This window comes from Sciurus vulgaris, assembly GCF_902686455.1.
Source record: "Sciurus vulgaris genome assembly, chromosome: 3".
NCBI classification, from domain to species: Eukaryota; Metazoa; Chordata; class Mammalia; order Rodentia; family Sciuridae; genus Sciurus; species Sciurus vulgaris.
In genome coordinates this window covers 159177759-159321937 of record NC_136463.1, presented here as the reverse complement: position 1 = coordinate 159321937, position 144179 = coordinate 159177759, and the positions used below count along the sequence as shown (strand labels likewise).

At 37.4% G+C, this 144179-nt stretch overlaps 4 protein-coding genes and 2 pseudogenes across 16 annotated transcripts in view; 3 read left to right on the top strand and 3 right to left on the bottom strand.

Moving 5' to 3' along the window:
• The window catches only part of FASTKD2 (FAST kinase domains 2), a 33789-nt gene extending 19531 nt beyond the window's left edge, over nucleotides 1-14258 (bottom strand). Inside the window, exons 1-7 of one of the 2 annotated variants that reach the window (XM_079130589.1) lie at nucleotides 14151-14258; nucleotides 12657-13492; nucleotides 9656-9759; nucleotides 8631-8739; nucleotides 8228-8351; nucleotides 7830-7969; nucleotides 6309-6481 (exon numbers count right to left, since the gene is read on the bottom strand). In XM_079130589.1, coding sequence (XP_078986715.1) covers nucleotides 6309-6481; nucleotides 7830-7969; nucleotides 8228-8351; nucleotides 8631-8739; nucleotides 9656-9759; nucleotides 12657-13394 — 1388 coding nt within the window. In that variant the 5' untranslated portion in view covers nucleotides 13395-13492; nucleotides 14151-14258. Of the gene's footprint in view, nucleotides 1-6308; nucleotides 6482-7829; nucleotides 7970-8227; nucleotides 8352-8630; nucleotides 8740-9655; nucleotides 9760-12656; nucleotides 13493-13897; nucleotides 14030-14150 lie in introns of those variants that run through there. The other variant, XM_079130588.1, reaches the window with a different exon arrangement.
• Nucleotides 14222-49070, top strand: MDH1B (malate dehydrogenase 1B). Of its 10 annotated transcripts, none has more exons than XM_079130660.1 (12): nucleotides 14230-14571; nucleotides 20989-21101; nucleotides 23709-23843; nucleotides 24040-24182; nucleotides 25960-26456; nucleotides 29466-29607; nucleotides 30923-31086; nucleotides 33510-33649; nucleotides 33941-33992; nucleotides 37633-37713; nucleotides 47073-47144; nucleotides 48710-49069. In XM_079130660.1, the coding sequence occupies exons 1-12, from the start codon at nucleotides 14550-14552 to the stop codon at nucleotides 48718-48720; spliced, it is 1572 nt and encodes a 523-aa protein (XP_078986786.1). In that variant the 5' UTR covers nucleotides 14230-14549; the 3' UTR covers nucleotides 48721-49069. The 10 variants fall into 10 exon arrangements, 8 of the variants coding, with proteins under 8 accessions (XP_078986790.1, XP_078986788.1, XP_078986789.1 ...); XM_079130665.1 differs by having other exon boundaries at nucleotides 14538-14643; nucleotides 23696-23843; XM_079130663.1 differs by lacking the exon at nucleotides 23709-23843 and having other exon boundaries at nucleotides 14229-14571.
• On the top strand, nucleotides 34039-35538 carry LOC306655909 (phytanoyl-CoA hydroxylase-interacting protein-like; annotated as a pseudogene). The gene has a single exon. The product of its transcript is annotated as a phytanoyl-CoA hydroxylase-interacting protein-like (transcript).
• Nucleotides 49071-70998: 21928 nt separating the features above from the next.
• DYTN (dystrotelin) lies at nucleotides 70999-134245 on the top strand (the record flags this gene model as incomplete). The annotated part of the gene is made up of 11 exons (XM_079130398.1): nucleotides 70999-71008; nucleotides 71311-71385; nucleotides 74453-74654; nucleotides 76037-76122; nucleotides 77082-77182; nucleotides 93941-94012; nucleotides 94232-94395; nucleotides 96468-96579; nucleotides 98352-98395; nucleotides 118162-118292; nucleotides 134142-134245. 11 exons carry the CDS (start codon nucleotides 70999-71001, stop codon nucleotides 134243-134245), a joined length of 1101 nt encoding a protein of 366 aa, XP_078986524.1.
• Nucleotides 88832-89728, bottom strand: LOC306658602 (cyclin-dependent kinase 1-like; annotated as a pseudogene). Its single transcript has 2 exons — nucleotides 89404-89728; nucleotides 88832-89239 (listed from the first exon to the last, which is right to left on the bottom strand). The product of its transcript is annotated as a cyclin-dependent kinase 1-like (transcript).
• Nucleotides 134246-136990: 2745 nt separating the features above from the next.
• On the bottom strand, nucleotides 136991-141660 carry FAM237A (family with sequence similarity 237 member A; the record flags this gene model as incomplete). Its single annotated transcript, XM_079135576.1, has 2 exons — nucleotides 136991-137249; nucleotides 141249-141660. The coding sequence occupies 2 exons, from the start codon at nucleotides 141658-141660 to the stop codon at nucleotides 137116-137118; spliced, it is 546 nt and encodes a 181-aa protein (XP_078991702.1). The 3' UTR covers nucleotides 136991-137115.
• Between the last annotated feature and the right edge of the window lie 2519 nt (nucleotides 141661-144179).

The following is a 144179-nucleotide window of genomic DNA, read 5'->3' as shown; positions in this document are numbered from 1 at the left end:
AGATCTCAGACAACTTAAATTTATACATCAAGAAGCTTTAAAAAATAATAACAAAGTTTACAATTAGTAGAATTAAGATTCTAATAGAAATAAGTGAAATAAAGAACAGACAAAAATTGGCAAAACTAAGACTTGGTTTCTTGAAGAGGTCAACAAAACTGACAAACCCCTAACAAGACTAGCAGGAGAAAATAAAAAGAAGATTCAAATAAATAAAATCAGTTTTAAAAAAGGAGATATTATAAGTAATGTCAAAGAAATAATAATATCATAAAAGACTACTATGAAAAAGTACATGATAACAAACTGGATAATCAAGAAGAAATAGATGAATTCCTAGAAATATACAAAAAGTCTCAACAGGCCAATAAGGAATAAGAAGATGGAATCAATAATCAAAATCTCAACAGGGCTGGAGCGTAGCTCTTGCCTAGCATGAGTGTAAAGTACCTGCCTAGCGTAAGAGAGGCCCTGGGTTCAATTCCCAGCACGGCAAAAAGAAAGAAAAGAAAACAATGAAAAAGCCAGGACACAAAGGCTTCTCTGATGAATACTACCAAATATTGAGAGAAGAAATAACACCAGTCCTATTTAAACTTGACCGAACATTTGAAGAAAGGAAAACATTTCTAAACTAGTGAAATCAGCAATACCCTCACACCAAAGCCAGAAATGAGCACTACAAAAAATTACAGGTCAATATCCTAGATGAACATGAATGCAAAAGTCCTCAACAAAATGCCTGCAAACCAAATTCAGCACCATATTATAAGACTCTACACGCCAAGCAAGTCTTATCTAGGGATGCAAGGCTGGTTCAACATATGCAATCAATTAATGTGATATACCAAATCAACAGGATGAAGGAGAAATATCACACAATCATCTTAATAAATGAAATAAAGTTTGAAAAAAATCGAACATTCTTTCATGATAAAAGCTCTCAACAAACTAAGTATGAAAGGAATACACCTTGACATAATAAAGGCCATATATGAAAAGCCCATAGCTAACATCATATTCGATGGTGAAAAACTAAAATCTTTTCCTCTAAGATCAGAAATAGAACACCTTCTCTCACCACTTCTATTTAACATGATACTGGGAATCCTAGCCAGAACGATTAGGTTAAATAAATAAATAGGGAAAAAAAATAAGTAAATATTCACTTAAGAAGTATTTGCTTTACTCCCATACACTAACAATGAACTATCCATAAAAGAAGTTAGAAAAACAATCCCATTTATAATAGCATAAAAAAGATTATAATATTTAGGAATAAAACTAACCAGGGAAGTAAAAGATTTATGTTCTAAAAACTATAAAACATTGATGAATTAAAGACAACATAAATAAATGAAAAGACATCTCATGTTCATGGGCTGTAAGACAATATTTTTAAAATGTCCATACTATTCAACATGATCTACAGATTCAATGCAAACTTCATCAAAACTCCAATGGCACTTTTTACAGAAGGAGAAAAATATAACTTTAAAATTCATATGGGAATCACAAAATTGCCTGAATGGCCAAAGCAATTTTGGTAAAGAAAAAGGAAGCTGGAGTCATGACACTTTTTGGACTCAAAATTTATTACAAATCTACATTAAATAAAACAGTGTGGTACTGGCATAAAAACAGACAAGGATGCCAAGAATGCACAATGGAAAAAGGATAGTCTTTTCAATAAAAAGTGTTGGGAACCAGGAGGACATACACGATTTAAACAGATCAATATCAAGCAATGAAATAGAAGAAGCCATTAAAAATCTACCATCCAAGAAAGCCCAGGACCAGACGGATTCTCAGCCAAGACCTTCAAAGAAGAACTCATTCCAATACTTCTCAAAGTATTCCAGGAAATAGAAAAGGAGGGTACCCTACCGAACTCATTCTATGAAGCTAATATCACCCTCATACCCAAACCAGGAAAAGACACATCAAGGAAAGGAAATTTTAGACCAATATCCTTGATGAATACAGATGCTAAGATCCTTAACAAAATATTGGCAAACCGTATCCAAACACATATTAAGAAAATTGTGCACCACGATCAAGTGGGGTTCATTCCTGGAATGCAAGGATGGTTTAACATCCGTAAATCAATCAACGTAATCCATCATGTCAATAGACTTAAGGATAAGAATCATATGGTTATTTCAATTGACGCAGAAAAAGCATTTGACAATATACAACACCCCTTCATGCTGAAAACACTAGAAAAAATAGGGATAGTAGGAACATACCTGAACATTGTAAAGGCTATTCATGCTAAGCCCATGGCCAACATCATTCTTAACGGAGAAAAACTGAAACCATTCCCTTTAAAAACAGGAACAAGACAGGGATGTCCTCTTTCACCACTTCTATTCAACATTGTCCTCGAAACTCTAGCCAGAGCAATTAGGCGGACTAAAGAAATTAAAGGGATATGAATAGGAAAAGAGGAACTTAAGCTGTCACTATTTGCGGATGACATGATTCTATATTTAGAGGATCCAAAAACCTCCTCCAGAAAACTTCTAGACCTCATCAATGAATTCAGCAAAATAGCAGGCTATAAAATCAACACGCATAAATCTACATCATTTTTATATGCAAGCTCTGAAACAGCTGAAAGGAAAATGAGGAAAACAACTCCATTTGCAATAGCCTCAAAAAAAATAAAACACTTGGGTATCAATCTAACCAAAGAGGTAAAAGATCTCTACAATAAAAACTACAAAACACTGAAGAAAGAAATTAAGGAAGACCTTAGAAGATGGAAAGATCTCCCATGTTCTTGGATAGGAAGAATTAATATTGTCAAAATGGCCATACTACCAAAAGTGCTATACAGATTCAATGCAATTCCAATTAAAATCCCAACAATGTACCTCACAGAAATAGAGCAAGCAATTATGAAATTCATCTGGAAGAATAAGAAACCCAGAATAGCTAAAGCAATCCTTAGCAGGAAGAATGAAACAGGGGGTATCGCAATACCAGAACTTCAACTATACTACAAAGCAATAGTAACAAAAACAGCATGGTATTGGTACCAAAACAGACAGGTAGATCAATGGTACAGAATAGAGGACATGGACACAAATCCAAATAAATACAATTTTCTCATACTATACAAAGGTGCCAAAAATATGCAATGGAGAAAAGATAGCCTCTTCAACAAATGGTGCTGGGAAAACTGGAAATCCATATGCAACAGAATGAAACTAAATACCTATCTCTCACCCTGCACAAAACTCAACTCACAATGGATCAAGGACCTTGAAATCAGACCAGAGACCCTGCATCTTATAGAAGAAAAAGTAGGTCCAAATCTTCACCTTGTTGGCTTAGGATCAGACTTCTTTAACAGGACTCCCATAGCACAAGAAATAAAAGCAAGAATCAATAACTGGGATAGATTCAAACTACATAGCTTTCTCTCAGCAAAGGAAACTATCAGCAATGCAAAGAGAGAGCCTACAGAGTGGGAGAATATCTTTGCCACTCATACTTCAGATAGAGCGTTAATTTCCAGAATATATAAAGAACTCAAAAATCTCTACACCAAGAATACAAATAACCCAATCAACAAATGGGCTAAGGAAATGAACAGACACTTCACAGAAGATGATGTACAAGCAATCAACAGATATATGAAAAAATGTTCAACATCTTTAGTAATAAGAGAAATGCAAATCAAAACTACACTAAGATTCCATCTCACACCAATTAGAATGGCGATTATCAAGAACACAAGCAACAATAAGTGTTGGCGAGGATGTGGGGAAAAAGGTACACTCATACATTGCTGGTGGGACTGCAAATTAGTGCAGCCACTCTGGAAAGCAGTGTGGAGATTCCTTAGAAAACTTGGAATGGACCTACCATTTGACCCAGCTATCCCACTCCTTGGCCTATACCCAAAGGACTTAAAATCAGCACACTACAGAGATACAGCCACATCAATGTTCACAGCAGCTCAATTCACAATAGCCAGACTATGGAACCAACCTAGATGCCCTTCAATTGATGAATGGATAAAGAAACTGTGGTATATATATATACAATGGAATATTACTCAGCTATAAAGAATAATAAAATTATGGAATTTGCAGGCAAATGGATGAAATTGGAGAATATCATGTTAAGTGAGATAAGCCAATCTCAAAAATCCAAAAGAGGAATGATCTCACTGATAAGCGGATGATAACTCTTAGTGGGGGGTGGGAGTGGGACAAGAATGGAGGAAGGAGGGACTGTATAGAGGGAAAAGAGAGGTGGGAGGGGTAGGGGGAAGGAAAAAAATAATGGAATGAATCAAACATCATTACTCTATGTAAATTTATGAATATACAAATGGTATGCTGTTACTCCATGTACAAACAGAAACAACATGTATCCCATTTGTTTACAATAAAAATAAATTAAAAAAAGAAAGCATGGGTATAATTACTGTCCCTCTGATCTCTGATTCCATTTTTATTTAAAAAAAATTATTAAGTGCTGAAGTTAGTAATCCTTATTTTTCCTGTTTCTTTTTCTCAGCATAATGACTTAGAGATTTGCAGACATCTTTAATTGTAATGAGTAAATTTGCTTTTTCTTGGTGACTAGTATGAACAGTATTGAAGTTTACCATGCATTTTGGGGGACATTTAGTGTTTTTTTTTTTTTCTCCCAGTTTTTGGTTATTAGTCATTCTATTTATGTTTGGAATTCATTGAAATTTTCTTGATAGAGTCCACTTGAAATATATTTGCTTAGTAATAAAGGTAAATTTATTTTCATTAAAAAAAAAAAAAAGTGTTGGGAAAACCGATATCCACGTTCAAAAGAATAAAATTAGACCTTTATCTTACACTGTTCACAAAAGTCAATTCAAAATGGATTAACAGTTTAACCTAAAATCTGAAACTCTAAAACTCCTAGGAGGAAAACATGACAGGAAAAGCTTTGACATTGGTACAGGCAATGCTGTCTTCACTATGACACCAAAAGTACAAATGACAAAAGCAAAAACAGACAAGGAAATCTGCATAGCAAAAGAAACCATCAACAGAATCAAAATAGAGTGGGAGAAAATATATCTGACAGTTGGTTAATATCAAAAGTATATGACGAATACAACACAATGGCAGCAATTCAACATGATTTAAAAACAAGCAAAGGACTTATGTGGACATTTTTCCAAAGTAGACACACACATAGTTGACAAGCATATGAAAAGATGTTCAATATCACTAATCAAATCAGCAGGGAAACACATTTCAAAACCAAAATGAGGTATCTATCTCACACCTGGCTATTACAGAAAGAAAAAATGATAAATAATAGCAAGGATGCAAAGAAATCAGAACATCTGCACACTGTTGTTGGAAATGCAAAATGGTGTGGCCACTACAGAAAACAGTGTGACGATTCTCCCAAAAATTTAAAAGCAGGACTACCATATGATCTAGCAATCCCACACCCAGATATTCATAAAAACTGAAATAAGAATCAAAAAGACACCTGCACTCCCATGTTCAATGTAACATTATTCATAACAGTCACCATATGCAAACAATCTAAATGTCCATAAACAGACAAAGAGATAAAGAAAATCTGTCATATATATGCAATGGAATATTATTTCATCTTAAAAAAGAAGAAAATTCTGCCATATGCAGCAACACACATGAACTAGGAGGACATAATGCTAAATGAAATAAACTAGTCACAGGACAAATAATACATAATCTCACTTTTTAGACACCAAAAAAACATCAAACTCAGAAAAAGAATTGACTGGTGGTTGCCACAGTAATGGGGGAAGGGAGAGAAAAATGGGGCAGCTATTGTTCAACAGGTACAATGCTTCAGTTAGGTAAGATGATTATGGTTAGAGAGCTACAATACTGTGCTTATAGTTAACAATACTGTGTTGCACACTAAAAGTTTTAAGAGGGTAGATCTCATGTTGTGTCCTTACCACAATAAATAATAATAATTTTTAAATTCCTGACTTTTCAACCAAGCTTTAAAAAATGAACTATGAATTTAGGAACTGAGGAGATAAACTGAGTTTAAAATGAAAACTCCTACAATAAATGAACAATATAAAGAACCAAAAACAAGAAAGACAAAGAATAGCAAAAATAAAACAAAATTCTGTTTCAACTTCATACCTGAGTAAGAAATACCAGGTTTCATCTCTTGACATGGATGATGACTGTGGATATGTTCCCTTGTGGTAATTCATTAAGCTTTTGGTTGACAATCTTTTCTATATGTATGTAATATGACAACAAAAAGGTAAAAAGAAAAAAAGTACATACTCTCTGTTCTGGGATTCATAGAAGTGATTGAGAGAAGAATATACATGAAGAATGGAGACAATGTTCCTCGAGCTTAAGAGCAAAGGATCTTCTATTATTTTCTTCATAAACAAGTCCATCAAACCAACAGGTCGAAAGTGAAGGTTTGCAAATAAGAGGAGGAGAAAAAGAACCTTAAAAAGAGAATTGAGGGGAAACTCATTAATTAATAGGCACATTACGCTAGTATTAAGTTTATAATTTCAAAAAATTTAAACAGCAATATGCTGTCCTGAACAGAATACTCCCTAAAAAGGAAAAATATCTTTTCCTCATAAAATCTGATTCATTAATTCTTGAACAAGTTAATAAGCAATCTCTTGATCAAGTTAATAAGCAATTTCTTTTTATAAGCTGAGAATTAGGCATACAATGGTTTCCTTACTTCTGTTGCATTTAAAAATAAATTCCAACATGCATTTCATACTACTGATCTGAAAATTACTTTTAAATACACCTTTTCTAGAATTTTTTCAAAATGACCAACTCAAATCTTGAATTGCTCCCACTTCCAAACCTAAATACTTCCTAGTTTCTAATACATGTGATAACTCAAAACTTTCTAAATTTAATATTAATTTCTAAAAGAATGAAGCTGAAATATTATGATTAAAATAAAATTTCCAGTTCACTTCTAATTTCTTTATTGGTCTTTAGCACAATAATTAGTACTCTTTCCAAAATCAGTCCCATAATAAAGTCCATATTCATCTTACCCTCCAAAGTAAACTGAACCTAGTAATCCATCGGTTACCACCTACTTCATTGGAAAAAGGAATTTTTGCCAGCTTGTAATATAAATATTTACATGTTTATATTATTAAATACCACTCTTAAATTTAAACTTTTACTAAGAGAGAAACAATAGATATGATCATTAAGTAATAACATTTTATTCTTCAAACATTATAAGCCTGTCAAACTACCCTTCTTTATGTTTCAAAATCCAACAAGGAAAATGTATGAACAATGCCAAATATCTAACTAAAATACCATACAACCTTTTGAAAACCAAATAGAAGATAAAATTTTGGACAATGCAATTTTTTGTTTCACAAAGAAAGATGATTAAAAGAGTGAACAGTAGCCGCTCAGGCGGCTGAGGCAAGAGGATCAAGAGTTCAAAGCCAGCCTCAGCAACTTAGCAAGGCCCTAAGCAACTCAGTGAGACCCTGTCTCTAAATTTAAAAAATATAAAAGAACTAGGGATCTGGCTCAGTGGTAAAGTGTCCCTGAGTTCAAACCCTGGCACTCACCGAAAAAAAAAAAAAAAAAAAAAAAAAAAATTGAACAGTATATTAACAAGTAACTGTTGCTAGACAGAAATAATACAGAGCATATTTTTCAAAAGTCTATTTAGCATTGAAATATTTTGGTATCTTAAATGCTTTAAAGCAAAAAGAGAAATGCTTAAAATGCAAAATAAACTAAAATGCTTCTCAAAATTTTCTGAAGTTTATTCTCAACTGATAAAATACTCACTTGTTTGAATTTCCAGATTTCAAAAGTTGTAGCCACATAATCTGCTATTCCCTTGAATAGATCTAAATTCTGGTATCGGAGGTCTTTGCAGGACTGCAATATGCTGATCAATATTTTAAAAGGACATCCATGGATATTATCTTTAAGAATGAGTTAAATAAACAAACCAAAATTACCAGTTTTGAATGTAAGATTCACAACGCTCAATACTTTTGTTTCTTTAGAAAAAAACAGCAATATGTTTTGTCAAAAAACAATACTAACGGCAAAAACAAAGTTCAGATTTAACCATATCATCAGATTTTCTTCATATCAACATGAAGTCTTAAAAACATAAGAGATATAATCTAAAACAGTAGGTAAGATGCTACAAGTCATGAAAGAAAAATTTCCCTTACCTACGACCATCTTACTGCATTCATTCAGGAGTATAACAGAACGGTGGTTCATGGCAGCTAATACCTCAAACATGTGCTGGCTATTCAAAACAGAAAATCTGTCTAATTCCCTCAAGGCTTTCATCTAAAAAAAAAAAAATAATAAGCTTATATTTAATTTATCATCTGTGGAAAAATAAACTTTTATTTTTAAATAAAAAGGATGAAGTTTAGGAAAAATAACTCAAGTAGACAAGTAAATATGTATATATTTACATGTAAGATAAATATGTCTTAATTCACTTTAGCAAAGCCTAACCCAAAAGCACAGCAATGTCTTCCTAAAAAAACTGATTTCAGGAAGAGATAGCATATCACAAGACTTTTCAAATCTTCTTTTTCTAGAGAAAATTCAGGTGTTTACCTCCAATTTTCTTTTAAGAGCAACTGGTGTATCTTTTCCAATATATTTCATCACAGTTTGTAATGTGAAGACATGTTCTATTTTCCAAACTTGCTGATCAACTAGTATCCTGTCATTAAGCACAATAAATTGTTATAATTCTAGAATCTTTAAACCAGAAGATAAATCTTTTTTTTAAAACCTTTTTTAGATGTTGATAGACCTTTATTTTATTCATTTATTTATACGTGGTGCTGAGATCGAACCCAGTGCCTCACACGTTAGGCAAGTGCTCTACCACTGAGTTACAACCAAGCCCCAAGAAGAGGTATCTTAAAATTTCATTTGGTCCGCCTCCCACTTTTCTACAGGCAAGAAACATGAAGCCCATAAACATGATCTAGCTGTCCAAGAAAGTGTAAGTGGTTAGTGAATGGTCTAGGCCCACTCTAGCACTACTTCCTCTCACATTATTATGCTCTTCATTAATGAATAAATCACACAGGAGATTATAATGAGATATCTCAGGCACAGTCAACAAAAAATAAAATTATACTCAATAATCTATGCCATTAGGTCAGTTGCATCAATTTTATAAATTCCCTTTCAGCTCAGTTCATGTAACACCTAAACAGTGCCACATAACTATTTTGAACTGAATATACATGTCAATTCTCCCCACCCCACATCAGTAGTAAGTTCTTTTTCAGTTTTCATTTTTTCTTTTTTGTTGTTGTTGTTGTGCTGGAGACGGAACTTAATGACTCACACATGCTAAGCAAGCACTCTACCATCTTTCAAAATACATTAATTTAGAATTCAATGTGGCCCACAACTTTTTATATGGTGAACCCTAAAAAATATATATTATTTCCAACTTTATTTCATACAGTCAGGATTTTAAGTTCAATAAACTACTAAAATTTAACTACCAACAATGCCTTCCCTCCCCTTGTTCTCCTGCTCATTTTCATCTCAGTTTTTAATCTCCAGGGTTAAGAGGAACAGAGAGAAGTACATGAAGAAAGCATAAAAAGAATTCTCACCGCAATCCTGCTCGAAGAGCATGCACATTCTTGCATGGCTCCATTGCCTCTAAAAGAGTCGACAAAACTGAAAGACATCTCTCATCGCACTCATTGATACGTTCCTATTGAAATATAATTTAAAAACACTAAAGGTGATGAGCACAGAATAGGCTATCTCATTCATGCCAAACCACTGACCTGACGCCTTCAAGTAAAAGACTAAGTAACAAAGAGTAATCGATATAGTCAGTTCACAATAAACAACTCTTATGCATCCATACATTTTTACATTTAATAATAAGTGACAAGTTTTATCAAACATTATTTTTACCTCTTCTTAGGACCCTAGACTATCATGAAGGCAACATGATATAGTAATATTAGAGCTACTGAGGTATACAGAGCAATTTGCTCCTTCCTAAAGACCCTTAGATGGCTGTGTCCTTCTAATTTACCTATATCCTTTCCTGAGTATCAAGCTATCAAATTCAGTTGTGAATCTCCTGTCACATTTTACTACCACTATCTGGGTCGCTCCACAAATCCTTCCTTGAGGTCCCTTTATTTAGGGTACTAATTTTGATCCAAGAAATGGCAGTGGACATAATTTGGAAAATAAATACTAAGAATACAGTTTATCTGCTACTCAAAAATTTAATCACAACTACTCTCTCTACATACCTCATAATGTTAATTATGATCACATTTAAGGAAATCAGGCCAAAAGAGGTATGCTCTTTGCTACAATTACATCACTAACCAGTCATAATATATTGAGTCAGAACCAGATAATGATAAAAATAAGTCTGGAAGGAAAAAGAGGTTTTGTTACCATGAGATGGTATCCTTAACAATCTGTGGTACTCCATCAAAATCTGCTGAGAAAGTAAAATCTATCTAACCATGTTTGAAGGGTAAAAGTCACTGATGGCAGTGAGACAATCATACACACAGAGGTTCTGACTGCAAATTTCTATATCCACTGCTTATATTTCACCAGTGTAAATGCAATACTGATGTGAATATCTGTCCAAAATCTAGTACAGTAAGAGCATCGCTGACTAGGTAGTGATTATTATAGTCACTCTTAAATAACTACATAGGGAAAGAATATGTAAGTCTACCAAATAAGCATGGACATTCTGTAGTTGAAACGAATATACATGCGAAATAAAAATTAGTTCTTAATTGAAGACATGAGTAAATCACAGTAATGCAGAAAGTTAAAAACTCTCATACACTTATGAACCCAATTCTTGAATAAATAACATGTCAAATTATTTCCAAGAAATTCTTTCTTTAAAAGAAACATTATTTTATTATGATTTGAATTTAGAAGTCTGAGGTATCCACTCTTACAAAGCAAATTAAATGATTAATTTAATGAGCTAAACCTTCCTGACATCTGGTGCCATTATCAATGACATCAAACAGGACACTGATGTCCCTGTTTGAAACCAAAAGCTCACCCCTCTAATTTCATCCTGACTTCCTATGCATTTTCCACTTATTCAGTGACTGAAAATACAAATCTGACCATGTCGACCCTCGACTTAAAATCCTTCAATGGATTCCCATTGCCTACGAGATAAATATAAACCCCTAAAGCAGGTATAAAAGGTTCCTTACAATTTGAGCTTATTTTTTTCTAGCCTTATGTTCTGCCACCAGGCTACTTGTCCCCAGTTCCTACCCCTTGGCCACAATGGGTACAACTTACTATCCATTCATTCAAACATACAACCACATCATCCTGTACTTCAACAAGATGGTCATCCCTTCAACTGCTGGTCATCCTTTGGTCTCAGCTTAGGTATCATCTCTTACTGGGGACTTGAATCCCAATTCTACCGTGGACTAGGTATTCATTCAATCAACAAAGACTTACCAGGTATAGATAATGCATTCCTAACCCAAAAATCTGAAACTTAAAACATTGTCAATAAAATTTTTTGGATTTTGGAGCATTTTGGATTCTGGGTTAAAAATGGTAAAGGTTCAAGTGGTAAGGTCTATGCAAGTATTTCAAAATCTGAAAGCTCCAAAATCTGAAGCATTTCTGATCCCAAGCATTTCAGATAAGGGATATTCAATCTGTACCTAAAAATAGGGACATTAACAGGTACATATCTTGGGGAAGTAATTAACCTAAGTTTCAGTTTCCTAATCATTAATGAGAGTAACAATACCTACGTTAAAGGGCTATACTAAGGATTGCATGAGACAATTCTGTATTCAAACTTTATATATCTCTGCTTCAAACACTGATTCATTTCATCTTCCCATCATGAAGACAACTTACATTGGAAACCTATGCTACCCCCTCTTATAAAACCCTGTATTTTTCTTTTATTTCACTGGGAGCTCTATAAGGTTAGCATTCTGTTTACAATTATATTCTGTAGTGTTTAGCACAGTGCCAATAAGATAGTATGACTCGTTAAAGGAATGTTGATTATTTTTGTAACTGCCTGCAAAATACATGTCTTCCCCTCTAGATTATAAACTTCATGTTTATAAGGAATCATATTTAAAGTATCTTTATGTTCCTTCCCATTGACAAATGCAGCAAGTTGCACGTAGTTGACAACCAATATATGTTTGTTATGTGAATAAATGAATACACCAGTTGTGTGACCTTAGTCAAACTGCTTAATATCTGGGACTGTTTCCTCATCTGCAAAGGTTGTTAAGAGAATTAAATAAGATTATATAAGTAAGAGGTAACGATATCCAATAAACAGTCCTTCCTCTGACTATCCAACCTTTCTCTGTAAATCATGTATCTTTCCCCATTTTAACCTATTCACTATTATTCAACACTGAAGAACGTAAAAGGTGGCAGGCTTTCAAAGATTTCCAAGCAAAAGAAATGACCTAACTTAAGGTCTCTAAATAATATAAATGCAAAAATAAATTATAGCTCTTTTATGGTAGCTAAACATCTATTTCCCCCCTCCATTCTTTCAAAATATGATAAACTTAGTAAAAACAAATTTAAGACTCCATTAAATTTTACCTGGATTAGCCTCAGCAACGTCTGTACCAGAAGAGTATTCTGAGGGACTCCAAGCTTCACTATAGCATGAAGACTGAACAGTAGGTGGTCATAGTGCATAATTCTGGCTTCTCTTAATGTTTGCTCACACAGCTGGTTAAATGCAGGGTGATTAAACATCAACTGCTTTTCAAAATGCCTCTGGTCATCAGACATTCTTTTGGCAATTGTCCACATGGCGGACAAATAGTTACTACTAGGAAATGTAGGTGCTTTTGAAAATGTATCTAAAACATCACTCAGGGAATTACATTCCTCAGACAGTTTTCTATAGCTCACAGGGGTTGGTTTTATTTCCTTGGTGAGCACATCTTCACCAGAGGTCTTATGATGGAAGTTTACTTTCTTCAATTCATTATCAGATGTACCAACAGAGACAAGAGAACGTGTTGAGTCAATGGATAAGCTTCTAGAACAAAGTAGTCTGTTGACTCTAAAGACAGTTATGGTGCTTAAGTCTTTTGTTTGAAAGTCACCATATCCTGATTTTAAAATGAATGCACCCTGAAAGAGATGTCTAACAGCTGTCTGCATTCCATTATGAAAGTCATTTAACAGAAGGTTTCTTAGCTTCCTGTTTGAATGAGCATTTTTTGGTCTGCAAAATCCCAAAGGATACTGCCTCAAAGTTCTGCTTTTTGGAAGTGAAGTACTGAATTGTCTGAGGTTCCATAGAAAGGAACTTGCTTTGTTGTTCATTTTGCTGTCCACTGAAACACTTTCAAATGGCTTTAAAGTTGCCAGTATGAAACAAAAGTCACTACTGTTAATGAAAGAGAGCAGGTGCTGTCGTTTTCCTGTAAGGAACAGGGAAATGAAAGAAAGAAAAATTAAACCAAACTTCTACTTAAATAAACACAATGTATTTAACAGAGGCTAAGGTGGGAAACTACTGATCCACCAGATTTACACTTAAAGGATAAAACTATTTCACCAATATGGGCTTCCTTCACTTTTACCATTTAGGAGTCCTTGCAAAAACTAGCTTTAAAAAAGAAAGAAAGAAAGAAAAAGAAACAAAACAAAGGATTTCTGGTGAATTTCTGATGAAAAGTTCTTCCTTAAAGCTTCCTCTGCGGAAGAAATTTTTGTATGTACTGCCTTGCAAATATCTTCAATGGAAATAAAAGGTTTAACTTTGATGGGTACTTTTCAACATGATGTTTAAGCGCGACAGAACACGGAAAGTTAAGAATACTGACTTGAATAAGTTGGACTCGCTCGGGACAGGAAGCAGAAAGTAAAAGTGATGTGCCCCATGCTTGGAAGATGTAACCAGCCAAGCTCACCAGACCCCACAACCCGTGTAAACGTCCTTCTGCAGCTGGGCCACCCAGCTTTAACCTTCCTCCTTAAACTCACTGCCCGGGCTACTCCTCAGACCTTTCTCCCTAGGGCAAAAAGTCCGGGGTGTTATACTGCCTGTCGCCCCACCGACGCTCGTTCTCCACTCACCTAGAGCTGAACCCGTGGCCACATACGGAGGCCGCCATGATAACTCTGCCGACAGCCGCGCGGATCGCGAGATTTTACGGATTCCCTTACAGGTCAAAAAGGGTTTGTTCGTGGCGGTTGCAGAAGGGTAGGTTTGGAGAGGAAAATAAGACTACCAAAAAGAATGGCTAATTTTATTGAACGCAGAGATGGAGACTAGGGATAGAGGAAACCACAGAGCTTATAAAGACAACGTATAGCGTACACTGAAACGTAATCCATTCAAGTCACAACTTTGCCTAACCGGCTGGGCGTCAGACTTCAACGCGCCAGCCTCAGACTGCGCTTGCGCCACTCTTGGCGGCGCGGTTGCTCGGAAACCGCGCCGCCGCGGTCCCTGCCTCTGGATTTCGTTTAAACATGGCCAAATTCGTGATTGCGGGTGAGTGATCCCCGCGCTCGCCCACAGGTGTCTCGACACGCCAACAACTCGCCTCCCACGGCCGCTTAAAGGGTAGATTGCTCTTCTGTCCTCGTTCCTTCATTTCACTCAATCTGGCTTCTATTTCTGCCTCTTATGGAAGTTGTCCCCACCAAAATTACCAGTGACTTTTACTAAAGCGGTTTAGTCTGTCTTATTCAACTTCTTCGATTCATTGAACACAGTGACCTTCTTACCTGTCTTTTATTCTAACATCTCCAGCCTCTATACGGACCGCCTCAGGCTTTCTCGTGCTTTGAAAGAAGTGTATTGGACCGTGACACTTTGACAAGCACAGCTGAACACAGGGGATACGGTGGGCGGTGGGGAGGGGGATGCATTCTTGTCTTCGGGGAGTATTCGTTCTCGTGGGATACAAAAACACGCAATGAAATACTTTCGATATGGCGCGATCAACGAAATGAGGGAAAGGTCCCCTGACCTCTGGAAGAATACACCCCGAATCTGGAGGTGGGGGTTGGGGTAAGACGGGCACAAGGAACTCACTAGGGGAACTGTTGCGGAACTGAGTTGTGAAGGTTTGGATAGGGAGACCATTCCAGATAAAGACAGAGGGTCAAAGCCTCATGGTCTAATGGATAATCTGAATATGGGTCCTTGGAGCTAGATCTACAGGAACAGAAGACAGACAGATTGTTTTGCACCTCATACACACCTAGCAAACATGCGTGCACTGTATCTTGAAACCAATAGGGAATTCCAAAAATGTTATGAAAATTTTTAGACAGGAGAGTCCTTCATGGGTTTACATTTTAGGAAGCCCATCTTGGCAGCCATGCAAGGTGAGCGAGTGAACTGGCAGCAAGGAACCATGGAGGGGGCTGATATTGTACCTGTTTCTTCCTCTTCTCAACAAGTTTATTTACTTCTTTCACTTCTTTCCTCCCTCCCTTCCTTTTTTCCTTCCTTCCTCCCTCCCTTCCTTCCTTTCTTCATTCCTTCCTTCCTTCCATGTTTTGGTTCTGGGGATTGAACCCAGGGGCACTTTACCACTGAGTTACATCCCCAAGCCCTTTTAATTTTAATTTTGAGACAGGGTCTCACTAAGTTGCTCAGAGTCTCCCTAAATTGCTGAGATGATCTCTAACTTGCAATTCTCCTGCCTCAGCCTCCTGAGTCTGCTGGAATTACAAGTGTGAGCCTTCAGCAAGTTTCTTAAAAGAGTAGACTGCTCTTCTATCTTCATTCCTTCATTTCACTCAATCTGGCTTCCACTTCTGCATCATTATGGAAAGTGGCCCCACCAAAGTCGCCAATGACTTTTACTAAAGCTGTTCATTCTTTGTCTTACTCAACTTCTTGGATGCACTGAACACAATAGATATTTACCATCTGCCCAAATCTATTTCCTTTGCTTCATTCAGAAGAATATTTTTGAGCATTGACTAACTGTAGCTTTGGAAGACTGGATATTTTACAGAGAGTGTTGTGTACGACAGTTGCAAGGTAGAGTTCTTCAGTAGTGGTGGCAGGGAATCTTACTTAGACAGGTTAGGGCTTCCCACAGGGAGCAATTTAAATAGATACCTGAAAGGTGAAAGTCACCTAAAAGAGAAGAGATAGGGAGGAGCAGAGCAATTGAAACATGGGTGTCAGGGAGTGAGTAGGAGTGAGGAGAACTAGTTTAGTGATAATTGAGAGTATACAATAAGCATAAAGTTGAAATAAGTTTAGTAGCACTGGAGCAAAGAGTACAAAGAAGAGACTGTCTTAAGACGAGGCCTGAGGTAGATAATGTAGATTCTTCTGAGCCCATTCAGTATTTAGACTTTATTCAAAGTAACCGAAAAGTTTTTAGAAGGGGAGAACATAATCATATTTGCATTTTGTCTGTCTGACTATCATGCCGTGGTGTGGGAGAGAAAGACTGAATGCCCACAGACCAGTTAGGAGACTGACACTATAGACCAGGAAAGCACTGATGGTAACCTGCCCTAGCACCATGGACGGTGGAATGGAGAGAAGTGAGTGAATTGTAGCGACATGAAGGAGGCAGAAACTATAGAACTGGATGTGTAATTATTTGGGGGTTGGGATAACTGGATAGATTAGGAGTCATTGAAAAAAATTAAACAGAAGAATAGGCTAAATACTCCAGATGCTCTATATTCTTAAGTAACTGGGAAGATGAACATAAAAAGAACATAGGAGAAGGAGTACATTTGGTAGGGAGCTATCATAGCATACTGAATACCTGTGAGACTTTTAGAAGGAAATGGAAGAATATTGAAGGGTATATGTTGACATCTAGGTACAGAGAAAGGTCTAGCTGGAAATATAGATTGCTACTTGAAACCAAGGGAGTGGAGATTGGCTAAGAAGAATACATATGGTACAAAGATAAGATGCCTTGAACAATGATGTTTTTAATGGGTCAATAAGGGAATAGGGACCTGCAAAGTATAGAGAAGAATAGCCCAAAAGGTAGAAGGAAAACCTGCAGAATGCCCCATTATACTGAGTGTTTTCAAAGAGTGGAGGAGGGTAGCAGTAGCAAGTACTGTCAAGGGTCAATAAGAAAAAGATTTTTAAAAATCCATTGTATTTAGTGGCACAGAAGACACTAGTAACCTAGAGAATTGTTAGATAAACTAGATGGCAGTGGCATAAGAAATAACTTGAAGTGGAGAATTGAGGGTGGCAAGTGTGGAGTGTTTTTAAAAGAAGTTTTAATAGAAAATGGCACATAGAACTTTGTGGGGGTTTTTTTCTTTTTTTATTGTAAACAAATGGGATACATGTTGTTTCTCTGTTTGTACATGGCGTAAAGGCATACCATTTGTGTAATCATAAATTTACATAGGGTAATGTTGTTTGATTCATTCTGTTAGTTTTTCCCTTCCCCCATCCCTCCCACCCCTCTTTTCCCTCTATACAGTCCTTCCTTCCTCCATTCTTGCCCCCCTCCCTAACCCTAACTCTAACCCTAACACTAACCCTTCCCTCCCCCCATTATGTGTCATCATCCACTTATTAGCGATATCATTCGACCTTTGTTTTTTTGAGATTGGCTTATCTCACTTAGCATGATATTCTCCAATTTCATCCATTTGCCTGCAAATGCCATAATTTTATCATTCTTTATGGCTGAGTAATATTCCATTGTATATATATACCACAGTTTCTTTATCCATTCATCAATTGAAGGACATCTAGGTTGGTTCCACAATCTGCCTATTGTGAATTGAGCAGCTATGAACATTGATGTGACTATATCCCTGTAGTATGCTGATTTTAAATCCTTTGGGTATAGCCTGAGGAGTGGGATAGCTGGGTCAAATGGTGGTTCCATTCCAAGTTTTCTAAGGAATCTCCACACTGCTTTCCAGAGTGGCTGCACTAATTTGCAGCCCCACCAGCAATGTGTGAGTGTACCTTTTTCCCCACATCCTCCCCAACACCTGTTGTTGCTTGTATTCTTGATAATCGCCATTCTAATTGGGGTGAGATGGAATCTTAGGGTGGTTTTCATTTGCATTTCTCTTATTACTAGAGATGTTGAACATTTTTCCATATGTTTGTCGATTGCTTGTAGATCTTCTTCTGTGAAATGTCTATTCATTTCCTTAGCCCATTTGTTGATTGGATTATTTGTATTCTTGGTGTAGAGATTTTTGAGTTCTTTATAGATTCTGGAGATTAGTGCTCTATCTGAAGTATGATTGGCAAAGATTTTCTCCCACTCTGTAGGCTCTCTCTTCGCATTGCTGATAGTTTCCTTTGCTGAGAGAAAGCTTTTTAGTTTGAATCTATCCCAGTTATTGATTCTTGCTTTTATTTCTTGTGCTATGGGAGTCCTGTTGAGGAAGTCTGGTCCTAAGCCGACATGTTGAAGATCTGGACCTACTTTTTCTTCTATAATCTGCAGGGTCTCTGGTCTGATTCCAAGGTCCTTAATCCATTTTGAGTTTAGTTTGGTGCATGGTGAGAGATATGGGTTTAGTTTCATTCTGTTGCATATGAATTTCCAATTCTCCCAGCACCATTTGTTGAAGAGGCTATCTTTTCTCCATTGCATATTTTTGGCCCCTTTGTCTAGTATGAGAAAATTGTATTTATTTGGATTTGTGTCCATGTCCTCTATTCTGTACCATTGATCTACCTGTCTATTTTGGTACCAATACCATGCCATTTTTGTTACTATTGCTTTGTAGTAGAGTTGAAGATCTGGTATTGCAATACCCCCTGTTTCACTCTTCCTGCTAAGGATTGCTTTAGCTATTCTGGGTTTCTTATTCTTCCAGATGAATTTCATAATTGCTTGCTCTATTTCTGTAAGGTACATCATTGGGATTTTAATTGGAATTGCATTGAATCTGTATAGCACTTTAGGTAGTATGGCCATTTTGACAATATTAATTCTTCCTATCCAAGAACATGGGAGATCTTTCCATCTTCTAAGGTTTTCTTTAATTTCTTTCTTTAGTGTACTGTAGTTCTCATTGTAGAGGTCTTTCACCTCTTTTGTGAGAATGATTCCCAAGTATTTTATTTTTTTCGAGGCTATTGTGAATGGGGTAGTTTTCCTGATTATTCTTTCCAAAGATTCATCACTTATGTATAAAAATGCATTAGATTTATGTGCATTGATCTTATATCCCGCTACTTTACTGAATTCACTTATGAGTTCTAAAAGTTTTCTGGTGGAATTTCCTGGTTCCTCTAAGTATATAATCATATCATCAGCAAATAGGGATAGTTTGAGTTCTTCTTTTCCTATTCGTATCCCTTTAATTTCTTTGGTCTGTCTAATTGCTCTGGCTAGAGTTTCAAGGACAATATTGAATAGAAGTGGTGAAAGAGGGCATCCCTGCCTTGTTCCAGTTTTTAGGGGGAATGCTTTCAGTTGAACTCTGTTTTTTAGCACAAGAGATACTTAGTATAACTCAAATACATTTATGTGTTGGAAAGGGAGCATTAGAAACAGATAAGATTCTATCTGTGGAAAATAATCAGTTCAGCAAGGTTTCTTAGAGGGTAGAAGATGCAGTGATTCAAGGTGTACGTAAGTGGTAGGATTAGACTGAGACAGGAGATGGGATTCCTCTTCCATGGAAAAGGAGAGAGGAGGAAAGGATGGAACCAGATGCAGACTGGTATGCAGGTATGATGGCAGGAGATTGCAGGATTTCCCAACTGAGGCTTTTGTGTTTAGTTTGGTTTGGTTTTAGTAAAGTAGAAAGCAGGGTTGTCTATTGTCATCATCACTGTTGTCAGTGTCCTCCTCCTTCTTCCTTCTCTTTCTTCTGTTTGTTTTTTTCTTTATTCTGTTGCAGTCCTGCAGTCCATCTCTAGCCCCTGTCTACCATCTTGTGATAGTGCAGAGAAATGGTGGGGTCGGGGAAGAGATTTGGAGGAAATGGACATAATTTGGAATAGTCATTGTGAAGAACAGAAGAGAGTGCTAGTAAGAGAAGCAGAAAGATCACCAGGCAGAGCTGAGGGCCAATTGAGGCTGGTGACCATGAATTTATGATGTTTTCCCTCTGCTTGGTTCCACCATGTTACTCCAGTGGTGCCTGGTAGATGGGATCCAGGCACAGAGAAAGCTGATAATTGAGCTCATCCAAGGTGAAGGACTTTTACCAACTGATCCAGGTCAGTGGGACCAGATTATTCAAAACATGAGCCACAGATTGATTTGAAGTGATAAGCAATGGATTTGAACTAGACTGGGAGGCTAATAAACAAAGGGAGCTTGATAACTTGGGAATTCCATGTCGTTGAAGAACTAGTGACTGGAATTGAGGGAGAGTGTTACAAAGAAGTTTTGGTGCTTTTTCCCTGTCCCTCCTGCTCTGTCTTAATCCCAGGCATATTTCCTTTGGTGGACTTAACTTCCTACGCAGTGATGTCTGCAAAATTTATGTCCGGAGCCCTTACATGGCACGTGAACTTCAGACTTAGATATCTGACTAACTGCTGGTTGTACCCACTTAAATATACAATAGATATCTCCAACTATACTTGTTTGAAATTAAACTTCTCATCCATAATTTCTTTTTAGTAAAGTTACAATCATCTATCCAAGCCAGAAAATGGAAATTATCCACACTCTTCTCTCGCTCAGCTTCTCCTCCCCTACAACTGTGGGCCACACGTCATCTGGTTTCCACAGGTCCCCTCTCCACCACTCCTCACTCACACCTTGCCTTTGAGTGGCTTTTGGTGACTAGTTCATTGTCAAAGCTTTATGCTTAATTGATAATATTTGTTAGCCTCTTAATGAAATAAGAATCAGAAGTTTATATCATAGCAGTTTATATCATAACTTTTCTATAAAATTATAACTATGATTAATTTCATAACTTCATGATAATTTCTGTGTGATGAAAGAAAACATTTGAACTCTTTTAGGTAGAGCAGATTGTCCATATTATGCAAAAGCAGAACTTCTGGCAGACTATTTACAAAAGAATCTTCCTGATTTTCAAATATATAAAATTACACAACATCCTGATGTTTGGGAGGTAAGAAGGCTTTTTTTCTTGTTATTTGTCTTTTTAAGAAAACGACAATTTGTTAAACTTTTGTGTACACAAAATTTCATTTTAATTTGACTAAATAGTAACTAGTGTATCATGTTGACCTCCAGTAATGAATGTTCAAGTACTAATGATGTTTGAATACTAATAAAATGAGCTCTTACTTATCAGTCTCAAAACATTATTTCTTTTTGCATAATACCTAATAGAACAAACAAAACCTAACCATAAGTAGAATAAGTTTGGCTCTTCCATCCCCAGCCCAACCAAGAATTCAGCTAGCTTAAATTTCACTTGTTCACTCTTCCATGCTGATTTGTTATGGTAGGGAGGAATTATTTATTTAAAATATCGGTCTTTGTGACTGAGTTGCCTCATAAGCAGACTTTGACAAGGAACTTTGAGTGCCTTGGTTATAAAGGGAGAATCTGGACTCAATGGCATCCTCTGTGGTATGCCCATTATGCCTTTGGATCCACGTGATCCATGTAATAATTTACACCATCTAGTAATAGCTTCTCCAGGATTCTGGTTGATGTCTTTCCCCGGGGAAATTTTCAGGATTAATGTTAGTCAGATGAACTATATTTTCCATTGCCCATAGTTTTCAGGGCCAAACTGACACTTGACACTCTTCTCTACTATCCATTATATAGTCCCTTCATCCTCTACTGGTCTAGGTGACTTATTACCAAGCTTTTACCAAGCTGATCCAGGACAGTGGGACCAGATTATTCAAAACATAATGTGATAACCTAAATCTGTGATGTGTGATGACCTAAATCTGTGTCCTTAAGGGATCTGAGTCCTAGTCCCTTTTCAGGTTATAATTGCTACACTTGTTCTTTTACTGTCAAAATCAGGCAGGGAAATAATAAAGACGCACCAGTGGAAAATATTCTAAATATTCCTTACTGCTTACATTGAGCTACGGCTGCCCTCCATGCTCCTCTTCCACAGGGCAATCATCCCTTTAAGGTGGCAACTCCTCTCCTTGCCTGCTGGTCTCTTGGCACAGGAGCTCAATGTGATTAATGGAAGCCATAGCTTAAATTTAGTAGTATTCTCTGTTTCCCTTGATAGAAGCAGTCTCTCTTTAGGATTTAGAATCTCCTAACCTATATAGTTTGGAGTAAGAGTTTGTGAAAGCACAGGTTACCCAAGTGGGTCCCTGGGAGTGATGGTAAGTAGGATCACTCTTCATTCTACCCCTTGGCTCCTGGATTCAGGTATTCTACATATGAGGGCAAAACACTACATTGATTTATGATGTGTATAACATCCTGAAAGAGATGCCCCATCCTTACAAGGTATCAGTCTTAAAACTAGCACCCGTACCTTTGGTGGCCTGTCCTGCCCCTCTATTTGTTTGGGTGATGTGATATATGATAAGGGCAGTGGAACCCATGGTTATATGCTAAATACTGAACCTCTTTTCTGTAAACTCTGTTCCTTAGTTCAAAGTAATTTTGCAAGCCTTAATCCTTAAGCTGGTCAAAGCTCTAAGAGCAGAAAAGGCAATTATTTACCCAGAATACATGTTGATACAAATCTAAATAAATCATTATTCTTTTTAGGGTGGTAGTAGTTCAGTGTGATCAATTTGCCACAAAGAAGCTAGCTGCTAGCTTCTAAACATAGTGCTGTTATCAGGGACCAGCACTGGTCTTTGTTGCTAGCATATTGAAAATTTAGCAGCACAATAACTAGGTAGACTTTAGTGAGTGGTAGCCCTTTCTCTTAACTATTATATAACCTCTGTTTCTTTTATAAGCCCATTGTGCCCGCAACTGTTATTTCATCCACTGGGGTTATTTAGTACTTTTTTGATAGTAGATGTTTTATTATGCCTTCTCAGATCTTTTTTTCTTTTATTTTCTTTTCTTTCTTTCTTTTTTTTTTTTTTTTTTTAATACTGGGGATTGAACCTGGGGGCACTTAACAACTGAGCCACATCCCAATCCCTTTTGATTTTTTATTTTAAGATAGGGTCTCCCTAGGTTTCTTAGGGCCTCACTAAGTTGCCGAGGCTGGCTTTGAGCTTGTAAGCCTCCCGCCTCAGCCTCCCAAGCCCCTGGGATTACAGGTATACATCACTGTGCCCAGTTTATTCAGATCTTATCACTGGAAGACCTATGTATTCACAAATCAGATAATGATAATTTAAACTTTTTCTGATAAATATTAGCAGGAATTCCCAGGTGACTTTTAGCTCATTCAGTCTGAACCATATAAACAATGTCCACAGAAAAGAAATATCAAAATATATGTGTCCCTAAAACTGGAAATAGCTCATATATAAGAAGAATACAGGGGGAATAAGTCATTTTTAAAAATCAGTCTAATTAAACATCTGGACTCTCTTTAAGTTGAACATTTGTACTCCAGTTCTCCTCCTCCGAAAGACCAACTTCCAGTAACTTTATTTGACCAATGAATTTGAAAATCATTTTTCTTCTTTATTAATTTGTGACTTAAATCATCATTATTTTCTATACTTACATTTTACTGTTTAAAGATATCCAAATTGGTATTGAATTGAATTCTTGGGCAGATCTAATATATGCTTTTTCTTGGAGTGTCATTCAATAGGAGTGGCTGAAAGATGTGTGTGAAAAGAATAAGTGGAATCACCAAAAGTCCCCCATCATCTGGAGAGAGCTGCTGGATCGTGGAGGAAAGGGTTTGCTTTTGGGAGGATATAATGAGTTCCTGGAGCATGCTCAGGTGCATAAATTAACTTGTCTGTTTAAAAAAACTATCATTCTATTACATGATTTTGTGTTTTAAATGTCTTACTTTCTGAGATATCCTGTCATCTCTCTTTCTAGTCTGTTTGACATAGAACAACAATTTTCCATTATGGCCATTATTAGATAATGATCTATTTTCTGAGGTTGACTTTTTTGTTCCCTATGTTTAGCTTTACTATGATGTCACCTCTAGCATGATGACTGAGCTAATGATGGTGATTGCTCAAGAGAACCTGGAGGCACATATAGAAAAAGAGCTGGAGAAAGAGGCCCAGAAAGATCTCATCAGCCCCTTGCAGGTCTGGATCACCAGGTGAGATAGTCAAACCCCAGGGTATAGGAGATTAGCTTTTATTTTTAGAAAGAACAGTGAGAAGGGATTAATTTCATGATGGAAATACCTGAATGTCAAATTTGAGGTATGTTTGTGTATGTGTGTGTGTGTGTGTGTGTGTGTGTGTGTGTGTTCACATGTGCATGCACATTCATGTTTAGGAATATGGTTGTGTGTGTGTGTGTGTGTGTATCCCCCACTATAACCCCATGTATGAGTTCTATATTACACACACACACACACACACACACACACACACACACACACACTTAACCTAAAAGCAACTTTATAGTACGACTGCTTTGCCCGATTTCTGTGGCACTGTCCCCTCTAACCATTGCTTGTTCCTCTCTCCCACTTGCTGGTTTTCCTTGGCTGTTCCTCATGTGCTCACTCTCTGTATCCCTACTCCCCTCACCTTGTTCCCCCTCCTTTGTTCTCCTTCTCAGGTTTGCTCCCCACTGCTCCCTGTCTGGGACACAGTGAAGTCTTTGCTGTCACTTTCTCTCTTTCTTTGATTTTATTTAATTTGATTTTTATTGGTGCATTATAGTTTTACATAATAATGGTCTTCACTGTGATATATTCATACATGCACAACTCACGGTCTGGTCTGTTTCATTCCCTTGTGCCCTCCTTTCCTCCTCCCCATCCCCTTCCTCTAGTCTACTGGTTTCCCTTATATTTTCATCTATTTTCATGAGATCCCTTTTATTTCATTTTTCCTCTCAAGCTTCCACATATGAGAGCAAACATACAACCCTTGACTTTTGAGTCTGGCTAATCTCACTTAGCACAATATTCTCCAGTTCCATCCATTTGTACTCTCTCTCTTTCTTTCACTCTCTGTACTCTGTTTCTGTCTTTCTTGCTCTCTCCCTTTCTCTCTCTCCTTCCCCCACCCCTCAGTCTGTCTCTCACATTATCCTTCTTACTATATGCATGTATCTAACATGTACACTTACTTTAAAGATTATTTGTTATTTTGAAATATTGTAAATACAGGAAAGAATTGAGAATTGTGTAGTAAACATCTATGACCCTATAAACCCAGATTTAATAAATGCCACATTTAAAGAGCATCAGAATGGTATAGATACTGTTGAAACTTCCATTGTACCCCTCCCGAAGCCCATTGTGAGTGCCAGAAATTCTCACATGCAATTCCCAACTCCCTACAGTTGATTATCACAGAAATAGAAGACCCAGATACTTGCAAAGTGTGGTTACAGAGACACCATACACAGCCTGTGTTGATCCTAGCCATTTTTATAAGGATTTGTCTTTGTGAGAATTTGGAAAAGATGGTCCTTTCTAAAAAAAAAAAAAAAGTCATCACTTTGTAGATAAGCTTATGAAATAAAAGAAAGCTGTGGCTAACTGAAACTTCGGTCTTTTTCAAGAAGAAATATAAACATGTAATTGAAATAGTTTGATATATTTCTTTGAAATTTTGCTTTCTGCATATGGGGAATTCTATTTTATTTGAAAACCATACAGCATAGGTACAGGTGTTACTTGCGATCGTTTTATGTCTTACTTGAGATTGTTTTCAGATGCCCAGAGCAAGGGGTTATTAATGAAAATTTTTTTGTTCTACTTCCAAATTTTAGCCTTAAAAATGTCTATGCAACTGTATGAGTGCTTTAAAATAGTAAATCCTTCTACAGTGCACATGCAGAAATATCTATTAAGAATAAACTCTTAAGAGGGCAAAGAATCTAACCATTTATAATTCACTGTACATTTTTACCAGTGCAACCTCTCCTGCCTGCTACAACCTCCTTCCCATACTGACGAGTGGTGAAGTGTTTGGGATGCAGACAGAAATTAGTTTGACTCTGTTTGACAAGGAGCAGACGGAAGAACATCTCAGAAGCCTGGTGATGGAGACCGAGGACCTGGCGTCACCAGTCCTCCGCAGCGTCTCCAGCTGTACTAAAGTGAAACATGCCTTCCACCAGGCCCATGTGGTCATTGTCCTGGACGATAGCACTGAGGAGGAGGTGTACTGTCTGGAAGAGTGCCTGAGAAGCAGGTTGCCACTGTGTCGCCTATATGGGTACCTGATTGAGAAGAATGCTCACGAGTCTGTCAGGGTTATTGTGGGAGGAAAAACCTTTGTGAATCTTAAAACAGTCTTGCTTACGATACACGCCCCAAGCATCACACACAACATTATCGCGGTGGCTCTGGGGGTGGAAGGCCAAGCCAAGGCTGCAGTAGCCAGAAAACTGAAAACAACTGCTTCATGTGAGTGAACTCCTGCTGATGTTTGTGTTTGTGTTTTGAAACAACATGATTTCAAGCAGCTAGGAAGAAGGCTTCATTCCCTAGGATTTTCTGGATATCTAGAATAAATGTAGGCAGCAGATACTAAGAACTTATTTAACTACAGTAGTTCAACTACAATAGTCCATCTTATTAAGGGGGTACATTCTAGGACCCCAAGGGAATACCTGAAACCACAAATAGTACTAGACCCTACTTATACTGTTCATTTCTAGATGTACATACTGTGATGAGGTTTAATTTATAAATTGGGAACAGTAAGAAATTAACAATAACTAATAATGAAATAGAATAATTACAACAATATGCTATAATTAAAGTTATCCAAACTTACGAATTATTTCTGGAATTTTCCATTTAGTATTTTTAGACTGTAGTTAACTGAGGGTAACTGAAGTCATGGAAAGTAAAATCTTGGATAAGAGAAACAACTGTACTGGGCAATTCTTTTTACCAGCTTTTACAACTGACCTTGTCCCTCATTATAAGTTAATGAACAGATATTTAATATAAGGTCTATAATAGTCAAGTAATAATTTGAAGCCTAGTATTCAATTTTTCCTCCATAATAGTCAATAAGGTAATCAACATTTAAGAAAAATTAGGACTATGTTAAAATAACTTTGCCCCACTTCCCATCCATGTAGCCTTGAGCAAACTTGCTGTGCCTCAGTTTCCTCATCTGTAAAATGAGGATGTTAACAGCACCTCCCTTTCAGAATAGATGTAAGAGTTCAATGAGATAATATTTCTAAAGTGCTTGGAAGGGTGCCTAGCACATGATAACATTTGCAAGGATGTTAAAACATATTGATAGGCTTATAATATCTGATCAGTTTCTGCTTCTATTCATCTTTGAACTGGTAGACATCAGAATCATATGAAGGTGAAACTAGATAACAAAATGGGTTGTTCTATTTTAAAGGCAATATCACATCTGACATATTTTAGTTCTTTGTGCCCAGAAATGGAGCAGGTGAAATCTGAGAAAGGAGGCATAAGACTTAACTTCTCAAGCAAGACTGAAACACAATGAAATGTGAGCCTCAAGTGCCTAAATCAGGGCCTTGGAGGACTTTAATGAGCCCCTAATATTAGAGCCAGTACTGCTTTATTTATTTATTTCCAGTGAAACCCCAGGAAGTATATATAACTCCTGGTATTATTGTATGCATATCTTTAGTGCCTTACCTCTCCAGTCAGTATAAAACTTGATCAAATTAATGCTAAATTATTCACTAGGAAATGAAACATTTCCCAACCATTTTATCTCTGTCATCAACTTATAGTTAAATATGTAGACACTGACTTATCACAAAAGATCCATAATACACTGATGAAAAGTGTCAATAAGAGGCAGTGATAAAAAATTTTAAACAAGATATATGTGTTGGGGGCTGGTAACATAGGGCTTTCAGCCAGAAAGGTGCTGTCTTGTGGGTCTGCTGGTTCCATTATTATAAGTTTTGCTCTACTCAAAGCAAGTAAGCATGTGATGAGCAGGAAAAAAATAAAAATAGAGGAAAGCCAGGAAAAGGAAGGAGAGACATTAGAGGAACAGTAATCGAAGTGGACTTGTCAATGGAACAGCAAGGAGAAGCCCAGTGTAAACAAAAACAGTTAAACAGAATAATGTGAAAGAGGAAAACCACTAAGGGAATCATTCAGCGATCATCCCAGATGACAAGAGGGTGGCAAACCTTTTCAGAAAAGCCAGGTTCAGCATATCTCTACGTTCAGTTCACACCTTCTCAGGCCATGTGTATTGTCTTAAATTGGGACTCCAGTGTTATAAGTGATAGAAAGTCAACTCAAAGTGTCTGAAGTGGTAGGTTTTTTTAAAGGACTGGTTGAATGCTGGGGCTCCAATGCTGACAGCAGGACTTGCTTGTCCCTTCTTCTGACTGATGCTTCGGCTAGTTTTACTCTGAGGTAGGCTCTAAGGTGTGCAATATGGCCACTGACATCCTCAAGTCATATCCTCTTTCTACCTAACCAGTAGAAAGAGGGCTTTCTTCCCCACTGGTTTGTATAAAAAGTGTACAAATTCATTGGCCAGGTTCAGAGCACATGCCCATCTCTGAATCAGTCACTATGTCCAAGAGGGTAGAATCTGGGTCTCATGCCTATTGTTGAACCTAAGGAATAACAACAGCCCATCTAAACCACATGGACTGAATTTGAAGAAAGGGTAATTATGTAAAGAAAACCCAGGATACTGTTAAAGAAAAAAAGGAAGAGAGACTAAAAGCAGCAGATGTTCACTAATTTTCTGAATCATAATTTAGTGTTTTTAAAGCTATAAAGAGCCTCAGAGCCAGTAAGAAAATTGAAACCTAGTGAGATTAAAAGCCTTCTTTAATATCTAAGAAGAAAATCTACCTTATGTTTACCTGGATCTAGAGAATTATTTCCCTCATGGGAATCCCATGAACTCCAAACCCTGACTACCACCTTTCCCAAGCTCCTACATCATGCAGCTAATGGAACGGCCCAAGTGCACATTACAAGATCTCTTGGGAGTAGGGCAGTGGAGGGAGAAGTGACTATTCCAACTTCATGAACCATTTTGGTGAAGAAGAGAATGTCAGAGGATGAGATAGGCATTGATGGGAGTTTACCTAAGATCCATTCCCACCCTCTTCTCTCCTAGCCTGTCTCTTGCTATAGAGACCCAGGATTTTCAGTAGCAGTTTCTTTCAGGAACTATTTCAGTATTCCTTGATTTTAATCATATACCCATACCATTCACAGAGCATTATTAGTGATTGCCAAGTGCTGATAATTAGGGAGGTGATTCACAGTTTTAGGGAATATACTCTTCAGTTCATTTTATAGCCATTGGAGCAATCTTAAAATAGACAAAAAGTAGGATTCAGGTAATTTTTATATTAATGTTATATGATGATATTTTAATGTATTTGTATTAATGTTATTATTCATTATGATTATTTTTATTTCTATTCTCAGGCATCAAAGATGTGATAATTTGGGGTAATATCACTGGAAATAATTATGTTGATCTGAGGAAAGCCCGGGTTTACAGACATGACAGTGCCATTTGGGGACCTCCCCAATTTTCTCGCCCTGTTCTAGATGTGATTTTTGATAGGTACAGTATATTTTTAAGTGATGTTTACCAGCAAAGTTAAATAAATGTACAATAGTTGTTCCTTTCTTTAGAATCATCCACAAATCTTTGTACAAAACTAACTCACAATTTTATAGTCGTATTTGTGCTTTCTTTTTTAAAGGAATGTAGAAAATTCCACAGAATATCTTCAAGTTGTCCCCAATCCTAATTTATTTGATTTTGAAATTATGTATTTTATATGTCAGATTATCCTTAAAGTAGTTCATTTATTTTATTAAAGTTATCTCTAAAACAATTATACGTAAAGGGAATCTTAATGTAAAGACAGATATATATCCAAGTTTAAATTATATGAGGCATTTCAAGAAAGAGGAATTAAAGATGATAAGCAGGCCAGACCAGGCTGGGTGTTGTGTCCCAAGAGAAGCAGAACTGAGAGGTGGTGAGGCACACAGCCCCAGGACCAAGCAGCTTGGGTTGGAACTCAGCCACCTATTAACTGTGTAGCGTTAGAGAAGTTACTTAATCTCTTTATGTCTTAGTTTCTCCATCTGCAAAATGGAAACATGGGATAGCCCATTCGAGGATGCTGGGAAGATGAAATGGACACAGGAAACACCAGCATTAGAATGAGGCAGAAGAGGAGAGACAGCAGGAGTGCCTTTGAAGCACTTTTCTAAACTCTGCAACACTTCCCAATTGTCGCGTTTCCTTTCCATTTCCCCTCACTTTCCCCTCCTCCGAACATAGGAACTTGGTCCGTTCCTAGGAATGATGTGTCCTAGGTTTGCCCCTCTGGGGCCAGACTCCTCTTGTGTGCTGCCTACACAGGGCCTGTGGTGCATGGCGCTGTGCCATGTGCTAACCCCTTAGCAGGGGCAGCCTTTCAGCACTTGTTCTAGTCAAGTTCAACTCTTCCCTGAGTTTAGATTCAGACCATAAAAACATAATTATTCCCTAAATATCAAGATAAATAATTCAGTGCTTCATGAAATTGTTTTATTTTAGATGAAGGATATCACTGGTTCCAAAATAACATCTACATAGAATAAATTCTTTGTAATGAAAGTAATTTTCCTTGCAGTCTTTGGCCACTTTTATGTGTTCCATATTCATATTATCATGGTGTTAATTTGAAATTTTGGGATTCCTTTCTGCTACACTTGATTATTTTTCCACCAGCTTTTTATGGGGTTTGAAGACAGTTGAAGAATGGGCACATAAAGTCATAGTTCAGCCTTAATCCCTTGCACATAGTTCCATTGAAAGAGAATATCCTCTTTAATTTCCATTCCTCTCTCCATTGTAAAATCCTTTCTTTCTCTCCTTGCAGTGAGTGGGTAAAAAGAGAATTTGTGATGACCATTAAAAATTTGACCTCCACGGGAAAACAATTTGGACGCATTTTAGCTGCACACAGTATAGCTACCACGTTGAAATACTGGTACCATGGCTCACCACCTGGGGAGATTGTGTCTTTAGGAGTGCTAAGTGAAGGTAAATCTGGATTTTTCATATCTTGTAATATTTAAAACCTCTAGGTCTTAAAATAGTCTATAACCTCTGTGAACTTTTACAATACCATGAATCATTGATTCAGTTATGCATTCAAAAACTCAACAATATTTTGTATGACTGCACTGGAAACACATAGAAGTTTATCTGGCCTCTGCCTTCAGGAAACCTACAATAAAGGAAAGCCAGACACACTCAGTTTCATGAAGTTTTCTCAGTCTACCCAGCTAAGAAAGGGAAAGCAAGGTCAATTCTAGGCAGACAGCAGGAAGAAATAGGGCCTTTTCATAATGGACATCGCCACTGCAGGAAGCCAGAAAGTCTGAGTGGTGCTGACCTGGAAGACTAGAGTAGGAAGACCACTGGTCCCAGGAAGCCCTGGGAACAAAGATGAGAGTAGGATACAAAGGAGTGCAGGAGGACCAGTCAGCACTAGAACATGGAGAGGTTGCTCTCCATCAACACGCACAGAATAGAAATGCCTACGGCCTTAATGTTTTCATCTGCTAAAACTTACTTAGCAGATAAAGACTAACTAAAACCATCTTCTGCCATTTTTACAAAACAGGCAAGAGAATGGCTGATATTCTGTCCTCTGTAGGTTCTACCTAAAGCATTTTTTCCCTTTGTGTTTTCCTGAAGCTTATTTTCTTTCTTTTTTTGCGGTACTGGGAATCAAACTCAGGGCGTTGTGCTTGCAAGGCAAGCACTCTACCAGCTGAGCTATTTCCCCAGCCCTGAAGCTTATTTTCTTCAGTGCTTCAGGCCAGGGCCCCTCTGCTGAGTTCTGGCCTGCCAAATATGGCTACCTGTTGGGCAGGTAACCAGGCTGTCGTGCTGTAACGCAACCCAACATGCACCAAACTGACTTACTGTCTTCCTTCCCAATCTGATCTGCTCTTGCATTCCTTGGATTATTAGCAGAATCACCATCCCATCTTCCACCTGTTCCAGTGACTTCAGGGCAGCTCGACGCCTCTCTCCAAATTCCCCATGTCAGAATTAACCTGTTTCCTCCTCTATACTCATGTAGTATTTTGTTCCTCTGTCAGAGAGTATATTGCAGTCTGCCTTTTTAGTTGTATATGTGTCCTTCACTGGAGTGTCTGTGCTCTGAGGGCAGGGACTTTGTCTGGGTCATCTTTCTACACCTGTATGTAGGAGCATTTTGTGTGGAAGACACTCAGTGAACCTTGTTCAACTGAGGGCAAGGTTCATGAACACTGCCATTAAGTCATTATGTTACCTTTGTAGGAAAATGGGTATTTAAAACCCTTCTTTTATTTGTTGAAAGAAAATTGAATTAATCTCTATAGAGAATTCATTCAAAAATGAAGGGGGAAAACTGGTGTATATATATATATATATATATATATATATATATATATATATAATGGAATATTATTCAGTCATAAGGAAGAATACTATTATGGCATTTGCAGATAAATGGATGCAATTGGAGAATATCATGCTAAGTGAAATAAGCCAATTGCAAAAAACCTAAGGCTGAATGTTTTCCCTGATAAGTGGATGATGATACATAATGGGGGTGGGAGGATGGGGGCAAGAGAAGAATGGAGGAACTTTAGATTATGTAGACGGGGAGGGGGTGGGGGTATGATAGATGATGGAATGAGACAGACATCATTACCCTATATACATGTATGAATAACAAATGGATGGTGTGGTGCTATGTCGTGTACAACCATAGAAATGAAAAGTTGTTCCCCATTTGTGTACAATGAATCAAAATGCAGTCTGTAAAATTAAATAAATAAAAACAAAAACAGAAAGGGAGTAAGATATCCTAGTGACTACATTTTTGGTGTCCAGAATGGCAGGAATCATTTTCTTATTCAGTTGAGGCATCAAAGAAGGGGAGAAATCTTATCTGAATGGTGCGCAATTGGTAAGAAAGAGTGTCAATCTTTATATAGAGCACATTCAAACAGGGACTGGGAAGCCACAAGGAAATAGCCAGCTTTCCTGCCCACTCCTTTCCTTTCCCTGTCCTTCTTACCCTGGCAGTAAGACTACCATAGTAGGCTAGAAGACTGGAAGACCAGATTGTGCAAATGGCTTGGGCTCATGGGCTTCATGGGGACTCATGGAAAAGCCATGGGAAACAGGTACAAGGAATCCAGACAAGATTGAGAAAGGAAAGTTTTCATTAACCCTCTGGATGCGAGAGAACTGGAGATGGGAGAATGGTCAGCACTTGAACAAGTGCTCAGCCAGTACTTTCAGAGTAAGCGCTTCAGTCCTCCCTTGAGGAATTTCTAGAAATTTAGTTCCATCCTTCTCATGAAAAGTTATCTATTATTTTTGTCCTTTTCTATAATACTGAATAGGGTTTATTTTTCTGAATGCTTTTGTTTCATTTTCTTTATATCTACTCACCACAGGCCAGTTTGGTATTCCTGAAGGGATTGTCTTTTCTATGCCTGTGAAATTTGAGAATGGAACTTGGGTGGTTCTTACAGATCTCAAAGATGTCGAATTAAGCGAACAAATAATGACCCAAATGACAAGTGATCTAATTCAGGTAATGTCAGTACATTCAAGGGAACTGACACTGATGATGCTTAAACTGATCCCCCAGGGCAAAGCATACATTGGTTCTCTGCAGGTTCTGCTTGTATCATATTCCTAAAAATAACGAGGCAATGAAAGCTTGAAGAAATCTGCAGAAGAGCATACTCATTTGATTATATAACTTCTGGTATATTAAAAATACCCTTGATTTAAAATGAAGAATCAAGCATTTTTCTCTTAAATAATAAGTAAATAGGTAATTATGGTCATTTAATTCTCTGATTGTAAAATTTGTTAACAGGAGAAACTTGTTGCATTTGGAGACGTGATGACTTTTCAACCGTACCAGTCAGGTAACCTCTTGAATAAGCTGTTTCGTTGCACTGCTATTAAAAGAATATTAAATACTTGTTACAATAATCATTGTTGATATAGATAATTCTAATCCTTATTTTGTTATTTTTAAATTGAATTATTGACAAAATAAACTGCCAAGTTCAGATTATCTTTTGAAATAAAACACAAGAATGATAAAGAAATCACATCTTAAAAGTGCCATAGCCTTATAACTTTGGGGTATACCATATTGATTAGTTTTTTAGAACTATTACAACAAATTACTACAAACTGGGTGACTTAAAAGAATAGGAACTGTCCCACCCCTCTGACCCACCCTGCCTGCCAAGGAAGAGCCTGAATATGAAGCAGGTGGGCTTGAGAAAGGGCTGGGAAAATGGAGGTGGCCACACCTGGATCATGCCCTCAACAGCCCCACCAGCCCCTCTGAGGAGGTGATCAAAAACCTTAGCCTGGAGGCGGTTCAGCTGGGCGACCGGGATGGTAACAAATCACAAGAGAGTGGCATAGCAGAGATGGAAGAACTCCCTGTACCACATAACATCAAAATAAGCAATATTATATGTGACTCATTCAAGATTTCATGGGAAATGGATTCAAAATCCAAAGACCAAATTACACACCATTTCATTGACCTCAACAAGAAAGAGAACAAGAACGCCAATCAATTTAAACACAAGGATGTTCCAACAAAATTGGTGGCAAAAGCTGTTCCCTTGCCCATGACTGTCCATGGACACTGGTTTTTGAGCCCAAGAACTGAATATACAGTAGCAGTGCAGACTGCCTCAAAACGAGTTGTTGGTGATTATGTTGTATCTGAATGGAGTGAAATTATAGAATTCTGCAAGCAGGCTATTCAAAAGTTCATCTAACATAACTGTTGGAGAAGGCTGAAGCGATTGCAGGACGTATGCTGAAATTTTCTGTTTTTTATCGTAACTAGCACAAAGAATATTTTGACTGTATTCAAGAACACCCTGGGGATGCTATGCATCCCTCTGTCAAGGATAACAGTGGTAGCCATGGCTCTCCTATCAGTGGAAAATTAGAAGGTATCTTCTTCAGCTGCAGCACTGAATTCAATACTGGGAAGCTACCCCAGGATTCACCTTATGGAAGATACAGGTTTACGATTGCAGCAGAAAATTTTTTTAACCCCAACACTAACCTGTACTTTGGGGACTTCTATAGTATGTACACTGCTTATCATTATGTGAGTCTTGTTATTGCCTCTATGGGATCATCAGGTGATGAATTTTGTAAGCTGCACCTTCCACAACTAAATTCCAAGGATAATAAATTTTCGACCTGTTCAGAAGCTGGTTTACCACTGTGCCCAGGATGTCATTTTAAGAGTCATTTTTACTGACCCTGTGGATCTTTCTTTGGGCACTGTGGCAGAAATCACTGGTCATCAGCTCATGAGTTTGTCTACTACAAATGCAAAGAAAGATCCCAGCTACAAAAACTGTAATATCAGTGTTGGATGTTAATGCCCACTTTTCTTATTCTTACTCAGCCCCTTTTCTTCCCTTAGGAGCATTCTCTTTTGTCCATTTTTATCATCAGATGTTTTCCACTGAAAAATGCACATGCTTCTATCACCAAAAGTAAACTACCACTTTTCGAATTTCATTCAGAGCTGTTTTAGTGTTTCCTATTCCCTACCTTTCCCACTACTTTTGATGATGTTTTCCTTCTAACACTTTATTTGCCTAGATGCTGCAATCTTTTTTTTATTTTTACTTTATGCCAAACATAACAAAACAATTATAGACCGCTTTAGCAAAATACAAAATAATGACTTATAAATGGTGTTTAAATATGCATTCATTTTAATCTACTGAACAAATATTGGGATAACTCCAAACCACATGAAAGGGTGTAATTGCAGCATGAGTTAAATCTTGAAGCCTAGAATTGTCAGCACTTCCAACTTGTTTGACAGTGTTATTTATGTTATTTATATTAGCTAATAGGAAACAACTACTGTGTTTCAACATAATAAATATAATAGAAAAAATTTTATTTATATTGTATAAAATATTTACAATCATATAGAATATATAGTTACATTTTAATAGCAATTGTATACATGTCACAAAACCATTTTCCTTGTCGAAAATGTAATTTGTAAACCTCAAATAGTTGTGTATTTGTCCTGTTATAAGTAGATGACTTCAATGAAACAAATTTATGAAGGACATTATTCTGATTCATAAAAGTTATGAAATATCAGGTAAATACAGAGAAAATAATGAGCCTCAGAAATAGCCTGCTTCTGAAATCATCAATATTCTTCCCATTCAAACTATGAAAATGTGAATTTTTTCATCAAAAAAAAAAAAATAGGAACTTATTTGCTTACAGTCAAAAGGTTGGAAGACTTAAATTCAGGCATCAGTAGGGCCATGTTCCCTCTGAAGGCTCTAGGAAGAATCCTCCTTGCCTCTTCTAGCTTCTGGTCCAACACTGGGCATTCCTGGCCTATAGCTGTACCACGCCAATCTCTGACTTTCCTTGTGTATGTGTCTTCCTTTTGTGTGTTTGTTTCTAAATCTCTCTTTCCTTATGAGGACACCAGTTAATGCATTTAGGACTCACCCTAATCCCATAAGTCCCCATCTAAAATTGACTATATCTACTAAGACCCTACTTTCACAGGGGTTAGAACTGCAACATATCTTTTTGGGAACATCATCCAAACCACACCACCATATTTAGTTTTAGATAACTTAATTTAAAACTCAGAAAATTTTCAATTAGCTTATATTTTTCATTGACATTTTCTCTAGTCAGAAGCTCCTAAGAAGTACTATCTTCTTTTCTTCCTTTACTTTAGAGGAAATCCTATCTTAACTATGGAAATAGGTATATAGAAATAAATTACACCAAGAGCTTTAACCAAATATTTTTTGGAGTTCAACATTTTCTTCCACTATCATTTATGATATTAGATAACAAAACTATGATCTTGCCCTCTTGGAACCTGCAATCCATTAATGGACCACGCATATAAATGACTCCACTGTGGTACATCTTAGGAATAAGAAGTCCAGGGTGCTGTGCTGTGACAGGGTTGGGGACAGAAGGAAACTAGCTTTCTGGGTGGCTTTCTTCATTTGGCAGACTAGAACTGGAAATTCCTTTCATTAGAGTGAGCTATAAAACTATTGTCCTTGGGGGCTGGGGATATAGCTCAGTTGGTAGAGTGCTTGCCTCGCAAGCACAAGGCCCTGGGTTCAAATCCCTAGCACCACCAAAAAAAGAAAAAAAAACTGTTGTCCTAAATTTGACTCCATTGATTGGTAGCTAGTCCTACATTTCCCATATATATTTGCCTTATAAAGAGTCATATAAAAGAAAATGACCTGATTATATGCTGTGTTCCTATTAACAAAGGTCAAGGGGTAGGTGATGGTTGTGCACACATGCATGGGTACATATTTGATTGATCTTGACTCTGTTACCTTTTGGACCTTGCCAGGGATCCCAAACTTAGAGCATTGAAATAATCAGAGCATTGCATACTCACAGTTTGAAGATCTTTGCTAATAACTTACACTGAGATGATTCATGTATGAGTTTTTTAATCTCTTCAATTAATTTAATACTTACCTTTCTGACTTTTAGAACATGATTTATCCCCAAAAGATAAAAAGGTCTCCTTACCCAGCACAGATGACAAACAGGAAGAACGAAAGGGCTCAAATGGTAGGTACACTTAAGTGAAAAAGTGCCTTTTTTTAATCTAAAGGTTAACATTAAATTTCAAAGAAAGTGATTTGATCATCCACTAACTACAAAAAGGGAGTTAAGTCATTTGTCATCCTTATCACATACTAAAAAATAAGATCATATTTAAAATTTATTTAAAACTTTGGAGGAAATTACCCACTATTTGCAGTGCATCTTCTATTTCCTGGTAACTGTGAGGAACACTGGGGACACAGTAAGGAAGGTTGGCCACACACTCTCAAGGACATAGGGAGCCACAAGAGTATGAGGTGCCAAGACACTCGGTGATAAAAACCATACGAAGTCAGGGCAGCACAGGGCAAAAGAAAGAAAAGTACATAATAAGTCTTATAAAGGCTCACAAGGAAAGGAAGGAGCCTTTAATGCAAGATGGAGAAAGATAACTTGAAATCTACCTGGGACTTAAGATGGCTAAAGATAAACAAATGGGCACTTATTTATTCAGAAACTGCTAGTTCAATTATGTAAGTTGAAAAGGTTGCAGATATCTGCTGCACACCGTGTCCACATAGTTAACAACCTGTACTGTGTCCTTACAATTTTAAGAAGGCAGATTTCATGTTATGTGTATTTTGCCCATAGGAAGGAAAGAAGAGAGGGAGGGAGGGAGGGAAGGAAGGGAAGGAAGGAAGGAGGAAAGGAAGGAAGGGAAAGAGGTGCTATATGATAGGGACATAAATTAAATAAACATAATTTCTACCCTGAAAAGTACTTACCATGGAGCATAGGAAATAGCAAAGAAAAAATTTCCTCATTGAAAGATGTCTTCATTTGTTCAGGTTGCTATAATAAAATACCAGACACTGACTGAGTGCTGTGGTGCATGCCTGTAATCCCAGTGGCTCAGGAAACTGAAGCAGGAGGATCATGATTTCAAAATCAGCCTCAGTAACTTAGTGAGGCCCTAAGCAACTCAGCAAGACCCTGTCTCAAAATAAAATATAAAAAGGGCTGGGGATATGTCTAAGTGTCCCTGCGTTCAATCCCCAGTTCAAAAAACAAAACAAAATGTGGTAGACAAGGACAAACAAGCTCCCTTGGGCCTATATTATAAGGATGTAATCCCATTCATGAGGACTCTGTCCTCATGACTTAATCACCCCCAAAGTCCCCACCTTTAGTATAGTGCATTGGGGTTAAGGTTTCAACATAATTGGGTGGAGGGACGACACAAGCTTTTAGACCTTATCAAGTGGTAGGAGGTCCAGGGTAAAATGGGAACACCTAAGAGACTCCTGATATAATATTAGGAAAAGCTTTCCAAAAGAGATAACATGAGACCTGGGTCTGGAAGATGAGTAGGGATCATTCATGTGATTTAGAGAAAACCTCCTTCTTAGGAGGTTGTAAAGGTATCCACCAGAGGGAAGGAATGTGGCAAAGGAGGCATTTCAGGAAATCAAGACTTAACCAGAAGTTCCAACCTGGGATGTTAAAAAAAAAAAAGAAAAGAAAAAGAAAAAAAAAGAAAATTATTTCCAGAAGATATGAAGTAAGGTAACCAGGCTAGAGCAGAGGATGTAAAAAGGATGAGTAGACCCAGTAAGGTAAGGAGGGGTCACATGCTGTTCAGCTGTATGGTTATCAGTGTGACTGGTAGATGGCAGGACGAAGCATGAAATAGATGGGTCAGACTTACAGAACTGTCGTGGGTGCATCATTGGTCCTACAGAGAATTCTCACGTATCCCAAATCATTGTCCAAATGAGCGTGGTAAACTCAGTCCTAACCCAAGGAGATTTCTTAAGAGGCCCAGTTAACCAGAACTGTGTCTGGGCATCTGTGTAGCAGCACTGTCATTCTAGTTGACCCAACAGGGATCGAGCAACACTCAAGGAAAGTACTGAGAAGGAACTAGGAAAAAACACAAGCCCCATAAGGAGAAAGATGACGGGCAGCTTTGCAGGGTAGAGGAGGAAAAGCCAAATTGCAGAGTGTAAATTCCCCAGACTACATAGAATTTAAGTTGCCAATTAAAATTTTAGTCACTAATTCAGATCTCCTACTAAGTAATACTCTTATTGCAGACTGAAATGCTTCATTAGTGATAAAGTGATGAAAGTGGCATTGATCTCAGGTCGATTTGGGACCTATTTGTTGAATAAGCATTAAAATCAAAGGTACTTATTACTATGCTTTCCATATTGTGGAAACAAAGTCCATAACCTTACTTGGTTGTAAAAAAAAAAAAAAAAAAAAAAAAAAAGTGATTAATGAAATCAGTTTTATCACTTTATCACTAGCATTTCTGTCATTTAAATATTATAAAATTGATAAGAATAAAGAGACCAGGTTCTCCCCCACAACAAACTAGAATAGAACAGAAAGGAAAAAGTAAGCAAAGGTTTTTTTTTTTTTTTTTTTTTTAGGTTTCCCAATTTCTTTTTTTTTTTTTTTTTTTTTTTTTTTTTATTGTAAACAAATGGGATACATGTTGTTTCTCTGTTTGTACATGGCGTAAAGGCATACCATTTGTGTAATCATAAATTTACATAGAGCAATGTTGTTTGATTCATTGTGTTATTTTTTTCCCTTCCCCCCACCCCTCCCACCCCTCTTTACCCTCTATACAGTAGTTCCTTCCTCTATACTTGCCCCCCTCCCTAACCCTAACTCTAACCCTTCCCTCCCCCCCATTATGTGTCAACCTCCACTTATTAGCGATATCATTCGTCCTTTGGCTTTTTGAGATTGGCTTATCTCACTTAGCATGATATTCTCCAATTTCATCCATTTGCCTGCAAATGTCATAATTTTATCATTCTTTATGGCTGAGTAATATTCCATAGTATATATATACCACAGTTTCTTTATCCACTCATCAATTGAAGGGCATCTAGGTTGGTTCCACAGTCTGGCTATTGTGAATTGAGCAGCTATGAACATTGATGTGGCTGTATTTCTGTAGTATGCAGATTTTAAGTCCTTTGGGTATAGGCCAAGGAGTGGGATAGCTGGGTCAAATGGTGGTTCCATTCCAAGTTTTCTAAGGAATCTCCACACTGCTTTCCATAGCGGCTGCACTAATTTGCAGCCCCACCAGCAATGTATGAGTGTACCTTTCTCCCCACATCCTCGCCAACACCTGTTGTTGCTCGTATTCTTGATAATCGCCATTCTAATTGGGGTGAGATGGAACCTTAGGGTGGTTTTGATTTGCATTTCTCTTATTACTAGAGATGTTGAACATTTTTCCATATGTTTGTTGATTGCTTGTAGATCTTCTTCTGTGAAGTGTCTATTCATTTCCTTAGCCCATTTGTTGACTGGACTGTTTGAATTCTTGGAGTAGAGTTTTTTGAGTTCTTTATAGATTCTGGAGATTAGTGCTCTATCTGAAGTATGATTGGCAAAGATATTCTCCCACTCTGTAGGCTCTTTCTTCGCATTGCTGATAGTTTCCTTTGCTGAGAGAAAGCTTTTTAGTTTGAATCTATCCCAGTGGTTGATTCTAGCTTTTATTTCTTGTGCTATGGGAGTCCTGTTAAGGAAGTCTGGTCCTAGACCAACAAGATGAAGATTTGGACCTACTTTTTCTTCTATAATCTGCAGGGTCTCTGGTCTGATTCCGAGGTCCTTAATCCATTTTGAGTTTAGTTTCGTGCATGGTGAGAGATATGGGTTTAGTTTCATTCTGTTGCATATGGATTTCCAATTCTCCCAGCACCATTTGTTGAAGAGGCTATCTTTTCTCCATTGCATATTTTTGGCCCCTTTGTCTAGTATGAGAAAATTGTATTTATTTGGGTTTGTGTCCGTGTCCTCTATTCTGTACCATTGATCTACCTTTCTATTTTGGTACCAATACCATGCCGTTTTTGTTACTATTGCTTTGTAGTAGAGTTGAAGATCTGGTATTGCAATACCCCCTGTTTCACTCTTCCTGCTAAGGATTGCTTTAGCTATTCTGGGTTTCTTATTCTTCCAGATGAATTTCATAATTGCCTGCTCTATTTCTGTAAGGTACGTCATTGGGATTTTAATTGGAATTGCATTGAATTTGTATAGCACTTTAGGTAGTATGGCCATTTTGACAATATTAATTCTTCCTATCCAAGAACATGGAAGATCTTTCCATCTTCTAAGGTGTTCTTTAATTTCTTTCTTTAGTGTTGTATAGTTCTCATTGTAGAGGTCTTTCACCTCTTTTGTGAGATTGATTCCCAAGTATTTTATTTTTTTCGAGGCTATTGTGAATGGGGTAGTTTTCCTAATTTCTCTTTCTGAAGATTCATCACTTATGTATAAAAATGCGTTGGATTTATGGGCATTGATCTTGTAACCTGCTACTTTACTGAAATCACTTATGAGTTCTAAGAGTTTTCTGGTGGAATTTCCAGGTTCCTCTAAATATATAATCATGTCATCAGCGAACAGGGATAGTTTGAGTTCTTCTTTTCCAATTCGTATCCCTTTAATTTCTTTGGTTTGTCTAATTGCTCTGGCCAGAGTCTCAAGAACGATGTTGAATAGAAGTGGTGAAAGAGGGCATCCCTGCCTTGTTCCAGTTTTTAGGGGGAATGCTTTCAGCTTTTCACCATTTAGAATGATATTAGCCATGGGCTTAGCATAAATGGCCTTTACAATATTAAGGAATGTTCCCACTATCCCTATTTGTTCTAGAGTTTTGAGCATGAAGGGGTGCTGTATTTTATCAAATGCTTTTTCTGCGTCTATTGAAATAATCATGTGATTCTTGACTTTAAGTCTATTAATATGGTGAATTACGTTTATTGATTTCCTGATGTTGAACCAACCTTGCATCCCTGGGATGAAACCCACTTGATCATGGTGCACTATCTTTTTAATATGTTTTTGTATGCGATTTGCTAAAATTTTGTTGAGAATTTTTGCGTCGATGTTCATTAAGGATATTGGTCTGAAATTTTCTTTCCTTGATGAGTCTCTGTCTGGTTTAGGTATCAGTGTGATATTGGCTTCATAGAATGAGTTTGGGAGGGTTCCCTCCTCTTCTATTTTATGGAATACTTTGAGAAGTATTGGAATGAGCTCTTCCTTAAAGGTTTTGTAGAACTCGGCTGAGAACCCATCTGGTCCCGGACTTTTCTTTGTTGGTAGGCTTTTGATGACTTCTTCTATTTCAGTACTTGAAATTGGTCTATTTAAATTGTTTATGTCCTCCTCATTCAGTTTAGGCAATTCATATGTCTCTAGAAACCTGTTGATGTCTTCGAAATTTTCTATTTTGTTGGAGTATAGATTTTCAAAATAGCTTCTAATTATGTTTTGTATTTCCATCCTGTCTGTAGTGATATTTCCTTGTTCATTCCGAATTTTAGTGATTTGGGTTTTCTCTCGTCTTCTCTTTGTTAGTGTGGCTAAAGGTTTATCAATTTTGTTTATTTTTTCGAAGAACCAACTATTTATTTTGTCAATTTTTTGTATTGTTTCTTTTGTTTCAATTTCATTGATTTCAGCTCTGAGTTTAACAATTTCCTGTCTTCTACTACTTTTGGTGCTGTTCTGTTCTTCTTTTTCTAAGGCTTTGAGCTGTAGTGTTAGGTTGTTTATTTGTTGAGTTTTACTTCTTTTATTAAATGCGCTCCATGAAATAAATTTCCCTCTAAGTACTGCTTTCATAGTGTCCCAGAGGTTTTGATATGATGTTTCTTTGTTCTCATTTACCTCTAAGAATTTTTTAATTTCCTTCTTAATATCTTCTGTTATCCATTCATCATATAATAGCATATTGTTTAACCTCCAGATGTTGGAATAGTTTCTGTGTTTTACTCTTTCATTTATTTCTAACTTCAATCCATTATGATCTGATAGAATACATGCTAGTGTCTCTATCTTCTTGTATTTGCTAACATTAGCTTTGTGGCATAATATATGGTCTATTTTAGAGAAGGATCCATGTGCTGCTGAGAAGAAAGTGTATTCACTCTTGGTTGGATGGAATATTCTATAAATGTCCGTTAAGTCTAAATTATTGATTGTGTTGTTGAGATCTATGGTTTCTTTGCTCAATTTTTGTCTGGAAGATCTGTCCAGTGGTGAGAGCGGCGTGTTAAAATCACCTAGTATTATTGTGTTGTGGTCTATTTGGTTTCTGAAATTGAGAAGGATTTGTTTGACATACATAGATGAGCCACTGTTTGGGGCATAGATGTTTATGATTGTTATATCTTGCTGATTTATGCTTCCCTTAAGCAGTATGAAATAACCTTCTTTATCCCTTCTGACTAACTTTGGCTTGAAGTCCACATTATCGGAAATGAGGATGGATACTCCAGCTTTTTTGCTGAGTCCATGTGCATGGTATGTTTTTCCCCATCCTTTCACCTTTAATCTATGGGTATCTTTTTCTATGAGGTGAGTCTCTTGCAGGCAACATATTGTTGGATCTTTCTTTTTAATCCAGTCTGCCAGTCTATGTCTTTTGATTGATGAATTCAGGCCATTAACGTTCAGGGTTATTATAGAGAAATGATTTGGTTTCCCGGTCATTTGGTTCATTTTTAAAATTTTGTTTATTTATTTTTTTGACACAACTTGTTTCCTCCTTTATTTGACAATTCCTTTAGGATAATTCCTCCCTTTGCTGATTTGCTTCTTTGTTTTTCATCTCTTCCTCATGGAATATTTTGTTGAGAATGTTCTGTAATGCTGGCTTTCTTTTTGTAAATTCTTTTAGCTTTTGTTTATCATGGAAGGATTTTATTTCATCGTCAAATTTGAAGGTAAGTTTTGCTGGGTATAAGATTCTTGGTTGGCATCCATTTTCTTTCAGGGCTTGAAAAATGTTGTTCCAGGACCTTCTAGCTTTTAGGGTCTGGATTGAAAAATCTGCTGATATGCGTATTGGTTTCCCCCTGAATGTAATTTGGTTCTTTTCTCTCACAGCCTTTAAAATTCTGTCTTTATTTTGTATGTTAGGTATTTTCATTATAATGTGCCTTGGTGTGGGTCTGTTGTAATTTTGTGTATTTGGAGTCCTGTAAGCCTCTTGAACTTGATTTTCCATTTCATTCTTCAGATTTGGGAAATTTTCTGATATTATTTCATTGAATAGGTTGTTCATTCCTTTGGCTTGTTTCTCTAGGCCTTCCTCAATCCCAATAATTCTTAAATTTGGCCTTTTCATGATATCCCATAGTTCTTGTAGATTCTGTTCATGATTTCTTACCATCTTCTCTGTTTGTTCAGCTTTGTTTTCAAGGTTAAATATTTTGTCTTCAATGTCTGAGGTTCTGTCTTCCAGGTGTTCTATCCTATTGGATATGCTTTCTATGGAGTTCTTAATTTGGTTTATTGTTTCCTTCATGTCAAGGATTTCTGTTTGGTTTTTTTTCAATATCTCTAACTCTTTATTGAAATGATCTTTTGCTTCCTGTATTTGCTCTTTTAACTGTCGATTGGTGCGATCAATCAATGCTTGCATTTGCTCTTTCATCTCATCATTCAATGCTTGCATTTGCTCTTTCATCTCCTCGTTTGCTTCTCTGATCATTTTAATTATGTACATTCTGAACTCCTTTTCTGTCATTTCTTCTGCCATGCTGTCATTGGGTTTTATTGATGTAACATCTAGATTTGTTTGCAGCATTTTCTTTCCTTGTTTTCTCATGTTGTTCAGATATCAGTGGACCGCTGAGATATTGCAGATTTCCTCTGTTGATTTACAATGACCCTGAAGATTTCTATATATATCCCCTCTTAGCCTTCAGTAGGCTGAAGTCTTGGAGGAGGTTGATAATGCGGTGCTCCACAAGGAAGCTGCCTCTCTAGGAGTGGTGGCCTTCAGGTGGGGTATATTCCCTGCTAGTGGGCAGAGGTGCCTCCACTTGTTGACCAATGGTCATCCAAAGGGGACCTAGGCTGTGGGCTGAGGCAAGGCCTGTTTGGGCCTGAGCCTCTGGTTTTACCGTCCTTGTGGGAAACCTCACCCAGCAGGGAAGACTCACCCGGTGGGGAGGTCTCGCTGGTCAGTTTCCTCCTAGAGGTTCCCCTCAATTTACATCTACTGCCTGGGCTGGGCTGCCTTCCTCTGCAAAGTTTCCAGGGGCCCGGCCCTACCTCCTGGGCCTGGGAGCCTCACCCTTCGCAGATGAATCTCCTTAGGCTGCCCCTCCTCAGAGAATTTGCCCATAGGCCTGGAACCTTCGCTCCGCCCTAAGCCTGTCTCTGTGCGGCTCTTCCACCCAGAAGCCTCCTAGATCCTGGGACCCTGTTCTGCACCTAATCGCCTGGCTGCGTGGCCCCTCCTCTGAGCAGCCACCTGTGGCCCCGAACAATCGCTCTGAGTCCCAGAGACCCGCCACAGGCCTCTTCCTCCAGACAGCTGCCCAGTATGCCGGTGCGGTCACTAGGAGTCCAAGAAACTCACTTCGTGCCTCCTCCTCCCACCAACCACCCGTAGCCCGGGGCAATCAATCACTCCGAGTCGAAGTGACCCTGCCCGTTCCTCCTCCTTCTCCAGATAACCCCCCGGGTGTTCAGGAGCAGTCCCTCTGAGTGGCTCTGAATCCACGTGACCCGCTGCACGGGTCCTCTGGGCCACCGCCCGGAGCTCTGGTGTGGTCCCTCAAGACCAAGCGTCCCACCACGCTTCTCCTCCAGGCAGCCCCCCTGTGTTCAGGAGCTGTCACTTTAAGACCAAATAACTCACCACTCGCCTTCTCCTCTGAGCAGCCGCCTGGAGCGCTAATGCAGTCACTGCGAGTCCAAAGGACCCGCCGCGCTCCTTCTCCTCCTTCTCCTACTCCTCCGGGCAGGCCCCGGGGTTCAGAAGTGGTCAGGGTCCAAACAGCTCGCCACGCAGCCCCTTCTCTGGCAACCGCCTGTAGTTCCCGTATATTCACCCGAATCCAAGCGGCTGCTCCTCTTCCTCCTCGTCCTCAGGGCAGGCCCCGGGGTTCAGAAGCGTCGTTCTGATTCCAAACAGCTCGCCGCGCGGCTTCTCCTCTGGCAACCGCCTGCAGCTCTGGCGCAGTCTCTCCGAATCCAAGTGGCCACGCTCCTCTCCTCCTCCTCAGGGCAGGCCCCGGTGTCCTGAGTCCACACAGTTCTCCCCGCCACTCCTCCCCCGGGCAGCCGCCGGAGCCCCAGTGGCTGCTCCGAGTCCTAAGCAAAGGTTTTTAAGAAATGATAAGTATAGATTAGATCACATCATTTTATATAATTTTTGTTTTTGTTTCATTTTCATGTATACAAGTGCACATCCTGGGCTATAACGTAAAATGCACTCTTTGTTATGGATCCTGGTCTACCACCTCTGAAAAACACTAGCTTAGAACATCTCATATTCTGCTGGTTATATTCTAAATCCAACATGTCTTGTTTAATTTTAGTTTCAGGCCATAAAGATAGCATACTTTCTGATCAAGCCCCAGATGAAGAAAAAGATCCAGTGATGTCAGATGGTAAGTCACCGGGGCTGTGGACAGTCTTTGTGGTGCTCGTACTCACGGCTCATATCGGCCAGTCTTAGATGTGGGAGTTAGAAGAACATGACAAAAAAACAGAACAATTTTTGAAAAGCTCTGTTTCCTTTCTTACACTTCATAAACACTTTGAAGGCAGAATAAAAATGTCAATAGTTATATTTAAGGCTGAAACTGTTTCCATCTCATATTCACTTCAGACTCTCCCAAAATACTCCAACCTCAGCTCTAGCCCCTTGTGTCTTTTCCTTCTCACGTTTCCTTTTTCTACTTAATTCTTCTTTGCAAAGCTTGAAATAGCCAATATGGTTAGACAGGATCCTCCTCAGAAAGTGGGTCAGAGGAAGAGACTGGGAGAGCCACGTTAGAATTCTCTTGAGAAAGGAAATCTGGTGATTGCCCACCCCCTTTCTCTATATTATATACATATATATATATATAAGTTGCAAATATTTATGCAGAGGCTCACATATTTTCTGAATCCTCCTATACAAATTACACATCAACATAATAATCTAGTCTGCTTCCGTTTTTACTACTTCTTTACCTTTTTGAATAGAAGGAAGCTGACAAGCACTGAATGTTCCCCAGTGATTTCTACTGTGCAGTCACAACTTCACAGGAAGTTGGTAGAGATTGCTGTTTGGCTCCACACAAGCCATGGTCTTGGATTGAGATTCCATTAAAAAAAATGGTCTAATATCATGCAGCTCCTATCAGGGCCAGGCATAGAGAGAAACTTGAGTGAAAAGAACAATATAAGTGAAAATGAGAATAAGTGCAAAACTCAATGTGCTCTTAATGCTATTTTGTTAGTTCTTTACTTACAACAGTAGAGTTTTTAGATCTGATTCCTCACACCATCTCTGAAAATCAGAATCAAGAACCCATAAATGGTTGGTGGTAGACAAAACATTACTGAGTATTTTCTTATCTACAAACAGAACTGGGCAGTAGAAGATCCAGTTTTCTTGTGATGCAATTCTTTTTAAATACTCTCCTGTCCCGTGTCCCCAGGCACTCAGCCTGGCTTGCCCACTCTCCCGGAACCTAGCTTCCCTCTTTTATAACCAAAGCTATGGCAACAAGAGCCCTGATCCTTCCCTTAGAATGAATGATTGAATAAGAAAATGGACCAGATATATCTATAAATCCAGTTTCTGAAGTAAGTAACTGAGTTCTTCTGATATTTTATGAAAACAGGGCAGACATAGATTTCTTTGTCGACCAAACAGGATGTTCACCCAAGTCTCCACACTTATGTAAATGTCCAATAAGAGAGACACAATCTAGTACATCTTTAATTCTGATAGGCTTTTGAAATGGAGCTAACCACAGAGAATTAGAATTGGTATATTCAGGAGAAGGAAGACCCAGAGATGAAATAGCGCCAAGAACATATCTGCATTCATAATTCACAATGAGAAACAAAGGAGCCAAAAGAGACTGCACGTGGAAACAGCTTAAGGTCAGGAGAGAGGCCAGAATTCATTTTACTATATGAAAATATCTAATGATGATCTTGTGGTTTTATTTCCTCATAGAATCTGCCTGACACATGGACTCCCTTGGCCACTGAATTAAATTGAATATAGTAATACAGTAAATAGAACGAAGAAAGGAGAAAATGAAAAACTAATAAAACATAGCCTACTTGATGTATTTTTTAAATTGTTACATCTTTTCATTTTTCTTTCTTGTACAGACTCCAAAGGCAAAACTGCAGAACTCTAACACATTGAATTAGACCAAAAATAAAGTTATTTGGTACTGTAACAAATATAAAAAGACCTGTGAATGTCAGTGTTTAGGAAAGAATAATTTTGAAGATTTATTTCAGCCTTACAAATATTGTGCTAGGCAATTAAATAAAATTCTGTGATGGCACAAAATGCGAGTTCACTCATTTGTGTTACCTATATCCATTTGTTTATTATTGTGTTTTCTCAGAAATAGTTTGGTGTCAATTAAATTAAATAAAATAACATTTAAGCAGTTGTCAGTCATCACATCTTTGCTTGTATATCCTTTGGAGAGAACCACTTCCTTTCTCCAGCAATTTCTCAGGCGTGACCTAAGTGTTCGTGTTTGCTCACATGTCCTTACCACCTGGGCCTTGACTGACTAGGCCAAAACCAAGGAGACCATTCCTTTATTTATTTGATCTTTCTTTTCTAAGCACTTGAACTGAGACAAGTTAATGAGTAAGTTGCTGTCTGAGTGAGATTAATGGTAGTGAACTAGAAAAGACACAAACTTCTGCCTGTGAGGTCTTCAGGACTAGTCAGGTTTTCCATCTTAAGATGTGGCTGTGTGCTATGCTTTCTGGGATTTGCTTGATATGAGTGCCTTTACAACAAAATGGATTTTTATCTTAACTTCAATTGAATAGGCTTTTAGTGTTTTGACACCAGATATGGCCTTAACAAGCTGAATTTTGAAGAAAAACATAGCCTTTTGACCATAAAATTGTGTGCTTAAAGTAAAAAAATGTCATTAAAACTTTCTAATAAAAGCCAGGTAGGAACTTTTGAAATCCAGGAGTCTTATTAGAGACCGAAGCTGTCTGTGCTTTTTCTATAATTTTAAACAATTCTTAAGGTTCAAATTGCTTTCTGAAAATCACATGCCTCTACACTGCTTCTATAATATAATGAAATGGATAATTTCAAAACCATGACTGATTTTTGCTTGTCTTCAAGGTTAGCACATGATGTGATATGATTGTGAAGAAAACTTAATGTCTGTGTTAAGGACATCTGTCTGTGCCCTAATCTACTTCTACTTCCCCTGCCTTTCTTTGTGGACTCCTTAACCAAAGTAGTGTGGTCACAAAGAACAATAATTGAATGAATTCTCTACACATAGCTAGGCACATGGCAATTGCCCTTTAGCTGCAGAACTTTTTCATGGTAAAAGTGAACTAGATTTTAAAATGTGACTCAGACCAAGAAGTGAAAAGAAAAGCTTCCTGTCACATTTCCCTTGAACCAGTTATGTGAATCACAGAGCACCCAGGATGAGGTGAAAAAACTGGAACAGAGAATATAACCATGAACACATATTACCTTTCAACACAGTGGCCCTGCCACTTACAGACATTTTCCCAATAGTTGTAAGCTCCAGCCAATCAGATAATCTTGTCTTTTTTTCTCCAAATTGATGGATATCAAGCTAGAGAGAGACATAAGCAATTTTATCTTCTTGGGACACATTCAGCCTCATCCTCACTTTCTAGCATGAATATCAACTATCGTATGGCATGCCCTGGATAGACTCCCGTATGCAAATAGAACACCTTGACCTTAATCACTACATCTATTGCAACACACTTGTCCCAAATTAATATAAAATATGGAATTACCTTGGGAGAAAAGTATTAATCTTTGTTACTTATTTAAAAATAATGATGGTGCCATCTTAAAAATAGTTTTCAGGGAGATATTGGGTTTTTTTTTTTTTTTGACTCTTTCACTGATTCTCAGAGTAGCCTGTTACCAACCAATTTGGAAAATCTCACATCTGGTTTCCCCATTACAAATAACTTTAATGTGAGGTTTTGGAAAAAAAATTCTCAGTGTTATTAAAATTGGCATGGTAAAGGTAGGAGGATGAGATATTGGTAGAAAAATTAGTGTATAATTTGGGGAAAGGTGTTGTGTATAAAGTAATTATCAGTCACTGAAACACGAGTTAAGTGTGTATCAATCCTTGTCACTTTAGCAGGCACTGTTAGTTTTTTTCTCCCACAGTCTTGCCCCATCATCTTGACTAATAGAACTCTGATTTTGTTGGGATGAGCTTAATACTGGGAATGAATATTTATATGTCTAATTTAGTCCCCATTTGATAGTGATTGATCTAGGGACAGGCATGTGATCCAGTTTTGGACAATGATACATGAAGAGAAGTTTTTTGGAGATCTGTATGCAAGATATACCTCCTCTCTACTTCCTTCCTGCTTAAAATGATATGCTACTGTTTTAGAAGGGGCTTTTTTGTGGAGTTTTTTTTTTGTGTGTGTGTGGTTTTTTTTTTTTTTTTTTTTTTTGTCTGTTTTTTGTTTTGGTTTTTATTGTTGTTGATTTGGTTTTTTACTGCTGTGACTAAAAGACCCGACAAGAACAATTTTAGAGGAGGAAAATTTTATATAGGGGTTCATGGTTTCAGAGGTCTTAGTCCATGGGCAGCAGGCTCCATTCTTTGGGGCTTGAGGTGAGACAGAACATCATAGCAGAAGAGTGTGGTGGAGGGAAGTGGCTTCAGATCTGGCCACCATGAAGCAGAGAGACACTTCAAAAATATGCAAAATATGTATGCCAGATACAAAATATATACCCCCAAAGGCATGCCCTCAGGATCCACCTCCTCCAGCCACACCCCACTAGCCCTCAGTTACCACTCAATCTCTATCAGGGAATTAATTCACTGATTGAATTAAGTCTCTCATAACCCAATCATTTCACCTCTAAAAACTGATGCATTATCTCACACATGAGTTTTTTGGGTACACATAATACCAAAACCTTAACACCTACCAAGATGTAATGGATGTATCCTTGGTAGCCATTTTATGGCCATGGGGAACAACTATCACTGGCATAGATGGAAATGCAGAAAGACAGAAAAAGCCTGACACCTGGGCCTAACTTCAAAGAGGCTCTGACCCAATCCAGGTTAAATTCTAGAATTCTATTATATGAATAAGTCTATAGTTTAAGCCCCTATTAGTTGTAGTACTGACCATATATATGTGCATATGTGTGTGTGTGTTGTGTGTCTGTGTCTGTGTCTGTGTATTTTATATGGCTATAACACTTAGAGCTAACATCTATATAACTTGGTAGAAAAGCATTTTTTAATTATTTGTTTTATGGGGAATTAATAAATATATATAGAAAATTTTAAAAGTTGACTTCTATTCATCCAGGTTCAAAACCTTCATTAACTCATATTTTTAATATTCTCCCCAATTCTTGCCAGCATTTTCTACTGCCAACAATCTACTTCACTTCTAGACCAGTAGAACTGAATGAATCAGAATCACCTATTAAAACAGATGTCTTGAGTTTATGATATCTAGGGTTTGCGATTCAGTAAGTTTGGGGGGCCTGGGAATTTGCATTTTTAACATGATACCAAGAGATGATGATGATGTTGATCTGGGGATCATACTTTAGCAACTACTGCCCTAGACTGTGGGCAGTCACCTCCTAAATCAATCACCCCCTAATTCATTTTATCCTTAATTATACCCAAGATACTATAGTCCTGATTTGACTTTCTGACCACAGAATTCTTCTCCAAACATACCAGTAAATTGTTTGAGGATTTTAACGCCACCTGTACTAGTCCACCTACAGTTTTATAAGCCTCAGATTTGTTTCTTCCTTGCCTTTGTATGTAACATTTGTCCTACTTAGAGAGTATGGCTTAGATATTAGATGTCCTGTAAAAGCTCATGTGTAAGACAGTGCATTAAGGTTTAGAGGTGAAGTGATTGGGTTATGTCAGCCTTAACTCAATCAGTGAATTGATCCCCTGGTAGGGATTAACTGAATGGTAACTGAAGGCAGGTAGGATGTGGCTGGAGGAGGTGAGTAATCGGGGGCATGGCTTTGGGGTTTATATTTTATCCTTGGCAAGTGGAGCATCTGCTTCCTGGCACCATGTTCCCACCTGCTTTCCTCCACCACACTCTTCCACCATGATGTTCTCCCTCACCTGACGCCCTGAGGAATGGAGTCAGCCATCTGTGGACTGAGACCTCTAAATTGTGTGAGCCCCCAAATAAAATTTTCCTCCTCTAAAATGGTTCTTTTCAAGTCTTTTGGTCACAGCAGTGTAAAAGCTAACTAAAACAGAATGCCACAAATCTCACTGGAGTCTCTTTAAGTCTGACACTGTGGAGTGGTCTTTTCTCACTTGGCCAAGTCATTACTTCTTTCTTTTTATTTCATGGAGATGAGACATATAGGACTCCAAGAGACAAAAGTAGAATAAATAACTTTCCCCTTCCTCTACTCCCTATTATAAGTATGAAACTTCTGTTTACCCCTTTGCTGGTCTTAAAGTGAGCATCTTTAATTCCAAAATGATCCTGGTTCAGAGCTGAATGCTTATTCAGTCTGCAGAGGACAGAGAAAGGTTACCCAAGCTTGCAACTGAGCTTTTGGAAGCAAACAGGTAACCCTCCCAACAGTGAGCAGCTGCTCTGCCCTCAGACTAATTTTTTCTGGGCAGAAAGTATGAGCTCATAGAGATCACTAATCATAAATCTTTCACTTCACTGGTACAAAGAAGCATGGTTTGTATATAAACGAGCCATAATTAAGGATTTTGCAGAGTGTGCACAGTCTCCTCCTTATAGGCATGCTGCCTATCTCTGGGAAAGAGGCCACAAATCCAAGTGCATCATGCTCAAGAACAACAGATGTAAGCATTACACTCAAACTCAAACTTAAATTTCATGTACACACAAAATCACCTCCATGTTTGCAAAATTATATGACAAACTCTCAGTCTTTGCTATGGTTTGAATGTTTTTTTTTTTTTCTTTGTGTTATAAGATAGGTTCTCAATGTAGCAATGTTAAGAGGTGGTAAGACCTTCAGGAGGTGGAGCCAAGTGGGAGGTCAGTTGGGGGTGCTGCCCCAGAAGGCATTGAGATAGTTCTCATGGGATCCTGTTAGTTTTCTAAAGAGAATTGTTGTAAAAAGAGCAAGACTGGCCTCTCCTCCCACACTGGCTTCCTGTCTCACCGTGTGCTTTCTCCCTCCTGCACTGGGTCACACTGTGATGCCATCTGTCATAATATGATGCATCAAGGAAAGCCCTTGCTAGAACTGGCACCATGCTATTTGGACTTTCACCCTCTAAAACGATGAGCTAAATAAACCTCTTTTATTTTTTTTTTAATTATTTATTTTTAAATTTTTTTGATTCATTGTACACAAATGGAGTACATAATTTTGTTTCTATGGTTGTACACAATGTAGATTCATACCATTCATGTAATTTACATAGGGTAATGAGGTCTGTCTCATTCCACAATTTTTCATACCCCCTCCTTCTCATTTCCTTCTGCATAAAGTTCCTCCATTCTTTTCTCACTCCCCCCCATCTCCACCTCCATGATATATCATGCTCCACTTATCAGGGAAAACATTTGACCTTTGGTTTTTGGGGATTGGCTTATTTCACTTAGCATGATATTCTCTGATTCCACCCATTTATTTGCAAATGCCATAATATTATTATTCTTTATGGCTGAATAATATTTCATTGTGTCTGTATACCACATTTTCTTTATCCATTCATCTGTTGAAGGGCATATAGGTTGGTTCCACAATCTAGCTATTGTGAATTGAGCTGCTATAAACATCAATGTGGCTGCGTTACTGTAGTATGCTGATTTTAAGTCCTTTGGGTATCAACCGTGGAGTGGGATAACTTGGTCAAAAGATGGGTCCATTCCAAGTTTTCTGAGGATTCTCCACACTGCTTTCCAGAGTGGCTGCACCAATTTGCCACTCCAACAGCAATGTAAAAGTGTGCCTTTTCCCCCACATCCACACCAACATCTATTATTGTTTGTGTTCTTGCTAATAGCCATTCTAATTGGAGTAAGATGAAATCTTAGAGTTGTTTTAATTAGCATTTCTCTAATTACTAGAGATGTTGAACACTTTTTCATATATTTATTAATCGCCTGTATTTCTTCTTCTGTACAGTGTCTGTCCAGTTCCTTGGCCCATTTTTTGATTGGGTTCTTTGTATTTTTGGTGTAATGTTTTGTAAGTTCTTCATAAATTTTGGAGATAAGTACTCTATCTGAAGTGCATGTGGAAAAGATTTTCTCCCACTCTGTAGGCTCCCTTTTCACATTATTGATTGTATCCTTTGCTAGGAAAAAGTTTTTAGTTTGAGTTTATTCCATTTATTGATTCTTGCTTTGATTTCTTGTGCTTTGGGAGTCTTGTTAAGGAAGTCTTATCCTAAGTCAACGTGATGAAGATTCAGGCCTACTTTGTCTTCTATTAGGTGCAGGGTCTCTGGTCTAATTCCTCAGTCCTTGATCTATTTTGAGTTGAGTTTTGTGAGGGGTGAGAGATAGAGGTTTAATTTCATTTTACTGCATATGGATTTCCAGATTTGCCAGCACCATTTGTTGAACAGGCTATCTTTCCTCCATGTTATGTTTTTAGTCACCTCTCATATGACGTGACTGCATTTATGTGGGTTCATCTCTGTGTCTTCTATTCTGTGTTGATTCACCTGTCTATTTTGGTGCCAGTACTATGCTGTTTTTTTTTTTTTTACTATTGCTCTGTAGTATAGTTTAAATTCTGGTATTGTGATACCTACTGCTTCACTTTTTCTGCTCAAGATTGTTTTGGCTATTTGAGGTCTCTATTATTTTTAAAGTACCCATCTTCAAGTATTTTGTTGCACTAATAGAAAATGGACTAGTACAATCATCATGCTTTCTCGACCTATGTGCAGCATTTGACATGGAGATTAGTAAGTTTTTAAAAACAGAAGAGAATCTGGCCAGAATGAGTACCAGAGACATATGTGGTGGGTTTGGAGAAAGAGGCAGATCATGGAAAGTTTTTTTTTATTAAGCCTGGGTTACTAATTTGGATTTTGAAGTTATTAGAAAGTACCTATGATGAAAAGATTAGAGCTAAGTAAGAGGAGATAAAAGCTTCCACAAAGGATTCCAAGTGAGTGATGGATCAGGGAGCCCAGATCAGGGAGGTGACCATGGGAAATAGGAAGATGGGAAAAATTTGAGAATTTTGTAGGAAGTATTTATGGGATTTGAAGACATAATGAATGTAGGGAGGAGAGGAAATAAATACAAAAAAGAATTGTTCACCTGGTTTCGGGGTGAACAATTGGGTGAACAGTGGTGCCTTTTACAGAAATGTGGACAAAGGGAACATGTATGAGGATTGGGTAGAAAATTTTGAGCTTGTCAAATTTAACATCTAAATTGAGGTGCCAAGTTATAAGTGAATGTACAGTTCAGAGAAGTGGCCAAGACTAGAATTATCAATTCATGATTCAGCTGGTTATAGGTGATTAAGAGACTTACATAATATATAACATACATAGGAAGTACGGGGAGGAAGGGAGCCAAAAACATATTCTGGAGATGCTCTAGTCTATAAAGATCTGATTTAGAAGGAGAAGCCAATGAAAGAAACTCAGAAGAAATAGCCTTCAGGTTGGGGGTAAGAGATTTAGCTTAAAGATTGTGCAAATAAACAAATATATCAATGATTTTGGAAGCCAGGATAATCAATGTTGGAAAAGGGTAAAACAGACTAGGGAAGGAAAAGAAGAAATCTTGGTTTTGGATTGTTGGATTGGAATTTAAGGCATCACAGTGAATTTATAAAAGGGCCTAGGAAACAGTGGTATCTTCAAAACAATGAACACACTTAGTACACAGATTTGGGATGCAAAACACATTCCCCACTTTAAAAAATCGGAGTGGGGAGTGAAGAAATCATTGATTCTAGGAAAGGCAAAGTATATAAGCCTGGAATATTTTGTTAAGCCAGAAAATAAGAAAATGCTAAAAAGAAAAAAATGATGGGATGTGGCATACCCAAGACCACAAACGACAGCTCGAAAGGATAACACCTTAACCAAATGCACAAAGCTACCATCGTGCAGTAATGAGAGAACCTGATCTCATGTGTCTCCTGATATGAGGCACTGGGAAGGATAAAACGTCCTATAGGCTGTCTCTACACTCTCTCGTATACAAATTGAAAATTATTGTGGGGAAAGAACATACAACTCAATTTGAGACACTCCTTACAAAATAATTGACCCACTCTATTAAAAAATGTCCGTGTTTTAATAAACAAAGACTAAGATATTGTTCCAAATTATAGGGAACTGAAGAAATACAAAAGCTGAAGGCAATGTGTAATGCTGGTTTGGATCCTGGATCAGGAAAAAAATTGCTTTAAAAAACATTATTTGCAAGATTTGAATAATACCCATTGGAAAATAGTAAGTTAAAATGTTAAATATCCTGATTTTAAAAATTATACTGTGGCTATATAAGGGAATCTACTTGTCTTTCAGAAGCATTTAAGAATAAAGGGCAGAATGTCTGTAACTTACTCTCAAATGGTTAAGAAAAAAAAAATCACAACGTGTGCATGTGAATGTGCATGTGTGTATTTATACAATAACAGTTTGTGAATTTGGATGAAGAGTATATGGAACTTCTTTGTAATGTTCCTCCAACTGTTATGTATTTTAAAGTTACCAAACCAAAAGTTTAGTAAGAAAAAGCTAAGACAAAGAAAGAAAAATATACTTTGAATTTAGCAATATAGAGGTCATTGATGATTTTGACACATAATTTTAATGAAATCATGTCCTCTGACATCTTTCTAACTAAATATTTTACAATATTTATCCAATTATGAGTTAAATTCTTCAATTATATTTTCTAACTGGATTGTTGGTGTATTTTTGATGTTTTTTGTTCCACAAACTTCGACTAATACCATGAAATAAGAAACAGAAGATATAAAAACAACAGAAAACAAAACTATGATTATTTATAAGTTATACACCTAGGTAATTCCCCAAAATATGTTTGGCATAGTTTAGAATAAATAAGTCTTCCGTAGAACAAAGGAAATAGTGATGATAATAATAATAACACCATTTTGCCAAGGAAGTAAAAGACTTATACACTGAAAATACAAAGCTTTGATGAAAGAAATTAAAAAGACACAAATAAATAGAACAATTTGGTGTTCATGAATTGGAAGAATTAATATTGTTAAAATGTCCATACTACCCAAAGTCATCTACAGATTCAATATAATCCCAATCAAACTTCTAATAACATTTTTCCCAGAAGTAGAAAAAAATAATCCTAAATTTGTATGAAACCACGTAAGACTATGCATATCCAAGGCAATCTTGAACAAATGAATGAAGCAGAGGTGACTCACTGCCTGACTTTAAAGTAAAGTACAGCACTACAGGAATTGAAACAGCCTGTGCTGCCATAAAGTCACACGAACAGACGCATGGAGCAAAAGAGAGAACCTAGAAGGAAATCCCCACACCCAAGGCCAATTGGCTTTTAACCAAGCTGCCAAGAATACACCACAGGAAAAGTGCAGTCTCTTGGGTGCTGGGACAACTTGGTAGCCATATACAGAGCAATGAAGTTAGACCTTGTTGCTCACCATAGATAAAAACCAACTCAAAATTGATTAGAAATATAAGACCTGAAATTAAAACTGCTAGGAGAAAACATAGGGGAAATGTTCCTTGGAATTGGTTTGGGCAACGACTTTGTTAACATGACTTCAAAAGCAAAGACAACAAAAGCAAAAATAGACAAACAGGGTTCTATCAGTCTCAGAGGAAAAGAGTCAACGGAGCACAGAGACAACCACAGAATGAGAGAAAAATATCTGTAAACCATACATCCAATAAGGAGTTTATTTCTAAAATATGTAGGCGCTCAAATGATTGAATAGTAAGCAAACAACCTGATTTAAAAATGGGCAGATGGACTAGGCATAGTGGTACATGCCTATAATTCCAGAGACTGAGGAAACAGGAGGATTGCAAATTCAAGGCCAGCCTGGGAAATCTGGTGAGAACCTGTCTCAAAATAAAAATTTAACAGGTGTGACTTAGGGATAGAACACTCCTGGGTTAAATCTCCATCTCCAGTAACACACACACACACACACACACACACACACACACACACACACACAAATAGGCAAATGAACTCAACAGACATTTCTTAAAAGATGACATATAAATGGTCAACAAGTTTATGAAAAAAATGCTCAATATCACCAATTATTAGGTAAATGCAAGTTAAAACCACACTCAGTTACAATCTCACACCTTCTAGAATGGCTATTAACAAAAAGAAAACAAAACTTTGTGAAAAGGAACTTTTTTCACACTGTGAGCCTGTAAATTTAAAAACAGTATGGAAGTTTCTCAAAGTTTTAAAAATAAACTAGCATATGAGCAGCATTCCACTACTGGGTGTATTTCCAAAGAAAATGAAATCAGTTTCTTGAAGAGATATCTATAGATAGAGATATTATAGCATTATCCACAATAATCAAGTGTTAATGGATGGATGTAAGAAACAAATATAGTACATGTACACAATATTTGCTCTCAAAAAGAAGGAAATCCTGTCATTTGCAATACATGGATAAACATAAAGAATGTTGTATTAACTAAAATAAGCCAAGCACAGAAAGAAAAATTCTGCACGATCTCATTTATATGTGGAACTGAAAAAAGTTGAACTTGGTAGCAAAGAGTAGAATGGGTAGTTACCAGGGACTAGGATGGGGGAGTAGTTGGGAGATATTGATCAAAGTGTACATAATTTCAGCTATTAGGAGGAATAAATTTAAGGAATATATTTATAACTGATTTAAATCATGTGGTGATTATCAGCTGATAGCAATGTGTTGTATTTTTGAACATCAACAAAATAGATTAGATAGAGTAGATTTTGTGTTCTCACCACAAAAAAATGAGGTTGTGAGATAATACATATGTTAATTAGCTTAACTGAACCATCCCACAACGTGTACATATCTTGCATCATGTTGTTCCAAAGTATATGTAATTTTCCAATAAAAATTAACCAATTAATTTTAAAATATAATTCTCACACCAAATTCCTTTACAAATGTCAACTGAAATTATCATTCAATTTCTCTTATTGGACCTATTGATACATTACATTATGCTATCAGTTCTCATCCTTGATTTTGTTCCAAATCCAACTCAGTTGGATTGGTCTTTTAATATATGGTTTCTAGATTCTTTATTTAGGATTTTCTTATGTGTATTATAAATAACACTGGCCCACATTTTTTATGAAAGTATTATGGACCAGAGAGAGATTATGATTGCTTTATTTCAGCATTGTGTTGTGTTGGCTTCATAAAATGAATCTGATAGCCTCAAATGTCTTCCAACAATTTTCATAGTGTAAGAATCTGTGTCTTTTACAGCTAACAGACTTGACACAGAGAACTATCTGGTCTCAGAGCATTGTATTTTTAATTCATTTATGATATCTTCCTTGGTATTGGTTTTCTATTTTTTTCTTAAGTCAATTTTAGCTATCTAAATTTTCCTCTGAAATTGTTCATCACATATGTAAATATGTACATAAAATTTATTCTGTCATTTGCAAAAGGGGCTACCTACATATTTTTAGATATAATATATCAAGGCTACACTTTCTCAGAAGTTACAATCTTAACATGTTCACAGTGTAAAGATCCATCAAAAAGTGAACAAAATGCTGGAAACCTCAAACAATAGTACCCATGCACAATAAGGACAGTGACCCAGTTTCTGGCTGGTGTGGAATTTGTATGTCTAAACCAGAGCAAGTTGATTGCATAGGAAGATTGAACCCTGTTCCTATCTGCTTCCTGAAGATGGAGCTGTTTCAGAAGGTAAAGACTCAATTACCAGTGAATAGAAGCCAGGATGATGTCAGGAAAAATGTCAGTTATTTAGGAGGCAAAATTATAATAACATTTTATTTATAATCCTGAGGAGGAGAGGAAAAGTCAAGAGTGGGGATGGGAGGGGAAGTCTTAATGTGACTATGTCCATCAGAACTTGAACCAGAGGATGCAACAGTAACAACAAGGTTGGTGCTACCAGAGAGGCCAAAGAGGCAAAGGGAGATTAATAAAGAAAAATAAAGACTCACAAACACAGATTTTGAAGATTAAGCTGGAATCAGGTGGAAATCTTCTCTCTGATAGAGCTCCTGATCTGAAGAGTTACGCCAGCAATCTTTATTTATATATGTCTCATTATCAGGTTAAAGACTATGCAACCATTATTCTTTGAATTCAGGAAAGTCACAGAAACTAGGACATCTATGAAGTTTTTCCACAGTTGCAATCCATAGTTGCAAAGTGCAATGCTAGGAGCTTTGTGTAGCTCTCAAGAAAGTCCATTGTTTAAAAGTTACTATAAAGTGGGCAGGAACCAGAGAAGCAGAGCTAGTGAAACATGTGGTTGTCTAGCATAAGAATTCCTTTATTCCCAGGAGTTATGTGCCTGAGATCAAGATCAGAGCTGATAGGACTCTTGCATAGAGCCTCCTCATGCAGGGCATTGCCACAGCAGCTAAGCATCATGTGCCCTTGCACAGAAATATTCCCAGGCATCAGGTATGCCATAGCCATGAGGTCATCAGAGACCCCCAATCTCAATCACTGCTCTCCCATCCTCTGCACACAAGGTTCCAGTTAACAGAAGTAACTGAAACTCAAAGTCTTGAGATCTTTTCTCTAAATCTATCTAAAATCCAACCAAGCTAAAAACTCAGGGCTATCAATTATCCATTTGCCTAAATTTCAGTGTATCTTAGTTCATTCACTACTTAAATGCTTAGAACAGTTGTCTATTTAATTATGCTATTTTGATTGGAACTTTAGACAACTTTTTTTTTTTTATAAGATTCTACCCCTGAGCTATATCACCAACCCCCTAGTACAAGATTCTTGGTTCACAGAATCAGTCATTTGAGCTCTGCTCAAATCCGCCAAATCCGAGCATGGCAGCATTCAGAAAAATCTTTCAAACCTTCCATTGCCCATACCTCAGATCTATGATATGTCTTCATGCAGGTACAATGTAATCCAAAACTTCTTAATGTTATTTCAACTTTGAGTCTGCACCATTCAACCAGATGTAGATTTTGTGTGAGATAGATTTGCTCTTGTCCTAGATTTTTGTCTTATCTGTTCACGGGAGATCAGTATGATTTACATAAATGATCAGTTGTTTTTCCCCTCCACTTGATCCCATTCCTGCCCCATTACTTATTAATATTCATTTTTTAAAATGTCCCAAGTTTCTGTTTTCAAGAGGACAACAGTGTGATGCTAATATTTTTCAAAAAGAAAAGAGTAAGTTGTTATTCTACTTTGTACTCATCCTTCAAGCTGATTTTCATTATGGTACATTCTAGAGTGTATTTGTGTCCACTTTGAGTCATTTTAGAGTTAGAAAATGTTGATTTTTAAATGTGAGCTATTTGAAAAATAAGGCTTTTTGATTTACAATCAAAACTTAAGAGGAAATATGCATTAAATCACAAATATAATTGTCCTTTTGAGGGACTGTGGTTGTGGCTCAGTGGTACAGCACTTGCCTGGCATGTGTGAGGCACTGGGTTCGATTCTCAGCATCACATATAAATGAAAAAAGTAAAACAAAGATCCACTGACAACTAAAAAACTATATTTAAAAAAAATTATCCTTTTGAAGACTTATCTATTTAGTACCTTTTATAACTGTGTAAACATACCTCTGTATTTATTAAAGAATTAATAAAATTAGACGCCATTTGTTTGTAACCTTTCTCTGGGTTTGTTTGTAAGATGTAATATAGATATGGTAACCCCCACTCTCAACAGCACCCAGAACATGTTTTACTTTCCTCTCCTACACACGAACTAAAACAGAGATGGCCCTTGGAAACAGAGATGTACAGGTGGCCTTAAATTATTCAAGCTCTCTATTACTAATGAATGCACTTGAGAGAGCCTTTAGAAATGCAACCTCAAACATCACTGTTTGGCATATGACAGTGGGGCAGTCAGAACAAGAAATCAACTCCGTGTGGGAAGACCACATCTGAATCTGCTATGGCTCAGCTTTTCCCTCTTCCAGAACTGCTTAGTCATTTATGCAGAAAGTTTGCCTGAAATGCTTCCCCAGAGAAACTAAGAAAGGTAAGGACCTGGCAGAGCCATCTCCAGCTGTACTGACTGGACTGGAGGTGGACCCTTCTATAGCACCTGGGGACCTCAGGGAGTAACCATGGGCCATTCCTACTCCAAGGAGAGAGCTGACCTGATTTCCTTTGCTGCAACTTTTCAAAACAAATCATACTTAAATATATCTAAAAACTACCTGTATTTTGGCAAGTCCCGGATTACCACTATTGCCATCATATATTTTTTTAAAGAACTAATGTAATCAGTTTTTGCTTTAGTTTTTCTCTATGTAAAATAATATTTCTATGCCCAAATGATTTGTTCATTCATTCTTTGATTCATTGGAGAGAAAATACTGTTTAAATTTAATTATTGTGTAACTTTTAAAACCGATTTTCAAATGCCCATGTTAACAAGTTGTCATTTTCTTAGAACTGCCTGAGGCTTTTTTTGTAGAATAACTCATTGTTCAAAGAATATAGTTTGAACAATGTTACAACATGAAACTACTAACAAGGAAGCTAATTGACTGTTAAAATATTGACTGAATTCTATGTAGAAATGCATAAATGTATATATATATATATATATATATGGATAGATGTGCAATAAATAGTATTGGTTAGAAATTTTATACATAAATTAGCATAATATGAGTTGAAATGTAAATAACTGACAGTTTCAAATTTTATCCTTAAAATTTAAGCAAATTTACACTATCTTGAAATAAGAATACAGTCTATTTTCTAAATGGTAATGCTTCAAAAGTTCTAGTATTGACATTATTAGTCTCAGGAGCTGTTTTTAGTTTTCTGAAAAGTGAGGCAAGTATAAGGAGCCTCTACCTCACGTTCCTCCTTTTCATCCCCCACAAGAGATTTCCCAGTCCCTCTTCACACACGTGCTCCCTGTTCCATGGGTAAAATGATTCCTTTTGTTGGCTTTTTGTTCTCCCTTGCCCATTCCTCCATTTAAAAACCTTTTGCATAAAATATTGGTTCATTTCTAGTTACAAGGATCCTCTTGCCATCTGTTATCCGGGAAATTCATGAAATGGCCACTGATAAACTAGGTGAGTATTATTGTCAAGTTTCTGAACATAGTTTATAAATTAAAAACTTAGGGATAGATGTATCTTCAGACCTCTGATAGTAGAAGAGTAGGCATATGGCAAATTCCTGGCTAATAAAGAAGTTATTAGGTAAGTAAAGTGAGTTTCTCTCTCTTCTAAATAGAGAAACTCTATTTATATTTATTTATATTGGAGAGTATTTGGTCTGTTGTGTCTGAAGCACCAACACTAATTTGACAAAAGATTTCATATCCACATAATTATGTTTTAAATTGCTATTTGAATACACAGAAGTATCTTATTTTATTTATCTTCATAGTATGCTATTTAAATGACATCACTTTAGATAGTTTTATGGGAAGAGTAAGTTCATGGTACAACGTGGGTGCAAAGTTGGGGCAAAGGTTCCTCAGCTGTCACTATCTGAATATTTGATAAATGAAAAACTAATTCCACTTTCTCCCTACATCTCTGTATTGCAAGTTAAGCCCATGACTAGTCTGTGCCATTTTTATTGCTAAAACTATTTGCAACCATATTCTCCTAGCTAATATAGATTGTTCACCTTAGTTGTTTGTTATCAAATTCTGTATAATCTCAATATATTTATTGAAAACATTATGAATGATTCAAAGTATTTTTGAGTTTCCCAAATTTGAACCCTCATATCAATTAGCTTGACACAAGCAGCAGGCAATCCATTCAAAGCTCGATTTTTCTCTTTCTAAAACAATGTTTCTCAAATCATCTGGAGGGGTTGTTAAAAAGCTGGAGACCTCCTATAAAGTTTGATTCAGTAGGACCGGGAAGGTTCATTTCTAACAAATGCTGCTTGCCTGGGACCACACTTGGAGGGTCACTGGCCTAAACTATCTACTTCTGGATCCTCAGATTAGATGATGGACAATGGAAGGAGATCTTACTCCATTCATCTGTGAGAAATGAACATAATGATCTAGCTAAGCAAGTGAGGACTGTTGGAAGCAAAGATGTTTCCCCAGTTGCTTCCATGAAGCACATGTGTAGTTGATGTTACGTCTTCAAGCATCTAAAACTACTTTGTTCCTAGCTCAGGGACTGATATATCCAGCAATTTCTTCCTTTCTTGACTTTTCTCACATTGTCAGGAAAAAAAAAAAAAAAAAAGGATTAAAAACGAAACCTAGAGGAAGCAGGGCTGCCAGCAGCTCACTTGGGATACACATTCATTTTCCACGTCGCACTGTGCCACAGCTTGCCATGCTATGCTGCATAACTTCATCAGATGACATTGCAAAGCATCACTTGACAGGAGTGATGGGCCAGATGGCAGGCAGCTACAGGCAGCTACAGAGCTCCTCCACCAAAAGCTGCCTCTGGGAACCTGCAGAAACCCTGGTTTGCTGATTCCTGTGTCCACTTATTGCATCTGAGAGAAACCGGGGCACAAAACTGGCCAATTTCCAGAGGAGCAAATAATGCTGGGCCTCACATCTTGTCAATTATTTCCACACTCTTATGCACATTTCTAGAGAGGTTTCTGACCTCTCCCATTTGCTAACATTAGATTCTTCTCTGAAAACTAAGCATTTTTAAAACAAGGAGATACTGAATAGCAAAAGATGTACAGTGAACTGTGGGTTCTTTAATAGGTTCACACTTGGGGGAAATAAAGAACAGAAATGGAGGGTCCTTGAACAGGATCTGTTGTTTAACAGGAATATGTGTGCACAGCCTACATTCACCTTATGTAGGTGTCTTTGACTCATAATATCAATCGCTGAATCAATGCAGTTAGCTTTTCCTTGTTATCCACAGAGGATTTGTCCCAGGATCCCCTACAGATATGCAAATCTGCAGATGTTCAATGCCCCTATGTAAAATGTTCATGATATTTGCATGTCTTCTCCTGTATACTGAAAATCATCTCTAGGTCTATCAGAATACATAATAAAATGTAACTGCTACGTAAATAGTTGTCAAACTATATTGTTTTATATTGTTTAAGGACTGATGACAAGGTAAAAAAATCTGTCTATGTTCGGTATAGATGTAATTTTTTTCTGATATTTTTGATCCTCGGCTGATTGAATGCATGGATATAGAAACTCGGGATACAGAGAGCTGACAGTCAGTTCAGGTATGCTGAATCTCCTTAAAGTAGAGTCTGGCCTGATTCAGCACTATGACACCGCACCACTTTCAGTGGTTTGGTATAGTACATAGAGCTCAATATCCATATGTGTAACAGTAAAAACTTACTCACACACTGAAGGTTCATTTTCCAAACCAAATCAAGTCATTGCACTTCACTATGAACTTTAGACCAAGTTTGGGAAGGAATCATCCTTTGGAGACAGATAGAAACTTCTAAGACTTTTATCCTGAACACTTTTCAGAGGCCCAATCTGATTGTTAATCTGTCATGGCTGTCACTTGCTATACATTTTGTCTTTGATTTGGGGGTTCACTTGGAGACATGAGGCTCTGTGTCAAGAATGGACACAGAAGAGCTTGCCACCCCTAGTCTCTGGTCTCCCTGATCATGCAATGCTGTCATTCCTTCCACTAGAACACCTATGATAAGGGCAGTCCTGGAAACATTTCCTGATCCCCCAATCCTAACTTCTATCCAGGCTTTACCTCTCTCCCAACTCCAGGAAAACTACAGATCAGTTCTTTGATGGGACTGTCTCTCCTTTCATACTTATGCCTGAGTAAGTAGACTTCAAGAATGAATCCTTAAATTCAAAACAACTTTTAGATCTCCCCAAGGAGAAAAAAGAGCTTAGACCTTGAAACACATAAAGAAATGGGCATGGAAACATTATCTCTTCAATCTTTAAATTCTCCCGTTGCTGAATTAATAAGAAAAAATTCTTATAGCCATAATCATGAATGACCTTGTCACATATGTTTGAATCAATGAAAACCACTGAGCAGTCCCTCATTTTATTTTTGCCCTGGGCCCACTTAGCAAAGGCTGAAGGACTGATTGTTTCTAATCACAAAACTTCCCCAACACACCGGCCACTTACTCCCAGTTGCCTGAGTTTTATGGCAGTCAACTGATGGTTAAATTTGAAAGTAGTCCTGGCTCCTTCTCCCTGACCCATACATGCATTCTAGTATCTCTCCTGCCTTTGAAAACCTATTTTCATTTTATATGGTGTTTAATTATGACTCTCTTATGATCTCTTCAGATTAAAGATCTTGAAAAAATTGCCAATTATAGGCTTTCTCTTCATCTTACATTCATTGCTCAATCCACTGCAATTTGATGTTCCTCGCCCCACCCCACCCCCCGCCACCGATTCCACCAAAGCTGCTCTTGCAAAGATTTCCAAAGATCGAGTAAATCATTAAAAACAGAGGCTACTTTTCAGCTCACAATTGAGGTTCTTGTAGCTTGCAGGTAGTGAAGCTTTGGCTTGTCTCTACTTTCTGAAACTTATCTTCCTTGGCATTTCATCTGTTGCTCTCCTCGTTTCTTTGTCTTTCCCTTCTCAGTCCTCTTAGGTTTCTCTTTCCTCCTCTGCTACTTAGATGATTATGTTCCTCAGGGTGTCATTACTTAGCCCAATTTTCTCTTAACTAAATATGTTCTACCTAGACAATCTGATTAAAGGACATGGTATTGCCCACATCCAACATCAATGACTCCTAAATCTCTAGCTTAGCCCAACTCACAGCCCTGACCCCAGCTGCAGAAGCAAAAACTGAAGGCCTCTTCAGAACCTTGAACAGCTTCCCCTCCCAATATTCTCAAAAACTGAGCTGTCCATAGGTAGCCACTGGCCACATGCAGCTTATTGAGCAATCAAAATGTGGCTAGTCTGAATTGAGATGGGCTACAAATATAAAAGAGACATAGAATTTCAAGGGCTTAATAATTCATTAACAATTTCATAATTTTAATTAATTCATTAATAATTTTATATTGATTACATGTCAACTAATATATTTTACAACTCTTTTAAAGTTAGGGGAGGGAAACCCCAAGAATTCTAGGTATCAGCACTGATATGTCATTTCTCCAAAGCAAGCAAATAAAATGTAGAGCATGAGAATCATCACTTCCCTCTCCACTCTGTTGCAAGTAAGGCCAGGACTCCTTGACAGACCCTAGCCAAATAGCCCTCTGCTATCAGTGGTTGGATTTGTCACAGAGTAATGGATTGAATTTTATCTGCTATTCCTACTTGGGAATTCCAATCTATGCACACACAAACTCACAGAGTATAAAAATTGGAAAGGAAAACGATGATATCAGGTTTTGCAGAAGATTTAACTGTCTTTGTAGATAATCCCTAAGAATCATTTGCAAGTTAACTCCAAGACAACTGTACTGAAATCAAGAAATTCCCTTTATACCAATAGTTTACAAACTTCAGTTTACATGGGATTTAGTTTACATCATGTCCTCAAGGGCCTGTTAAAGCAATGCGCTTGGTCTCACCTCTACAGGACAGGCTTGACACTTGCTAGAGTCTTGTTGAGAATTTGCATTTCTAACAAGTTCCCAGGTTAATAATACTGATGCTGTTTGCCCAGAAATACACTTTTAGGACCAGTGCTGTATGCCAACAATAATCAAATAGAACAGGTAATTTAAGTCCCTAAAAGCTAAACAATCAATGTGTAAGACCTTTTAAAGCTTTCCTGAATAACATTAAAAATATGATCAAATGATGAAGTCTACTTTATAGTTTTTAATTTTGCTAGATATGATGACTGATTATTTCAGTCTTAGACAACAAAAAAAGCACACCTCTGTTATGAGACAACAAAAAGCTCTGTTGTGAGACTTTACATATCTCTTAAACTAAATAAAAATCACATTTTGGAAGATTGAAGATATAAGCTGTGGGAAAGTAAGGAAAACCATTTAGTAAGTATATTACCTTCACTCTCTTATTTAAATCATACATTTGAGGAATGTATTATATTCCCTATCTATCTGATAAAGAAACTGGAGATCAAAAACTAAATTAATTTCCCCCAAAAGAAAAGGAAACAATAGAATTAGAATTAGCTCTGGCTTCAGAGCTGTCTCCTCTCCTTCTCATGGTGAAATGGAAAAACATATTATCAGTGATGGAAAGTGCTCAGAACCACTGGCCATCACTGCAGCGAAGGTGATACGAACTTGAAATAAGATCCACTAATAATTCTTTTTTATTATAAAAAATAACATGCTTTTTATAGACCACCTGGATAATAGCAAACAGTAGAAAATAACTAAAAACACTAATAATTCAAGAATTCAGAGATGCCAACTGCTAACTAAAGTTAAACTCTTCACAGGTGAGAATTTTTATCTGTTTCATTAACCACTGTATTTCAAGGACCTAGACTCAAGCCATAGAAGAGCTCAATAAATACTTGCTAAATACTTGAGTATGTAGACAGTTTTTGGTCATTTTTACTTTTGCATAAAAAATGTGTGTACATATAAGACTGGAATATAGTGACAAAGTTGAGTTTATATTCTACATGCTTCTTTATTATTAGAGCATTATAGTTATACATAGTGGTTGGGTTCATTTTGACAAAATCACACATTTAAGGAATTTGATTTCAATTCCCATTCCTCCAACTCGTCTTTTCCTCCTCTCTTCTCACCCCCTATTCTCATTCCTCTACTCCATTTGTCTTCCTTTTATTCCTTTATTTATTTATTCTTGATTCATCCTTTCTATATATATATATATATGTGTGTGTGTGTGTGTGTGTGTGTGTGTAAAATCCCCTTTTGGAACCCTTTTATATGCATAGAACATGATACTGTTAGTTTCATTTCATATTTCCTTCCTTCCCCATCCTTCTTTCCCCCTTCTCATTCTCTACCTTCCACCCCACTGATCTCTCCTGTATATTTATGGTATCTGACCATCCCCATCTCCTTCTTTCTCTTAGTTTACTTTACCTTCCACATATGAGAGAAAACATTCGACCCTTGATTTTTCGAGTCTGGCTTATTTCACTTAGCATTTAGTTCTCCATTTCCATCCATTTAGCAGCAAATGCTATTCTATCATTCTTCTTTCTAAGTACATCTCCATTGTGTATGTATACCATGTTTTCTTGATCCTTTCATCCATTGACAGGCATATGGCTTGGTTACATAATTTGACTATTGTGACTTGTGCTGCTGTAAACATTAAAGTGTCTGTTTCACTATTGTATGCTAATTTTAGTTCTGTTGGTTAAATATCAAGGAGTGGTATAGCTTGGTCTTATGGTGGTTCTGTTCCTAGTGTTTTGAGGAATCTTATACTGCTTTCCTCAGTGGTTTCACTATTTTGCATTCCTATCAACAATGTATCAGTGTACCTTTTTCCCTACATTCTAATCAGTATTTATTATTATTTTGTTCTTCATAATTGTCATTCAGAGTGGAGCAAGATGAAATCTTAGTTTTGATTTGCATTTTCCTGACTGCTAGAGATGTTGAACATTTTTTATACATTTGTTGGCCATTTGTGTTTATTCTTGAGAAATGTCTGCTTAGTTCTTTTCCCCATTTATTGATTGAGTTATTTGATTTTACGGCATTGAGTTTTTTGAGTTCTTTATATATTCTAGATATCAATCCCCTGTCAGAGGAACAACTGGTAAAGATGTTTTCCCATTCTGTAGACTCTCTCTTCACACTCTTGTTTCCTTTGCTGTGTAGATGCTGTTTAATTCGATGACATCCACTTACTGATTCTTCACTTTTTCTTGAACTTTAGGGATCTTGTCGAAGAAGTTCGTGTCTGTACTAATATAATGGAGTGTTGCTTCTATGTTTTCTTTTAGGAGTTGCAAAATTTCTGGGCTAATTTCTAAGTCCTTGATCCATTTTGGTTTGACTTTCGTGCAGGATGAGAGACAGGGATCTAATTTCATTCTTCTACATATGGATATTGAGTTTTCCCAGCAATATTGGTTAAAAAGGTTGTTTTCTCCAACATATATTTTTGGTCCCTTTGACAAGCATCGGATGGCCATAAGTACAGTTTTTCTGTCTTGTTTCACAAGGCCTTTCCCTTCTTATACAAAAAAGTCAGCCAACTCCCCACTTTTTGGTGGACTTCTTTTTGTGGATTTGCAGAGTACTCTTTAGGGTCACTTGTAGCCCTAGAAAACTATGAGTCCATTATTATTTATTTCCAGGTAGAAAAGAGAGCTCTTTGTTTTAATTTTTTCACCTGCAAAATAAAGTATGCTTACATGAACTCTATCATTCCCTCTGGGACATGGTATTTACACAGTGAGACTCCTTTATCCATGAAATTTCATGCTTTCTTTACAGATACTCTTAATAATATTGAGAATTCCATGTATAGAACGGCCTTCAAATTACAATCAGTTCAAACTTTGTGCCAATGTAAGTACAAGCTCTTTTGTAACACTTGGAATAATAATCCTGATGATGTGTGATATAATGATAAGTGGAGAATGATATATAATGGGGGTGGGGTGTGGGGAGTGAGAGAAGAATGGGGGAACTTTAGATTATGTAGAAGGAAATGAGAGGGAAGGGGGTATGAAAAATGTTGGAATGAGACAGATATCATGTCCCTATGTACATGTATGATTACACGAATGGTATGAATCTACATTGTGTATAACCATAGAAATGAAATGATGTACCCCATTTGTGAGCAATGAATCAAAATGCAATCTGTAAAAAATTAAAAGCTAAATAAAAATGATTTTTTAAAATTCATAGAGAAAGTAGAACTTACCCAATGCAAGTAACTGCTGGTCTCTTGAAAGGCTGGACCTGTGCATTCAACCCACACATAGCTTCATTGGCAATAGAAAAGAATTGTGGTTTAGGAGTTTAGTTTTGTTTTTTTAAATTTTCCTATGTGGTTTCTGAAAACATTTTTGGTGTCAACACGATAATCAACACAAAATCAAATTACAAAAAATTAATTTAGAATCTGTACTTACATGTTTAAATATAAAAATTTTAAATTACTTCTATCAGATAATTGCATTTTTAAGTTTTGTGTTTTATCTATATCTGAACATGCAAAACCAAAGGTTCAAATGCATGATCAATAGGCCATAAATTTTAAAATTTTCTAGAGAATTCCTTGAGAACTCTTTGAGTTACATTTTTAACTGATTAAATGTTATGATTTTCTTTTCTTATATCATTATCTAGGTAAATTATATCAAAAATATTTATTCTGTAAAATTTTTCCAAAATGAAATAAATTGGGTCCTAGCTATGTAAAACAACAGGCATTTAGTATATGGAATATTATTAGTTTCCCACATTTTTCATTGCATTAGAATAATCACTTCATGAAAAATTATTTTGACACTTATGTCAGACTTAAAAGAAGTTGTATTATATAGATGGCACTTCTATTGAAGGTTATAATTTTTCTACACTTTCAATCTAGCTAATAAGTTATATAGACCAATGGTTTTCAAATTATGCTTCATGAAGCATACATGATGTGAGGTAGGGTACAACAGGGTTAGCAAGGTGGGCAGGAGAGGTGCAGGCAGGGTGGGCATACTCAACAGCCATGCCCTCAAAAAGAACACCCTGTTCATCTCTCTTTTCCATAATGTGCTTCTGTACCAGATTTATCCAAAGAAGGGATTTTGGGCTTTGCAAAAAAAAAATGTTTTTGATCATTGTTTTATACATACTCTTTTGAAACTATTATTTATTATAGGAATAAACAAAAGGCAGAATGTGCTTATTAAAAATTTAATCCCCAATTATGCCATTTTCCTGGAGATTTCCTCCCATTAAAGAAAGTTAGTAGTGAAAGTTCACAGTAAGTCTCCATCATTAGTACCTAGAAATAGAGAGTGTAAATGGAGGATGTACTTATTTAAACTTTTTGTTATCCTGGCTTCAGAAACAGTGAACGTATGTAATACTCATGAGAAACATTAGCAATACATAAAATCAGTGGTTGAAAAAATTCGACCTAGAAATGATATTCAAACAAACATTCGAAAACAAAATGACCCAAACCTGAGATAAAACACGAACTCCAAGTAGCAGGATCTGGAGACTATCGCTGTGTAAATCTCATGGTGAGATTAATGGACAGTACCATTATCTGGTTTGCTGTAGTACAGAACTCTCAGCAAAAGACAAAACACCCCATGTTCAGGATGCCAGGTCCAGGCGATAGGGTTTGTGATTGAATAATGATGGAAGAGTTTACAGCCTCTGCCACCTGCAGCCAGATTTTTATTTAAGTCACATTTTGGAAACATGTTCCTTAACTCTCCCCTTAAAAAGCAGTATCAGAAAACAAATAAGAATTTTTATTATACTTGCTAGATTTCTTATCTGTGAGAATGATTTACGAAGTAGAGAGAAACATGGAGTTTTATCCTTTCACAGGCTGGAGTGTTTTAAATGCCAACCATTCTTGATGCTCTTGACATCACCATTCCTTGGATGGCACAGGGGGTGTTTATCAATTTTGCCTGTCATCCTCTGTCTGCAATAAAATAAGAGTTACTTCTATTTCATTCTTCTTTCTTTTCATTGCTTTGTAAAATTTTCAGAAAATGGTGTGTGTGTGTGTGTGTGTGTGTGTGAGAAATCATTATTTTTTGTAAGCAGTTCTAGTTTTATTAAGTGCCTTCTCTAGATATTAATATTGATGGAACCAAGATCAAAAAGGTGATTTTGCTGAGGCAAGTGTGGAACCTAAAGAATCAATAATTCAACAACTGCTTTTACAAAGATCACTGTTTTGTTTTGTTTGTTTTGTTACTATGGCAATTGCATCTTAACCCAAGATAGTCCTCCTGAAGCTAGGTTACTGACAGGAAAAGCTCTATTTGAAAATGAAAGGTAAGCTTTTCCAGTCCACCAAAAGCAAATTATGAAAATATTTTCTGTTGGGTGCAGTGGTGCACGCCTGTAATCCCAACAACCTAGGAGGCTGAGACAGCAGGATCACAAATTCTAGGCCCACCTCATGACAGCCTGTCTCAAAATAAAATTTAAAAAAGGGCTGGGGATGTAGCCCAGTGGTAGAGACCCGTGGGTTCAATCCCCAGTGCTGCACACACAAACACACACACACTTTCCCCAACTTAATCACTATAGCATCTTAAAACTTCCTTGGAAGGCTTATTTCTCAAATTTTTTCTTCTCCTTTTAACTTTGTTCTATAAAATGGCATCCTAGAAAATATCCTGGCAATAATGTTTTAACTATGCTTCACCAACAGATGCACTTTTCCAAAATCACTTTGACTGTCAGAATAGAAATGCCCGAATTACACACAAAACATGTTCGAATAGTGGTCATATTTAATTCCTTTAAGGAAAATAGCAGCCAAAAAAAAAAAAAAAAAAAAGTCTTGCTTGCTTAAACACTAGAAGACATTTGCTTTATATGAAGTCATTTGTTATCATCAGAAAAGAAGGTTCAGTTCTTCATTTGATTCCTACAGTAGACTTGATCGACAGCTCCCTGATTGAGCAGGTTTTTCTACATGGAAGTTTCTGGGAAGCCAGGGAGAGCTCCCTTTCTGTCCATCAGCTTCTTCAGGCACTTCAAGAGCTGTTTCAGAGAACTAAGGAAGGAAAATCAGGAGAGGTGAATCCCAGAGCTTCTGAACTCATTCTGAGCCTTCTCCAGATGATGTATGACAGGTGAGGATGTGAATGTCACACCAAGACTTCAAGACAATGTTTAGTTGCCACTAGTCATTGACCATTGGGTGTTCTGTGATGTTTGCTTGAGGTTTGGTATAAAATAAGTCTTATTTGTTGGTCTGTTTTCCACAAATTTATTACTCATTTAGGAAGAGAACAGAGAAGGAAATGCTTATCCTGGTCACTAGTATAAATGACCCCTGGATAACAAGGAGGGAAAAAAATCCACACTATGCTTCAGAGATATGCATACTTTTTGCAAGGGGTATTATACATCTTTATATATAAAGAGTTACATTTCGCTCTTGACTCCCTCAAAGTGTGTTTCCATGCTCATTACTTTGTAATTCGTTAGTAGTTAAGTTGTTGAATTGAATGCAGTTGAATAACAAGTACCTGAATGACTAACCTATAGACCAGTTTAGACCATGTCCAAGAGTTATTACCTGTACTTTGCTAATCTGTGTGTGAGTGTGTATGTGTGTGTGTGTATATGTTATATGTTTTGCTGAGTTGTAGCTTTTGCATTCTTCTGTCCCTCCTAGGTTTGATTTACTTATGTAATATTGATTCCGTAGACCTCTTCCTTTAGAATGAACATTTTTAAAAAATCAGTGAATACAAAACATTTAGAAAGTACAGAAAAATACTATAGAGAAGAACTATTACCCAGAAGCTGACCTCCCAGAGGCAAGCACAATTTGAACTACTGGACAAATTCAATTTTTTTTTTCATAAGTTTAGCCTCCTTAAACATCAAACTCCATAGTATCATTTCAACTACTATGCTTGTTTATAACAGTTGTCCAGGCTTTGATAAATTGTTTTGCAGATAAATTCAGCCAGTGGGTTAAAGATGATTAGGCTCTGAGCTAGGGTCAGTGAACTGGTGAATTTTATTGTTTTTTGTTGTTGTTGTTTGTTTGTTTGTTTGTTTTTGTTTTTGTTTTTTGGCGGGGTGTTGTTTTTTTGGTTGGTTGGTTGGTTGGGTTTTGTTTTGTTTTATTTTTTTCTTTTTTTGCATTTTTGCTCCTTTGGGTCCTCGTTTGGTTTCCATGCAGCTGCATCTGAGGAAGTAAGACCACCTGCTCCACGAGGACAAGATATAACCCATCATCCCCAGTCCACAGAACAGTGCTCAACACAGAGGCATCCAATAAATATTTGTTGATTGATTGAATGAATGAATGAATGCTGAAACATTTTAAATCAATGCTCTGTTCTGTCAAATTCTAGATATAGGAAAAGAGGCCATAAAAACTAGAACTTATGCCACCATGTGAGAAATGTCCACTAACAGTTGTATTTTTTTATTAAACCACTTCACCTCTATTAACCCTGCCCCTCCCATTCTTGTCTCTGTGATATGTTCCATGCAGCACAGGAACAGGTTTCCTCAAGATTCTGCCTGTGGCTGCTGCCCTAATTGTTCTCTCCGGGGACAGCCCTCTTACAAAATATAGAGGTAACCTATAGGAGTTTTGTGTATTCTTAACCCCCACCACCCATCCCCAGTGCATTATCTTCTCCACCCACTCGTATATCCCTGTCATAAAGACTCTTTCTTCAGCATGTTCTCAGCATGACTGGCTTGTTTTGATTTAAGAAAAATATTTAAGAGTAGGAGAAATTGGGACTCTTTTTTAATGATCAATGCTTTCTAATTATGCATTGCTTCTTTGCCTTTCACGTTTGGTTGTTTAGGGATTATTCAGACACCACTAATTATTGTTCTTTAAAGACTGGGATCATCTTCACATCACCATTTACCAACCTCATGATCTCCTCATAGAAAAGCTGAACTACCAAGGACTTGAAATGTGAATGGGTTTTCATTAGTATTCCAGTGATCTAGACTGGAGGCCCTCAAAAGAGCAAGCAAATTATCAAGAATATAACTCTACCTTCCTTTCTCACCACACTCACAAAAAATCTGAGTTTAGAGCACACACTGTTCAAGAATACAAGTATTCAACTTTGTTTTAGTCAGCTTTTTCAACCCTGTGACTGAAAGACCTGACCAGAACAATTTTAGAGGAGGAAAAAATTATTTGAGGGCTCATAGTTTCAGAGGTCTCAGTCCCTAGGCAGATGGCTCCATTCCTCAGGGCTGAAGATCATGGTGAAGAGTGTGGCAGAAGGAAGTGGCTCACATCACTGTCAGGAAGCAGAGGGAAAGTTCACTCCCCAAATACAAATGTGTGCCCCAAAGCATGATCCCAATTCCCAACTCCTCCAGCCACACCCTATCACTTCAGTTACTACTCAGTTAACCCTATCAGGAGATTAATTCACTGATTGGGTTGAGACTCTCACAACCCAATCATTTCTCCTCTGAACCGTCTTGCATTGTCTCACAATGGGGGACACCTCACATCCAAAGGGTAACAACTTAAAGATTTCTTCCCCTGATTACCTGTCCAGCTCTTTTTCAGCTATATGCAGAAAATAACAAGGGAAATTATGATTCTGGGGCACGCATGACTCGAAAGACTTTGAGAAACCTACTAAAAGATCTACAGCAGGTAAGCCCCTAATACTTAATTCTAACTTTGTTTCAGTTACGTTAGCCACATGTATTATCAAAGAATCTGGTTTTTATTGTGTCAATTCTATATTTGCTTTCCATGCAATCTTGTCCCTGTAAAGCCTGTGCTATTATTTGAGTACAAGCCCCATTAACTTGAATCTGATCTATTGCATTTGCATGCTAACTGGTTTCTCCAACTGAAGCCTCCCCGTCTCTATCTCTTCCTCTGAACTGAACCATGGCCTTTCCAAAATGTAAATGTCACTTGGTTTAGTCAGCTTTCCATTACAATAACAAGATACTTGAGATAACCAACTTAAAAAAAAGAAAAGGTTTATTTTGACTCACCATTTTCAGAGTTTCAGTCTACAGTCAGTTGGCCCCTTGTGTTTTGGCTATGGCAATGGCAGGCTTCTGTGTTAGAGGATTTTCTTTACGTTATGGAAGCACAGAGATCAGGAAGCACAGAGAGAGGAAGAGACCAGGGTCCCACAACTCCCTTCAATGATATACCCGCAGAGACTTAAAACCTCCCACTGGGTCCCACCTCTTTAAGCTTCCATCACCTCCAATAGCACCAAGCTGGGATCTAAGACTTTAACACGTGGGCCTTTGGAGAACACAAAAGAACCAAACTATAACACATTCCCTAGAATTCCTACTGGCCACTCATGTCTCTTTGATAAAGCCTAGATTGCTTAGCCTCACGAGCAAAGCTTTTGTGATTTCAGTCAATCCTCCTCTTTTTAAAAATAGGTGAAATCATGATTCCTATACAAATATAAAGGAAAAATGTCAAAAAAATCCACTTTATTTATTAATTAAAATAAGGCACCTTTAGACAGGAGTGGTGGCGCACGCCTATAATCCCAGCAGCTCAGGAGGCTGGGCGGTAGGAACACAAGTTCAAAGCCAGCCTCAGCAACAGCAAGGCACTAAGCAACTCAGTGAGACCCTGTCTCTAAATAAAATGCAAAATAGCATTGGGGATGTGGCTCAGTGGTTGAGTGTCCCTAAGTTCAATCCCTGGTATGCCCCCCCAAAATAAGGCACCTTTAAAATGTCACAACTAGCTGAAGGTGGAGGGGAGGGAAGCAAAGAACAAACTGCAAGATTAGGAATATTAAAATGAATTTGCAGATGGATAGGACACTGATTTGGGGCAGGGGATTGTCCCTCAACCAGGACAGAATTTATTTACAGGTCCATAATTGGCATTAGTTTTCTACAAGTTAACTCCAGTCTCCACAGTATTGTTAAACTCCAAGTCAGCGTGATACATTATCTCTGTAGGTTCAAATAAGCACCTAAGCACTGTTGAAGAGGTAACCGGTGGCCTCTTTTGCATATTCCAAAGCATTTGGTTTACTTTACACCTCTTCTACCCTTTTAACTCTTTATTGTCCCTGACACATGCACCTTCTCCAAACTTGACATCTACACTTCCATCCCCTGTAGCTCCATCGCCTGTCCTACCAGTTAACAAACTGTTCATCTTTCAGATGATCAAATAGTAGTCACCTCCTCACTCAGAGTTTAACTCCCTGTGCATGACTTTATTACAGCAGTTGGCAAATTTTACAGGATTCTTTCCCACTAGACTCGAGTGCCTTGTTTCTTGAGGATAAGAGTTACATGTTCTTTTTTTTTTTTTTTTTTTTTTAGTGGTACTGGGGATCGAACTCAGGGCCTTGTGCTTGTAAGGCAAGCACTCTACCAGCTGAGCTATCTCCCCAGCCCTAAGAATTACATGTTCTTCATGCCAACATCCCCAGTGCCTCCAACAGTGCTTGATTGCCAAAAGGTCTTCCACAAATGCTTAATGAAGACATAGATAAAATACAACATTGAATACCAAAATTAAGATTCCCATAATTTCCAGTATTTTAAGAAAGTGCAAATTTGATATTGTTTTTATCCTTATCAGGAAGAGATTTAAATTGCTTAAAGCAAATAGGTTGTTTTCTATGTTAAACTGATGTGAAATGGAATAACCAAGCAAGAACCTGGTTTACAAACATATTAAGCAAACTCCAGATTGTCTTGTGTGTAAGTGGTTGTTGTCCCACGTGCTTTCACTTGTTTAAAGGATTTCTCTGTTCTACTTTCAGATTCTGTAAAATCCCATCCTTTGTGTTCTGTCTTGTGAAACCACAGTACCTCTTTGTCATTTTTCTCAATGGTCTGAACTAGATATTCTCAAGATCATTCAAATAGTAATCAGCCCCAGACTCCATAAAATCCTTATGATCATGATGGAGATGGGGTGGGATAGGAAGGAATATTATCAAAATCACAGGAAGTATGGTTTGGAAAGACAGGAGGTATGGTTTGGAAAGGCAGGAGGTATGGTTTGGAAAAAACTGCCCTCTTTCTTTGATTTTTTAAAATTATTATTGGGGTTTTGGGAACTACTGAGGATGGCAAGCACTCTACCACTGAACTACATCCCCTGCCTTTCTATTTTATTTTAGGGCAGGGTCTCACTAAGTTGCCCAGGCTGGCCTTGAATTTCTGATCCTCCTACCTCAGCCTCCCGAGTAACTGGAATTACAGGTGTGTGTCACCACGCCTAACTTTTGACCAACATCTTCCCATGCTTCCTCCCCACTAACCATGCCAGCCTCTGGTAAATGCCACTCCGCCCTCTACTTCTATGAGATCAACTTCTGTGGGCTCCACATACAAGTGAGATCATGCAGTATTTGTCTTCTGTGCCTGACTTATTTCACTTAACAAAATGCACAGCAGCTTCATCCATGTTGTTGCAAACAACAGGATTTCCTTCCTTTTAAAGGCTAAATAGTACGCCATTGTGTATGTATACCACACATTCCTTATCCACTCATCCTTAACTTGCTTCCATAACTTGGCTATTGTGAATAAGGCCATAGTAAATTCAGGAGTGCAGATATCTCCTCAACAGATTGGTTTAATTTCTTTTGGATATATGCTCCATGTGGGATTGCTGGATCATATGGCGGTTCTATTTTTAATATTGCAAGAAACGTCTATGCAGTTTCCATAGTGGTTATACTGGTTTACATTCCCAACAGTGTGCAAAAGCTTCCCTTTCCTCTACATCCTCATCAACATTTAATAACTTTCCCTATTTCCATAAAGGTCATTTTAACAAGTGTGAGATGATATCCCTTTGTGGTTTTAATTTGCATTTCCCTTATGATTTAGTGATCGTGAACACTTTTATATATCACATTTGTATATCATCTTTTAAAAAATGTCTATTCTTGTCTTTTGTCCACTTTTTAATCAGATTGTTTCCTTGCTTTTGAGTTGTTTGAGTTCCTTATATATTTTGCCTATCAGTCACTTATCAGATATGTAACTTGCAAATATTTTCTCCCATTCCGTAGGTGTCTTCCCACTCTGCTGATTGTTTCCTTTTCAGTGCAGCTTTTTAGTTTCATGTAATTCCATTTGTGTCCTTTTGCTTTTGTTACCTGTGCTTTCAGGGTCAAATCCAAAATATCATTACCCGGTCCAATGTCAAGGAGCTTTCTCTCTGTTTTCTTTTTGTAATCTTAGTTTAAGGCCCTACATTTAAGTTTAAATCCTTTAATCCATCTTGAATTGATTTTTGTATGGTGAGAAATAAGGATTTTTTAAAATTTATTTTTATTGTAAACAAATGGGATGCATCTTGTTTCTCTGTACATGAAGTAGAGGCATACCATTTGTGCAATCATAAATTTACATAAGGTAATAGTTTTTTACTCATTCTGTTATTTTCCCCTCCCCCCATCCCTGCCACCATTCTTTTCCCTCTATACAGTCCCTCCTTCCTCCATTCTTGCCCCCTTCTTACCCCCCCCATTATGTGTCATCATCCAATTATCAGCGAGATCATTCATCCTTTGGTTTTTTGAGATTGGCTTATCTCACTTAGCATGATATTCTCCAATTTCATCCAGTTGCCTGCAAATGACATAATTTTATTATTCTTTATGGCTGAGTAATATTCCATTGTATATATATACCACAGTTTCTTTATCCATTCATCAATTGAGGGGAATCTAGTTTGGTTTCACAATCTGACTATTGTGAATTGAGCAGCTATGAACATTGAGGTGGCTGTATCTCTGTAGTATGCTGATTTTAAGTCCTTTGGGTATAGGCCAAGGAGTGGGATAGCTGGGTCAAATGGTGGTTCCATTCCAAGTTTTCTGAGGAATCTCCACACTGCTTCCCAGAGTGGCTGCACTAATTTGCAGCCCCACCAGAAATGTATGAGTGTACCTTTTTCCCCACATCCTCCCCAACACCTATTGCTGCTTATTTTCTTGATAATCGCCATTCTAATTGGGGTAAGATGAAATCTTAGGGTAGTTTTGATTTGCATTTCTCTTATTACTAGAGATGTTGAACATTTTTTCATATATCTGTTGATTGTTTGTACATCTTCTTCTGTGAAGTGTCTGTTCATTTCCTTAGCCCATTTGTTGGTCCAATTATTTGTATTCTTGGTGTAGAGTTTTTTGAGTTCTTTATAGATTCTGGAAATTAGTGCTCTATCTGAAGTATGAGTGGCAAAGATTTTCTCCCACTCCGTAGGCTCTCTCTTCACATTGCTGATAGTTTCCTTTGCTGAGAGAAAACTTTTTAGTTTGAATCTATCCCAGTTATTGATTCTTGATTTTATTTCTTGTGCTAGGGGAGTCCTGTTAAGGAAGTATGATCCTAAGCCGACAAGTTGAAGGTTTGGACCTACTTTTTCTTCTATTATTTGCAGGGTCTCTGGTCTGATTCCAAGGTCCTTGATCCATTTTGAGTTGATTTTTGTGCAGGGTGAGAGATAGGTATTTAGTTTCATTCTGTTGCATATGGATTTCCAGTTTTCCCAGCACCATTTGTTGAAGAGGCTATCTTTTCTCCATTGCATATTTTTGGCATCTTTGTCTAGTATGAGAAAATTGTATTTATTTGGGTTTGTGTCCGTGTCCTTTATTCTGTACCATTGCTCTACCTGTCTATTTTGGTATCAATGCCATGCCATTTGTGTTACTATTGCTTTGTAGTATAGTTGAAGTTCTGGTATTGCGATACCCCCTGCTTCATTCTTCCTGCTAAGGATTGCTTAAGCTATTCTGGGTTTCTTATTCTTCCAGATGAATTTCATGATTGCTTTCTCTATTTCTGTGAAGTATGTCATTGGAATTTTAACTGGAATTGCATTGAATCTGTATAGCACTTTTGGTAGTATGGCCATTTTGAAAATATTAATTCTGCCTATCCAAGAACGTGGGAGATCTTTCCATCTTCTAAGGCTTTCTTTAATTTCTTTCTTTAGTGTTCTATAGTTCTCATTGTAGAGGTCTTTCATCTCTTTTGTGAGATTGATTCCCAAGTATTTTATTTTTTTCGAGGCTATTGTGAATGGGGTAGTTTTCCTAACTTCTCTTTCTGAGGATTTGTTACTTATGAATAAAAATGCATTAGATTTATGAGCATTGATCTTATATCCTGCTACTTGACTGAATTCACTTATGAGTTCCAAAAGTTTTCTGGTAGAATTTCCCACTTCCTCTAAATATATAATCATGTCATCAGCAAATAGGGATAGTTTGTTTGAGTTCTTCTTTTCCTGTTCTTATCACATTAATTTCCTTGGTCTGTCTAATTGCTCTGGCTAGAGTTTCAAGAACAATGTTGAATAGAAGTGGTGAAAGAGGGCATCCCTGCCTTGTTCCATTTTTTAGGGGGAATGTTTTCAATTTTTCACCATTTAGAATGATATTGGCCATGGGCTTAGCATAGATGGCCTTTACAATGTTAAGGAATGTTCCCACTATTCCTATTTTTTCTAGTGTTTGAGCATGAAGGGATGCTGTATTTTATCAAATGCCTTTTCTGCATCTATAGAAATAATCATGTGATTCTTGACTTTAAGTTTGTTGATATGGTGAATTACATTTATTGATTTCCTGATGTTGAACCAACCTTGCATCCCTGAGATAAAATCCAGTTGATCGTGGTGCACTATCTTTTTAATATATTTTTGTATGCAATTTGCTAAAATTTTGTTGAGAATTTTTGCATCAATGTTCATTAAGGATATTGGTCTGAAATTTTCTTTCCTTGATGTGTCTCTGTCTGGTTTAGGTGTCAGGGTGATATTGGCTTCATAGAAAGAGTTTGGGAGGGTTCCCTCCTCTTCTATTTCATGGAATACTTTGAGAAGTATTGGAATCAGCTCTTCTTTAAAGGTTTTGTAGAACTCACCTGAGAACCCATCTGGTCCCGGACTTTTCTTTGTTGGTAGGCTTTTGATGACTTCTTCTATTTCATTACTTGAAATTGATCTATTTAAATTGTGTATGTCCTCCTGGTTCAGTTTAGGTAATTCATGTCTCTGGAAATCTGTTGTTGTCTTCAAGATTTTCTATTTTGTTGGAGTATAAATTTTCAAAATAGCTTCTAATTATGTTTTGTATTTCACTTGTGTCTGTTGTGATATTTCCTTATTCATTCCGGAATTTAGTAATTTGAGTTTTCTGCCTCTTTCTCTTTGTTAGTGTGGCTAAGGGTTTATCAATTTTGTTTATTTTTTCAAAGGACCAACTATTTATTTTGTTAATTTTTCCAATTGTTTCTTTTGCTTCAATTTCATTGATTTCAGCTCTGATTTTAACTATTTCCTGTCTTCTACTACTTTTGGTGTTGCTCTGTTCTTCTTTTGCTACGGCTCTGAGCTATAGTGTTAGGTTGTTTATTTGTTGATTTTTTTCTTCTTTTATTGAATGCGCTCCATGAAATAAATTTTCCTTTAAGTACTGCTTTCATAGCGTCCCAGAGATTTTGATATGATGTATCTTTGTTCTCGTTTACCTCTAAGAATTTTTTTATTTCCCTCCTGATGTCTTCTGTTATCCATTCATCATACAATAGCATATTATTTAATCTCCAGGAGTTGGAGTAGTTTCCGTTTTTTATTCTGTCATTTATTTCTAATTTCAATCCATTATGATCTGATAGAATACAAGGTAGTATCTCTATCTTCTTGGATTTGCTAATAGTAGCTTTGTGGCATAAAATATGGTCTATTTTAGAGAAGGATCCATGTGCTGCCGAGAAGAAAGTGTATTCGCTCTTGTTGGATGGTATATTCTATATATGTCCGTTAAGTCTAAATTATTGATTGTGTTATTGAGATCTGTGGTTTCTTTGTTCAATTTTTGTTTGGAGAATCTGTCCAGTGGTAAGAGAGGTGTGTTAACATCACTTAGTATTATTGTGTTGTGGTCTATTTGATTTCTGGAATTGAGAAGGATTTGTTTGACATACATGGATGAGCCACTCTTTGGGGCATAGATATTTATGATTGTTATGTCTTGCTGATTTATGCTTCCCTTAAGCAGTATGAAATGTCCTTCTTTGTCTCTTCTGACTAACTTTGGCTTGAAGTCCACACTATCTGATATGAGGATGGATACTCTGGCTTTTTTGCTGAGTCCATGTGCATGGTATTTTTTTTTTTTTCCCATCATTTCACCTTTAGCCTGTGGGTATCTCTTTCTATGAGATGAGTCTCTTGCAGGCAGCATATTATTGGATCTTTCTTTTTAATCCAATCTGCCAGTCTATGTCTTTTGATTGATGAGTTCAGGCCATTAACATTCAGGGTTATTATTGAGATATGATTTGTATTCCCGGTCATTTGACTCATTTTTGTTTTTTGACACAACTTGGTTTCTCCTTTATTTGGTTGTTCCTTTAGGGTAGTTCCTCCCTTTGCTGATTTACATCATTGTATGTCATCTCTTCCTCATGGAATATTTTGCTGAGAATATTCTGTAGTGCCAGCTTTCTTTTTGTAAATTCTTTTAGCTTTTGTTTATCACGGAAAGATTTTATTTCGTTGTCAAATCTAAGGGTAAGTTTTGTTGGGTATAAGATTCTTGGTTGGCATCGTTTTCTTTCAGGGCTTGGTAAATGTTGTTCCAGGCCCTTCTAGCTTTTAGGGTCTGGGTTGAAAAATCTGCTGATATCCGTATTGGTTTCCCCCTGAATGTAATTTGGTTCTTTTCTCTCGCAGCCTTTAAAATTCTGTCTTTATTTTGTATGTTAAGTATTTTCATTATAATGTACCTTGGTGTGGGTCTATTGTAATTTTGTATATTTGGAGTCCTATAAGCCTATAAGTCCTATAAGTACTTGGATTTCCATTTCATTCTTCAGATTTGGGAAATTTTCTGAGATTATTTCATTGAATAGATTGTTCATTCCTTTGGTTTGTTTCTCTAAGCCTTCTTCAATCCCAATAATTCTTAAATTTGGCCTTTTCATGATTTCCCATAATTCTTGTAGATTCTGTTCATGATTTCTTACCATCTTCTCTGTTTGGTCAACTTTGTTTTCAAGATTAAATATTTTGTCTTCAATGTCTGAGGTTCTGTCTTCCAGGTGTTCTATCCTATTGGTTATGCTTTCTATGGAGTTTTTAATTTGGTTTATTGTTTCCTTCATTTCAAGGATTTCTGTTTGTTTGTTTTTTTCAGTATCTCTAACTCTTTATTGAAATGATCTTTTGCTTCCCACATTTGCTCTTTTAACTGTTGAGTGGTGCGATCATTCAAAGCCTCCCTTTGCTCTTTCATCTCAACGTTTGCTTCTCTGATCATTTTAATTATGTACATTCTGAACTCCCTTTCTGATATTTCTTCTGCCATGCTGTCATTGGATTTTATGGATATAGTATCTAGGTTTGTTTGGGACATTTTCTTCCCTTGTTTTTTCATATTGGTCAGGTGTCTACCCCTCTAGTAGTGAAACTCTATTGACTTATAGTGTCCCTGTAGATATCCAATAACTCACCTCCTAGCCTTCAGTAGCCTGAAGTCTTGGAGGAACTTGATAATGCAGTGATACACAAGGAAGCTGCCCCTCTAGGGATGGTGGCCTTCAGGTGGGGTATATTTCCTGCTGGCACCTCCACTTGTTGGCCGATGGTCAGTCAAAAGGGGGACTCAACTGTGGGCTGGGGCATGGCTTTTCTGGCCTGTGTCTCTGGTTTTACCACCCTGGTGGGAAAGCCTTGCCCGGCAGGAAAGACTCACCCCGTGGGGACGTCTTGCTGGGCAGCTCTCCTCTGAGAAGTTCCCTTCAGTCCAGAACTACCACCTGGACTGGGCAGCCCTCCCCTGCGACGTTCCCAGGGATCTGGACCTACCTCCTGGGCCGGGGAGCCTCACCCTGGGATTGAGACTCTTGATGGGCAGCCCTCCTCTGTAACGTTCCCTGGGGCCCAGAACAACCACCTCATCTGGGGTCCTGGCCCTCTCTCTCTGAGCGGCCCTCCTGTATGACATTCCCTGGGAACGGGACCTACTGCCCAGGCCTGGGACCCTCGCTCTGCACCGAAGCCTTTCGCTGGGCGGTCCTCCTCTACAATGCTCCCAGTTGTCTGGATTCACGACTCCAGCGGGGGAGTCTCACTGGGCAACTCTACTCCACAAAATTCCCTGCATTCCAGGACTACTGACCCATCCAGAGAGTCCCGCCCGGTGGGAGAGACTCACCTGGCTGCTCTGAGTTGGTCCCAAGTCTCTCAATACCTCCTCTTCTTGAATCCTAAGTCCTGTCAAAAGGCCTCCAGTCTCCTGTAGGTGTCTCAGGAAGGGAGCCACCCTTCCAATGATGGTGGCCACGCCCTCAGGAATGATTCAGAATGCCTGCACCAGCCTCCAAAGAAGCTGGGGAGCCCTGGTGATGGTGCACTGAGTCAGAACAGAGGCAAGTGCAGTGGCCCTCAGCAGTAGGGGGACAGGCGGGCAGGCTCAGCGATGGCGTCCAACCTCGGCTTGGGGGACAGGCGGGCTGGCTAACTCCACCCGATGGTGTCCAACCTCGGCTTGGAACAAGAAATAAGGATTTAATTTCATTCTTTGACATGTCAACATTCAGTTTTTCCAATACCATTTGTTGAAGAGAACTTCCTTTCTCCATTTTACGTTCTTGACAGTTGTCAAAAGTTAGTTGACTCTAAATGCATGGATTTATTTATTGACCCTCTATTTTGTTCCATTGGTTTCTGTGTCTGTTTTTCTGCCAGCAAAATTCCATTTGGGTTAGTATAGGTATGTAGTACATATTTCAGGTGGTATGATGCCTCCTGCTTTATTGTTTTTACCTAAGATTACTTTGGCTATATGTGCTGTGTGTGTGTGTGTGTATATGTGTGTGTTCTTACAAATTTTAGAATTATTTTCCTATTTCTGTGAAGAATGCTTTTTGGCATTTTAATTGGGACTACATGAAGTCTACAGATCTCCTTGGGTAGTATGGTCATTTTAGCAATATTAATTTCTTTCAATCCATGAACACTGGATATCTTTCCATTTATTTGTTTCTTCAGTCTCTTTCATCAATGTTTCATAGTTTTCAGCACATAACTCTCTTACATGTTGTTTGTTTCTTTTCTTCCTTGGCTTCCAGGACCCATTCTTTATCTTTTGTTTTTGATGATTTCACTACAATATAGTCATCCCTCACTATCCACAGGGAATTGATTTAAGTACCCACCACAGACACCAAAATCCATGGATGCTCAAGTCCCTAATATAGAATGGAATGGTATTTTCATACAATCTACACATTCCTTCTGCATACTTTAAATCCTCTCTATAATACTTATTATACCTAATAAATTGAAAAAATTACCATTCAGATAGTTGTTATGCTTTATTACTTAAAGAAAAAATGGCAATAAAAAGTCTTTAATGTTCAGTACAGATGTAATATTCTTTCAAATATTTTTGCTCCATGGTGGCTGAATCCATGGATGTGCAGATATGGAGACTGTATGTCATGGGGTAATCTATTTTGTATGGCATCTTATTGGAGAACTTTGATCTTTCTATACTTGGGTATTTAAATCTTCTTTCAGGTTTGGAAAGTTTTCTGTTATTATTTATTTCTTTAAATAAGCTTTCTATCCTTCTGTCTCTCTCTGTCTCTCTTAAATGTCCATGACTTGTGCTTTTGCTCTTTTGTCCCTTTCTTCATTTCTTTTCCTTCTTTTCTTTTTTTCTCCTCTGACAGTACATTTTCAAACAATCTGTTTGCGTTCCCACATTCTTTCTTCTGCCTGACCAGTTCTGTCATTCATGCTATTATATTTTCTTTCTTTCTTTTTTGTTTTCATAGTACTTTTCTGCTCCAAGATTTCTGATTGACTTTTGTATTATTTAACTTTATGTTAAATTTCTCTGACAAATTTTTTGTTACTTCATTTTTTTTATTTTTCTGAGCTGCCTTAAAACAATTTTTTGTATTCACTCTCAAGTAATTTTCATATATCTCCATGTCTTCAGAGTCAGTCATTGGCATCTTAATTTATCTGTTTGATGGTGTTATATGTACTTGGTTACTCTTTTATTTTTTATATCTTATAGTTTTATTATAGTAACAAATAGTTGTCACAGTGAGATCTACGCACATACAGAATTATTACATTTAAATTTATACAGAAAAATATTTACAACTTTAAGTTATAGTTTTGAAAGTAGAAGATGAAGTATAGCTCAAGTTTTATAACACTGAGAAGAAAAATACATAAGACAAAAATAGAGTCAACAGTACATCTATCTATCCTCCACGTAACATATGGACACTTTTTGTCAAAAAGCTACATCTTCTTAATCTGATTGTCCAAATCACTAAAATATGGATGGTTTAGTGCCATTATGCCAGAAATTTGTTTGGTGGGATCATAGACTAACATTTTTAAGAGCAAATCCAAGTGATTTTCATCCAAGTTTTTTACATGGGATGCCAGGTTTCCTCGTTTCCACTTGGGAAATGTATTCTTATAATCCTGTAAAGATTCCACTTCTGACCACACTTCATGGTTGGAAGTGGCCAAGGCTCTGAAAATCCAGTAGAGTTGATCAATTTTTGAATCTCCACAAAAAGAGTGGTTTCTTAGTTGCCAACTCTGCAAATATGGTGCCTATATTCCAATGTCAACTGGAGTGGGGTAACAAACTGACCCCAGCAATACTGCTAGAGATCTATACCAGAATGTTACTATCTCCTGCGTATATACCCTGAGAGATATTCCAAAAGCTCTGGCAAGGCCAAAATCAGCTAGTTTAATTGTTCCTTTGTTATCAATCAACAGACTTGCGGTTTTAAGTCTGTGAAGAACTCTTCACAAAACACAACCCCCTGAAGGATTTGGTACAAATAACTCTAAACAATTGAAGAATTCATGAACTGACCAGGAGGGATAGAATCCAAAAATTTCTAGAGATCCATGAAAAGGAATTCAAAGATAAGATACAACCTGGAATCCTGCATAAGCACATCTTGAAGACTATATGCAAATGACTGACTATATGCAAATGACAAAATTCTTTTCATAGAGAAATTTCCCAAATTGCAGTACTAGGAACCCCTTCCTCCTCACTTTCTAGTCTGATTTTCTTCATGGCTACCTCTTGACCTATAGTTCTGTGTATACCCTTATATCCAACTCCACCTGTGCCTTCCCAGTTTTCTCTATTTTGGTATAGTCTTCCATAGTCATTTAATAGGTGACTGGATGGATCCTGCATATTGCCATTGGTGGCGGCAGTGGCAGCTACCATGTCTGTGACTCCTCACTCAACTTCCAAGTGCCCTGTACTTAGTTACTCTTGATCCTTGTGGTTGTGTTTTGATCCCTGCATATTGAAGAAGTAGATGGTTATTTCAGTCTTTTCAGTATACCTTTGTCTGTGAATGTCGTTCAACCATAAATCTTTCTAGAAATTCTAGGTTACTTATTTGTTGTGGCCATGACTACTGTAGCCATTGCAGCACTAGGGGGTGCTCTGAGCCCAGGCCCACTGCAACCAGTTCCACACCACACTGGAATCCAAGACCCCATCTGCCAAGGTCTACCTGTCACTGGAATATTCAAAGCCTGAGGGCACTATAGTTGGTCAGCAGTGATATAGGCTAGAACTTGAGTCTATCTCACAGGGAGTGTATTAGCCAAGGTTCTCTAGAGAAACATAATCAACAGGAAGTATGATTATAAAAGGGGGATTTATTAGATTGGCTTACACAACCAGAAGCTGGATAGTCCACAATGGCCATCTGCAGGCTAGAAAGCTGGAGGACCCAGTAGCTGTGCAGTTCAAGAGGCTGCTTTTGGAACTGCCTGATGAATCACTGGCACAGTCCCCTTTGGAAGAGTGAAGGAGCAAGAGTCAGATCCTCAGGCAATTGCAAGAGCAATCAAAAATCCATTCAAGAAAAATCAAGCTTACATCTGATGCTGCTTCCTTGTTCTTTCAACTTTTATTCCATTCAAGCCACCATCCTATTGGATGGTGCTGCCCACACTTAGGAAGAGTATCCACTTCAGTTCGCTATCCCACATACCAATCATTCCTAGACACACCTTCACTGACACACCCAGAAGCCTTTTAATCTTTGGCATCTCTTAGTTTACAATTGAAATTAACCATTACAGGGAATATTGGCTCCCATTCACACCAGGATAGGTCTAAAAGCTCAGTCCACACATATCAGCTGAGTCAGGGACCACAGGATATGCCTAGATCTGGGTTTTACTGGACTGGTGTCCATTGCAAATTACTACACTTACTTCCTCTTTCTCCCCAGTGAATGGTACCTCTCTCAGCACTACTGTGTCTTGGGTTGGGAGAGGGCTAACAGGTAATATAGAACTATCCTTCATATTCTTTTCAATAGGTCTTTTATTATTATTATACTATAACCAGGTACTATAACCTCTCCTCTGCTTTCCTTAGCTCTTGGGGAAAAAATGATGCATGGATAGTTATTCAAATTGATGTTTTTGTAGGGGGAAAATCGTTGAATAGTCCTATTTCACCATCGTGCTCCACTTTCCTCTTCCTTCCCCCAAAATGTTCAGATTTCTTAAATAATATGATTTTTTAAAATCTTTATATGGTTAAAATATTAGGTACAGATCTTTCAAGGTTTTATGGTGGTTGTAACATCAAACAGATCCCACTACCAGTTTTCTGCCCTCTGAGGCATGTGTCAGGGAGCCACCATAGGAGATGCTCTTCCCCCACAACCCCACATCTCAGAACTCAAGCAGATGGGGAGCCATGGAGGACAAGGTAATCTCTTAATCCATTTATGCAATCAGACTGGTGAGACTAACTTGTTTAGAAAGTGAGTGTGATGAAAGGAGATGGGCTAGGGGGCATTTTCCTTCTCCTCTGGATATACTTGTGTCCTCCTCCTGACTACTGCCAGTGTCTCCAGACTAGCACCAGGTCCAGTGGGGCCAAAAAATTTGTCCTATTCCAAATATAACAGTTGTGGTTTGAGTAGTAGGTGTCCCCCAAAAGCTCATGTGTAGACAACACAGGAAAGTTTGGAGGTGAAATAACTGGGTTTTGAGAATCTTAACCTAATCAGTGCATTAGTCCCTCTGATAGGAATTAACTGGATGGTAACTGTAGGCAGGTAGGTTGTGGTTGGAAGTGGGTCCCTGGGGGGGTGCTTTGTGGGTACCATTTTGTTCTTGTTGAGCAAAGAGCTCTCTCTGTCTCTCTGCTTCCTGGTGCCACGTCTCCAGTCACTTTCCTCCACCACCCTCTTCCTCCATGAAGTTCTTCTGCCTTGCCTCAGGCTCCACAGGATGGAGCCAACTGTCTTATGGACCAAAACCTCTGAAACTGTGAGCACCAAATAAACTTTTCTTCCTTAAAATTGTCCTTGTCAGATCTTATGGTCACAGTGGCAAAAAAGCTGACTAAAACAGTAATTCAGGTCAAAGATTTGTAGAAATGGCAGCTCCTGCAACAGTACTTCCTGCCTCCCCATCACACCCCAACCCCAAGCATTAGGATGCTCCTGAGGAAGCTGTTAGGAAGGGGGAGATTTGCATAGCAAATTATCATTCTATCAACTGGCATTATGGACTCAAAGATGGATTCATAGAAAATTCCAGACCCCACTATGTGATTCACATCCTCCCCTAAGATCCCAATTATCCTTTCAAGTACCATTCTATTTGTGCCAGCATGTCATCCAGCTACTTTAAATTCCTCCATAGAACACCTGCAAGAAATTAGTCAAATGAGCAATTAATACATAAAATCTTTGTGCACACATTTAAAGGCAAAAACATAAGTTGAAACCCACCACAGAAGTGAATTTTCTTTTCACTAGTCTTAAGATCATAGAACTGGCAAGTAGATCTCATGTTATCCACCTCTCTTATTTTGTAAATGAAAAGAAACTCTTTGTCAAAGCTCAAGGACACCAGAGGGTGAATGGTGAATCAGCAACACTGTCTAAAAGTGGTCCAGTTAGTTCATCAGTACTCAGAAGCCAAAAAATGAGTAATGAGTTGTTTTTTCAGACAAGGTCAAATAACATAGGGTGTAGTTACTTACATTTGACTGGTGACAGGGTTATTATCAATTTAAAGTACAAGCCATCTTGTCACTATTACGCAAATGTTTGTTGACTTCTGCCTGGCTAATTGTCAGCAAAGAGGTTCTAAGTGCCACTTTCCTGATTAGAAGAATGTTTATTCCAGTTGATGGACTCAGCTGGGGGCCATTTGAGATTACTTCTGAGCTTGCAGGCAATGCCTGCCACAGCCCACACTGTAGAAGACATCAGATGAGAAACTAGGACCAAATGGGAATAAGTGGAGGGGACAGGTAAACAAATCTGTGCATATAGATAGTCACAGAGGTTCTTAGTCCCTTAAACTCCTTGTAGTGAAGGTGGTTATAATATGGACACCACGGAACATGGAGTCTTTGGAATATCTGTGAAATCTGATGTTAACAAAGCTTTTTAAAAAACTCCTCAACAAAGAGTAAAGACTTCTGGAGTGAGATCCCAATTCTGCAGCTAAATTGCTTTTTTTGTTTTTGTTTTTGTTTTTTAAAACCTTTTTTTTTTTTTTTTAGATGTTGATGGACTTTTATTTTATTCATTTATTTTTATGTGGTGTTGAGAATTGAACCCAGTCCTCACACGTGCTAGGCAAGCGCTCTACCACTGGGCCACAACCCCGCTCCTGTTTTTGTTTTTGGTACCAGGGATTGAACCCCAGTCATTTTTATTTATATATTTTTTTAAATTTTGACACAGGGTCTCGCCAAATTGCTTAGGGCCTCACTAAGCTGCTGAAACGGGTCTCGAACTTGCTACCCTCCTGTCTTCACCTCCCAAGCCACTGGGATTACAGGCATGTGCTACTGTGCCCAGCCAACTTGCTTTTTTTGAGCTTAAACAAAATGTCAAATCTAAATCATCCCTTTATTTTTAAAACTATTTAATTGACAAAGAAAAATAAACTGGGTGTGCAGTTCCAGCTACTCAGTGGCTGAGATGGGAGGATGACTTGAGTTCAAGACCAGCCATGCAACACAGTGAGACCCTGTCCTTAATTGAAAAAAAAAAAAAAAGAACAACCACCAAACTCCTCTTTGGGATCATATGAAGTACAACAGAATCCATCCCTTTATCACCCCAATTGCTAGACTCTTTCTTCTTTCATTTTCCCCCCTCCTCTTCTTCTTACTAGTTCATTCATTGTTTCAACTCAGACATTGCACAAAACCCACAAATTTATTTGGTTTGCTTGGATTGAGACAGTTCATCCAGTCTCAGACACCCCATACTTGTGAGTTGGTGGCTGTGATACCATCATTCAGGCATGCTGATTCAGGTGACCACGGATGTCTGCATTTTCTCACAGCTGACATGAGGTTGCCTCTTACAGATCCCGACCATTGTAGGGGAGAGTCGCACTCTGTGTCCTGTGGAAAGTGCTGTCCGCAGCTGTTTCAAAGGGGTGAGTACCACAGTAAGGTCAGAGGTGGGCAGATATGCTCAAAGAATTTGCTGACCCATTTCAATCAGACTTCACAGGGCCCCCAGACAACCCTGTTTGAGAGGTACATCTGCCTTTAGGATTTTGTATGATATACTTGTTTGGCAGAACTAACAGAAATGGAGCCAGAAAAGAATACAAAAGTCCAAAGTCATACCTATGAATATTATTGTTTCTCAGGCGTTGAGCCAAGGAATCAAGGAGGAGAAATTCTTATCTTGGATTCAGTCTGAGCCTCTCATCCTCCTGTGGCTCCCCACCTGCCACCGCTTGTCAGCCACTGAAATGGTCACTCACCCTGTTCGGTGCAGTGTCTGCAGGACCTTCCCAATCGTTGGACTGAGGTACAGTCATCATTGGTATTTCATGGATGGTCATTCTCCAAATGGGTCCAGAGTCAGAGCTGCTTCTCTCCAGATGCTTTCTGAGGTCATCCTTGCATATCTGGAACTTAGTTGACCCTTCCAGGTCAGTAATTCCCTGTCTGAAGCATCCTGGTTCAAAATAAATTCATCTCCTAATATTCAATGGAATATTAAATTCTTCCACTGACTCACTTTGATCAGTCAATACTCTAGTCCCCTAAAAGGAAAAAAAAAAAAAAAACTGTCTTTTGTTCCAAAAAAAAATTTGAATACTTAATGGTTTTTATTTACTAAGTGTTAAGCAAATGCTAAGCTGAGAAGTTCACATGGATCATTTCATTTAAAGCATGTTACATGCCTTACAGAATGGTATTCGTATCTCCGGTTTGCAGCAAAGTTTAATAACTTGCTTAAGTTCTCATGTTAGCAAGAGACAGAGGCTGGCAATCCGGACCCAGAGTCCCTGCTTTGCATCCATGGTGCTATGCTGCCTCCCTGTGCAGAGAACACGGTATGGAGCCAGAAGGGACAGTCTGCATTTGTGAGAGCAATTCAGGCCAGACCTTCCCTCCCCCTAGTGACAAAAGCTGATATGAAAGCTAAGTGTTGGGGTGAGAGATGGAGAGCTTTCCACACCTTCCAAGATGACAGTCAAAATCCCATCTGAAAGAAAGGGGGATGTAGGCCTACCATAAGTTAAATAAAGGAAGTAAAATTAGAGATACTCGGACAGGTTTGGGAGGCAGAGAAGGAAACTAGCAAGTTTAGACCAAGGATGAGTGGCCCCACCATTCATAGTGAGTGGACATGGGTTTGGAGACATGGTAGGATTGGAGCTTTGGGACACCCGCATAGTTTTAAAACAAGTCACAGCCGGGGAGTCCAACAGGGGAGGGCCAAGAGGACTTAGGGCTTGACTTTCACTCACCTTGTTCCTGTATTTCCTGACCTTAACTAACCTAGATCTTAAACATGTTCCCTACAGTTATTAAATAAATCTTTGCTATCTGCTAAAAACATGGACGTTAAGTTTTCATTTTGCTTAGAAAATGAATTGTATTTGCAGGTAATTTGAAGGACACAGTGAATCTTCTCTCATCTTTGCAAATAACTGATCTTGTAACTTGAAAGTCATGTTTTATATAATAATGTAACTGCTACATGTCCTCTACTAGGCCAGATAGAGAATTAACTTTGCAATAATAAAAAACACAACTTTTACATTGAATTTAAAAAAAAAATCATAATATATAACATAAATCACATATTGTTATTTCAATTTTACAGATGGCACAAATTGAGAGTTCAAGTGATTTTCTCAGGTCACCCCCCAAAATAGCAAAACAGAAGTCAAGAATTCCCATACTTTAACTTTTAGAATATGTCCTCACCTGTTAAGAATGAGATTAAGCTTTCTCCTATAAATGCTTCTGTTGAGCTATCTTTCTTCCTAGATATACAAGGCAAAATAAAATAAAGGCTGGTGAATCAAATGATGTCTGGGGCTTCTTTTAGCTCTAACCTTCTGAGCCTATTAAAAATTGTTTGGATCTATTACAATCCTAACCTTAAACTTGTGTTATTGGCTCTCAGAAAATTCAAGCAATAGCTTTGGGTTTAGAGAAATTAATAAAGTCATCTGAAGGTAGAAGCATTCACAGATCTAAAGGTAGAAGGATGAGCACAATGACTTGGCCTTCTACAAGCCAGGGCTTGTCCCTAACCTGTGTAGACCTAAGGGGTTATTTTAAGGGTTATAGCTCGTGGTACCCTGCATACGAAAGGCATTTGGCACTTTTGCACAGTGGGAGAGAAGGGTAACTCAAACCTTTATACCATAGTTTGCTGGATAGAACCATATTAATATAATGCTTTTAAAATATTATCGAAATATTTATTTGATTAAATAAACACATAAGAGTCATGTAACATCTCTTACATTCACTGGAGAGCTCAGACATCTCCTGTAAGTTTTCATTCTTCACCTGGATATTATTTCTTTGCTCTTGTACTGGTAACAATGTAAACTGCGTTTTTGTTTTAACTGGCAGATACCGTTGTCTGAAGTGTCTCAACTTTGACATCTGCCAGGTATGTTTTTTATCTGGTCTTCACAGCAAGTCCCACCAGAAGTCGCATCCTGTAATTGAACACTGTGTTCAGGTAACTTCTAATGCAAAATACTAAAGTATTCATTAATTAAGTCCTGATGAACTATAGCCTTTAAAACCCATGTCCGTGATCCCAGTGACTACAATGGCTGAGAGAGGAGGATCGCAAGTTCAAGGTCAGCCTCAGCAACTTAGAATAACAACCACCCCCCAAAAAAATTCTTCCAGTAAAATCACAGATTCTGCTTCTGCCATACATTATAATATTTAAGACTAATAAAGTGGCCCTCTCAACCTTAAATATCTCTCAATATAAATATGCTTTTTTTACATTGCAGGTCCCCCCCCCCCCCCACTGGGGATTAAACTCAGTGGTACTCTGCCACTGAGCTACATCCCATTCCTTTCCATTTTTTTATTTTGAGACAGGGACTCACTAAGTTGCTGAGGCTAGCCTTGAATTTGTGATCCTCCAGCCTTAGCCTTTCAAGTCACTGGTATTACAGGAATGTGCTACCATGCCTGGTTACATCACAGATTTTAATAAAAGCTCTTGGGGACAAGAAAGAGCTGAACAGAGTCCAATCTGACCATTTATCCCATCCAGGCTACTAGAAATGTCTGTGAAATTTACAGGGGGAAGGTTTTAGAAATTGTCATGGATGAAAAAGAAAAAAGCTTTCCTTTATTAACAGTGATACAACAAAAATTCTAGTCGCTATTATACTTTTGCAGAAGATCTATTTTTGGCACGTCTTTTCCAGAGGCCTAAAATTCAAGTATTTTTTAAGGAAAAAAGAGAGATGATTATCTTGGTTTTTACTGAAACAGTTGTATTTGAGGTTTTGTTTTGTCTTAAAACAATCAATTATTAGTACCCAGCAAGTGAATTTAGTTCTAAGAACATAGAAAAATAGAACAGTGGGTTTTAAGCAAAAAGCCTTCTAACTTTCCCCAGAAAGAACATTTTCATCATTAATTTCCCATGTATCAATTTCTTCCTGCAGATGGCGCCACCGCCCCCACCATACCACAATAGCGAAGAACGTTTGATTGACTTTGCTGAGGATAGGTTTCCCTTATTCTCTCTTTAACGTGAAAAGTCAACAAAAGTCAAGTGCCTTCATCTTGCCAAATGATTCCTGCGAGGCCTTGCCTTGCTAAACTCTACTTCCTCAGATGTACAGGTCCAGTGTCTCTGATCTATGGGTCCATTCCTGAAGCCTAGGGCTGGACGATACTACAGTGACACCGTGTGGTCACTTTGTTATTACACTTCAAATTTCAAGCGTGGAAGACCGTTTAGTGCACCCTCTCATTCCTTCTTTTTTTTCTTTTTGGTAGAAGTTCTTAAGGTGAGCTGTAGAGATGGGCTTCAGATGGTCCACGAATCCACTAAAATTGTCCACAGATTAAATCTATGAGTATTTTTCTGATCAATTCATGAGTCATCATCCGGTTCTCAAAGGAATCCACGACTCCAGATATTAGCAACCATAGACTCACTCCTCCATTCCTTCTTTTAGCTTTGCATTTCCAAATTACTCCATTTCTCTGAGTTGTTGAGAGAGGTGTGGATAATCTATTTGGAGTCTTATGCTATGTGCCCATTTATACAGAGAAAACATAAGGAAATTTGAGGAGTAAGGAAATAAGATGATTTTTCCAAGGGTATGAAAGTAAAAGAAATACTTAAGACCCTTAAGTATCCCACTACTCCAAAAACTTTCATCACAGCCAGTTCACCAAAACAAAACAAAAAAAGGAAAGAAGACCGTGTTTAGACTGATCTGATGCCCTTTTTAATTTTGGCTATTTCAGCAGATGTCAGCAACAGAGAATACAAAACTCCTCCTCAGGATGCTCAGAAATCATCGGCTCCAAGAGTGCCGTGGGAGAAAAGAAGCTATGAGGAGGTGGTGGCAACAAGATCACGTGAATCAAAAGGACATGGCTGACCATGCACAGGCCACGTGAGTGTCCATGAGTGACAGGCCACAGAATGGCAGCCTGGAGGACCTGGGTATTGGTTGCACAGCCAGCCTGGGGACTTGAGGAAGCTTTTCTAATACTGAAGATTCTAAAGAAGGCAGGTGGTAGAGGGGAGAGAGGAATTAAAATACCCCCCCCCCCCAGAAGTGGCCTTTAGTTTTAGAGTAGAACCAAGAGGCTGCAATGCCTTTTAATGGCCATATAATTAAAGGCATCAGAAAGACACATAGGATCTTGGACCATTTGAATGACTTTGTTTTAGATTCCTAGCTTTTATTGGTTTGTTTTTGAAAGCCTAATTTGGAGTTGATGCTTTCTTTAAAAAGAAAAAAAAAAAAAGGAAAGAAGACCCTTAAGTATCCCACTACCCACAGATAAATACTATTCACATTTTAGTGTTACCAACAAAACAGGGAATACTCTACAAATACAATTTTTCATTCTCATTTTCACCTACCTCAAATGCAGAACGTGTCCCATGCCATTAGTTTCCAGAACACTATTCGCAATAGCCTTACTCTCATTCATGTAAGGAGATACCATAATTTATAAGTAATTGCTTACCATTGAACCTTTTGATTATTTCTAAATCCTGCCCTCCAGTAATTCTGTAGTGGACATCCCTGTTCATGCATCCTTCTGCACATTTTTATTATTTTATTAAGAGAAACTCACCGATCTCCCCAATCTTCTTCTAGTGTCACAGGCCGGGCGAGCTTTTTCCAGCCTTGATCAGAATCTGTCTCTCCTCTACACAAGCTTTCTGATGGTTTCCCATCATCAAGAAAGCAAAGTTCTCCCAGTGGCCTTTTGCCTGGCTCTAGCAGCCCCATTCCGCACCAGCTCTGAGCCTTGTCCTCCCTTGCTTGGATGCACTCCAGCCACATGCCTCTCCTGCTGTTCCTTGAACATGCCAGGCATGCTGCCACCTGGGCGTCAGTACCCCAAGACCACCTCCTACATGGCTTGGCTCCACACCTCCTAAAACTCTACCAAAAGTCTTTGCTCAAATATCATCTCATCTTCAATGCCTTTTCTGGATGAGCCCCTGTCCCCGCCCTGTCACTGGGCATCATGCTCGCTTACTTTACTCTTCAGAGCACTTCCCTGATTGACATACTGTGTATTTTACTAATTTTACTTGTTTATTTATTGCTATGTCCCCCACTCTAATGTAAACTCTTTGAGGGAAGAATCTTTGATTGTTTTCAGTTGTATTTGCCAAAACCTAATAACAATGTCTGAATATGATAAATACTCAGTAATGCTTATTGAATGAAGGAGTGAATGATAAAATGAATAGATGCATAATGGAGGGTTGGTGGATGGATAGCTGAGGTGGGTCACGGGCCCCTTTAGAATGGACCATGAAAGGGAGTTGGACAGAGTGAGGGAACATAATGTGGGAAGGAAGTGAAGTCTGATGGAGCCCAGAACAGAGACAAAGAAGGCTTGTCCTCAGCCAGCTATCTGTGTGGGCTTAGCCAAGTCACTTTATTTCTCTGTGACCCATTTACTTCACTTAATAACGAAAACAACCTGACATTCATATTTTGAGAATAGTATTTGTGAGGCTAAGATAAAGAAAGGGAATTGCAAGGGGTAGGCAACTCTAAAGGTTATTTAAATTTCAATGTGTTCCTCCTCTGTCTTCCCCAAGTACAATAGGGCCATTCTCCCAAATTAATATTACATAATAGTTTTCAGGTTAGCCTGGATATTAATGAGTTCAGAAGTTCTGCTCAGTGGCTAATCTAGGGAAAGCGAATGTGGAATATTACTATGTCACAATGTGATAATAGGCAAAACACATCCTTGACAGCTATCAAGTTGGTGCTTTAGCAGTGACCATCTTCTAAGAGATCAATGGTTATTGCTGAGTGATGACACTGAACTTATTTCATGATTCAGCAGTTTGCATGGTAAAAACTTCCTTCCTCTTGATGTGGATTTACTTTACATATAATTGTTCATAAGGAGAAGAGAATACTTTTATTTACAAAAACATAATTGAAAGCTAGGTGCCAAATATCACCACTGTTATTAAATATTTAGGGAAGTTCTTGCAAATGCAATACAGAAGAAAATTGAAAAGAACAGACAAAATTACTTCCATTTGCAGTTAATATGATTGTGAATTCCCAAGAAGCCCCAAGAAACCTCTAGCAAAAACTACTAGAATTAATAGGCTTTGAGTGATGGTGAAATATAAAATAGATATGCACAAAATTCATTGCTCTTCATTATACTAGCAATAACCAGCTGGATATTTTATAAAACTCCCATTTGTAATAACTGTAAAAATTATTTTTAAAAGAAACTAGGGAAAAAGTTTAACAAAAAGAAATTGCTCATATAAAAAAATTATACTACTTTGTTGAGTACAGAAAACAAGACCCAAAAAAAAGGAAAACATACCAAATACCTAAAAGAGAATACATTAGCATAAGAATGCTCATGCTCCAAAAATTAATATAGTCAATCCTCCTTATTCATATATTTAGTATTTATAATTTTGCTTATTTGCAAAAATTTATTAGTAACCCAAAATTAATATTCAAGGTGCTATTACAGTATTTATAGACATGTCCAGAAAGGCCAAAAACTTGAATTGCCTGACATATACATTTTCACAGAGGTTGAACTAGGTTTGTACTCCTTTCTTGCTTCAGCTCTTACACTGTATTGTAGTTTGGATCTGGAATGTTCCCCCAAAAGACTCATGTGTCAAAAGCATGGTCTCCACTGCAGAAAGTTTCAGAAGTGGGGCTTTCAGGCCCACTGGATCATGGGTGCTCTAACATCATTATCCAGTGGATTCACCCACTGATAGCTGATGGCCTACTGGGAGGTCAAACCTAGTTGGAGGAAGTAGTTCAGTGGGGGCATATCCTGGAAGGGTTCGTCTCCTCCCCAGTCCTTCCCCTCCCCTCTGCTTCTCAGTTGCCAAGCCCATCCACCATGTTTCTGCCTTGGAGCTAGCTGACCCTGGACTGAACTTCTAAATCATGAGCCAAAAAAACATCTTTCTTCCTCTAAGTTGTTCTTGTCGGGTATTTTGGTCATAGCAACAAAAAGCTGACTAACATGTGCCGTAAACAGGTGTCTTTACATAGTCTATTTGAGGCTATGTTTTTCACATTTTTGTACTTTTTGTAGGTGATTTCAGTGTTGCAAAGGGCCTCCAAGTGTGGAACTGAAGTGCTGTTCAGTGTCCCTATGCACAAGAAGGCTATGCTATGCCTAAATGAGAACATGTTGTTATATGAGCTTTATTTAGGCATGAGATACAGGGTTATCAACTGTGAATTCAATGCCAGTGAATGAACAATATATATTTTAAAAGATGTCCATAAACAAAAACCCACATAAACCAAGGTTATGTATTGATTGATGGATGAAAATGTGCCCAACGGCTTCCAGGAAAATAACCCTGTATCTTCCCTAGGAACAATGGTTCAGCATTTGTTAATTCAGTGTTCAAGGTGACTTTATAAAGCATAACTATTGTGAATATTAACAATTGACATATTTCAATTAAATACATTTCCAAATAAAATCACATACCATTTTATGTAAGGTAAAAGAATTTTGAAAACATGATAGAAGAATAAATGTACAAGAATAATCAAACTTATAAAATTGAAGAATAGTGAGAAAGATTGTTCTTTAATAGATATTCAAACTTGCTATGGAACTTCTATGACCAAATGATGCGGTATTAAAAAAAAGAATGGATGTGTAGATTTGGGTAGAGGATATAAAATCTAATAATAGATGTGTCACATATGGAAACCTAATGTGATAAAGGTGCTTTTTCAATACAATAGAGAACACATAATTCTGAAATACATCTGATAATTCATAATCCATCTGAAAGAAAAACAACTGACATTTAGTTTGCCTCATATAAATTCCAAATTTAGTGATACTTAAATAAATTTTTTTTAAATATTAGAAAAATAGGAAACCTGTGACTAGAGAACAACTTCCTAGGAAAGACAGAAAAATAGAAATCATGAAGGACTAGACAGGCAGCATGTATGACAGCATAGAAATTTAAACATTTTCCTGCAGTAAAAATGTCCTAAATGAAATCAAAAGATGAGCCTTAGACATGGAAAAATTTTTCAATAATAAGACAAGTTATGTTACTCGGAAGTTAAGTTATGCAAATTGTTAAGAAAATCTCAAGAAGAAAATGAGGACGAAAAGGAGGACAAAGGGGAGGAGCAAAACACACCAATTATGTAAGTGGGCAATTACAGAAGAGGAATTTCCAGATGGCCATTAAACACCCAAAAAGATCTTCAGCCCCACTAGTGGTTAGGAATGTGACAATCAGGGGAACGGTGAAATACCATCACATATCAGGATGGCAAAGATTCAATGGCAGCATCTTTTGCTGGTGAAGATAGAAAAAAATAGACACCCTCGAAATCTGGTAGAAGTATACATTGCTATCGACTTTTCAGAAAATAATCTGAAAAGTATTCATTTACCTACTCAATAAAATTTTACTTATACTTTAAATAGTCAATAAATATTCAACACTGTTCTGGGCACTTTGGGATATATTTGTGAACAAAGATCTCCACTTTCATGGTGTGTGCATCTTAGTGAAGGATTGAGACAAAGCAAAATAGGTAGGTAAGGGAAGGATACAATGCATTAGAAATTTTAAGCGCTAAAGTAAAAGGGGAAAAAATCAAACAAGAGAGATGGAGACTTGAAGGGAGAGTTGGTGGCAAATTTCAATAGGGTGGTCACAGAGGGCTTTGGTGAGAGGTGACATCTGAGGGACACCTTGAAGCAGGCAGAGGAGTGAGTCACAGAGATGTCTGGGGAAAGCATGCTGCAAGTTGGGACAGCAGGGGCAAAGTGGGAGCCTGCCTGGCAGGTCCAGAGAACAGTGAGGAGGTGGTGTGACCAGATGCAAGGAAGTTCAAGGGTAATAACGAAAGAGGGAAGGAGCTGGGCAGATATTAAAGGGCCTGGCAGGTCAGTGTAAGGGCTTGAACTTTTCCTTCAAGGCAACTTTGACGGGTTTTGAGTAGAGAATCTAACTTAAGTTTTTAAACTGCCAGTCTAGTTGTTCTGTTGAGGATAGACTCAGGAGTTAGAAGCAAAGCTATATAAATATTTTCCTAATTTCTCTCATCCTGTTTCTATTTGGAATCATTGCCTTAAAATTTTGATGACTTTATTTTAGCTTTGCCTTCTTTCAGATAGGCAGTGAGTTAGGCACTCTTTTTCCTACTGAATTAAAATTTCACCTTTGTCACATATTAGGTTCCCTTATTGTTTTAGTCAGCTTTTTCACTGCTGTGACAAAAAGACCCGAAAAGAACAATTGTAGAGCAGGAAAAGTTTATTTGAAGGCTCACGGTTTCAGAGGTCTCAGTCCATAGCTCCATTGCTCAGGGCTTCAGATGAGCTGAAAATCATGGCAGAAGAATGTGGCAGAGGGAATTGGCTCTCATGATGAACAGGAAGCAGAGAGATTCCGTTTGCCAGATATAATGTATACCCCAAAGACACACCCCCAAGAACCCACCTCCTCTAGCCGCACCCTACCCTCCTTCACTTACCACCCAGTTAATCCCTTTCAGGGGATTAATTCACTGATTGGGTTAAGGTTCTCAGAACCCAGTCATTTCTCTTCTAACCCTTCTTGCATTGTCTCACAGATGAGCTTTTGGGGGACACCTCACATCCAAACCATAATACTTATGTACTTGGATCAATCAATCAGGTCTATGCATCTATCCTTGTATTTATAGTAAACAATATGGTCATGGCGGTTCTGGAGAATCAGAAGGATAAGTGTGCAACCACCCAGGAAGACTGAGGTAGCTCTTAGACACTCACATGGAGGTCAGGACTAAGCAGTTAGCTATCCATGTCTAGAACTTGGGGAAAATGTGTGTACTGGAGCTACAGTTTGAGAGCTGTTGGATGTATGTGGATTTTAGAACCACAACATTATATGAGATCACCTAAGAGAAAAAAGAGGACGATCAGGGACTGAACCCTCTGACACTCCATGTTACTAAGTTGGAGAGAGGAAGAAAAACCCACAAGGAAGACCGAGGAAGAGCAATGAATGAAGTGGGAGGAGAAGCCAGAGATGAAGGAATGCTGGAAGATGAGCAAAGTGCTTGCAGAAAAGGGCAGCATGGTCCCAGGTGGAAATCTACTGCTAAGTCAAGTAAGAATGGATGTTTGGACTGAACAATGAGGAGCTCATCAGTGACCTCAAAAGGAGTGTTGTAGGACAGTGGTAGCCAAAAAAGTCAGACTGATGGCCGTGTATGAGAGAATGGGAACTGGAGAATTGAAGACAGCAAATAAGAAAATTCCAGGACTCCTTACTCTAGAGAGAGAAAATAAATAAATAAATAAATAAATAAATAAATAAATAAATAAATAAATACACAAATAGTGCAGCTAGAGGATGACTAAGGTTAACATGTACAGAGAAGTGAGAAATTACACTCCATTTATATATGATTTATCAAAATGTATAAATGCATTTTACTGTCATGTACAACTAATTAGAACAAATTTTAAAAATTAAAAATTTTAAATTTTAAAAATTAAATTTTAAAAAATTAAAAAAGCCAATTTGATCTTTAAAAAAAGAGTATTTTTTGTGCTGGGAGAAAAAATAGCACGTTTGCGTATTTAAAGAAATGAGGGCTGGAGATGTTGTTACTCAGTGGTAGAGTGCTTGCCTAGTATGCATGAGGGCCTGGGTTCAATCTCCAGCACTGTAATAAAATAAAATAAAAATAAATGAGTGAACAAGGAGAAAAAAAAATGAAGTTCTGTTAAGAGAGGTGAATTATCTCCAGTGGAGCTGGTCGTAGTGGCACATGCCTGAAGTCCCAGCTACTTAGGAGGCTGAGGCAGGAGGATCACAAATTCAAGGCCAGCCTGGGCAGTTTAGTGAGATTATGCCTCAAAGAGAGAGAGGGAATTTTCTCGGGTGGGGAATAGAGTGTTACAAAGAAGTTACAGGACCCTGTGTTTCTACCCCAAATGCCCATCTCTTAAAGACATAACTAAGTGTACCACAGAATAATTGCTTCTTGCCCTATATTCTCATCAGATCTTGTTGAAATTATCATAGCATGTCAAAAGTAATTGAATATTTATCTGTTCATCAGAAGGGAACTCTCTGTAAGCAAAGAGTTCTCTGCTTTTTTGTTGTTTCCTTTCTTTTTTAAAAACCTACAATAACTCAAGATGGTAAGATGCTTTAAAAATAATTTTTGAATAAAGGAAGAAAACTAAGTAGAATTGTATAAAGTTGAGTATGCCTGACCTTCAACGGGTCTATTCTGTGTTCTTTCAGATATGACATGATAAACATAAACCTGTACTTAGAACCCATAGTATCCGACCTGGACAAGATGACCTATGAGATTTTCTGCCATCATCCCTGGATTTCTTTGCCTTCGCACATCTAGATTGTCATGGAGAAGGGAGAATGTGATTTCCATTCCTATTATTGGTTAATTGACTCTCTGTCGACTAAATTGTCTGGAAAAGAGTACAGAGAAAACAGTTGGGCTACTTTATTGCTATTGGGGGTACTGGCTTCAACATCTGATTTAATGTTTTAAAAAAGTTTTCTTCAACGTCATATCTGATCATTAAAAGTTGCTACAACTTCCTGTATAACTACTTTCTAACATACTCTCTGTTCCGTACAACAGCTGTAAAGTACCAGCGTATGTAAGGCCAATTGGACAACCAGAAGCAGCCTCCAGACGTGTGCGTCAGAGAGTCTATCAGCCTCAAGGAGCAGATGTCAACAGCCCACATCACCAGGTGACCCCACAGCAAGGGGAATCATCAATAATGCACAATTGGTCTGGACCATTTCATAGGAGTGTATTGAGGGTTGGTGAACCCATTCCGTAGTTTAGGGAATATTTTCAAGATGTTAATGTGATCATTGTAAAATCTAGGAACGTGTATTTTAAATAGCATTTTATCTCCAATCATAAAGGGCTACATATTTATTTTAGAAAATTTGGAAAAGTCAGAAAAGAAAAAAATGAACAATATAAACAATCCATGAATAATCACCACTCATACTTCAATATACTTCCTTCCCTGTGATATTTTTAAATTAGTTTAGATCATACTACAAAACTTATTGACCAAGTAGTCTATATTGTGAGCATTTTCCATTGTCATTAAAGTTCTTCAAAAACAGCTTAATGGTATTTAAGTGGACATAACATTTTTCATTTAAGTCTTCTTCTGTTGTTAGGTTATTTCCAATTTGGGCTGTAATTTAAAATTTGCTATTAAAATCTTTACATACTATTCTTTGTGTACAGTTCCCTGTTTATTTCCTTGGAATACATTTCTGAAGTTTAATCACCAGAAAGAAAGAAAAATGGAAATATTTTTAAGGCTCTTCGTGTCTATTGCAAAATTGCCTTTTTGAAAGCAATATCAAATCACATTCCCAGTGGATACAGGCAGCTAGCTCACTTGATACTGGCTAATATTGGTTATTACTATGTTTTGAATTTTGTTCATTTTATGAGCAGAATATATTTGCCTTACTTTGTATTTCTCTGATTGAGTGGAATGAGACTTTTCCCCAAATAGTTTAGAAAGCAATTGTGTTTTCCTTTCTTTCAGTGCCCTTCTTGCCCATTTTTACTGGTGCATCAATTTGATTTATCAATATATTTAAACTTTTTGCATTTTAAGTTTCACTAAGGCAAATCTTTCTTCCTAGTTATTTCCTTTTAGACTTATTCATAACGTGACTTGCTATATGGGTGTTTTCAATTTTTATGAAAATGCTATCAATCTTTTCCTTTGTAATTTCTTACAGTTTTATGCTTGGAAAAATTGTCCCACTAAGAAACCAAAGGACTCCGTAGCTGTATTTTATTTTAACATGTTTCATCTTGACATTTAACTTTTAAATCTATCTGGGCTTTGTTTTAATATATGATAAGAGACAAAGATAGTTTCTTACTCCTGCTTTTTACTTAAATAAATTCCTTTTTAATTTCTGTATCATGCTTTCTTTAATATATACTAAATTTTTCACCATTTCATGTTTTACTGCTTTCTATTCAGCTCAATTGCTTTTCATTTTATTTGAATTATTCTAACTTTATGATATCTATTAGCATATTACAGAGCAAGTCTTCCCTTTTGATTTTATTTTTAACCCAGTTTATTGAGATATGATTGACACATAAACAGCTACTTATAGTTAATGTATACAGCATGACGAGTGGGGGATAAGCATACACCCATGAAACCATCACCACCACCACCGTACTTGCCATAATAATATCCATCGCCTCTCAAAGTTTTCTCTTTTTCCAATTATTATTATTGTTATTATTTGGGTGTACATATGTGTGTGTTTGTGTTAAGCATATTTAACGTAAGATCTATCCTCTGAGAAGGTTGTAAGTATTCAACAGAGTATTGTTGACTATAGCTGCTAGACCATATACTAGATTTCCAGGACTCATTATTCTTGCTTAAGTAACACTATATACCCTTTGACCATTACCTCCCTTTTTTTTCTCTCTCTCTCTATTTCCACATTTTTAATTCATGCATTATAATTATACATAATGATGAGATTTGTTGTTACATAGTCATACATGCACACAGTATAATTTGGCCAAGATCACTCCCCAGCACTTCCCCATTCCCTTCCCTCCTCCCACTCCTTGGCCCCTTTCCTCTACAGATCTCTCTTTTGATTTTCATGAGAACCCCCTGCCCCACCCCCACCCCCACCCCTACACTTTCTTTTCCTTTTTCCTCTCTAGCTTCCACATATGAGAGAAAACATATGACCCCGTCCCTTCTGAGTTTGACTTCTGAATGGATCTCAAGATCCATTCATTTTCCTGCAAATGACAGAATTTTATTTTTTTTAATGGCTGGATAAAACTCTGCAGTGTGTGTGTGTGTGTGTGTGTGTGTGTCCACTCATTTGCTGGTGAGCCCCTAGGCTGGTTCCAAAGTTTGGCTCTTATGAATTGCATCACCTCCCTCTTATTTTTATTTTTTATATTAGCTATTGTAAAATAATTTTTCTTCTAGAACAATTTTGAAAGCATTGTAATCATTACAGTGTGATCTTATAGGTCTTCATAGGATGATCTTCTGAATACTTTTCAATCACCAAAGATAAATTAGTACCCATCTTGCAGCTGTACTAGGTAGAAGTCAATAAAGTGGAGAGTAAGGCCTGTGGCCACCAGTGGCAAGTGGCCTGTGCAGCTACCTCTATGTAATGTCCTCTCAGTCCCTGTGCACTTCAATCATCAGCTCATGGAGTCCAAATCACTCAAAAATACCCTTGTAGTATATGAAGCACGTTTGCTGGAGGGCTCAGCACTGAGCCGGGCGCACGTGTGAGGACAAAGAGCTGCTCTACTTCCTGCTCTGAATACAGAGGAGGACAAGCCTTGCCGCAGTGCAGATTGGTCCGCATGTTAACCAGTATTTGTTCTGTGGGAAACTGCAAAGAGGTTTTGCTGTTTCCGTTTCTTTTACACTCTCTTCTTTTTCATTTTTAAAAAATTACTATATCCCATCTTATGTCTCTAGTACTTTACTTTTATTAAAAAGACATTTTAATTATATGAATAAGACATGAATCCGTTTGCCTTAGAAGAAGTCAAAATAGTATACATAAGCCTAAAAAATCCTTTTCGGCTACAAATCCTAATCCAGGTCCAGTCCTCAATTCCCCAGAGGCAATCTGTTTGGGGTGTACATTTGCATGTCTTTTCTTCTGCATTTTCAAATGTGTGCGAGTGTGTGTGTGTGTGTGTGTGTGTGTGTGTGTGCACATGCACATATGCATGAACAGGTATGCACTTACCCACAGAGGAAAATGAGCAATATCTATTGAGCTGAAAACCTAGAAACCTTGAATGTGTACATAAGAAAACATATTCAGTTTTACTCACAGAATCTTTGCTTTTAATTTTTTGAAAAACTGGAAACAGCCCAATATCTTTTAATGAATTATGACTCAGTAATCATGGTATCTATTCTATTGATATTCCATAATAGCTCCACATGTACAAACCTGAAATGCTTCCCAATTACAGAAACATATGTACCACATGATAATATTGATGTAATTTTAAAAGTTACAGAATTTTTCATCTTAATAATATAAAGCTCACTGATTCTATGCTAAGCATGTGGAAGCTGTTTGAGTATTTAAATGGAGAGGTGGATAGGCAGAGGTCACTCAGAGGGGCCACAAAGGGCACATACCAATCAGGAAGTGTGACTTTAAGTCTGTGTATAGCTCAGTGTCTTCTGCCCTTCATTTCTTTCCACTTCCATGGAACACTGCTCCTACGGTGGTCAAATCACCACGTATCACTTGCAGGGAGAAGAGGGGGCTGCGGAGTATTATAGCCACAGCTGCTGATAAATGAAAAGTAATGAGATCCAATCTCTCATCCAGACATGTGAGAGCCAGGGGCTGGAACACTGTGCCCCAGGAGCCTGGCCCACGCTTGGTCAGGTCAGGACAAGTCCCTGGGTGGCAGTTCAGAGAACAGTGTGATGTGAGAGAGGTTTGATGGGAAAATCCAGAGAGCCCAGCCAACCATTATTAATTCAACAGACTTGTGAATTCAAAGAGAAGCAACGACTCTGAAGTACACATCCAAGTAGGAAGCAACGGAAAATAGGAAGATTTAAGTAGAAGGTAGAAAGAAGTGAGAGATTTCTTAATCCAAGGGGAAGAAAGTGGACCCAACTGCTTTTTGTAGATGCCTTTGGGGTAGGAAATGTTCAGGATGGCAACCTAACTTGGGCAAAGAACTACTATAACTTATTCTTCAAACCTAAAATTTTTCTCTGTTTCAATTTCTTTTGCATCAATTAAACTGTGCAACTCTACTTTCTGCATCATTGTTTATGGATATAAATGAAAAACATCAGCTGCCTTTTAAAATAGACTATGGTTTTATTAAAAAACATCATATTCTTACAATGGATTTTTAAATATGTGGATCAAGTTCCAACTGAAACTCATTTTCCCTATTTCTTGCCTTCTCTAGACCTTAGTCAGCATTAAGAATGAACTGTGGAGGATTCGTGAATCCATTAATGCTCTCCACAGGGAAAGAAGGTAGGAACTGCATGTGCGTGCACACACACTGGCAGCAGAAATAAATCAGAGCCTTTCCTTTAGCTTTGGAGAAGTTTTCTATAAGGATCTTACCTTTGTTCTTTTATTTTTAATTTGGAAGGAATTCGGTAAGTGTGAATCCTGACTCCAGCATGAAGGTAAAAGTGCAATTGATGTTACTTGAGTAGTTATGCATAATAAAAATCATCTGGGCAGTACATTTACTCTGGATTACCCAAGTTTCCTCCTGAAAGATGGCTAAGCACATTCAGAGAGATATTGATTCTTGCGAACATCTTGTTTATGTGTTGCCCATTTCTAAAGAAATCAGTATGATTTCTCCAATAGCATCTAACTTCCTCCAGGGTTTATTATGTTGATGTGTCTCAAGGAGCAAATCATTCCTGGAGCTTGTCACTAGTTGTCCTTCCTGTAGAATACAGAATTCCTGGCTCCTCGTGCAGTGCACATTCAATAAATTAATGACACTCTCTGTGTATATATGACAAGATATGCTTCATAATCTATATGTATGAAAGATAGGAAATAGTTTGAAAATTCTGTGATTGCTCATGTAAATGAGCTTAATAAACACTTTCAAAGTAATTTAAGTATTAAAAGTAATTTTGTTCTGCTTCATTGAGAAAAATATGAAAAGAAAAAATTTTTTAAATTATCAAAAAGCAATTTTGAAACTTTAAATGTATAAGTAAAAAAGGAATCTTTGAAATTTAGTTCTTTAAAACTTAATTCTTAATTATTTAAACCTAGTTCTTTTAAACTAATTAATTCCTTTCATACAATCCATGTCGACTACATAGACCATGAGTATCCTAATAAAGTATTTAACACTACAAAGTTTACCAAAGCATGGGGCTGATTAACAAATGAAATTCAAAGTGAAGGTTCCATCTTTTTTCTTGTCTACACCATCATTTTTGTTACTGATTTAGATAAAATCGGGTAGGGGTCATACCTCTCAAATGTGTGTATGACATGGTACTAAAAGGCACAGATAGTAAGCTGGATAACAATTTGGGATGAATAAGTGTCTCGTCCAGCGAGTACAATGAAGACTCGGCTCTCAGATGAAGTTTTAAGGTCTTTATTTTTATGGGAGAGCTTCTGAGTCGAGTGCCTGGTTCTTCCTCCTCCTCCACCGCCGCCGTCTTCTTCTTCTTCCTCTCTTTGCGCAGCTCTCTCACTCCTTCTTTTCTCTCACGCAGCTGCTGCTTCTCTCCTCTTCTTCTCTCCTCACGCAGCTGCCTGCCTCCGCCGTGCAAAGTACGCAGCTTTATGGGATGTAACAGCCAATCACCTTAACGGGCCAGGCGTTTGGCTCGTGGACACTTAATGGTGGGCAATGAGGACATGTACTGATCACGAGCTAAGCGCGGTCGCGGAGGAGATCAGTCAGCCAATAGAAAGCACTTCCTTAAAGTTGTTTTTCTTTGCAGTTGGGCTTCTCAGCGCCATCTTAGGGCGAGGCCAGCCACCACTGTGGGCCCTACAGGGCAGCGGTCTCCAACAAATAAGATTTAACAGGCTGGAACAGTGGAACAATTAATAAAGACCAAATTTTAAGGGATTAAAGAGAAGTCCTCCAGTAGTGGGTTCACAAGAAATAGTGTAAAAAAGATTGGAGATATATAGTTGACTGCAAGTTCAGTAACAGCCAGCATTATGTCACTGGTTGTCTAAAAAAACAACCCGGTCTCAGACTACATTCACAGGCAGAGCATCACTCAATTGTTGGTTACTGATTCGTTAGTATAAACTGTGCTAGGGACTTGTCAAGGGAAGTCATCTTACTACTCTGTCACGATTAGCTTGCTGTGGAAGCATCTGGGATTCTTTTGAAGGCCTAGTACGTGGGAGATTTAGCTGTTCAGCTCCAAAAAGCAGAAACACATATAAAGATCTAAGGCAGATTTCAGGTCATTTGATTGGGATTATTTCAGATAATCAGAACTGTTTGTTAATAATAATATTTAACTGGAAAGTAATGGACTCCCAGCTGCTGCAAATATTTGAATCAGATGAATTGTGTTTACCAGAAACATTCCAAGAAAATCTCTCCTCAAGTTAAAAAGAAAATAAAAGCAGAGTAAGGAAGAACTGCATTTCTGATAGGGCTCTGCCTGCTTTCCCATGGATTCCAGGGAATGCAACACATGTCTCCTAGCATGGTGCATTTGCCAGAGAGCAGGCAGGGCTCTCAGTGTGGACAACATGGGAGAAAGACAGGCTGTTGTTGTTAGAGATCAAAACAAGCACAACACCTTAGGTACAGAGAGCACTGTCTACAGAGGCCTCCTGAGATGGTTTCTTTGCTGTCCGTTATATACACCCTGAGCTGACACCTTACTGAAAACCCCATCCTATGTACATACTCAACACTCCAGTTACAGTCAGGGATTTTAGAGTAGGATTCTTGTCTCGCCTAAGTAACCGTCTGGAAGGGTAAGGGCTATTTTTCAGAGACATCTGCTGCAGGTAGGAGCCCAAACCATACCAAGGCCTCTCCAAGCATCATGGAGACTAGGAAATTGAAAGGTTCTAACTTGAGGAATGGTGCATTTCACACCAGATAGCCAATTTCTCCCAAATTCTACACATTTGCCAGTGGTACTGATTAAAGAATAAGACTACATGCAGATAATTTTAATTATATAACTACTATGGGACAGGAACTATTTTAGATCAGACCCTGGGGACGTGGTAGTAAACATAATATGAAAAACATTGCCAGAATCAAGAGACAAAAATCAATTAAAGAGGTAATTGAGTAATATATATCCAAAATAATAAGTAAAACAAGTAGTATGTCATAGACCATGCTCTCCAGAAACTTGAAGGGTAGAGACTCTACTAAAATCTGAGGATTTTTCAAGCTCTGAAAGCAATTCGACATGGAGATAAAGAAGGGAAGGAGATGCGCAGGGCAGAGGTGAGGCTGGGGTCGAGGTTTGTGATTTCCTCAGGACGTCACAAAAGGTCTCACTGAAAATAGAGCATGTCTGCTAAGATTTGAAGTGGGTGAAGGAGAGAAGCAGGTAGGGCCCCAGAGAGGAAAAGGGAGTCCAGGCAAAGGAATCAGAAACCTCAAGTTCAGAAGGAGAAGATGCTCTGGTGTGTTCAAGATAGCCAGGAGCCCTGTGTGCTGAAGGGCAGTGAGTGAGCAAGGAAAAGCAGATGAGAGGAAAGAAGGAAGGAGGGACTTGACCATATTGTGGAACTTGCTCACCTTTGTAAAATGACTTCAGTTTACTCTAAACAAAAGGGGAGTCGTCAAAGGATTTTTTGTTTCTTTTTCATACCAGGGATTGAACCCAGAGGCACTTAACCACTGAACCACATCCTCAGTCCTTTTTGTTTTTCTTATTTTGAGACAGGGTCTGCTAAGTTGCTTAGGGTTTCACTAAGTCGCTGGGGCTGACCTCTAAGAGGCAATCCTCCTGCCTCAGCCTCCTGATTCCCTGGGATTACAGGTCTGTGACACCATGCCCCGCTTATCAAAGGGATTTGATCAGAGAAGTTACATGGTCTGCCTTATGTTTAAAGAATAACCCTGACTGCTTGGTTCATTCTTTAAAAGAAAAAAAATTTGTAGTTGTATATGGACAGAATGCCTTTATTTATTTTGTTTATTTTTGTGTGATGCAAAGGATCAAACCCAGTGCCTCACATGTGCTACGCACGCGTTCTGCCCCTGAGCTACAGCCCCAGCCCCTTGATTCATTTTTAAACCAATGAACAGTTAGAGAGGAAGAGAAGCCAAAACAGAGCCACAACTCATGGACCGGATAACTGGTCAGTCCCTGTAGGTTAGTCAGATTTTAGAGCCATGTTAGGCATACTGTCTTTCTGAATGGAGTGTTTCTAGACAAAACAATAATGAATAAAGTAAATATTCATATTTAAGCAGCTGGTGAAGGTATGCTGTCAAAAGTAATACAAGCCAGGCATGGTGGTGCATGCCTATAATACCAGCAACTCAGAAAACTGAGGCAGGAAGATCACAAGTTCAAAACCAGCCTCAACAATTTGGAGAGGTCTTAAGCAATGTAGTGAGACCCTGTCTTAACATAAAAATTTTAAAAGGGCTGGAAATGTAGCTCATGGTAAAGTGGTCCTGAGTTCATTCACAGTACCAAAAAAAAAAAGTAACCTGAGACATGACAGGTGAATTTTCCAAGATACTCTAACATCAGTGAGGCTCTCGGTGAAATTGCTACATAATGGACACAGAGGGCAGCTCTGCACAGTGCGCAAGGCACACAGCAGCGTAGTCCAGGGAAGGCAGCAGTCAAGGCACTGGCTGGTCCGCAGGAGGACCTAGAGTGCATACATGGCTCCAGTTCTGGTAGGGTGCTGGCCTTGCCTTTCCAGACCACTCAAACCTTCCCAACTGCTCTTCTCATTGCAGAGTCCTTAAACAGCAGTTCAGCCAATACAAAGAAAAGCTGCAAGCACTGTGCACCTCCCAGCAAGAAAAAAGCAGCAGATTCGAAACAAAGATTCATGAACTTACAGCCCAACAGGAGAGTCTGTGGACTAGGCTACAGCAGATGGAGCAGGTAGAGAACGTGGGAGATGCTGGCCACCTGACCACCTGGAAGTCTAACTGAGTTCCTCCCACCAAGGAAGGGCTGCAACCCACAGCTTCACACCACACTTTGCTCAGCTTCTTCTCTTGCTGTCTTCTCCCCATCCCCTAACCTCCTCCCACTTCCATCCTCCATTCTGTATCCTTCCCCATCTTGAAGGCAGCTGCATTGAAAGAGGGTAGGATCAGTGCCATTTGTAAACAATAGAGCTGGGCAAGGCAGTTCTTCACAGCATTGGTTCTTTTTATATTTTTGATTTGTTCTTTTTAGTTAGACATGACATTAGATTGTATTTTGACATATTATACATCCATAGAGTATAACATCCCATTTTTGTGGTTATACATGATGTGGAGTTACACTGGTTGTATATTCATATATGAACATAGGCAAGATATGTCTGATTCATTCTACTGCCCTTCTAATTCCTATCCTCCCTCCCTTCCCTTCATTCTCCTTTGTCTAATCCAGTAAACTTATATTCTTTCCCCACTTCTTGTGTGTTAGCATCCATATATCAGAAAGAACATTCAGCCTTTGATTCTTTGGGATTGGCTTATTTCACTTAGCATGATTGTCTCCAGTTCCATCGGTTTACCAGCAAATGCTATTATTTCATTCTTCTTTATGGCTGAGTAATATTCCACTGTGTATATGTACCACATTTTCTTTATCCATTCATCTGTTGAAAGGCACTTAGGTTTGTTCCTTAGCTTAGATGTTGTGAATTAAGCTGCTTTAAACATGATGTGGCTGTGTCACAATGATAAACTGATTTTAAGTCCTTTGGGTATAAACTGAGGAGTGGGAAACCTGGGTGGTGGCTTAAATCTTTTGGCTTCAGGATCCCTCGAACATCCTTAAAATTCTTTGAGGATGACATGAAGCTTTTGTTTCTGTGGGTTATATCTGTTGCTATTTACCATAATCAAATTTAAAACATACCAGTGGTATTAAAATATACTCATTAACTAATTAAAATATAAAAATAATAAACTCATTATGTATACAACATTTTTAAACAATAACTAAATTTTTTACAGCCTGGAAAAGTGGCATTGTTTCATAATTTTTACAAATTTCTTCAACCTCTTAATGGAAGATAACTGAACTATCAGAACTGCTTTAGCAGTCTATCTCTTGCAACATGTTTTTGTTGAATCCTATGAGAAAATCTATAACCTTTCCTAAAATAGGGGATACTTTTCTTTATTATTACACCAAAACACAATAAACAATAGTTTCTTAAAGCACAGAGCAATATGGAATTTGAAATCATATCTATCTCATACTCTGTTTCATTACAACCCAGTGTTCTAGTATGTTCTTTGAATAGTCTACCCCTGCATGATTTTATTAACAAACCACATTAGTCATTTGAAAAATATTGGTGCACTGGGCTAAGTTGAACTTCCTAAGCTCACCCATTTTATTATACAAAATCAAAAAAATTCACACTCATTAATGTCACCATTAACTTCATCAGAAAATTATTTAAGAATTGGAAAGCTATCAAGCTCACAGTGGGAAATGCAAGTTTTTCTAACTTCTGCTTGAAAGTTACCATTATAATTGGCTACAACTATGGTTCACTGCTCGCCTTGCACTTGCATTCTCACTTTGTTCCTTTATGAAAAAATATTTGCAGATACCCAAATCTGAGTAGCCATAGTTTATCTGTCAGTCATTCTTTGGCCTAGGAGGTAACACTGGTTATTTTGCATGATGCATATGAAGTGTTTTTTGTACACTTCTCATTTCACCATACACAGTGTTAAAAAGGAAGGGGCTATCATTATTAAAATTAAGAACTTTTGCTATTCCATCAAAGATCTTCTTACATGGAGCTGCTATTTGTTTGATTGATTGTTGTTTCAATCAGGTAGTGTATGATGGTGAGAGAGCCCCCTGCTGGCTCTGTGTGGTAATGCTGCCTGACTCCTGCTCAGTCACTGACAGCTTTACTTATTGTTGATTTTGTACCATCAGTGCAAACTTCAAATAACATTGAAGAATCATTAAGAACAAAATTTTACCCCTGAGAACCCTAAAAGGATTCCTAGGACACATGGACCAACCACAGTTTGAGAACTGCACTTAAAATAGAGCATGTCCCTAAATTGTTTCCCTCTGGCTTACTGTGAAGCCCCTCACAACACACCTATTAGACGAATCATGATGAACACGTTTCGTTGTGATAATTTTTATATGTCAATTCAATATATGCTTATGTTTTCAGAAATTCTTTATGATGATTTTAGAACCCGAGATTTTTAGAACCTAGATTTTTTTTTTCCAAATCTCTTCTGATAATTACCTGTGATATTTTACAATCTGAGGTTTTCCAAATCTTGAAGAGAGTTATGGATTGATATTGAATTAATAGTATAAAGTATAATTAAAAATATATTTAGAAAAAAATATTACACTAGCATCTCCTGATTATAAAAATTTAATGCTTTGGGGAAAAGAGTAAAACAAATTTTAATTCTTCATAAATAAGATTTTTCTCTACCCAGGCAATGTCGCAGCCACTCCTTCCTGTATCTTCCCAACAAAATATGATGTCCAGGGTTGACCATTTTTCAGCTGGTAAGTCTCCAAAGGAAGATATTTCCCAAATCAAGAATGTCACTGAGAATGGTCCAGAATGGGAACCTCTTCCTAATCCTGCCATAGTTGATGCAAGTCAAGCAAATGCAGAGAATGCTCTACCCAGTGCTGAATCACCAGAGACCCTTTTGCAAAGTGCCAGGCTGCAAAGCTATGCACAAAAAATACCCAAGGAAATCCTTAGCTCCCTACCAAGCTGTCAAGAAGGATTGCTACAGGAAACCCCCCAAATTTCTCCTCCTGAAATAAGCAGACCTGCTCTGGCACCTGCAGAAAGGAAAGAGATAATTAACATCAAAGAGAGAAATGACCAGCTGGAGGAAGAGGAAATCCAAGAATTGCTGTCAAAACTCATGGATGCCTTCAATCTAGAAAAGCCATCAGGTAAAGTTTTCCCCATCAATAGAGAAAGTAATGGCCAGAGATTAAAAGACTTGATTATATAGTATTAGACCAATAGGTGTAGTTTTTCTAGTCTGTAAAAGTGTTCTGAATCTTTTGGACATCAGTAGAATCTGTGAACTTGATTCCTATTGTTGATTAATTCGTAGGGTTACTGTGAACGTCAAAGGGGATAAATCATGCAAAATTTTAGAACAGCATCTGGCACATAGTAAGCACTAAATAAATTCTTTTTATTTTCTTATTGCAATTATTAATATCAGTAGCCTTAAATCATATGTAACTGGGAAGCCTGATATCACAATTTTAAAGTGGTAATAATAATGTTGTCTTTCTAAAGGAGAATTAAGTTTTCTGTATTAGAAATAGCATGATCATTATAATCTTCTTCATAAGCTGCGATCCATTGCTGAATTCTGAAAGCCTTCTAAGAAACCCTTTACATAGTTATTTCTTCTGCTTTGGAGTAACATTATACATATCCTCCACCATACAAAGGAGGCCTTCTCAAAATATTTCTGAGTTGAGGATTGAGGTATGGCTTAGTGGTAGAGCTTCTGCTTCGCATGTGTGAGACTCTGGATTCAATCCCAGTACCACACACCAGAGTTTCTGAGTTGGTTTATTAGTTTTTCAGAGTTGCTATAACAGAGTACCACAAACTAGTAGGTGACTTAAAAAAAAAAAAAAGAAAAAGGAAGGAAGGAAGGAAGGAAGAAGGAAGGAAGGAAGGAAGGAAGAAGGAAGGAAGGAAGGAAGGAAGGAAGGAAGGAAGGAAGGAAGGAAGGAAGAAGGAAGGAAGGAAGGAAGGAAGGAAGGAAGGAAGGAAGGAAGGAAGGAAGGAAGGAAGGAAGGAAGGAAGGAAGGAAGGAAGGAAGGAATTTTCTCACAGTCCTGGAATCTAGAAGTTCATGATCAAGACATCAGCAGCACTGTTTTTTCCCAAGGCCTCTCTCCCTAGTTTGTTGACCAACATCTTCCACCTATGTCTTTATGTGGTCTCCCCTCAGTGTGTGTTTATGTCCAAATTTCCCCTTCTTATAAAGATAGTTGTTATATTGAGTGAGGAACCATCCTAATAACCTCATTTTAACTTAATTAACTCCTTAAATACCCTATTTCAAATACAGTCACATACTGAGGTATTGGGGTTGACTTCAATATAAATTTAGGGATGAGGGGACACAATTCAGCTCATGAAGTTGGAGAACTATACACTGGGCACATGATAATGTCAGTTTTATACAGTGCTTGGTAAAGTCAAGTCAATAAGCTAATTGGTGATTCTCAAAAGCTCTACAGTAAATGGAGTTGGAGGTATAATCTTAGTATTAGAGGAAATGAGTTCACAGAAATGTCAGAGCATGCTCAACCTACCTGAGACAAAGACAGGATGGGAACTCCTTGTGCCTGGTTCTTAAGCCAACACAAAATTCCATCTACGATATTTCCATCTAAATGTCCTCCGGGTCATAATGAGCATTCAAAGCAAAGTCAATATCCACTTGACCTTTTTTTTTTTTTTGGAAATTTTCACATAAAAATCAATCTTGCAGAAAAAGATTTTAGTATTTGGCATCCTTTTGGGTTTTTATTTGTTTCTCCAAATGAGCTGATGAAAGCTGTTGATTTCTAAAACATGGTATGGGGTCAGCTCTCACAAATGTAGTTATTAAAAATGTACATTTCAGATTCCTAGTATTAGGTGCACTACTTCTTTTTGGAAGATAATACCTCAACATGAGTAAATATTTCTAAATTCATATGTCATGAAAATGTATAAATAGGCAATTAGTATTATCCAATCTTGTAGAAAATATTTAAAACTGTCAAAAAATTCACCTTTTCCACTTACAATCTCAATAGAATGTTTTTATAGGAAGTGTGTGTTATTAAATAAACATGCTTATGATATTAGCAGAAAGATGCTTGTCTTTTTGTTACTATAGCATTAACTACTTTGTGATGACTTGACAAATACTAACTTTTAAGATTTAAATTTATAGGCTTCAAAAGTCTATTTTATTTTATATTACTTGTATTTCTTTGAGACCTCTAAACATACAGAATAAGGAACCATGTTAATCTTCATGGCTACTGTTTTGCACTATCTGTCACTCATCACTCGAATATTTCTACTTAAGTTTGGATCCTTATTCATTCTGGTGTTGAATATGATCCTGTTTTCAACTCCACTTAGCCATTGGCAATATCTATTATAAAATTATAGTCCCTACGTGCTACATAATCATACATACTTACCAAAATCACATCAAACTTAATCTAAGAAGTGTGATGAAATGTGGAAAATGAAATGAGCTAAGTTCAGGTATTGGCTACCTTTATTTACTATTTTTATCATGGATACATTAGATAACAGCAATATGTTTTTGATTTCTTTATTGTTTTATTTTTTAATTAGAAAATTATTAGGCAAATTGGAAATAACTACTATTTGTAACATTCTTAGATTGCCTCAAAGTATCAATATATTCACCCAGTGTGGTGATTATCCCAATAGTTGACTGCCCTTTTGGATTATAGCTTTAATAAGAAGTTACTGTATCTTGGATATTAAGATGAACTTCATGATACCTGAAGGCTTAATAGGATTAAAAAGTAAACCTGATGATTATTTTGGGCAATTATTGACATTAATTGATAGAGTCATTCTGCATTAAGATCTAAGATAAAAGGACTTTAAGAGATGGTAAGAGCATAATGGAAAAGAAAAAGTGTGTAAGGAGATCCCTGAATCTCTTTAAATTCTGAATGTTGGATTGAAAATCAATAGGAAATAATTTGGTTAAAATTTACAATAAAGAAAGTCAATTTGGGGGCTGGGATTGTGGCTCAGTGATGGAGCTCTTGCCTAGAATGTGTGAGGCACTGGGTTCGATTCTCAGCACCACATAAAATAAAGAAATAAATAAAATAAAGTTATCAAAATATAAATAGATTTGAAATACTGTTTAACACTCTTTGCTTCTGTGGTGAAAGAAAAGAAACTAATTCTCTGGGTTTACTGTCTTCTTAAATTATTTTCTTTACATCTGAGAGTGAAATTTCCTGTGTACGTCTGCTAAATTATTTTCTCAGTTTCTCTCTCATCCCTTTTTGCAATACGTTTGTCACTGTATGTTTCAGAAGTGAGGAGGGAAGACGGGGAGGAGGGTGGCAGAGTCAGGAGAGCATAACTTAAGAACAAAGCAGGTGGATCAAGCCAGCATGAAAGCCCCACCTCCAGGCTCAGTGCAAAGCATGCAGGTTAACGACACTTAACCTCATCTTCTCACTCAGGAGGGAGATCACTGGACTATGCACCCATCATTCTAACACTTCTGGGGGCCGTTCAAGGGACCAGATTTTTCATTGCCTGTCTCAGAAAACTGATAGTACCTGCCATACACTAGAGGCCTGAGAGTTGCTAAGAACAGAGGTGGCAGTTGAGACTAAAATGAAGGTTTGAGAAGCTACCAAAATTTCTGGTCAAACTGATTGCCGAGGATCTTCTTCTGTATGAGAAGACATGAAGAGTGTGTATTAAAGTCCCTGAAAACTAGAAGTGGTTAATTTTCCTACTGTATACACATGAACACAAAGAGTAAAGAAGGATAAAGGTAAGCACGGAAACATGGTGCAGACAAAGGAATAAGGCCATGCTCTGGAAAAAGACCCTTATGAAACAGAGATATATGAATTACTTGACAGATAATTCAGAATAACTATTATAAAGATGTTTATGAGCTGAAGAGAAGATTGCATGAATAAAATAAGAATTTCAACGGAGCTAAAAAACAAACAAAACAAAACAAAAAAGTTTTAAAAAGACCAAATCGAAATCTTGGCACTGAAAAAATACAAAAACATAAATGAAAATTTCAGTAGAAGGTTAAACAGCAAACTAGAAGCAAGCAGAAGAAAGACTCAGCAAACTGAGTATCTTAAATCATCTATTCAGAGGAGAAAAATAGGGATGGGGAAGAGTTAAGAAATCTGAAGGGACATAGAGGATACATTCAACCAAACAATATATTATGGAAGTTCCAGTTGCAGAAGAAAGAGAAAATGGATCAGAAAATTTCCTCAAAGAAGTAATGATCAAAAATTTATAAAATGGGGGGAGGAAGATGGAGATACAGATCAAGGAAGCTACCAATCTCAAATTAGATGAACTCAAAGAAATCCACACCAAAAGGAATAATCAAATTGTCAGAAGTTGAACACAAAAGAATTTTGAAAATGTCAAGTGATTTGTAACAAACAAAGGAACCCTCAGGAGACCATAAACAAAATTTTCAGGAGAAACCTTACAGGCCAGAAAGAAATGGGAACGTATATTCAAAAATGCTAAAAGAAAAAAATCTGCCAACCAATAATATTATACCCTAAAAGTCATTGGTATGGTGAAGAAAAAAATACCAAGGTACTGAAACACTGATGTATAAATCACTTTCAATTCCAATGCAAAAGTATTAAAAATAATTATAACTATAAAATGTTTATGATATACAATATTAAAAGGTGGAAATTTTGATGTCAGTAACATAAAATGCAGTGCAAGGATTACAAGTAAAGAGTTTTTCTATTTGATTGAAGTTGTCTTCAGCTAAAAAAGACTTTTGCAACTACTAGGTGTTTGGTGTACATCTCTTGGTAAGCACATACAACAAAAGCCAAAGAAAATATATACAATCAAATAATCAAATGGTAACAATGAAAAAAAATTAAAAAGAAAGGAAGATGGTAACAAAATGGCCAAGTGGTACTTTCCCTCCAATAATTACTTTAAATATAAGTGAATTAAAGGCCCAGTCAAAAAATATAGAGTTGTTGAATGAATTTAAAAAACAAACAAATAAAAACAGAGACCCAACTCTATAATGTCTATAAATAACTTACTTTAGATTTAAGGACACACAGACTGAAAGTAAAGGGATAGGAAAAGATATTCCATGTAAATAGAACCATAATAACATCAAGAGTGGCTACCCTCATAGGATTCAAAATAGACCTTAGTCCAAAATTGGTACAAGAGACAAAAAAGACACATAATGATAAAAGACTCAATTCCTAAGGAATATATAATAATTCAAGTAACATACATGCTCAATATCAGAGAACCTAAATGCAGAGAGCAATCCTTGGCAGAACTCAAGAAGGAAATACACAGTAATTCAATAATTTTAAGACATTTCAATACTCTTCTTTCAATAATGGATAGAACACTCAGACAGAAAATCAATAAGAAAACAGTGGACTTGAACAACACTATAAACCAAATGGACCTGAGACTTGCAGAATATTTCACCCAATATTTCACCTGTTTTGTCAGAAAACAAGTCTTAACAAACTTAAGAAGACTGAAGTCAGATCCAATACCTTTTCCAACCACAATATAATGAAAAGTAGAAATCAATAATGGAAGAAAAGAAAAATAAAAAATAACAACACATTCTTGAATGACTGAAAAGCAGAGTAGAAAACAATTTCAAGATAAATGAAAACAAAAAAACAGCAACTAAAGCTTGTAGGATGCAGAAAATACAATCCTAAAAAGGAAACTTTTTAAATTATTTTATTAAGTTATACGTGACAGCAGAATGCACTTTGATTCATTGTACCTAAATGGAGTACAACTTTTCATTTCTCTGGTTGTACACCATGTAGAGTCACACCATTTGTATAATCATATATGTACGTAGGGTAATGATGCTGTCTCATTCCATCATCTTTCCTACCCCCTGCCCTCTCTCCTTCCCTCATTTCCCTCTACACAATCTAAAGTTCCTCCATTCTTCCCTTAATCCACCCCCATTATGGATCAGCATCCACTTATCAAAGAAAACATTTGGTCTTTGGTTTTGGGGGATTGGATAATCTGGCTTAGCATGATACTCTCCAACTCCCTCCATTTACCTGAAAATGCCATAATTTTATTCTTCTTTATGACTTTATATAGTCTATTGTGTATATTTACCACAGTTTCTTTATCCATTCATCTATTGAAGGGCATCTAGAATGGTTCCACAATCTAGCTATTGTGAATTGAGCTACTACAAACATTGATGTGGCTGCATCACTGTAGTATGCTGATTTTAAGTCCCTTGGGTATAGGCCAAGGAGTGGAATAGCTGGGTCAAAAGGTGGGATTCATCACTTATGAATAGAAATGCATTAGATTTATGAGCATTGACTTCATATCCTGCTACTTTGCTGAATTCATTTATTAGTTCTAGAAGTTTTCTGATGGAATTTTTTGGATCCTCTAAATATAGAATCATGTCATCAGCAAATAGTAATAGTTTGAATTCTTCTTTTCCTATTCGTATCCCTTTAATTTCTTTTGTCTAATTGCTCTGACTAGAGTTTCAAGGACTATGCTAAATAGAAGTGGTGAAAGAGAACATCTCTGTCCTGTTCCAATTTTTAGGGGGAATGCTTTCAATTTTTCTCCATTTAGAAGGATGTTGACCTTGAGCTTCGCATAGACAGCCTTTTCAATGTTCAGTATGTTCCCACTATCCCTATTTTTTCTAGTGTTTACTAACTTCATAGAATGAGTTTAGAAGGGTTCCGTCCTTTTGTGTTTCATGGAATACTTTGAGGAATATTGGTATTCGTTCTTCTTTAAAGGTCTTATAGAACTCGTCTAAGAATTCATCTGATCTGGTCTCGGGCTTTTCTTGGTTAGTAGGTTGTTTTTTTTTTTATATATGAGATAAAATATATTTTATTTATTTATTTATTTATTTTTATTTTTTTATTGTAAACAAATGGGATACATGTTGTTTCTCTGTTTATACATGGCGTAAAGGCATGTACCATTTGTGTAATCATAAATATACATAGAGTAATGTTGTTTGATTCATTCTGTTATTTTTTCCCTTCCCCCCACCCCTCCCACACCTCTTTACCCTCTATACAGTACTTCCTTCCTCCATACTTGCCCCCCTCCCTAACCCTAACTCTAACCCTAACACTAACCCTTCCCTCCCCCCCATTATGTGTATCCTCCACTTATTAGCAATATCATTCGTCCTTTGGCTTCTTGAGATTGGCTTATCTCACTTAGCATGATATTCTCCAATTTCATCCATTTGCCTGCAAATGCCATAATTTTATCATTCTTTATGGCTGAGTAATATTCCATTGTATATATATACCACAGTTTCTTTATCCACTCATCAATTGAAGGGCATCTAGGTTGGTTCCACAGTCTGGCTATTGTGAATTGAGCAGCTATGAACATTGATGTGGCTGTATCTCTGTAGTATGCTGATTTTAAGTCCTTTGGGTATAGGCCAAGGAGTGGAATAGCTGGGTCAAATGGAGGGTCCATTCCGAGTGTTCTAAGGAATCTCCACACTGCTTTCCAGAGTGGCTGCACTAATTTGCAGTCCCACCAGCAATGAATGAGTGTACCTTTCTCCCCACATCCTCGCCAACACCTGTTGTTGCTCGTATTCTTGATAATCACCATTCTAATTGGGGTGAGATGGAATCTTAGGGTGGTTTTGATTTGCATTTCTCTTATTACTAGAGATGTTGAACATTTTTCCATATGTTTGTTGATTGCTTGTAGATCTTCTTCTGTGAAGTGTCTATTCATTTCCTTAGCCCATTTGTCGATTGGATTATTTGAATTCTTGGAGTAGAGTTTTTTGAGTTCTTTATAGATTCTGGAGATTAGTGCTCTATCTGAAGTATGATTGGCAAAGATATTCTCCCACTCTGTAGGCTCTTTCTTCACATTGCTGATAGTTTCCTTTGCTGAGAGAAAGCTTTTTAGTTTGAATCTATCCCAGTGGTTGATTCTAGCTTTTATTTCTTGTGCTATGGGAGTCCTGTTAAGGAAGTCTGATCCTAGACCAACAAGGTGAAGATTTGGACCTACTTTTTCTTCTATAATCTGCAGGGTCTCTGGTCTGATTCCAAGGTCCTTAACTAATTTTGAGTTTAGTTTCGTGCATGGTGAGAGATATGGGTTTAGTTTCATTCTGTTACATATGGATTTCCAATTCTCCCAGCACCATTTGTTGAGGAGGCTATCTTTTCTCCATTGCATATTTTTGGCCCCTTTGTCTAGTATGAGAAAATTGTATTTATTTGGGTTTGTGTCCGTGTCCTCTATTCTGTACCATTGATCTACCTTTCTATTTTGGTACCAATACCATGCCGTTTTTGTTACTATAGGTTTTTGATGGCATCTTCTATTTCATTACTTGAAATTGATCTGTTTAAATTGTATATATCCTCCTGGTTCAGTTTGGGTAGATCATATGTCTCTCAAAATTTGTCAATGTATTTGAGATTTTCTATTTTGTTGAAGTACTGATTTTCAAAGTAACTTCTAATTATGTTTTTTATTTCAATGCTGTCTGTCATGGTATTTCCTTTTACATCACAAATTTTAGCAATTTGAGTTTTCTCTCTCTTTCTCTTCATTAGTGTGACTAGGGGCTTATTTTGTTTATTTTTTCAAAGAACCAGTTTTTTTGCCAGTTTTTTCAATTGTCTCTTTTGTTTCAATTTTATTTATTGTATTATTGAGTTCTATGGTTTCTTTGTTCAGTTTTTGTTCGGAAGTTCTATCCAGTGGTGAGAAAGTTGTGTTAAAGTCACCCAGTATGATTGTGTTGTGGCCTATTTGATTCCTGAAATTGAGAAGGGTTTGTTTGACCTAGATGCTCCATTGTTTGGGGCATACTTAACAATTGTTGTGTCTTATTGATTTATGATTCCCTTAAGCAGTATGAAATGTCCTTCTTTATCCCTTTTAACTTTGGCTTGAAGTCCACTTTATCTGATATGAGGATGGAAATCCCTGCTTTTTTACTGAGTCCGTGTGCATGATATCTTTTTTCCCATCCTTTCACCTTCAGTCTGTAGGTGTCTTTTCCTATGAGATGAGTCTCTTGAAGGCAACAACATATTGTCGGGTCTTTTTTAAAAATCCAATCTGCTAGTCTATGTCTTTTGATTGGTGAGTTCAGGCCATTAACATTAGGGATTATTGAGATATGAGTTGTATTCCCAGTCATTTTGGCTTATTTTTGGTTTTTAACTTGACTTGGTTTCTCCTTTGATTGGATTTTCCTTTAGTGTAGTCCCTCCCTTTGTTGACTTTCATTGTTGTTTTTCATTCCTCCTCATGGAATATTTTGCTGAGAATGTTCTGTAGGGCTTTCTATTTGTAAATTCTCATAAAAGGAATCTTATAGTAACGAATGCCTATCTTTAAAAAAGAGAAAGAGCTGGCGGGGTGCCGCTCAGGGGTAGAACACTTGCCTACCATGTGTGGGACCCTGAGTTCCATCCCTGGTACTGAAGATTCAGAAGAAGGAAGTGGAGGAGATTAGGAGGAAGAGGTTCTGAAGAAAGAATATGATCGAGGCAGAGGAAGAAGAAGCGTAAGGATCACCAATAAGAAACTGAATGTTACTCCTCAAGTAAACGGAAAAGGAGGAAGGGGAGTTAAGCCCAAAGTTAGCAAAAGGAAGGCAATAATGATTAGAACAAAAATGAATGAAATTTAGAAAACAATAGCAAAAAACAAAACTAAGAGTTGATTTTTTTAGATCAAAAATGTGACAAAACTTTAGCTAGATTAACTAAAAAGAAATTCAAATTAATAAAATCAGAAGTGAATGAGGAGTTATATAACTCCTCATAACACAAAAATAAACACAAAATAACACAGAAATAAAAAGGATCATGAGATTACTATGAACAGTGACCAAAAAATTGGATAATCAAGAAGAAATAGATAATTCTTAGAAACATACAATCTACCAAGACTTAATCATAATGAACAGAAAATTTGAACTACTAAGAAAGAAAAGCCCAGGAACAGATGACTTTACTAGTAAATTCTAGCAACTATTATAGAAGAATTAATGTTTATCCTTCTTAAAGACCTACTTCAAAAATAATTTCATGAAATCAGTATTATTATCCTGTTGCCAAAACAAATAAAAACACTACAAGAAAACTGCACACTAACTTCTCTGGTAATCATATATGAAAAATACTCAACAAAATACTAGAAAATTGAATTCAACAGCATATTAACAGGGTCATACACCATGAGCTAGTGGTATTTTTTCTTGAGATGCAAAGATGTTTTAATTTATGCAAACCAATAAATATGATACAATTCATGAACAGAATGAAGGATATCAATCACATGATTGGTTTCATAGGTATAGAAGAAAGCATTTGAAAAATCTGACACACTATCACGATAAAAATTCTCAACAAACTAGGTAGAGGGAGAAATTATTTCACTGTAATATAGTCTATATATGAAAAGTCCATAACTAACATCAGGCTAAAGGTGAAAAACTGAAAAAATTTCCTTTAAGATCAAGAACAAAGTAAAGATGCCCATTCTCACCATTTCTATTAGACATAGTGCTGGAAGTCATAGCCAGAGCAATTTGGCAAGAGAAAAGAAAGCAGAAAAGCTATCCAAATCAGTTTCATCTGTTTGCAGATATCACGATCTTATACGTATGAGGGCCTAGCTAAGGACAGGGAGGTGCATTATTCCTTTTCCTTTCTTCCTTGTCTGGAATCATCACTCTGAATTATTATTTTAAATAAATAGGAATTGAAGCTTTGTATTTAGCAAGTTGTGGGGAACTAAACAGCAGTGCTTTAGCAAACTCAGGAGAGAGAAGTTAAATACTGTATCTTTATCTAACATGTTTGCAGGCAATCTCAAATAATGACTGGGAGTCCTAGAAGTGTTTATTGGAATCTACATTTATACACACACACACACACACACACACACACACACATATGAAAAATAGAAGTAGTTAGTTGATGAGAATAGGAAGAGTTCTAGCAGAAAATATATCTAGTTGGTTTATCATTAAATCACTCATTTATTTATTCATTTAACAAATATTCATCAAGAATTTACTCTGTGCCAAGCTCTATGCTTGATGCTGGGCATTCATGGCATAGGTACATATTTTTTAAAAATTTTTATTTGTCCTAATTAATTACACTTGATAGTAGAATGCATTTTGTCACCTCATACATAAATGGAGTATGACTTCTCATTCTTCTGGTTGTACATGATGTAGAATCACTCTGGTCATGTAATCACATGTGTACTACCGTAATAATGTCCAATTCATTCTACTATCCTTCCTATCCCTGTACCCACCCCTTCATTCCCCTCTCCCTAATCCAAAGTACCTCTATTTTTCCCTAGCCCCACACCCCATTGTGAATTAGCACCTGCATATCAGAGAAAACATTCAGCCTGTGATTCTTTGGAATTGACTTATTTTGCTTAGCATGATATTCTCCAACTCCATTCATTTACCAGCAGATGCCATAATTTCATTCTTCTTTAAGGCTGAGTAATACTCCATTGTGTATAATACCACATTTTCATTATCCATTCATCTGTTGAAGGGCATCTATGTTTGTTACATAGTTTGGCTATTATAAATTGAGCTACTATAAACATTGATGTTGTTGTATCACTGTAGTATGCTGATTTGAAGACCTTTGAGTGTAAACGGAGGAGTGGAATAGCTGGGTCAAATGGTGGTTCCATTCAAATTTTCTGAGGAATCTCCATAACACTTTCCAAAATGGTTGCACCAATTTGCAGTCCCAGCAGCAATGCATGAGTGTAGCTGTTTCCCCACATCCTCACCAACATTTATTGTTGCTTGTATTCTTGATAATTGCCATTCTGACTAGAGTGAGATAAATCTTAGAGTAGTTTTGATTTGCATTTCTCTTATTGCTAGAGATGCTGAACCTTTTTACATGTATTTGTTGATCAGTTGTATTTCTTCTTCTGTGAAGTTTCTACACAGTTCCTTACCCATCTATTGACTGGGTTATTTGGGGTTTTTTTATTTTTTGGTTTTTGTTTTTTTGTTTTGTTTTGTTTTGTTTTGTTTTTGGTGTTGAGTATTTTGAGTTCTTTATATATCCTGGAGATTAAAGCTCTGAGATGCATGTGGTAAAGATTTTCTCCCATTCTATAGGCTCTCTTTTAACATTATTGATTGTTTCCTTTGCTGATAAGAAGCTTTTTAGTTTGAGTCCATTCCATTTATTGATTCTTAATTTTACTTCTGGTGTTTTAGGAGTAATAGCTAAACTATGAAACCAACCTGGGTGTCCTACCACAGATGAATGAATAATGAAAATGTGGTATATATACACAATGGAATATTACTCAGACTTAAAGAAGAGTGAAATTATGGCATTTGCTGGCAAATGGATGGAGTTGGAGAATATTATGCTAAGCCAAAATAAGCCAATCCCAAAAAACCAAAGGCCAAGTGTTTTCTCTAATATGTGGATGCTAATTAACAAAAAGCGACGTGGCTAGGGAAGAATAGAGTTGCTTTAGATTAGGTGCAGGGGAGTAAGGGGCGGGGGAGTGTGGGGATAGGAAGGATAGTAGAGTTAATCAGATATTATTACCCTATGTACATATATGACTACACGACTAATGTGATTCTACATCATGTACAACCAGAAGACTGAGAAATTATACTCCATTCATATATGGTGTGTCAAAGTGCATTCTACCATTATGTATACCTAATTAGAACAAATATAAAAATATATTAATTAAGCAAATCATTGTTCATTAACTATCTACTCTGTGCTAAGACATTCTTCTTGAGATCTAGATTGTACATGTTGAGTGCCTCTTTGACATATCTATTTGGATATTTCTTAGGCAATTCACACCAAATGTGTTAAAAACAGAATTCCTGATTTGCTGACCTCCATGTCAGTCTTTACGGTGTTCCTTGTTGTAATAAAATATTACCTCTACCCAGACCAACACCATCACCCTTTCAATAGGCTTTTTTCTGGTCTGTTATCCCAATTGCCCTTCTCCAAGCTACTCTCCACATAGTGCCAGGATGTCTTAATACAAACCTACTTATTGATTCTTGATTTTACTTCTTGTGCATTAGGAGTCTGGTTACAGATGGTGAAGATTTGGGGCCTACTTTTTATCCTATTAGGCATGGAGTCTCTGTTCTGGTGCCTAAGTCTTTGATCCACTTGAGTTTTGTGCAGGGTGAGATATAGGGGTTTAATTTCATTTTGTTAAATATGGATTTCCATATTTGTTGAAGAGGTTATCTTTTCTGCAATGAAATGTTTTTTGGTGCCTTGTCTAGTATGAGATAACTGTATTTATATGGGTTTGTCTCTGTGTCTTCTATTCTGTACCATTGGTCTACATGTCAGTGCTGTTGCCAATACCAGGACATTTTTGTTTCTATGACTCCATAGAATAGTTAAAGGTCTGGTATTGTGATGTCTCCTGCTTCACTTTTATTGCCTAGTATTGCTTTGGTTATTCTGAGTGTCTTATTTTTCCAAATGAATTTCATGATTGATTTTTCTATTTCTATGAGGAATGTCACTGGGATTTTAATAGGAATTGCATTAAATTTGTATAATGTTTTTGGTAGTATGGCCTTTTTGACAAAATTAATTCTGCCTACCCAAGGAAACAATCAATAACACGAAGAGAGAGCTTACAGAATGGGAGAAAATCTTTACTACATGCACCTAAGATGGAGCTTTAATCTCCAGGATATAAAAGGAACTCAAAAAACTCAACACCAGGAAAAAAAAAACCAAATAACCCAATCAATAAATGGGTAAGGAACTGTGTAGAAAATTCATAGAAGGAGTAATACAACTGATCAACAAATGTATGAAAAAAGGTTCAACATCGCTAGCAATTAGAGAAATGCAAATCAAAACTACTCTAAGATTTATCTCACTCTAGTCAGAATGGCAATTATCAAGAACACAAGCAACAATAAATGTTGGTGAGGATGTGGGGGAAAATGTACACTCATACATTGCTGCTGGGACTGCAAATTGGTGCAACCATTTTGGAAAGTGTTATGGAGATTCCTCAGAAAATTTGAATGGAACCAAAATTTGACCCAGCTATTCCACTCCTCGGTTTAACAACTAAAGGTCTTAAAATCAGCATACTTCAGTGATGCAGCCACATCAATGCTTATAGCAGATCAACTCACAACAGCTAATTAATGATTATTATAAGGCAGACATGGGTACTGATATTTCACATGCCATGCAACTGATATTTCAGTTGCCCAGAAGAGTACCTGTAGACTACATATCTTAATACTTTCTAATGTCTACATCTCTCATTCTGATAGCCTTCTCTCACATCTCTAATATATTCAGATCAATTTTTAATTTATATTTAAATTAATTGTTAATTTAATTTATATTGTGATTTCCTCTGGACTGTCAATTTCATAGGTATTCTATCTAACATCTCCTGAGGCATTCACCTATATGCTATATTCACCTATATTCAGTCTTTATACATATTGAGTCCCAAGAGTATGCCAAGTAACATGTTATGTGCTAGGTTTGTATATTTGGCTTTCTTTTTTTTTTTTTTTTTTTTTTTTTTTTTTTGATAATACTACAAAGGACAGGAGCTTTAAAAAAAAAAGGCAACAAGAAAAGCTCTCATGCATGAAAAGGTGTAAAGGACTATTACTTCCTTATTTCTTTACTGCTGTGTTTAAAATTTTTATCACTGTGGACTGAGAAGCAATGTCTTAAAATAAGTTTGCCTCTGAACAAGGTTTTTCAGTCAGGCAATGAAATATGATGTATTCAAGGTCCTTGTAGCTCTGGAGCAGTGTTAGAGGATAGATGAGGAAGAATGGCATAAACTCTCTCCTGAATGTTCAACAGAAAATAGCACAGATGGAACTACAATATAGTTCATGTACCTGAAAAATATGTGACTAACAAAATAAGCCTTTCTGTGTCTTCAATTCCTGTGATCTTATTTTTTGTCAGTTACACACACACACACACAAACAAAAATACAATATTATGTTTTTGGTGACTTTATATGCCCAAATGCATAATTTTCTAAAAATTAACTCATCATCATGTCCTCTACTTCTCCCACCTGTTTCCTAGAGGTTTAATAAGTTTTCCTTCTCATATTTTTGTCTGCATATGTGTATGTCCTTACTTTTTCAACATACGTTAGATTACACTATACTTTTGCTTTTTTTCCCACTTGCTTAGTGATATTGAGCAATGTCACTTTTTAAATTCTGTGTAGCATCTCATGGTATAAAGGTGCCATAATTTATTTAGTGGTGTAATCAAGTTACTCTCAGCTTTTTGTTATCACAAAGACTTTGTTGAATATCCTTATATTTGTTTGTTCTTATGTGTAAGTAGTATTGATTTCTAAAAGAAGAACTCTTAGGTTAGAGATTATGCACATTAAAGTTTTGGTTGATAACTGCCAAATTGGAGATCTTTTTATAGCACAATCCCTTTTATGACTGATCACAGGGGAGCACACAGACCTTTAATAGGTTATCTATTGAGCCGTGATTCTTAGACCAGCTGCATCAGTATCACCTTGAAATTTATTGTAGATACAGATTCTCTGGCTTGTCCCAGATAGCCTGAGTCACATCTCTGGGAGTGGGATACAGCAATCTCTTCTAACACCCAGCTGGTTTTGATGTACAGAGTTTGCAAGACACTGCTCAGGAGTGGACTTGCTGGCACAGATTTTTGCCATGGGAAAATGCATCTTAAGAACCTACAACCTCCTTGGATTAGAAGGGCATGGTTAATACAGCCATCTAATTTGCCTTCTAGCTTAGAGAAAGGGCGCTGTCACAGGAACTGAGGAAAGATGGGTTCCATTTCTTCTATGTACAAAACTTCATCCTGATCAGATTGAGAACCTACAAGTGGGTTTCTCTGAAAGACTCTCCTGTTTCTTGATTTCAGGGCCACAGTCTTCAGTGAACAAGGACCTGTATGGAGGAGCTGAGCGGGTGTGCAAGGCTTTCTCTGCCCTTGTGGATAAAATCACTTTGCCCAACTTAAAATGAAAAGGAGAACAGGCTCAACAACACTGGATGTGATGACAAAATGCCTTTTCAAAATCTGAATTAAGAAAATTGTCTTCTCTCTCTCTCTCTCTCTCTCTCTCTCTCTCTCTCTCTCTCTCTCTCAATAATTGGCGTAAACTACAAAGAAGACCACGCATGTGCAGTTTCTATCACAGGGCCATTCTTTCTTTAGATATTTTGGTAGAAATATTCAAATGTGTGATCTACGTCAATGAACATAAATATGTCATAAATATGTCAAGTATCATTTAAATTACTGAATTGATGACCTAATTTTCTATCTAGATGCTCCTCCTGAGGAACAGGTTTGACAAAGAACTACACACACACACACACACACACACGCACACACACATACTATCGCATGTAAGACAAGTGAAATCTGAATAAATTCCCTAGATTGCACCAACATCAGCTTCCTTGTTGTGATACTGTCCCATAGTTATGCATGAGGTTCCCACTAGGAGAAACTGGATGAATATACAGATGTCTCTATTATTTCTTACAATTGTATATAAATCAACAAGTATCTCAAAAAATTTATGTGAATGTTTATAAAACCCTCCATCTGATGAGTTTCACCAAAGCACCTATGTGTGTCTTTCTCTGTGTGTTGAATTAGATTATAGATGCTTAACTCAATGTCCAAAGTAGAAGTTAACAATTTCTTTTACTGACACAACACTTAGCGTTAAGCACTTTATATGTACTAACTTATTTAATCCTCACAACAGACCTAGAAAGTTGGTATCATTTTACTTTTTAAAAACTGGATCACAAAGACATTTAGTAACTTACCCAAAATCATTTGGTTGGTACTTGAAGTTGATATTTGAACCCAGCTCCTAAGCCTATAGTCCAATCACTGCTCTCTAATTGCTCTCAATATATATTATTATGATTCCATTCAAAATTTGTAGTCCATATTACACTCAGAGAGATTATAGATATACACATGTGTGTGTGTATATATGTATGTGTGTGTGTATATACATGTATATGTGTGGGTTCTTTGCTCTATCATTCCTAGTACTATTTACAGGGTAAAATAATGTCCAGTTGAATAGGTTTAAGACTAATTTATCCCTGTTCAATGAAATCCTCATATTTTTACATTTATTTCTCAACCTATCATACATCTTTGTTTTGGTGTTGTCATTTAGCATATTCAGTCTCCTTTCTTCATCCCATAGTGCTCCTTATATGTGAGATAAATATGTCATACAATATGGTTCAGCCAACCACAGCCTGTGGGCCAAATCCTGCCCACTTCCTGCTTTGAACAGGCTGTGAGCTAAGAGTGGGTATTACATTTTTTAAGTGATTGAAAAGGACACCTGGAAGGTATATGGATTCAAATGTTGGTGTCCATAAACCAAGTTCTACTGAAAAATGACCGTGCTCTTTTATCATGTATTGTTAGCTTCTTTTATTCTACCAAGGCAGACTTGATTAGTTGCAATCCACACAGGAAGGCCCACAAAGCAACAACCCCTACCCTTTACAGAAAATATTGCCAACTGCTGTTGGCATTCACCAAGAGTGTTATCTATTCACTGATTTCAAATAGGTAATGAGTTTATCAGAAGGTTTTGAAGAGCATGATGAAAGGCATTAGAGAAAAGATTATGAAAACCCAGTGATGAACCTGTGTAGAAACAGTAGCCCAGTCAGACAAACCCTGAGGCTGGGCCTCCTCCCTCAACTCTCCCCAGTCTTCCTTCCCCTGTTGTTAGGACTTAGCTAATCCTCAGATGAAATTTTGTCTTCTGATAATAACCCATTAGATAAGATTTCTAGCTTGAGGAGGGCCCCAAAGCTTCAGTGAAACATTTATTGAGATTTTTATTTGGACCTGAAAATAATATGGGTTTGAAAGTATCAAGAGAATAGCTAACCTATCTGAAATTCAAACTGGTTCTCCATCATTGGTTATAAGAGAAAGGTTGAAAACATGGAAATAGAGATAAAAATAGCCTTGTGTCTGGAACAAAAGTTGATTTGCTAATTGAACTTTACTGCTATGAATCTCATTCAGGCCTGGTCATTTTGCAAGGAAAAAACATTTATACATTTTTCTCTTATAATGCTGTTCACTTTAATTTTTTTTTGCTTTTCAGTGCAAACTATAGCCATGTATGGAGTTTTAATATTTAAACAAACAGCACATAAGTAATTGGAAGATAATTTATACTTACGCTATTTTATTAGAGTTTCGACATCATTAGTGGAAACATTAAACATTGAGATAAAGAGACTCCAAAAAATTACCTGGGGTCCAGAGTGTTTATTAATTTTATTTCCTCTAGAAGAATGCTTTATTCTCCAGGGGTTTTTTGTTTGTTTGTTTGTTTGTTTGTTTGTTTTATTTTATTTTATTTGTTGCTTCATTCAGTATTCAAAAATATTTTCTCAAACAAAGATTAGTATTACAGATTGTCAGTATCTAGCAACTAATATATATAGTTCCTTTTATGCCAGTGCACAAGCAATTCAATGGTTAATGGCTTGGAATTCATGCAATGTATTCAAGCTAAATATATGGTGACCCAGTCCATTAACAGTGTCAAACATCCCCAGACAAATTATCAAATGAATACAGAGAGGAGTATTCCAATCCCCAAGTCATCTTCGGAGGTTAACTCTCAGATGTTCTGGTAGTAGTCACTGTTTGAAGGAACATGCTAGCAGCCTAAAAGAATGAAGTTTTAAGAATTCTTAGAGAATGTTCAAATTAATTTTTATCTCTGGATATTTCCAACATTTAAAATAAGTAAATGACCAATATTTAAGAAAAAATATGTAAGCACTTTTTAATTCCAAGGTGTGAGTTAGCTCTGAGGTTAGATCTATTTTCTCTTTATTTCCAGGTTTACTTTTCCAGTGAATCTAGATCCACTCCTGCGCACATACGTGCTTATCCAATCTTCGATCAATTCTTTCTTCTTTAGGAAAGGGGCTCTTAGGAGATGAGAATATGCATCTGAAAGCAGAGAAAAGAAACTGAAGGCCACCAAATGATTTTCAGTTTAATTAAATATCAATGTTGCTTTTTAAAAAGAAAAATAGATATTTCTGCAACTCTACTATCAAAATTCCATATAAATTTCAGGGATATATATATATAATAAATTTATATTTATGAAAAGCTTTGTGCCTTATGCAGTTTAGTTATATTATCTGAATTATGTAAATAATAAAAAATATTTTATTATTTACATAATTACTAAGCATTATTTTTCTGATCAAAAAGTTAAAATAGTCTTTACAATTTTTTAATAAAAATATAAAGAAAACATTTTAAATCACCCATAGTATAATCCTTTCTGATGGAACCCTAGTTTTATACATATACTTTATACCACAATTTACTTAATGATAACCCTATTGTGGGGGTTTAGATTATCTCCAGGTTTCCTGTTGCTATAAATCACAGTGCAGTGAAGACCTTGCATTGCACCTCTGGATGTTCGTTAGGGTAAATTTCTAGATGAAGAATTGCTGAATATGTTGCTTAGGAAATTTCTTGGAGTGAGCAAAGTAGAAAGTCCAGCACTTGTGAATCCATCTACATTCCCAAAGTGTTGTTTTCTCTTGTGTTTAGTGTTCAAAAAGTAAATACCGAACATTTGTCAGCTAATTCAGCACCAACTGCAAACATCATCAGTTGAAATATCTATTTTTCATTTCAAAAATTTTCATTTTCTCATCACAAGAAAAACAAAGAATCACAATTTTTCTAGAATATTCAGACTGCCAGACCCAGGAAGGTAAATTTTTCTGTCCTTATTAGTGGCAGAGCAAGGTTTGTTGAAGGAAGAGGTCATCATTTTTGACACAAACAAGGTTACACTTCAAAATCTCTTCATTTGAATGGAAGCCTTTACTACTGTGTGTTAACCTAAACTCTGTAGTTGACTCTTCGGAAATGATCAGTGCACTCTTGGCCTAAATGAATCAACCTCTCCTTCTCCCTCTCCCTCTTTCTCTCCCTCCCCTTAGCCCTCTCTCTCCTTTCCTCCCTCTCAGAATTTAGTGCGTACGCCTAGTCCATCCTCTTTATATCCCCTTTAGATTCTCTAACATTCAGCAATATAGACCACATAACAATAATCTTTAGAGTCTTTTCTCAAAATGCCATCTCCGGCCCTTTGAATTTCTGGAATTCTCATTTCTGAGCCTCCTCTGTTTCTGCTTCTTATTGTAAATAGCCACAGTGTCCAGATCATCACGAAGCTCAGTCAACTGTCCTTTGGGTAAAGCTCTTCTAGACTTTTTCCAGAATTACATAAGTTTCTTTCAAACATTTATCATTTACAGGATCACAGAACACTAGAACAGAGAACCTGAAGATATTTCATAGGTTATCTAATTGATGAAGAAACAAAGTACTAAATACATAAATTAATTTGCCCAAGGTTACCTAGGTATTTGGTATCTTTTGTTTTCATATTTGTTGATGCAATATTAACAAATATGATTTAGTCACATACAAATGGCAAGTTATATGTTTTTAGCAAAGCATGATTCATACTAAGATTTTATATTTGATTTAAACTATTTATTTAAAATCATCAAAATAGCAAAAATCTTTTGTATATTATGTAGACATTTATTTTAGTCTTCTTAGCTTCTGCCCTGATGATACGATTTCTCTGGGAAATATAGGGACAAATACCTCTTCACCCTCACCTTCATCCAAACCTGGTAGCATATTATCCCCCCAAGACAAAAAAAAAAAAAAAAAAAAAAAAAAAAAAAATCATTGCAGGTACATCCAGAGCCCAGTTGAGCCACTAGAGATTTAATCAAGCCTCTTGAAAGGAAATCTCAATGTTCCTGTAACTATTTAACTTTTGGACATGTATCTCCTTGACCTGAGACCCTCTTTGACTGTGATTCTACCAACCAAAGGAAATGTCTTGTTTCCTGATCTGCAAACAATTGTTTGTACCAAACTTAAAATAACTTCAATAAAGTAAAATGCTCACTCCATTAGGCTACTTGCAAAGCAACACTTCCTAAAGTTTGAGACCAGCTGACTCAACAGCAACTTTGTAGTGAGATAAAGTAAGTTGTTTCTAAGGCTGAAGATGGAGAATTGTGTGTGTGTGTGCGTGTGTGTGTATGTGTGTGTGTGTGTATAAACATGTATATATACATATAATTATTCTCATATTCAGTAAATACAAATGTTATCTTATTCTGTAGACATTTCTTTGAGCTATTCAAGGTAAGTACAAGATACAAAAATATTAGTGGCGATTATTTGAGCACAACAGCTAAGTGATAAGAATGGAAGAAAAATTCCTATAGATCACCAATCACTATACAGAAGAGAATATGTGGTCCTTACTAATGCTGACACCTGAGCAGCCTCTGTTCAAAATGTTCTTAAAATAGTGGCAACCAGTGTTTAAAACATTCAATCTGTATTTCTACTTTAGTAGCAAAGCTGCTGAGAGAGTATAGTCTCTGAAAAGTGAAATTAGTGTAATGTACAATTACATTTATCAAAATAATAAACATCTATGAATAATAGCAGTGGGTTATATGGTTTTGTATGGCAACAAATCATGAAGATTTTTAGTTACTGAAGTTAAAACAAACTTGGATGGAGTTGGAGAATATCATGCTAAGTGAGATAAGCCAATCCCAAGAAACCAAAGGTTGAATGTTTTCTCTGATAAGTGGATGCTGATACATAATGGGATGGGAGGGTAAGGGAAGAATGGAGGAGTGCTGGATTATGTAGAGGGAAATGAGGGGAGGGGAGGGGAGGGGGGAAGGAAAGATAGTGGAATGAGATAAATATCATTACCCTGTGTACATGTATGTTTACATGAATGGTGTGAGTCTACAGCATGTACAACCATAAAAATGAAAAGCTGTACCCCATTTGTATAATGAATCAAAATGCATTCTGTAAAAATAAAACTTTTAAAAAATCTCAATCTATAAAAGCTCTACAATATCTTAGGAAAAGGTAGTCCTAGAACCAGTGCTATTAATCACTATTTTAATATAACAATTATAGGAATATATATCATATATTATAGGAACATATGACAATTCTTTACAAATGTAAAGATTAGTTATACCCCAGTTTTTCACTGGTGTGTAAATAATTCTAAAAGAATCACTACCACCTAAACTACACTTGTTGCAAGGCTTGGAAGCTTATTGGCTGAAATGACACCCAAAAAATGAACAACAACAACAAAAAAAAAATAGGATTCAGGCATCTCTCTGCTCACTTATTGACAGGAGCTCACTCACCCTCATTCCAATTTTATAAAGGATATTATTTCTATTCCTCTTGAGAAGGCAATATTTGAATGCAATATTTACTTCACTGAAAATTTTTAAACTTTTGGTAAGTTCCTAAAAGTTAATTACTTGATAGCAGTTAATTACTTATTTGAAATTCATTCAAAAAGGAAGGACGGAATCTGCATGCCAGTTGATTTTTTTTTTTTTGCTATTAATTTAATCAACTAAGTACCTTTCAAAGAGCCCCTCCACTAATATGAAAGCAATGTTTTAGTTTGTTTTTCAAGTTTAAAGGGGCAAGAATTCATGTGCTGCAAATATTTATTCCCCAGGCTTATATTCAAGTTTTCCCAATTCCACAGCAAGTAAACCTCAAGTTATTTCTGCCAATGTTTCAGCTAATGATAAAATAGTGTTGATCTTGGGGCATACATTTTTATCTTTGCACTGAATTTGGAGAATCATGCTTACTTGTCTTTCTTACTCTTTCTCCTTGGTATTCATGTGAGCTATGAGAATAATGACAATATGATAATATAAATAGTTACTATTAAATGCAAAAGGAAGTGCTATCTTTCTATCACTTCTGTGTTCTTGAAAGGAATATATGTGGCATTTGTCCCTTAAAACCACTTTCCCCTTCCTGGCAGTTCAGCACATTCATACTTGATTGACCCTTTCAAAAGATATGGGAGCTGGGACTAACCACCTTGTTTATCCCCTGTGTGCTGTGGCTGTGCTGCTGAGATTTTCTCTTCCTTTACAGACAACTGCCTCCTTCCTAAGCCATGGTTCCTGGAGAGGACACAGTCCACATAGATGTCCCAGAAGAGTTGGGCCAGATCCCAAAACAGTGCTCCATGCTTCAAGTTCTCAGATGTCTTCAGGTAGATCATAAAATCCCAGAAGCCCGACACGGTGTTGGAAATGCGAGGCTTTCGCATTTCCAGGAGGAGCACTGAGGAGGATTCCCAGCACTGAGGATCAGCTTGGTTAAGAGCCAGTAGGTCTGTCTGGCTATGACAGAAGAAAGGAGACACACAGCACATTCCCACAATGAGCAGGGAGCAGGTGAAGCTCAAGGGATGACGGATCCCTCCTCTGATCCCAGGATCAACCATGGTCCTGAAACTGCACAGGATGAAAATACATCAGTCCCTGTTCTGCTCAGAAGAGAAAATAAGTATGCCCTTAAGAAACTTAGATCCAAAAAAGGAAACACACCATTGTCACATAATGGGAAAAGTCTTATCCTACTTCCCATATCACACATGTCATTCTATGTAAAATGACTCATTGCCAGGCCAGATAGTATAAAATTGAGATATTTAGGCTAAAAAATATTCCTGATATGTGTTCTTTTGTTAGCCTAATAAGTGAACTGTTTTTCCCTGGTACAGAAGAATACGGTTTAAAATAATATTATGTGAAATTTTAAAAATCTTGCTGCATAGCTTTAATTAATATCTTAATCCTAGTCATCTAAGATTTGTATGGAAGTAAAAATTTAAATATATTTTTATCCTTGTATACTTTCCTATTCACACTGGCTTTTAATTTTTAAAAAAGACATTCAAATTATAAAATATAATAAAAATAAATCAAGATAGGTGCTAAAAGTATGGATAAATATATTTGGAAACTGAAGGATATGTATATGTATATTCAACCCATTAGAACAGAATCAAAGGATATTTTACAAACACCTAAAATGTTCTCAATTTGGATATAAATTTAATAAAAATATTTTTAATTTCTCTATTTTTGTTGTAAATATCAAGGATTTTAAAGAAAATTCTTTGCCTCTCATTCAACTTTTCTGTCTCTCAATGCCTGTTACAATAAAATTGGGGCAGCTACATATCACCTTGAATTTGTTCTTATGTTACCACTTCAAACAAGTACAATGAGAAATTATGCTCTTGAAATAAATTTTCCTTTCCCCAACAAAATAGTTTATGTGAATCCTCACAGTCTGTGCACAATGTAATCACGCTTAAACAACTTCAACATAAAAAAGAAACAGGAAGCACACAAAGCTCCCTTCTAATTTTATATTATATTCCCAAAGCTTTTAGATGTAAATATCACGAAGGTAAGTAAGGTACACCTCATGGGAATAATTATCGGAATATTTTCATATCAAAATATTCATTTTATACCATAAAATGGAATATTTCTCTTCATCACAGCAACAGAACATAATGAAATACTGTTAAATATTTCAGAAACTCCGAATATGCACATTCCTATTAGAAGGAGTATATTGAGATACAAGACACTTCAAAATTTTCTCTTTATTTCTATATCATTTCTATATTAACTCTACTCGAAAATATATACATATATATGTATATATTTTGTTCTTTTCTGAACTAAAATAGCAAAGTCAAGATCTCCAGAGGTTACTTTTCTTCAAAGGCTGAATCTAAGGCTAAGCCATTAGTGCCAAGTTTTTAAGACTAAGGGCGGGACGCTGTCCAGGGTGCTGAAGTTGGCGTTGTCCAGAACTCCCCGTCGGCTCAGGCCACAATGCTCATTTGGACTCAAAAGAGTCCCTTCTTTAGAAAGGATTTCCGAGCCTGGAGAGGTGTCTCTCCAAGTTCGTTAACGGCGGGGGTCCTCGGTGCGCCCTGATCTGAGCCCCACTCTGCTCCTGGCGCGTCTTAGCCCCGCACCTGGTCTCGTGGCCTCGCCCCGCCTGGACGGAGCTGCCAAGGACCCGCTCTGACTTTGGCCTCGCTCATCTCCTCACTCTGCAGCTCTTCTCCCAGGTCGCAGAAGAGCGCCCCTCCGCACTCACCTGTTCTGCCCTCTCGGTGTTCCCTCGAATGCGCAGAGAGTGTTCCCTCGAGTGCGCGTAGAGGAAATGCTGGGGCTGCTCCCTGAGCGAGTGACTGTCCCCAGCTTCCGCGTCCTGACTGCTACCGTGCCTCTTCTTAAGCAGTGGGAGTGTTCGGCGCCTCTTCAAGTCTACGTCAAAGCGCCTGGAAACTGCCGCCACCTCTCGCCTCCAAGTCCTTCTCCCGCACCCTCCTCTCTGCTTCCTCCTCTGAGGATTTCGTTTCGGGAAACAAGCAGGCTTGGCCACACACTCCCTCACTGACCCTAACCCCTATCCGTCCTCCGCCCAGCGGAATGGGGCCTTGGTGCGGTTTGGCTTCCCCTAGGAACCTCGGGAGGCGTGCTGCTGCTGACTGGAGCTGGAAAGTTGGCGCCCCGCTGCCCCGACTAGGGCAGAGTGAAGGTCCCCAGATCCCAGCTCTTCACGCGTGCCTCGCCTGAGCATGACAAAAGGCCCTCAAATGAAAGGCCCTGAAATCTAGGGTCAGAAAAGGGACATGGGCCCCCTTCCAGCGGTCAGCAAGGGCTCCAAAAAAATAAGGTGGAGTCTTCCCAAGATAGTCTGGACGTGAATTTCTCTTGGTTGACTGAGGGCCTGGGCTGGAAGGAGCAAAACACCCTTCGGAGTGTGTACAAGTGGGTAACGACTTTGCGCTGCTGGAAGCTTCCCATGCCTGGGTAACAGGAGACCTGTTACCTCCAGCCTGCGTTGTTGGTTGCTGGTGTTGTTTTCATTAACATTCGGTTCCTAATTTTACAGCTTTCCAAGAAGAGGAAGTGCCCGGGATTCCTTCGC

Bases quoted from the DNA above. Each gene is read 5' to 3' on its own strand.
- MDH1B (XM_079130660.1), top strand. From the start codon at position 14,550: ATGGCCAAATTCGTGATTGCGG. The intron at 21,102-23,708 runs GTAAGAAGGCTT...GTCATTCAATAG, and splicing joins AACATCCTGATGTTTGGGAG to GAGTGGCTGAAAGATGTGTG. The intron at 23,844-24,039 runs GTGCATAAATTA...CCCTATGTTTAG, and splicing joins AGTTCCTGGAGCATGCTCAG to CTTTACTATGATGTCACCTC.